The sequence below is a fragment of the Engystomops pustulosus genome, chromosome 5, assembly GCF_040894005.1.
Source record: "Engystomops pustulosus chromosome 5, aEngPut4.maternal, whole genome shotgun sequence".
NCBI lineage: Eukaryota > Metazoa > Chordata > Amphibia > Anura > Leptodactylidae > Engystomops > Engystomops pustulosus.
The window spans coordinates 41,335,546-41,479,724 of NC_092415.1; the positions used below are offsets into that span (position 1 = coordinate 41,335,546).

General features: G+C 38.9%; 1 protein-coding gene across 8 annotated transcripts; it reads left to right on the top strand.

Moving 5' to 3' along the window:
* The first annotated feature begins 37,907 nt into the window (after positions 1-37,907).
* EYA1 (EYA transcriptional coactivator and phosphatase 1) lies at positions 37,908-108,642 on the top strand. 8 transcript variants are annotated; one of them, XM_072151731.1, is made up of 18 exons: positions 37,908-38,539; positions 42,963-43,020; positions 44,724-44,851; positions 56,923-57,000; positions 59,688-59,754; positions 61,484-61,629; positions 62,685-62,822; positions 65,680-65,762; positions 66,236-66,422; positions 73,864-74,003; positions 74,353-74,436; positions 82,615-82,704; positions 101,048-101,106; positions 101,729-101,889; positions 102,452-102,566; positions 102,679-102,800; positions 103,390-103,490; positions 105,080-108,642. In XM_072151731.1, exons 3-18 carry the CDS (start codon positions 44,728-44,730, stop codon positions 105,158-105,160), a joined length of 1,776 nt encoding a protein of 591 aa, XP_072007832.1. In that variant the 5' UTR covers positions 37,908-38,539; positions 42,963-43,020; positions 44,724-44,727; the 3' UTR covers positions 105,161-108,642. The 8 variants fall into 8 exon arrangements, with proteins under 8 accessions (XP_072007832.1, XP_072007839.1, XP_072007831.1 ...); XM_072151738.1 differs by lacking the exon at positions 37,908-38,539 and adding an exon at positions 49,681-49,746 and having other exon boundaries at positions 42,764-43,020; positions 62,700-62,822; XM_072151730.1 differs by lacking the exon at positions 37,908-38,539 and having other exon boundaries at positions 42,764-43,020.
* Positions 108,643-144,179: the final 35,537 nt, after the last annotated feature.

Sequence of the window (144,179 nt, forward strand, 5' to 3'; positions counted from 1 at the left end):
CATCTGGAGCGAAGACTTTGTTTTATGCTAAGTGTCTTCTATTGCATTACGGTCCGGTAAAGAGTCACTAGCTGCTACAGATGTTTATGTGAAATGTAATTAACATGCTGCCAGTTTGGGTACTATATAGACACAATCAATCATTATTGGATTAGAAATGAAAATGCATTCTTATGGTATGAGCCCCTCTTTCAGACCATGTCCATCTAGCCTGACTATGAGCATGTGCTTAATAATTTTGAGATAAACGTAAAATAAAAACATAAAATGGTAGGGGAGGCCTAGAAAAAAATGTATGATGGGTTTGGGGAGTGCTGTGGAACATAAATTCAGAATTTTTGTAGTACTGCATACATTCCAGAGTAAGGCATCATTCCCACGAAGGTACGGCCTGGTGGGTATATGTTCGCCGTGTTGGAGAGGAGGAGCGGTGACCCCTCCCTTCTCCATAGCGATGCACGGCGTCATAACAGGGGGAAAGATAGGAGATAGTAGGAAAAAAAGGGGTAGATCGGCACTCACTGGGTCCGTTAAAATTCTTCAGCAATTTTATTCATCCGTAATAAGGACAATACACATAACGGCAGATACAAAGATAAGGTGCTGTACACAGATTACATCTTACGCGTTTCAGACCATTAGGTCTTTAGTGATCTATGACTAAGGACCTAATGGTCTGAAACGCGTAAGACGTAATCTGTGTACAGCACCTTATCTTTGTATCTGCCGTTATGTGTATTGTCCATAATACGGATGAATAAAATTGCTGAAGAATTTTAACGGACCCAGTGAGTGCCGATCTACCCCTTTTTTTCCTACTATCTGTTACAAGAGTGGAGACTCTCTTTGGATTGAGCACCTGGTGGTGAGCGAGCCTGAATTTTCCAAAGATAGGAGATGTCCAATTTTTATGCTTTTTTAATTTTCTCTTGGCCATTTTCTCTCCCTAAGCTCTGAGATGAATGACAGTATTATCTAGCCGCTATTTTGAAAGATTTATCTGGAGATTTAACTGAATCTATGCTCCAGCTAATTGATCATGTGATTGCAGGAAGCCAGTGCTATTTAAAATATTCTAGTCTATGCAGTTAAAGGGGTATTTTAGGTTATTTTTATAGACCACTTATCTATTATACATGTTCAATATCAAAATTTCAAGGGTCTGACAAGCAGAGCGGTGCAGATGACATCCATGATGATGTCATCATGCACGACGTCCTGTGTCCTCTCACAGTTGACGCGGCATCTAGCTGGAGAAGACGAGACGGAGCAGCAGGGTAACGCTGGGGCTGGAGCCCAAAAGCAAGTATTATGTTTATTATTTTATTTGGGGTGTATATGGCTACATATACTGTCTACTAAAGGAGGGGGTCTTGTGAATAATACTACTGGGGGAGGGTTGTCCTGCGTATAATATTTTTGTGGGAGGGGCTGTGCATAATACTACTGTGGGAGGGGTCACCTGTGCATAATACTGCTGGGGGAGTGAGGGAGGGTCCTGTGTATAATACCACTGGGGGAGGGGGGCCTGTATAAAATACTACTAGGGAAGGGGGCTGAGTATAATACTGCTGGGGGAGGGAGAGGCCTGTGCATAATACTACTTGGGGAGGGAGGTGCCTGTACATAATACTGCTGGTTGTGGGAGGATGCTTTGCATAATACAGCTGAGGGAGGGAGGGGAGCCTGTGCATAATACTATTTGGGGAGGAGGAGCCTGTGCATAATACTACTGGGGAGGAGGGGTTTCTTGTGTATAATACTACTGGGGGAGAGTTGGCCTGTGTATAATATTTTGGGGAATGGGCTGTCCAAATTACTTCTGGAATGGAGGGGGGCTATACATTATACGACTTGTGGAAGAGGTGGCTGTGCATAATACTACTTGGGGAGGGGGAGCCTGTGCATTATACTTCTGGGGTGGGGGGTGACTGTGCATAATACTACTTGGTCTGTGGGGGGGCATGTGCATAATTCTACTGATGAAGGGGTGACCTGTGTATAATACTATGAGAAGGGGGGTTGTGCATACTACTGCTGAGGGAGGGGCCTGTGCAGAGTACTGATGGGGTACTGAGGGGGGTCTTATGCATAATACTACTGGGAGAGGTTTGGCCTGTGTATACTATTATTGGGGGAGAGAGGGGCCTGTGCATAATACTGATGGGGGAGTGAGGGGGGCTTGTACATAATACTACTGCAGGAGGGGGGGGCTGTGAATAATATTACAGGGAAAGGGGGGCCTGCGCATAATACTAATGGGGTATTAAGTGGGGGCCTGTGCATGATACTTCTGTGGAAGTAAGGAGGGGCCTGTGCATAATACTTCTGGCAGAGTAGGGGGGGATAATACTGGTGGCAGAGAGGAGATGTGTATACTACTACTGGGGGAGGCCTATGTGTAGTACTGTATGTAATTTAATTTGGGAGTATGTATATGCAGGCTGTTATAAATAAATAAGTAAAACTGTATATAAGTAAAACAGGTTGGGTGCTGTAGCTCAGGATGTCTAGTACATATAATAAATTGAGGGTGCTGTACATACTATCATTTATCCTGAGGACTAGATAAATTATGTTTTATGTGAGGAATAGTGTGTTTAGTCACGTTGTGAGGATAATATATATTTTGGAATATGCTTCATTATACTGTAACTGTGGTATTTTTGGGGGTTGCAGTTAGAGATGAGCGAGCACTAAAATGCTCGGGTACTCGTTATTCGAGACGAACTTTTCCCGATGCTCGAGTGCTCGTCTCGAATAACGAGCCCCATTGAAGTCAATGGGAGACTCGAGCATTTTTCAAGGGGACCAAGGATCTGCACAGGAAAGCTTGGCCAAGCACCTGGGAACCTCAGAAAAGGATGGAAACACCACGGAAATGGACAGGAAACAGCAGGGGCAGCATGCATGGATGCCTCTGAGGCTGCTTAATCGCACCATTATGCCAAAAGTATGGGCAACAGCATGGCAATGACAGAGTGACCGAATGAGGCTAGATAGCATCTATAACATCCAATAATTGACCCTGACACTATAGGGGACTATGCAGAGGCAGCGGCAGCAGCGGCAGGCTAGAGAGTGTCTTGGCAACATACCCCAAATGGACTCAGGCTTAAAACCAATGGGTGGCAGAGAGGAACCAAAGGAGGTGAGCAAGAAGCGCTCAAATAATATCGGTAAATGATAAAAGTTTGCCAGTATATTTTGTGGATTACACAGCAGGGTGGCGACAAAGTTAACAAGTTTGATGAGGAAGCCATGAAAACAACCCAAAATTCTGCCTGACACAGCTCGTTTGATAAGGGGACCATGTATGGAGGCAGTGAACTAGTAGTAGATTAAAGGTGCTGCAGTTAAAACTATGTTAGTTGGATCTTGGGATGGAGCTGGCGCTCCGCTGCCAGGCGAGCTTTCGCCAATCCAAGCCCCTGTCTCTAGGCTACTCCCCAAAGAGCACTTTTAAGAACCTTTTGTATAAGATCAAGTGTAGTAGCGTTCTTATAAGTTTAGGATATGGCGGGTGAGGGGAATGTAAACAGATGCGCAAGAAGCGCTGAAATAATATTGGTAAATGATAAAAGTTTGCCAGTATATTTTGTGGATTACACAGCAGGGTGGCGACAAAGTTAACAAGTTTGATGTGGAAGCCATGAAAACAACCCAAAATTCTGCCTGACACAGCTCGTTTGATAAGGCGGCCATGTATGGAGGCAGTGAACTAGTAGTAGATTAAAGGTGCTGCAGTTAAAACTATGTTAGTTGGATCTTGGGATGGAGCTGGCGCTCCGCTGCCAGGCGAGCTTTCGCCAATCCAAGCCCCTGTCTCTAGGCTACTCCCCAAACAGCACTTCTAAGAACCTTTTGTATAAGATCAAGTGTAGTAGCGTTCTTATAAGTTTAGGATATGGCGGGTGAGGGGAATGTAAACAGATGCGCAAGAAGCGCTGAAATAATATCCGTAAATGGTAAAAGTTTGCCAGTGTATTTTGTGGATAACACAGCAGGGTGGCGACAAAGTTAACAACTTTGATGTGGAATCCATGAAAACAACCCAAATTTCGGCCTGACACACCTCGTTTGATAAAGGGACGATGTATGGAGGCAGCTATATGGACGACTTTTGGAGGTAGCAATGGAGACAACGTGTGGAGGCTGCTATGGAGACAATTCAATTTGGATAGTGCCTGTATGTGGCAGTCCAAAAAAGTTTTCAATCCAGAGGAGCAGGTAGGTGGCCCTCCAGAAAAATGGAATAGATTGAGTGCCTGTATGTGGCAGTCCAAAAAAGTTTTCAAACCAGAGGAGCAGGTAGGTGGCCCTCCAGAAAAATTGAATAGATTGAGTGCCTGTATGTGGCAGTCCAAAAAAGTTTTCAAACCAGAGGAGCAGGTAGGTGGCCCTCCAGAAAAATGGAATAGATTGAGTGCCTGTATGTGGCAGTCCAAAAAAGTTTTCAAACCAGAGGAGCAGGTAGGTGGCCCTCCAGAAAAATTGAATAGATTTAGTGCCTGTATGTGGCAGTCCAAAAAAGTTTTCAAACCAGAGGAGCAGGTAGGTGGCCCTCCAGAAAAATTGAATAGATTGAGTGCCTGTATGTGGCACTCCCAAAAATTGTTTAAAACAGAGGACCGGGTCGGTGGCCCTCCATAAAAATTAAATGCATAAAGTACTATAGCTAGAGCCAGTGGGCCCTGTCAAAAAATAGCCAGTTTCCTCTGCTTTACTGTACAAAGAGGAGGAGAAGGAGGAAAATGAGGAGGAGGAGGAGTGGATAAATTATTCAGGTTGAGCTTCCTTCACCTGGTGGAGATTGGAAATTAGGAGAAATCCAGGCTTATTCATCTTGATAAGCGTCAGCCTGTCAGCGCTGTCAGTCGACAGGCGTGTACGCTTATCGGTGATGATGCCACCAGCTGCACTGAAAACCCGCTCGGACAAGACGCTAGCGGCAGGGCAGGCAAGAACCTCCAAGGCGTACAGCGCCAGTTCGTGCCACATGTCCAGCTTTGAACCCCAGTAGTTGTAGGGAGCTGTGTGATCATTTAGGACGATGGTATGGTCAGCTACGTACTTCCTCACCATCTTTCTGTAAAGATCAGCCCTACTCTGCCGAGACTGGGGACAGGTGACAGTGTCTTGCTGGGGTGACATAAAGCTGGCAAAAGCCTTGTAAAGCGTACCCTTGCCAGTGCTGGACAAGCTGCCTGCTCGCCTACTCTCCCTCGCTACTTGTCCCGCAGAACTACGCACTCTGCCGCTAGCGCTGTCAGAAGGGAAATACTGTTTCAGCTTGTGCACCAGGGCCTGCTGGTATTCATGCATTCTCACACTCCTTTCCTCTCCAGGGATGAGAGTGGAAAGATTTTGCTTGTACCGTGGGTCCAGGAGAGTGAACACCCAGTAATCGGTGCTGGAATAAATTCTTTGAACACGAGGGTCACGGGATAGGCAGCCTAGCATAAAATCTGCCATATGCGCCAGAGTACCAACGCGTAAGAATTCACTCCCCTCACTGGCCTGACTGTCCATTTCCTCCTCCTCCAACTCCTCCAACTCCTCTTCTTCTGCCCATACACGCTCAACAGTGAAGGACTCAACAATGGTCCCCTCTTGTGTCTCGCCAACATTCTCCTCCTCTTCCTCCTCATCCTCCTCCACCTCCACCTCCTCCGATATGCGCTGAGAAACAGACCTAAGGGTGCTTTGGCTATCAACAAGGGAATCTTCTTCCCCCGTCTCTTGTGAGGAGCGCAAAGCTTCCGACTTCATGCTGACCAGAGAGTTTTTCAACAGGCCAAGCAGCGGGATGGTGAGGCTGATGATGGCGGCATCGCCACTGACCATCTGTGTTGACTCCTCAAAGTTACTCAGCACCTGACAGATATCAGACATCCACGTCCACTCCTCATTGTAGACTTGAGGAAGCTGACTGACCTGACTACCAGTTCTGGTGGAAGTTGACATCTGGCAGTCTACAATCGCTCGGCGCTGCTGGTAAACTCTGGATAACATGGTCAGTGTTGAATTCCACCTCGTGGGCACGTCGCACAACAGTCGGTGAGCGGGCAGTTGGAGGTGGCGCTGCGCTGCCCTGAGAGTGGCAGCATCTGTGCTGGACTTCCTGAAATGCGCACAGATGCGGCGCACCTTCGTGAGCAAATCAGACAGATTGGGGTATGTCTTGAGGAAACGCTGAACTATCAGATTTAACACATGGGCCAGGCATGGCACATGTGTCAGTCTGCCGAGTTGCAGAGCCGCCACCAGGTTACGGCCATTGTCACACACAACCATGCCTGGCTTCAGGTTCAGCGGTGCCAGCCACAGATCAGTCTGCGCCGTGATGCCCTGTAATAGTTCTTGGGCGGTGTGCCTTTTATCGCCTAGGCCCAGCAGTTTGAGCACCGCCTGCTGTCGCTTAGCGACGGCACTGCTGCTGTGCCTAGAGCTACCGACTGATGGCGCCATGCCCACGGATGGTCGTTCGGAGGAGGAGGTGGAGGAGGGGTGGGAGGAGGAGGAGGCATAGTAGGCCTGAAACACCTGGACCGAGGTAGGCCCCGCAATCCTCGGCGTCGGCAGTATATGACCAGCCGCAGGGTCAGACTCGGTCCCAGCCTCCACCAAGTTAACCCAATGTGCCGTCAGCGATATATAGTGGCCCTGCCCGGCAGCACTCGTCCACGTGTCCGTGGTCAGGTGGACCTTGTCAGAAACGGCGTTGGTCAGGGCACGGAGGATGTTCTCTGACACGTGCTTGTGCAGGGCTGGGACGGCACATCGGGAAAAGTAGTGGCGGCTTAGCAATCTGGAGATGTGCACATTAAGGGCTTGGGCGTGCGGGTGGGTTGCACTATATTTGCGTTTCCGCTCCAGCGTCTGGGGTATGGAGAGCTGAACGCTGGTGGATGCTGTGGAGGATCGTGGAGGCGACGATGGGGTTTTTGTGGCAGGGTCCTGGGCAGGGGGCTGACTATCAGCTGACACAGGGGAAGTAGCAGTGGTGTGCACGGCCGGAGGTGAACGCGCTTGTTGCCACTGAGTGGGGTGTTTAGCATTCATATGCCTGCGCATACTGGTGGTAGTTAAGCTATTAGTGGTGGAACCCCTGCTGATCCTGGTTTGGCAAATGTGGCACACCACAGTCCGTCGGTCATCCGGTGTTTCCTTAAAGAACCTCCAGACTTCTGAAAATCTAGCCCTCGCCACGGGAGCTTCACTAGTTGACACATTTGGCGCTGATGCACCAGCTCTGGCCCTGCCTCTCCGTCTGGCCCCACCACTGCCTCTTCCAACCTGTTCTGGTCGAGGACTCTCCTCCATCTCAGAAGCACTGTGTTCACCCGGCCTCTCAACCCAGCTTGGGTCTGTCACCTCATCATCCTCCGATCCCTCAGTCTGCTCCCCCCTCGGACTTCCTGCCCTGACAACAACTTCCCCACTGTCTGACAACCGTGTCTCCTCATCGTCGGACACCTCTTTACACACTTCTTCCAGTACGTCAACAAGGTCATCATCACCCACAGACTGCGACTGGTGGAAAACCTGGGCATCGGAAAATTGCTCATCAGCAACCGGACAAGTGGTTTGTGACTGTGGGAAGGGTCCAGAAAACAGTTCCTCAGAGTATGCCGGTTCAAATGGCAAATTTTGCTGGGAGGGGGCGGACTGGGGGGAAGGAGGCTGAGGTGCAGGAGCTGGAGGAGTGCCGATTTCGGTGACATGGGTGGACTGCGTGGAAGACTGACTGGTGGACAAATTGCTCGAAGCATTGTCGGCAATCCACGACATCACCTGTTCGCACTGTTCTGGCCTCAACAGTGCTCTACCACGAGTCCCAGTAACCTCAGACATGAACCTAGGGAGTGTAGCTCTGCGGCGTTCCCCTGCTCCCTCATAAGCAGGTGGTGTCTCACCCCGCCCAGGACCACGGCCTCTGACCCCTGCAGTAGTTTGACGCCCACGTCCCCGTCCTCGTCCTCTACCCCTAGCCCTCGGGTTAAACATTTTGAAAATGAGAGTTATAACTTTAATTTTTTTTTTTACTTTTTTTTGTGTTTTTTTTTTTTTGTGTGTTTTTTAGTTTTTAAAACCAAACGATGCTATCCTATTGCTATGGCTATTTTCTAGCCAAGTATGAAAGCACACTGCTATGCCAGATGAGATGACACTGAGTTATTAAAAAAATAAACGTAAAATAAAAAAGGAGATGGCAGACTGTGCCTAATTGAAATCCAACCCCGGGCCCTAATAAATTTTCCCACTTCGGTCTTTGCGATGGATATGTGCGTCACTAAGCGCAAAACACAGTGGTCGCAAGTCTCACTCCAAATTGCTCACAATTTGCTAGTAGATGCACTGCAGCAACTACAGCCACCAGCAGATCAACCAGAAATCAAATATATATAACGCTACTGTAGGCGTAAGTAAGCCGTTTGGATTCTCCTATGGCTATTTTCTAGCCAAGTATTAAAGCACACTACTATGCCAGATGAGATGACGCTGAGTTATGAAAAAAATAAACGTAAAATAAAAAAGGAAATGGCAGACTGTGCCTAATTGAAATCCAACCCCGGGCCCTAATAAATTTTCCCACTTCGGTCTTTGCGATGGATATGTGCGTCACTAAGCGCAAAACACAGTGGTCGCAAGTCTCACTCCAAATTGCTCACAATTTGCTAGTAGATGCACTGCAGCAACTACAGCCACCAGCAGATCAACCAGAAATCAAATATATATAACGCTACTGTAGGCGTAAGAAAGCCGTTTGGATTCTCCTATGGCTATTTTCTAGCCAAGTATTAAAGCACACTGCTATGCCAGAAGAGATGACGCTGAGTTATGAAAAAAATAAACGTAAAATAAAAAAGGAAATGGCAGACTGTGCCTAATTGAAATCCAACCCCGGGCCCTAATAAATTTTCCCACTTCGGTCTTTGCGATGGATATGTGCGTCACTAAGCGCAAAACACAGTGGTCGCAAGTCTCACTCCAAATTGCTCACAATTTGCTAGTAGATGCACTGCAGCAACTACAGCCACCAGCAGATCAACCAGAAATCAAATATATATAACGCTACTGTAGGCGTAAGTAAGCCGTTTGGATTCTCCTATGGCTATTTTCTAGCCAAGTATTAAAGCACACTACTATGCCAGATGAGATGACGCTGAGTTATGAAAAAAATAAACGTAAAATAAAAAAGGAAATGGCAGACTGTGCCTAATTGAAATCCAACCCCGGGCCCTAATAAATTTTCCCACTTCGGTCTTTGCGATGGATATGTGCGTCACTAAGCGCAAAACACAGTGGTCGCAAGTCTCACTCCAAATTGCTCACAATTTGCTAGTAGATGCACTGCAGCAACTACAGCCACCAGCAGATCAACCAGAAATCAAATATATATAACGCTACTGTAGGCGTAAGTAAGCCGTTTGGATTCTCCTATGGCTATTTTCTAGCCAAGTATTAAAGCACACTACTATGCCAGATGAGATGACGCTGAGTTATGAAAAAAATAAACGTAAAATAAAAAAGGAAATGGCAGACTGTGCCTAATTGAAATCCAACCCCGGGCCCTAATAAATTTTCCCACTTCGGTCTTTGCGATGGATATGTGCGTCACTAAGCGCAAAACACAGTGGTCGCAAGTCTCACTCCAAATTGCTCACAATTTGCTAGTAGATGCACTGCAGCAACTACAGCCACCAGCAGATCAACCAGAAATCAAATATATATAACGCTACTGTAGGCGTAAGTAAGCCGTTTGGATTCTCCTATGGCTATTTTCTAGCCAAGTATTAAAGCACACTACTATGCCAGATGAGAAGACGCTGAGTTATGAAAAAAATAAACGTAAAATAAAAAAGGAAATGGCAGACTGTGCCTAATTGAAATACAACCCCGGGCCCTAATAAATTTTCCCACTTCGGTCTTTGCGATGGATATGTGCGTCACTAAGCGCAAAACACAGTGGTCGCAAGTCTCACTCCAAATTGCTCACAATTTGCTAGTAGATGCACTGCAGCAACTACAGCCACCAGCAGATCAACCAGAAATCAAATATATATAACGCTACTGTAGGCGTAAGTAAGCCGTTTGGATTCTCCTATGGCTATTTTCTAGCCAAGTATTAAAGCACACTACTATGCCAGATGAGATGACGCTGAGTTATGAAACAAATAAACGTAAAATAAAAAGAAACTGGCAGACTGTGCCTAATTGAAATCAAACCCCTAATAAATTTTCCCACTTTGGTGTTTGAGGTGGATATGTGTGTCACTAAGAGCTAAACACAACGGTAGCAAGTCCCCCTGCTAATTCCTCACAATATGGTACTAGCTGCACTACTAGTGCCAGCAAGCCCAGCCACAAGCAAATAAAAAAAAAAAGTATAACGTTATTGTAGCCCTAAGAAGGGCTGTTGGGTTGTTGTAGAATCACTCCTGCCTAACAGTAAGCTAATAGAACACCCTAACGCTTTCCCTGACCAGCAGCAGCTCTCTCCCTAGCGGCATCCAGACAGAGAATGATCCGAGCAGCGCGGGCAGCGGCTAGTCTATCCCAGGGTCATCTGATTTTGCCAGCCAACCACTGCTATCGACGTGTAAGGGTACCACGTCATGCTGGGTGGAGTGCAGAGTCTCCTGGCTTGTGATTGGCTCTGTTTCTGGCCGCCAAAAAGCAAAATTCCAGGAGCTGCCATTTTCTCGAGCGGGCGAAATACTCGTCCGAGCAACGAGCAGTTACGAGTACGCTAATGCTCGATCGAGCATCAAGCTTGGACGAGTATGTTCGCTCATCTCTAGTGATGATGCCACCAGCTGCACTGAAAACCCGCTCGTACAACACGCTAGCGGCAGGGCAGGCAAGAACCTCCAAGGCGTACAGCGCCAGTTCGTGCCACATGTCCAGCTTTGAAACCCAGTAGCTGTAGGGAGCTGTGTGATCATTTAGGACGATGGTATGGTCAGCTACGTACTCCCTCACCATCTTTCTGTAAAGATCAGCCCTACTCTGCCGAGACTGGGGACAGGTGACAGTGTCTTGCTGGGGTGACATAAAACTGGCAAAGGCCTTGTAAAGCGTACCCCTGCCAGTGCTGGACAAGCTGCCTGGTCGCCTACTCTCCCTCGCTACTTGTCCCGCAGAAGTACGCCCTCTGCCGCTAGCGCTGTCAGAAGGGAAATACTGTTTCAGCTTGTGCACCAGGGCCTGCTGGTATTCATGCATTCTCACACTCCTTTCCTCTCCAGGGTTGTGAGTGGAAAGATTTTGCTTGTACCGTGGGTTCTGGAAAGTGAATACTTAGTAATCGGTGCTGGAATAAATTCATTGAACGCGAGGGTCACAGGATAGGCAGCTTAGCATGAAATCTGCCATATGCGCCAGAGTCCCAACGCGCAAGAATTCACTCCCATCACTGGCCTGACTGTCCATTTCCTCCTCCTCCAACTCCTCCAACTCCTCTTCTTCTGCCCATACACGCTGAACAGTGAAGGACTCAACAATGGTCCCCTCTTCTGTCTCGCCAACATTCTCCTCCTCTTCCTCCTCATCCTCCTCCACCTCCACCTCCTCCGATATGCGCTGAGAAACAGACCTAAGGGTGCTTTGGCTATCAACAAGGGAATCTTCTTCCCCCGTCTCTTGTGACGAGCGCAAAGCTTCCGACTTCCTGCTGACCAGAGAGTTTTTCAACAGGCCAAGCAGCGGGATGGTGAGGCTGATGATGGCGGCATCACCACTGACCATCTGTGTTGACTCCTCAAAGTTACTCAGCACCTGACAGATATCAGACTGGCTTCAGGTTCAGCGGTGCCAGCCACAGATCAGTCTGCGCCGTGATGCCCTGTAAAAACTCTTGGGCGGTGTGCCTTTTATCGCCTAGGCTCAGCAGTTTGAGCACCGCCTGCTGTCGCTTAGCGACGGCACTGCTGCTGTGCCTAGAGCTACCGACTGATGGCGCCATGCCCACGGATGGTCGTTCGGAGGAGGAGGTGGAGGAGGGGTGGGAGGAGGAGGAGGCATAGTAGGCCTGAAACACCTGGACCGAGGTAGGCCCCGCAATCCTCGGCGTCGGCAGTATATGACCAGCTGCAGGGTCAGACTCGGTCCCAGCCTCCACCAAGTTAACCCAATGTGCCGTCAGCGATATATAGTGGCCCTGCCCGGCAGCACTCGTCCACGTGTCCGTGGTCAGGTGGACCTTGTCAGAAACGGCGTTGGTCAGGGCACGGAGGATGTTCTCTGACACGTGCTTGTGCAGGGCTGGGACGGCACATCGGGAAAAGTAGTGGCCTCTTGGGACCGAATACCGAGGGGCAGCCGCCGCCATGAGGTTTCGAAAGGCCTCGGTCTCTACCAGCCTATAGGGCAGCATCTCCAGGCTAAGCAACTTGGAGATGTGGACGTTGAGGGCTTGGGCGTGTGGGTGGGTTGCGCTATACCTCCTTTTGCGCTCCAGCGTCTGGGGTATGGAGAGCTGAACGCTGGTGGATGCTGTGGAGGATCGTGGAGGCGAAGATGGGGTTTTCGCACGAGAGGTGTTTGGGCCGGGGTCCTGGGCAGGGGGCTGACTAGCAGATGACACAGGGGAAGGAGCAGTGGTGTGCCCGGCCGGAGTTGAACGGGCTTGGTGCCATTGAGTGGGGTGTTTAGCATTCAGATGCCTGCGCATACTGGTGGTAGTTAAGCTAGTAGTGGTGGAACCCCTGCTGATCCTGGTTTGGCAAAGGTTGCACACCACAGTCCGTCGGTCATCCGGTGTTTCTTTAAAGAACCTCCAGACTTCTGAAAATCTAGCCCTCGCCACGGGAGCTTGACTACGGGCAACATTTGGCGCTGATGCACCAGCTCTGGCCCTGCCTCTCCGTCTGGCCCCACCACTGCCTCTTCCAACCTGTTCTGCTATAGGACTCGCCTCCGTCTCAGAAGCACTGTGTTCACCCGGCCTATCAACCCAGCTTGGGTCTGTCACCTCATCATCCTCCGATCCCTCAGTCTGTTCCCCCCTCGGACTTCCTGCCCTGACAACAACTTCACCACTGTCTGACAACTGTGTCTCCTCATCGTCCGACACCTCTTTACACACTTCTTCCACTACGTGAATAATGTCATCATCACCCACAGACTGCGACTGGTGGAAAACCTGGGCATCGGAAAATAGCTCAGCAGCAGCAGGACAAGTGGTTTGTGACTGTGGGAAGGGTCCAGAAAACAGTTCCTCAGAGTATGCCGGTTCAAATGCCAAATTTTGCTGGGAGGGGGCAGACTGGGGGGAAGGAGGCTGAGGTGGAGGAGCTGGAGGAGTGCCGATTTCGTTGACATGGGTGGGCTGCGTGGAAGACTGACTGGTGGACAAATGGCTAGACGCATTGTCCGCAATCCACGACATCTCCTCTTCGCACTGTTCTGGCCTCAACAGTGCTCTACCACGAGTCCCAGTAACTTGAAACATGATGAACCTAGGGAGTGTACCTCTGCGGCGTTCCCCTGCTCCCCCATCAGCAGGTGGTGTCTCAGGACCCGCCCAGGACCACGGCCTCTGACCCCTGCAGTAGTTGGACGCCCACGTCCCCGCCCTCGTCCTCTACCCCTAGCCCTCGGGTTAAACATTTTCCAAATTAAAGTGTAAACTTGAAAAAAAAAAAAATGTTGTGTTTATTTTTTTTTAGTTTTTTATTTTTTTTAACAAAACGATGCTATCCTATTGCTATGGCTAGTTTCTAACCTACACTGACAGCACACAACTGGATTTTGTGCTTTGCAAGATGAGTTTGAGCTATAAAATGAAATAAAGGTAATAAAAAAAAAAAAAATCAGCAGACTCTGCCTAATTCTACTCAAACCCCTAATAAATTGTCCCACTTCGGTGTTTGAGGTGGATATGCGTGTCACTAAGAGCTAAACACAACGGTCGCAGGTCTCCCAGCAAATTCCTCACAGTATGGTACTAGCTGCACTACTAGTGCCAGCAAGCCCAGCCACAAGCAAACCAAAAAAAGGAAAATATAACGCTATTGTAGGCCTAAGTAAGCCGTTGGGGTTCTCCTATGGCTATTTTGTAGCCTACAATGAGAGCACACTGCTTTGCAAGAGGAGTTTGAGCTATAAAATGAAATACAGCTAAAAAAAAAATCAGCAGACTCTGCCTAATTCTACTCAAACCCCTAATAAATTGTCCCACTTCGGTGTTTGAGGTGGATATGCGTGTCACTAAGAGCTAAACACAACGGTCGCAGGTCTCCCAGCAAATTCCTCACAGTATGGTACTAGCTGCACTACTAGTGCCAGCAAGCCCAGCCACAAGCAAACAAAAAAAAGGAAAATATAACGCTATTGTAGGCCTAACTAAGCCGTTGGGGTTCTCCTATGGCTATTTTGTAGCCTACAATGAGAGCACACTGCTTTGCAAGAGGAGTTTGAGCTATAAAATGAAATACAGCTAAAAAAAAAATAAATCAGCAGACTCTGCCTAATTCTACTCAAACCCCTAATAAATTGTCCCACTTTGGTGTTTGAGGTGGATATGTGTGTCACTAAGAGCTAAACACAACAGTAGCAAGTCCCCCTGCAAATTCCTCACAATATGGTACTAGCTGCACTACTAGTGCCAGCAAGCCCAGCCACAAGCAAATAAAAAAAAAAAAGTATAACGTTATTGTAGCCCTAAGAAGGGCTGTTGGGTTCTTGTAGAATCACTCCTGCCTAACACTATTCTAATAGAACACCCTAACGCTTTCCCTGACCAGCAGCAGCTCTCCCTAACGGCATCCAGACAGACAATGACGCGAGCAGCGCGTGCAGGGGCTAGTCTATTCCTGGGTCACCTGATCTGGCCAGCCAACCACTGCTATCGACGTGTAAGGGTACCACGTCATGCTGGGTGGAGTGCAGAGTCTCTTGGCTTGTGATTGGCTCTGTTTCTGGCCGCCAAAAAGCAAAACGGCGGGAGATGCCATTTTCTCGAGCGGGCAAAGTATTCGTCCTAGCAACGAGCAGTTTCGAGTACGCTAATGCTCGAACGAGCATCAAGCTCGGACGAGTATGTTCGCTCATCTCTAGTTGCAGTGTGGAGTTGTGCTGCATGGAGTTGAAGTGAAGACATTTGACCGTGAATTCAGCAGAGATAAACCATGGCTAGGAGAAATCGTAAAATAGTCGTCCTCCTGATGGAGCAGATCATCATGAGTTGATTTAAAGCAAAATTATGCAACATTTTAGATTTTTACATCATTCAACCCACTAAAAGTGGATTGGAAAGTGGGCGTGGCTAGCCTGTCTAGCAATCTCACAGATGGGGCAAATTTATCAAGCCCTGAGTGAAACTTGATGAACTTGGTGGGTCCTATAATCTTTAACTGTCCATGGCCAAAGTACCTTTCAGGACTTCATGGTAGTATTCATGATTACAATCCGGTCCTGGGAAGTAGATTAGTCATGGACAGTTAGGATCACATGACCCTCCATTGGCCATTTTAAGGACAGGAAAGGCAGTTGATTACATAAAAACCATTTCTGAACCAAGGGCTTTACTTTACATTTCAAGAAGGCATTGCAGAACTTTTTATAGCTATATATTAACACATTTATTTTCTGCAGGAATTCGATATCTGGAAAGCAAGGAGTTAAAAGTCCAGAGGAGCCACTGACTAGGCACACTCCCACAATAGCCAAAAATTCACAAAGTCAAAATGTTTTAGTGCTTTACTCCTTATTGCACCTTCAATTATAAATACAGATGAGCAAATTCACCACCTTCTTTTGGGTTAAAAATGGGAGAACATGGCATGGCATGCCCCGGAAGATGCATGAGGAGGCAAAAACTAGGTCGGGCGAGGTGTTTGGCGTTTTTAATGTTTCTGATATGTGTGTTTGTACTTTGTGGCTATATACTATAAAATATTCTCCCTTTACCTTGGTGATCTGTACTATCTCTCCGTAATTCCCAGCACAGTATCATCGATGAATCACGGACACGAAGATGAGACAAGATCCAAGCTTAGATCCAGTAGTTGGAAGCGGAGAGAGGAGCGAGAAACCTAGGAGTTCTTCCATTTTTAACCCAAGAGAAGGTGGTGAGATTGCTCATCTGTATTTATAATTGAAGTTATTATTCTTACTGATTACTGGACCCAGTTAAGTGGCTATTAAGTCTAGTCAGTTAAGTACATCGAAAATTAAATTGTATCTTCTGTTTAGTAGAGTTTAGACTCAACTTGGTCACAGATTTACTCGGTCTACTTGCCATTCATAAGATCTCAACAGCCAAATAATTTGAAGGCACTATTATCAATACATCCCTTTTATATTTTTAGTTTCTCATACGCAAAGTGCCACATAAAATCAAAATCTTTGTTTTATAGACTTGTGATTACATTTGAAGATCTTTTCTAGGTCATTCTCCCTTGCTCTATCTAGTGGCAGTCTGGATTGTATTTCTTGACTGCTAGATCATTAGTTGTTAATAATTGATCCAAGTAGGCAGAGCCTGTCTACTACTTCTGTGTCTTCACAGTCAACTCTGTACTGAGTGCTCTTTCCTCTTGTCTTTCCTGTTAATCAATTGCATTTCCTTTTAACTGTCAGAACTGCATTGATTGATTTATAACTTTGCATTATATTCTGTGATACTTGAAGATCATTTTTATATATTTTTTTGGTATATGGATTACTGTAATATTTCTAATATTTTAAAATGAGCAAATTGATTAAATCTAAGAAAATAACAAAAATAACTATGCCCATGAAGCAAAGATTAAAAATGTTAGCTTTTCATTAATAAGAGCCTGGCTCTTCAAAAAAAAAAAATCACTTAGTCAATTAATGTGCCCATTTGATACTGATTGGGGAGACCTGAGTAAGTGATAACCAGCACATAGAGTTTCTAGGGGCCGTGGCATTGACTTCCCTTTTATTCCCATGGAGTGCTACACAAAGTCAAAAGCAAGCAAAGTTGCTTTAAGTTCAACCAGTAGCATCTACCTTTTTCATATTAGTTATTTGCGGCAATCTCGGCTCCTAGACTACACTGACTCCCTCATCAAAAGTACATGTAAAATTAATAGAGAGAGTCTAACAGCAGCCTATGTATTGAATACAAATGGATCGTATGGTTAAATTCCAGAATTATCTAGAGCAGTGATGGTGAACTTGTTAGAGATCGGGTGCCCAAACTACAACCAAAACACACTTATTCATTGCGAGCAATTATTTTATTGCGACCTGTTCTACCAAAACTTTCAATTATATCAGCCTCTTGAGGACACAAAACAGTTGAAAAAAAGGGCAAATTTGGACTAATTTTTGATTGAAAGAGCCTTTATTCACAAATGCACAGTAAAACTTACAGACAGTGTGTGCCATGGCGCAGCGTGGGCTTTGTACAAAGCACAATATATTAAGATACACTCCAAGCACCTATCCTAACACTATGACAGAATAAAGTGCTACTCTAGCATTCTAGCTCAGGCAAACAAAAATACACACATTTTCCAATTAAAGCAACTACCTGCAACAGTGAATACAGATGGGAGGGGGGAGGAGAAGGGGAAGGGGGTAAGTTGTCACAGCCCCATAGCTTTATTGAAAAATAACAGACACATAAGGGAGGTAGGAGGGGAAGGAGAGGATGGTAAGTCTTCTACTTCCTGGATGCCTCAATGTGTGAAGAAAGAAGCAAAGTCCCTTAACTCCCTAAATGAAGTCCGTGATCAAATAAAACAAGAAAAACTAAGTTCAGAAGAGAAAAGTGAAGAAGTGGCTTGTCAGTCCTCTTCTTCTAGGTCCACCCTGCTGTCAAGGGAGGTGTAGTCTCTGAGCTGTCTCAAGACTAGCCGATGACAATCCTGGATGGACTAATGTTGTAGCATCTCGCCATGGTCCTCGTTTGGGACCCTTAGTCTTCTCCTAAATGTTACCACCTAGCTGTTTTCTCAGAAAGTAAGAGTTCTCCATATGGAGAGTTTGCCAATTAAAGCTGCCTTATAGTCATGTGGAGACTAAAAGCTATAGATGCTCCACTAGGGAATTCTGGGAAGTATGCAAATATGGTGTTAAATGGAAAACCGTGCCTCCTTTTGCTACCTTGAAAACAGTGCAATCTACATACAGTTGAGAGTCTGTTCATTCTAGAATAATTACACTGGTTTGGCTTAATCCCACATCGTGTTATTAGACATCTTGTAAGTCATACTTGGTGTTAAGGGGGCTGCCTTTCAAGGTAGCAAAAGGAGGCATTGTTTTTCATTTAACATCTCGGAAAACATATTTGCATACTTCCTAGATGATTTCTCTGCATGTAGAAGCTATTGGCTCATGTAGAAGGAAGAAACTATCCAAACAAAATTATTGGAGAGCTCAGATAGAACCCCATTTTTTTTAATACATTCCTTAATTGCCGACATCAGGCCATATGCTTAATCTAAGAAATTTGACCAATATCCAGCTCAATATTGTAGAGAATTACTGCATGTCACTTGCTGTCCCACTAAGGCCACATGAACACAAATATGTTCTCTTTGTGGGCTGCAAACAATGGAATTGGATCTCTTGTTTGCGGCATGGATGTTATTGACAGATGTCCTGGTCCACAGAAGACAGGTTGGAATAGCACCACCTTTGGTGGCCGAGTTCATGGACATAGCAAGGAGTTTGAAGAGGTATTCTCATTATGGCAATAATAAAACATTATACAATTTCCCAATATACTTTTTGTATTAATTCCTCATGGTTTTCTAGATCTCTGCTTGTTGTAATTCTATAGAAAGTTTCTCTATTTACTTCCAGTGGAGAGAAATCTCACCATGGTCACACAGGTGCACGGCTCATTATATCACACAGCTCTGATTACTCTCTATCATATTAATGATCTGTGCACCTGTGTGAAGATTTCTATAAAATGTCAGCAAGCAGAGATCTAGAAAACCATGAGGAATTGATACAGAAAGTATACTGGAAAATTGTATAATTTTTCATCATACAAACAATAACATTTATTTTCCAAAATATCCCCCTCCCTTTAAAAAAACACTCCCAGTGAAGGCAAATAGAATAGAAAAAGATTTAATGTTGTTGGCAAATATAATAGTATGCTATTCAATTTGAAAGTTGTACTGCAATGAAATGAAACTATTCCGCAGGTCTATATTGGGCCTTTCAGTCCACCAAAACTTATTTAACATTGAAGCTTATTCAATTTTTCAGCAACATCATCAGGTTTGTCTAAAATAAATAACTGAGGGCAATGACTCTCTCCTTATCAACAGTGTAGAACAGGTCCATGTAGTATTGCAGGGAATACCATAAAACACATATGATTTTCCCAACTTAGCAAGTAAAAATAAAAATGTAAATGTTAGTTGAAGTTCTAAAAAAAAATCATATATTTGTATTGGCAGTCGGTTACTCCATAGCCCTTCAGCAAGTATTTCTATTCACTATTCATAAAGTTATGATACACTTACAGAAATGCATTGAAACCATCTCAAGTTATGTAAGTGTCACCTCTACTTTTGGGTCTTTAAGTGTTTTTAGAATGTTTTAAAATATACCAAAAGTGGACAATTCAAAAAAAGGTCTTTCTTCCAATAAATGTCAACTTGTTCTACCTGCCCCCCTAAAGATATAGCTCAATGGGAATGACATTTTATTTTTATAGCTGAGAAAGGAAATTCGTAAAGTCAAGGTGAGCATAACAAGTCGATATGCAGAAAAGCACTAATGTTGATATTGCAGATTGCATGGGGAAAGTTTATTTAACTTAAACCTTAGGATATTTTTCTTTCCAAGCATAGCACTTTAATAAGTTTCCTAATCAGTAATTGAAAGTCACCTATACAAGATAATATGTAGATAGCTGACCTTATAGGGATTCTTTCATATAAATGAAAAAAGTAAAATTAAAAAAATGTTTCAGGAGATTTAACATTCACTCCACCCTATGTACATTGTTTTGTTTTTGAGTTATTTTCATTGGATATGGCCACTGTTGACCTCCAGCTGGCTATACTTGTAAGACTCCAATTGTCTACGTCTGGCCAAGTTCTTAGGAATGTACATTGCTAGAGCATTCTCACTTATTGAATTACTGAAGACAGCAGCAAATTTGATCAACCAGTTCTACAAGTTTGGAGACCTGAACAGGTCTCCAAACTTGTGGAACCCAGGGATGAATCCTAAATTATTTAGGATCAAGCCCAGACATTATCCTTCACTTTATTAAGGCTCCAGACCAAACTCCAAAAATAACACAAAGCTCACACTAAAGACTTACTTTAATTTAGAACTTCGCCAAACTAAATTATTGGAGGCCACAGTTCCGTATGTGAACAAACCATAAGATCAGGTGCAATAACCCTAACCAAGATCCTAATTTTTAGCCCCAAGTAAAACCTTTAATGTCAGATTCAAGAGTGGACTAATAATACTAGCTAGAGATGAGTAAATTAACTGAGCTAAATTAGAGTCTGATCGCTAAAATAAGGTAGAAAATAGCTATTTAATGGTCAATTTTTTTGGTGATGGAGTGACTTAGAGTAGAAGTGCAGTTATTACGAGATGAAGACTAACCCCTAAATAAACCTAAATACTCCTGCCCTCAGGCTGGTTTGCAGGGGGTTTCTTGTGGTCTACACATGACTGACACGCCATATCTCTATAAATTCAAGAGTGAATTGAGTGTGAGTAATAGAAGGATTATCTGTACTCTGGTGCACAGAACTGTAGCATATCCTGGTGACACTATGAACCAAAAACCCTGGCGACTAGGGTTCATTGGCTTCCCTTTGAATGCTTATGGTAACATACAAAAACATCAACAAATATTAAAATAAAAAACATAGCAATTGTTAAAGTACCTCCAATGGACAGAGTTCAGGGTTTTCTGTGTAGCTGAGCATTTTGGCTCATGAAGACTCAATGGAAGACCACAATTGAAGTCATCATGCAGAAGTTCCTGCACTGAGACATTTCCTTGCAGTAACAGACTTCGTTTTGAAAGAAGGTGAAAATCTGTGTAGATCCTTCAATATCAAAATTTAAATCACTACGCAACAAAGAGGTATAAAAGACTGGACTAAAATTAAAACTAAAACTCTTTCTGGCATACAATTCCTGGTGCACAGCCAAGAATTGAAATTTTTTATCCCTCTGCACCATTATCAAACAAGGATGGAAAGGCAGCAAGTGGGCCAGACTGAGGCTAGAGGGGAGCGGAGGCTCATCATGAATTGGCAGGGGAGTATTACAATTAGTGCAAGATGCACTTTTTCTGGTGACTTCACATTATATAAGGCTTTGTAATCATTTTTGGAAAAATAAGCTACAGAGAATAGTGAACAATCAATAAAACATTTATATTAGATAACAAAAATAGCTCACCACTTTGCTCAACAAATTGTGTAACATGAGATGATCATCTTTCTTATAAATTAAATTGCAATACTCAGAGTCCATCCTATTTTGGTCTCCCAGTGGTTTTCATGTATGTTGTCGCATGTCAATGGTTAGCTGGTATGGTCTGAAACATGTTAAGAACATGACATTCATGACATTATCTCAAATGCTTTATAGAAAGTACACTCTAAGTGCATTCTATAGATTTAAGTATCAGGACAGTGGAAATAATCTAGCCCTACAACCTCAGGTCAACAATGAGGCTCCACTATTATTTCATTAATAAGAACTAGGCCAATGTTTAGAATTTACTTCATTCTTCTTTTTTGGGGAATTACGAGGCTACGTGGCAGCCAAGAGTTGCTAATAGCTTATTTTGCTTGTTATCATTATCAGCAGCTCGTCTGTAAAATTAGATTTTTTGGCTGCTTGAGTTCTGGACCATTCAAACTATGTTAACGTAATTCCAGGGTGAAAGGATGTTTAGGGAAGTAAGGCGACTCCTTAGGATAATTTATCATTAAAGTCCACCTCTGCAGGTGTATGGAGACTTACAACCATTGATGCTTTATGAAGGATGAAAAGACATCAGCAGTTATCATAGAGAAGCAATTGTTACTGTCCATCAATCTCAAAAGGCTATTCCCAAACAATTTGAGTTCTAAATACTAAAGTGTGAAGGGTGATAGCACTAAAGACCACTGAAATATTTTGAGGATTGGTTGTCCTAGCAATTCTATCGATACAATGGTAAATGCTCAGAGAAATTGCAATGCTCAGACACAGTGGGGTTATCACAATGCCTGGTGGTTAGCAAAGTTATCATTATTAATGGAAGCCGGTGTTGTTTTGTCCGCTGGTGCAACCACCCACTGGATACATTAAAAGGCCTAAGCCTCTATGTATACGGCAGCGTTGGAGGTATTGGTATGATAAATCTTCCCCCAAAGTCAAGAAGAGTGGACCGAAAACATTACAGAATGATCTAAGAGACTGGTAAATGATAATGCTGAGAAAAGTGTTTCCCCAAGCTAGGGTGATTTTGGGGAGTAAATAAATAATGACATTGTGGAATCTCATGTGTGTTATTGTTTATTTAAGGTCTCATGCACATGAGTGTAATTGTGTGCCATAAAGTAGCTGCACAGATCGGGGCTAGCTCACGGCACACGTTCCCTTCTATTGTGAACGGTCACAGTCTCACCAGACCATGAATGTGCCAAACCACATCCGGTCATTTTCAATTGACATAGGTTCAACCACAGATGTCCTATGAGCCACAAGCAATGACCACAAGCAATGCGACCTGTGTGTTGCAAAAAGGGAAAAAAGTTACGTTACAGTTAAGTTTATAGAGTTCACCACTGGGAATAAACATTTTCCATGTCGTTAGATCAGGAGTTTTGGGACATGCCGATACCGAACATGTTTATGTTTCTTTATTTTTATTTGAGTTCTAGGGATAAGGGGTGATTTTTTTTCCTCATGCCTGAATATGTGTATGATGATTTACTTTACCTATTTCTCTTTGTATAGTGTATACGTCATATGGGTGTAAATTGTATTTACAGCCTATTCTTAAGCAGGACAGTCACTGGGAACTAGTTACGGTATATTCAGAACAAATATATAATATTCCTTCAATTTGTAAGAATAGATTCATCCCGAGCATGACGTCAATATGTGAGTTTATTAGTTACATCCTCAGAAATGTATCTTCTTGGGGTTCCCATAAAATTGATCAATTCCAGGTGGCGGCTCTTATCCATTGAAGAATAAAATCAGAGGGTTTGTTTTATATTGTAATATTTTTATTTGCATTTGGTTCTTTATGACAATGGGAATACTGACCACCTCGAGATAAATACTTATTCCAGATGTTTACAATGCCCAGGCATGACTAAGAGCTTCTGTATACTCCAAACTAATATGTTCCAAAATGCCATTAATGGGTCCCATATGACAGAGCTATCAATACTATAGTATCACATATACATTCTTCTATTGCTGTAAAAAGCAGCTTTTTGGTTATTGCTTTAAACAAATAGTATGTTATAACTTAAACATTTTATGCACAGAATTACAATAATCTCAGAAAGTAAAATTTTGCAACGTGTATTGAATTTAGTGTGACTGAGAATTGAGTCTTTACATATATATTTGGTAAAATGTGCATAGTAAGCAGCAGTGCAGCACAACTTCCCATTGATCTGTTAGCTCTTTCATCTCCCAGGGATTTGTTAAATAATGCATAAACCCTTGTGTATTAACCTTCTTCAGGATGATATGTTCCAGCCATTAGCCAAATATAGTAACAACAGTATCTTTCAACCACTTCGAACCCATAGCCTTTCATTTAATTAAATTATCCCATTATGAAACATCTATAATGAGATTAAAATTAATTATTTATTGGACACTTATTTGCACTATGGGGTTTATCAATTATTCATTGAAGTTCTAAACATTTTTCAATCCATCACCTTCAGTCTTAAAATGTGCTATTTATTAGGGGCATGTAGACCATGTTAGGTCCTATGTGCACAGTATTTAAGGCAAAGGTCATTTGGATCATATTCATGTAAGTGTTATGGAATCGCTAAATATGATTGCAAACTGTGACTTTTAAGACAAATATTACTATACTAGATATTAATATAAAACATAGGTTTACATTAGAGACGTTCTTGTTTTTCTTACCTTCTCAAGATGAGAACTGGTATTTTTGTTCCTACTTTTCTACTTTTGTAGAACATTTTTTTCCTATGCAAAATAAATAACAACTGCAAACGATCATAAAAAGTAGGAATCAACTTGGTGAATACTTTAGATCCTTTTTACCACTTCCATTTTAAAGGAAATCTGTGAGATAGGTTTTTGTGCCATAAACTAGCATCAGCAGGTAGGTCATGTAATGATCTCTCCTATGGTGCCTTTCACTTACATTTCTCTCAAAAAAGTCAAGTTATCAATATTGTTATATGTAATCTACACAGAGGCGGATTAAGACTGCCATGGGCCTTGGAATATATATGAATATTGTAGCCCCTACAGAGGGAGTCACTTCCTACATATGGTACTAGACTCAAACTTCTTGGGGAATGGAGGATGTGTCCCTTCTGCCTACTTTCAGTCTGCAGTTTCAGGACCTTTAGGAGACTTTCTCAGCATCAAACTTGGTGAGTGGTTTTAGTAGCCATGGGCCCTCTAGAAATCTTGGGCCCTTAGCTACAGAACAAAACTGCCTATGATATAATCCACTACTGAATCTACAATGACACAGGACATGTAATGGTTTCATGAGCTCAAACAATCACCATGAAAAATCATCATGTATGACTTGACCTGCTCCATCAGTAAAATCATCAGGGTTCTCTGTTATTTTATAGGTATTTTGTTGTCCTGACTTTGGTTACCACACTTCTCCTTTGACTTTGGTTACGCAAAAAAGAAATTAAAAGTTATTTTGAAAATTTGATGTACCATACAACATGGTACCAATAATTACTATAACTTAATTAACACCTTTCCTCTGGTGGACTTTTTCCTTACATGGCTGTTTTTCGCTCCTCATTTTCAAAACCCCATAACTTCTTCTTATTTCGATGTACAGATTGTTTTGAGGGCTTGTTTTTTGCATTAAAGAAATGGTGGCAGTATTTCATATTTCAGGCTATGTACTAGGAAGCAGAAAAAATGTGTTGAACCGTGAGGAGATATTTCATTTTCATTTCTACAGCTTTCACACTGCATGACACCATTAGATTAGAAAAATTTTAAAAAAAGTCTTTGTTTTGCCATTTTCCGATGCCAATAACATTTTTATAGTTCGCTGTCCAGCCCTGGGCCTTGGAATATATATGAATATTGTAGCCCCTACAGAGGGAGTCACTTCCTACATATGGTACTAGACTCAAACTTCTTGGGGAATGGAGGATGCATCCCTTCTGCCTACTTTCAGTAGGCTACCATTTTTTGGGTTGTATAACTTTTTTATCACTTTTTTTTCAGCTTTTCATGTGTTAAAAAAAAGTTACAGTTTATGTAAAAATTTACAGCGTTCATCTGTCCCCTAGGGTTCAAGAAGGGGTCTAAGGGGTCTAATCACTTATACAACATATTGCTATACTACTGTATACTTACTGTAATAACTGTGAATGGCAGGCTCTTTCACAAATACTGCTATGACAGCCATGGAACATGGTCCTAGCTGTCATAGCATCTGGATTACATCCCAGACCCAAGATGGACTGATTGATAGTGGCACTAAAGGGGTTAACACCTACAATTATGATGATGCATGATGCAGCTCAAACCATCATAGTATGGAGCAGGCTCATCCTGTGAACCTTCTCTATACAGCCTTAACAGACATATGACCTACAGTTAAGTCACATGTCAGTAAGGTGTTAAATAGGTCTTTACAGTATTTGTGGAAAACCCTTTGTGGACAAGGCTGTGAAAGTATACTTACCCTTCTCCACTTCTCAGTTCTTGCTTCACTCTTTTATTTCCAGTCACATGACCAGTTTTAGACAATAAATGGGCCACTTTGACCAAGGGATGTGTCTTCCTCTTATGTCATAAGTTAGGCCACTGATTGGCTGCAGCAGGTCCTGCAACCCTCTGCCACTTTTAGTTGGGAACAGCTGCAAAAGACTGGAAGGATTGGAAACCCCCTTTTGTGTTTCATGCATTTTTTAAAATAAAAGTTATTTATATTTATAAAAAGTAATAAAATATAACAAAACCTACATAATTATGGTGCAGCAAAAATCCTAAACATATATTTAAAAAATGAGCACAATATAAACCTCTTACATTGTGGTAGAAAAAGGGATGGAATTGCAGGTTGTTTTCTTGCTTTCCTACTCCTTGCTTTCATAATACATCTGGATAAAATATGAGTACCTCAAAATGGTGACTAAAACTTAAACTCATCAAATCTCAGGAATGCTATCATTATATCAATTATGTTTAACCATGTAGAAGTTGTGCTGAGCTACTGTATATCTGGTAGTTTCACGCATCAACACTCAACCCCTATTCTTATAATTACTTGTCCTCCCAGCAGTTGGGCCTACACCGATACTTTGATATTTGTATTTTTTTAATACGGTTTATATTAAAAAAATTGGGGGAGACAACTTCTATGGGAAGCTTGTATTTTCAGTTAAAGGGGGTAAATGCACCCTATGATGCTTTCGCCGCCCATTTGGCAGGCCAAATATATCAGGTAGCTTTCCTACTGATGTATTTTATTGTGTGACCAGGGCTCTATAACTTCCTACTTCCTACTGATGTACCTGAAAGGCCGCTGTATGGGCGCCTGCACCATCGGCAATTCCATGCCAGGGCCTGTTTGGGCTAAAGTTGTGCTTTATCCTGCACCCATTCAGGTTTGACGTGGAGGTGAAGTAAAGGGGAAAATAATCACAATTTCTGGTGTTATACCAGAACACCCAAATTTCTTGATGTGTTACACATTCTAACTTTTTTTTTTTGTTGAAAGAATCCTCCCATAAAATACATCTACAGTTTCAGGTGTTGTTTATATGAAAAGGGCTCCACGGTGGCCGAGTGGTTTTCATTGTTTCCTGGATTCTAATCTGATTCGGAGTAACATCTGCAATAGCTTTGTGCATTTATATATGTCCATTCTTGCATGAGATGTAGGTTTTCACCACTTTTTCTCTTGAAACGCCCCATTGCACCTTCTGTCTCAATATCTACTGCTATCTACCGCTATCGGACTGTTTGTTGCAGAATATAAACTATGTTGAGTTAAAGACCAAGTTCACTATTTTTTAATGCCGCAGAACATATAAAATGCTCATTTTTAATGACACATAATTTCGGAGCTAGTGTTAAGAGTCAATAAATATTTCTGCCAGTTTTCATTTCTTATTTTACTAGTCACTAAGTGCCTTTAAAAGCTTTCCCTTACACTGCTGAAGCTTGTTCTTGTGACTGAAGCCATTTTACTGGCAAATTCAGACAGCCCCTGCTGTAAGGATCATTAATAAACAAAATGAATACGATCTGTAGAAAATACATGTAATTATTTAACCTCATAAACATTTAGACAGAGTGATGGACGAGACAGTATTCAGTTTTCTGTATTTGTTGCAAAACGTTTCATTCAATAGGGAAAACCATGGTACAGACCCACATGTGAAATAGCTTATGCTTGTGTTTTTCTATGAATCCAACGGGTCTAGGAACATTTCCTTTTGAATTGAAATGACCAAAGGTAAATATTTAAAACAATGGGGTACATCATATTGATTAACATTAGTAATTGAGCCAATATCATTACCTATATGCCTAAACCTTCAAGAAACACAGCCACACTCCAACCCACTACAATGCACTTGTATGGAGTTACACCATGATGGCATACAAACTGTGGAAGGTGTAGAAACAACAAAGTGAGAAGTTCAGTTGTAAATTGGCTGATGAAACATAAAAAGCCTCACTTTGGTTGAGCTGGAATAAATCTGGGTTACTAGACCCTCAGTTTGAGATATTAGTGTGGGTTTTAATGATCAGACCTACATAGATCTATAAATCATCACCTCTTTAATGGGCTAAACAACTAAGGCAAGCTTCCAAGATAACAGTGATGTTGGAGTCACTTTTCAATAACAGGATCATATCTCCTCTGTGCCACAACTCCAGACAATTATTTCACATTTGTAATGTCCTACTCCATCCACTAATGCCCCTTCCATCATTTTCATTTCAGCAGATGTTTTTGAAACATGATTCAAAGTCAAGAGCACTGACATCAGAAAAGGCTTAAACCCACATCCCTTTTTTGTTACCCTCTTTGTTCACCATTACTGACTGTAAACTCTCCACTCTTCTCTCCAAATCTCACTCATCACTGACCCCTTACCATCCCACTTTGGGCCCAGACTTTTTACAATAAAGGAAATCTGTCACCAGAATTTCACTTATAAACCTAATGACAGGTATTGTATAAAGTTCCACACGTCCTCCATAAAATGTTCCAAGACACATCACCATTATGCCATTGATGTGGATCCTGAGAGGGGACCATACTCCACATTTTACCTGATTTTTGGGATGCGTCAGTTCTGAGGGGAGGTGGGACGCCTGACTCAAGAAATAACTGGACAGACCCTAACGTATAACCCCACTCTCCCCCTCCTACATCACTAGGAGCTGTCACTACCCCACTACAAAAAATCATTGACACTGCATTTACTAAACGCTACATGGGCCTGTATCTAGACACGCTGTAAGTCAGTGGACTCCCCCTCAGTGGGACAATGGCTAAAAAGGGTTGACAAAATATACTGCATGGAGCGCCTCATCCACTCAGATCCAGCTGCCATAAATAGATTACATTGCACATGGGCACGGTTGGTCCCCCCTGCCCCCCAGTATATAGCCAGCCAGCCCATGCACCTTAGTATATAGCTAGCACACCCCTTGCTCCCCAGTATATAGCCAGCGCATGCCCACTAGTATATAGCCACCCAGCCAATGCCCTCTAGTTTATATCCAGCCAGACCATGCCCCACAGTACATAGCTAGCCACTCCATGCCCTATAATATATAGCCAGTCATTCCCCTGCCCCAGTATATAGCGAGCAAGTCCATGTCTTCCAGTATAAAGTCATCCCTAAGCCAACTTCCAGTATAAAGCCACTGCCCTAAGTATATAGCCAGCAGCCCCTGACTGAGTTTACCCAGCATATTAAAAAATGAACTCTGTACTCACCTTTCCGAAGCCCCCTGTAGGTATTTTTTTCTTGCGGCCCTCAGGCACGATCTTCGGGTTCCTGCACGCTGCAGGCACACGCACTATGATGTCAGCTGCTTGCTGGCAGCATTCTGTGTGCGCCTCCAGTACCTATGCTTATGTCAGCAAGCAGATGACTTCATAATGTTGGTGCCGGCAGCGCGCAGGGAACTGGAGATGGTGCCAGAGGACTGGATGTGAGAAAAGGACCTCTGTGGGACCAGAAAGGTGAGTACAGAGTTGTGGTTTTTTTATAGACTTGAAGCCGAGTTAGTTTTTTTCTGCACATTTTTTTTGCTGAAAAACTTGGCTTATACTCAAATATATATATATATATATATATATATATATATATATATATATATATATATACAGTATGTAACTATTTAGGATACCAAAGACAAAGGCCAACAAAACAACATATAGATACTATGTTCTTCACCTTCAAGGCGCTTTGGCACAGTTGACATTTATACAAGACCTCTTTATTTCACCTTCCCTCTGTTTTTCTTCAAAGCTTTATCCTGGAACTCCTGCTCTTCTTTGGCCAGTCAGGTGACAGAATTTTTTAGTACCATGTTTAATTTTAACACCCTTAAAAGGGGATCCAGATGATATCTCACTGGAATAGAAAATGTGATGGGATCTACAGCCATTTCCTCCTTCTTCTCATCACACTTTCTAAAACTTTACATGAAAAATGAATCATCTATCCCCATTTCAGTCAACCCAACTTCTAGACCTATAAATCATGACCATGGCTCCACACTTTTCCAAATTTGACAAGTCAACTGCCTTAGGGTGACCTTTGTTCTAGCCATGTCTTTCAAACTTCACATCCAAACGTACCCGCTTCTGGTGTTTGTAACTAAAAAATATTTCTTAAATTTGTTCTTTTCCAAACTTTGAGTCAACAAAAATGTTAGTACAATAGCACCTTAGTCCTTATTTTCTTTTGCAAGGTCTACTGTAGCATCCTTGTTACCTTCCATGTAATATTCTTGAACCCGCCCAGTGTTCTCAGTGATTTTGCCTGGTTGATTTAGCTTCTAGCTTTATACCTCCTTAACCTCTACTCTTCACCAACCTCTACACTAGCTACCAATAACTCAATTCAGTTCAAAATAGTATCAATGACATAAATGATGATCTTTAACCTGTATCCATTCTTATAGGTTGTTTCGTATGCACAAAACAAATAGGTAGTAATAGGTAGTAAGCAGAGGTTTGCCAACTATTTTATGCCAGTATTCTTCACTATTTCTGCTACGTACCATCTAAACTGCCCTGCCTATGGACAGGAAGACCAAAAATAATCCCATGACCAAGAATATCATAAGAATATATAGAACACTTTCTCATGCAAATGGTTAGTTAATTTGATATCGCACTAAAGTGTACTTCTCTGTCAGTTCATCGAAACTCAAGTGTTTTGTTCAGATCTATTACATTGCAACCATGGGAAAATTATCATTAGACGTGCAGTGCTTAGCTTTCCTAGAATAAGGACTGGGCTAATACAATATCCTATATTTTGGCTATAGAAAACTATTTTTTATAAGGTTACAACCTGAGGCTTATGGTATTTATCATGAAACCCTATACTTACAGCCCGGCTACATATATTATACTGTAGTATAAACAATAGAATAAGTATTGTCTCATCTATACCCCACCCTGTTAGGCTGTTTTAACTACCTAATGCTTAAGGCAATGCTGAGATTTGGTTTCTAGTGTACCAAACAATATTACTATGGTATCCATTTTCAGAGCAACAAAAGACCTACTACCTTATTTATACACAGATAAAAGTCACTCGATTTGTTTCAAATTATGATAAAACTAATTTTATTAGTTTTTTTGAATATAAAATAGAGAGAAGGAGGAAGAATACATCTTTATTTTAAAAATGCATTCAATTATTTATTGTAAAGTAGCCAACACATGTTATTTGCTTAGTGGATGTACCTCCCTTTTAACTCCCATTTAACTGTTAAAGAATAAATTATCATGATGGCTGAGATTTTATTGACATATAGCCATATGTTAAAGCAGGAAAACAAATGCTCTAAAATACTGAGACCCTGTGGGATAGGTGACCTGTGACCTTCCTGCAGAAAGCATAAGTGATCACAACATTTTCTTTGACTTTAGGGGCTTGGATCACACAGCAGTCTAAAAACCAATTTGTCCCTGAGAAGTGACTTCAAGACAACTGCTTGGATTCTCTATCCTCTGGAAAAATAATAAAAAAATACTGTCTTGATGTTCCTTGATTTCTGAAAACACAGTTGTAAAAGTTGCAAATCCTAATGGTTAGCAAGCCTGTAATGTTTCAAGGTGCAAAAAATAAAAAAAAATACTTTGGCATACAAATAGGCCGATTCTGTTCTTTTAAAATTGCCATTTTCTTCCAAATTTTCTGGTATTTGTTCTCAAAGATCCTTATTAATAATAATTCTAATCTTTATTTATAAAGCGCCACCATTTTTCGCAGCAAATCATAGAGGACATATAAAATAAAATATGTACATTGAGTACAAACAGTTATATGGAACAATAGGAGTGATGGTCCTGCTCACAAGAGCTTACAGTCTATGAGGATGAGGAGGTGACACAAGAGCTTACAGTCTATTAGTATGAGGGGGTGACACAAGAGTTTACAGTCTATGAGGATAAGGGGGGGAAACAAGAGCTTACAGTCTATGAGGATGAGGGGTTGACACAAGAGCTTACAGTCTATGAGGATGCCGGGATAACACATGAGGTATAAGAACTTGTATAATGCTCCAGCCATTCTTTATAAGGGAACAGAATAAAATAATGAATTGAATAAAAATGCTTCTGCTTAGGCCTACCTAAAGAGACTGGTTTGAAGAGCATGTTTGAAACATTGAAGGTTGGGTATTAGTCTGATAGTCCAGAGAAGAGCATTCCAGAGAATTGATGCAGCTCGGGAGAAGTCCTGGAGGCGCGCGTGAGAGGATCAACTCAAGGTAGCGATTAATCTCACATTACTGGCAGATCGAAAAGCTTGGGTTGGGTGACAGACTGAGATGAGAGAAGAGAGGTAGGGAGGTGCGGCATTATGCAGAGCTTTGTGAATGAGGGTGATTATTTTAAAGCGTATATGGAAGGAGATGGGCAAGCAGTGCAGTTATTGGCACAAACTGGAGACTTCCATGTAGTGTTTGGTCTGAAAGACAAACCTGGTTGCTGCATTAAGAATAGATTGAAGAGGAGGACTGGTTAGTAGGGAGTTATAGTAGTCTAGTCAAGAGTGAATAAGAGAAACAATTAGCATTTTAGAGGTTTCAATTGTAAGAAATGTGCAAATTCTGGAGATGTTTCTGAGATGCTTGCGGAAACAGTGAGAAAATGATTGAATATGTGGTGCAAAGGAGAGGTGGGAGTCCAGCACAACCCCAAGACAGCGGGCCTGCTGCCTCGGTGCTATAGTGATCCCACAGACCAAGATGAGAGGTCACAGTTGGGTCAGTTAGTAGATGGTGGAAAGACAAGAAGTTCAGTCTTTGAAAGATTAAGTTTCAAGAAGAGAGAGGACATTATGTAAGAGATGGCAGAGAGAAAATAATTAGTGTTCTGAAGTAAGGCAGGGGTGATGTTACGTTCAGAAGTACATAGCTGTGTATCAACAGCATAAAGATGATACTGGAAACCAAATCTCCTTATGGTTTGTACGATGGAGGCAGTATAGAGAAGAGGACCTAGGACTGTGGGGATCTAGGACTCTGAGGGTGTGGATCTCAAAAGATAGTGTGAGAGGGTACAGGAGGCCTGGCCGACCTGAAAAGTGGATCATGGCTCCCCCCTGCCTATTCTCAGCTCTGGAGTAGTGAGAAAAGTGTAAGCTGTCATAAGACAAAGCATCAAGGGAAGTTAGAGTCATCCTGCTGGATCCATGTTTCAGTGATGGCCAGCAGGTGAAAGGACTTAGAAATAAAGAGGTCATGAACAGATTCTAGTTTATTGCACACAGAGGGGGTATTCCATAGGACACAAATAAAAGCGATTATGGGTGGAGGATAAGGGGGGATACACTGAATCTTCATAAGGTTAGCAGGGTTTCTCTGTGAAGTGTTAAAATGAGCAAAAGGTGGGCTTGGTTCCGGAGAGATGTCCCTGCAGCAAGCAGGAGGAGAAGTAAAAGAGACAAAAGATGCCTCATAGATTTATAAGAAGTTATTTCTTGCTTTACAGCAGAAAACTGTGGTAAGGTAGTATGGTGACAAAAAGTATAAAGTGTGAGAGTGGTGTACAAAGGTAATAGAAGGTACTGGGGTAGATAGTTGGTACTTGTGGAATAAATAAAAGTTAGCCATGAAAAACGGCTCTGACTAGGACCTGCTTCACTTTTTAATGGATCGGTCGTCGTCATCCATTAAAAAAAATATGACAAAAAAAATCATGTGTGCATCTAGAATTAAAATAGTTTTTGATTTTTTATGTTAAGAAGCAACACCCATACCTTCTCCAGTCAACCTAAGGTCCAGCCTTTGACCAGCCCCAGTCAACCTTAATAGGCAGGTACTGAGAAGTAGGTGCTTGGACAGGTGATAGATCATCACACAGCGGACCACTGATTCAACCCCAAGTTTCAAATGTGGGTTTTTTAACTGCAGCAACATAGTTAGTATCTTGCTTGTCTATTAGAAATTATGTCAACAGGCAAGATGGATTCCAATCTGTAAGGAAAAGGTTAAATCACACTACTTCTCTGTAGCCCTGTGGCAACATTCCCACGACTGCAAGTATGTTAATAGAATACAAACAGCAAAAGCATAAAGCCTATGTATGTGTAAAATAAGTCACATGAAAAAAGGGCAAGGCAGTAATATTATATAAAAACCCTACAGCACCAGCTCTGTTGATAGGTTACCTTAAGAGTATACTCATTACAATTATAGGTCCTCCAAAAGAGCCCTGTAGTTTTATTTTATATCAATACCTCCTCAAGTCAGAAATGGGCCAAGGATGCAGTGGTTAAAGCGAACCAACATAAATGAGGTAATTTTCGTGTAAAATCTATGACTATCTTTATTAAATACAAAATTAAAAAAACTTTTTTTTACAGTTCACTAGTGAAATCACAATATATTAATGATAAAAACTTTCAAGGTGACATGAAGAACAACTAGAGCAGCTAGTTATATATAAGCTATTTTGTCCTGTACTAAAGTGCTGTTGAATATCACATAACTATGTAGTGTAAGTACATTGGGTAAATACCCGCCAGCAGCCCCGCGTCCAGCCCAACACCTATTTCAGACAGCAAGCCAAGATGTGCTAGTCATTTCTTCTTCTCCAAGGGTTGACCAATAGGTGGAGGGTCTAGATTAATTTTACTGAATGAAAACATCTCATCTGGGGATGAGTGGTCATCAAGCATGGCTCAAATTGTCATATCATCATTAAGGTTGAAGTCTACAAGGGAACCATAAGTGACTAAAGAAGGTGTTCACATTTTTACTGTACTATCTGTCACTGCTTACACATGAGTGGCATAACCTTTGAGCCATGCATAATGCTACCCATACGTCTTGGAACTAACCATCTAATTAGTATTGGATTCTTCAGGCTTACTTACAATGGTAATGTTTGGTGACAAAGAAAGTGGAAAGCAGGCAGCTAACTAAATCCTTTGTTCTCCCAGTCACAAGTATATCAAGATAAGATATTAAGTGTAAAAGTGTTTAAAAATATTTAAAGGTGGCTCAGGGGGGCCTGTAAAAAATGTAAAAACATATACTTAATTTTTCCGGCACTCCCCTGGTCTCGCAACACTGTTCCCGGTGCCGTGCCCCTGTAAGTTTCCAGAGGCAGGCTTGCTCAGCTTTGACATCTTCCACCCACCTAGCATGCCCCCCCATCTCCTATCGCCAAACCTTATACACATTGAAACTACTGATGTATCAGGCGTGGGACAGGGGACGAGTGAGTGTGCCAGGTGGGTCAGAAGTTGATTGGTAGCGCAGTAAAATGGGGGTCCCCGGAAAAGGTAAGTATATGTTTATTTACAGCCCCTTCCACCCTTCCTCAAAGTTTAGACAATGAATCTCTGGTGACACAATACCATTTCTCTGGAAGTTTCCTCACTAACCGTTTCTAACCCACTGGGTCAGAAAGGTGGAGAAAATTCATAAAATTCAAGATCTGACCACATCCCTGCGTGGAATTCATGAAGGAGTCCATGCAGAGTAATTTATCTTCCAAAATTATTCTGCATATAGGACCATCATTTCAGGTTGAGGCTAGGTGGTGTCGTTTCTTGACTTCCTGAATATAGTCTTTTTTCATGACTAATATCAAGGTACATTGGTCATGGACAGTTTGAGATCACATGACCTTCAATCTCCAATCATTTATCAGGAATGACAATTGATGTGTTAAAAGACATTTCTGAAGCAAGTTAAGACTATGGAAAGGTTTTGTAAGGGACACTAACATTCATATTTAATCCAAGGAGTATATCTTTGCAAACCTTGTGGTCCGGTGTTTATCCTTTTTTTAATTGGTTGTGCTCTAACTCATATTCAGATATAGGGGCATATTTATGATACACTGGCGCTCATGCACCAGTCTATGATTGCCCTGCCGCTGCATTTTCGCAGCGGCATACATCAAGAGGCTTCCACTCGGCTGGCTGTGCTCCTCCCCTATTCATGCCCCTTCATGCCCCTTCACGCCCTACTGGCGTGAAGGTGACGGAGAGGGCAAAATAATCTCAAGTGCTAGCAATAAGCTGATGTTGTGCAGAGGCCCTGCTAAATATGCCCCAATGTCTATGTCCAGCATTCAATTTTGTGAAGAAGGAAAAAGCTGGAACTCACCGCAATACGTCTATAAAGTCTATATGAACACATTTATAGTGAAAAGTGTGGTATATTTTGAACTCAATTTTTGTAATAAAAGGAAAGTCAGTTTTGTTTTTCAGTTCAGTGTATTAAAGTTTTATCAAAACCGACCACCTGAATATATGCCAATAAAAATAGTTTGTGCTCATCTTATATGTTGGGAGTTTTATAGTGTGTAAGCAGAATGTAGTGTGAACACAGTCTCTTAATCAAGCAAATGGAGGCAGAAAAATGTCTTACCATGACAAAGATAATAACTTAAGATTCTTTGTACAATACAGGATGAAATATCTAGAGAATTTACATGTAAACTAATGTACATTGCTCATTGAGAAGAATTCTACCCATAGCTATTATTGTGACTGTAAAGCTTCAATGCACATTTTTTTGGCTTTCCCTTTACACTGCATTCTGTCTTACCCCGGCTTAGAATGAGTAGTGACTTTTCACCTCCCTTACTAGTTTCTGTTCTCTCTGGAGGTGGTTAAACTAAAACATATCAGTAGATACTAGAAGCCTCCTATGGGGGTTGAGAGGAAAGAGCAGCCAAGCTTTGGAGCATTTTATAACCCTTTCACTTCTTAAAAGCCTCATGTGTGACTCTAAGGTAAGACAATTCATGAGACATATGTAATGACTACATGTAATAACTATGACTATAGTTCACACATTTATCTTTATTTATTTAGCATTTTATATCTATGTTTATACCACAAACAGAAACTGTGGGTGATTGTAGAAAGAAGCTACCCCAGCTAAGGTAGGGGGGTTGGCGATTTAGCACTTGTGGCACCAATCTGTTTTGAAGACGCACAAATCGTTATCAAACATTGGGGTGTAACATCATCTATTACAATGAAGGAGAGGCAAGGACAATACATAATGGGCCAAGTTGGATTAAGTGGTACGTGATGGGCCAACAAGGAGCAAGGGTTAGCCTAAAACAAGCCAGTGTGACATTTCTATTGTAACCATGAGGTCACTTTCCATTCATTTCACAATCCTGCTGTCATGTGTGTGAGAAAAAGATAGTAAGTCATAAAATAACAAATAATAACATTCATCAATAATTAAATAATAATAATATAACATCATTGTACCAAGAACATGAAAAGCAGCCAATAATTAGGATAAAGGAAATTATTAATGTAAAACAGCCAATAATTAGAATAAATAAAATGATTAATGTGCTGTGTTAAACACCCATTCATTTTATGTTTATTACTATACCTTTACTATTATCTCCATGATCGAATCCCCATTATCAATAGTATCACACATGATAAAGTTCTGATCAACAATTGGTTTTCTAAAGATATGGACTTTGTTATGTGTTTGTATAGTGTATAGTATATAGGTGTGTGTGTGTCTTGTTCACAGTAGTTTTCTGTTTGGGACGAGAAAGAAAAAAAATACACAAGCAGGCAGACTAGTCGAGGGTCATATTTCACAATCACATCTGTCATACATTCTCACTTCATTTTTTTTCTTGCAAATTTTATCATTGTAATGTATTTGTAACGTGCCAACACATTGCACAGCTCAGTTCAATTGTTTTAGTGAACAATCAGGCGTCACCCTACGTTTACACTGTGTGCACAGAGGAGGAGGGGGCTCCATCTGTGGTGTTTACTTGAATAATGGTAATAATGAGGTGTTTTATTGGTTGGCTAATAGATTACAATTACAGGCAAGGTACTGATAGCAAAGACAGATGACTTTGTCTGTTAAATCTAACCATCTTATCTATCCAAAGTTAAATCAGAGGAATAGGGTTAGCATCCGAGGAGGTGTTGTTTCTTAATGCAACCATCAAGGGGAAGCCACAGAAGAAGTTCATAATATGTTGACGGACGACTTTGCCTAGGCGTTTTTTTTTTTACGCACAGCTGTACACCGAGACACAGCTATGGATTCATTTACATAATACAATTTTCTGAAGCTCCAAGGTTGACTCAGTACTCCAGCACACCATCACTCTGTCCAATTGTTATATTTCAACCGCTAAGATCCGAACAAGGGAATTGGTGTGGTTTGCCTTCCAAAGGGAGAAAAAAAGCCCTCCGGCTACATGGGCAGATCTACTTGAGAAACCAAACAAATAGGAGGGAAGAGGATTCTTTGTCTAAGGATCTGAGATTTTATCTTATTTACAGAGGAAGAAACTGACTTGAGTGTACAGTGTGATGGCCAGAGGCTCAGAGCTGCAGTGCAACAAGCAGCCTGCCAGCTCCTGCTCCTAACCTCCATGTGGAAGCTTCATTCCCCAAATCTCCCTCCCGCAGCAGCTCGGCTTCAATGCCTGGGACTTTAATCAGGATTTTTAACTATTTTATTCTGGTTTTACTCTCTGGAAGTAGGGACTCCGAGCTCTGATGTTTGCTCCAGGACAGTGCAAACTAAAACTCTGCTCAATTTTATCCGGGAATCTCCTTTTATAGCAATTGTGTGGGAGGAAAGCTGAAGACAACCCCGAATGACTTCCTAAACTACAGTGAGTATAGACATCACTACCACGCAGCTTTTTGATAACTTTTAAGCAAAAATTTTCCAATTTAAGGTTTCAGCTATTCTATGCCTACAAACAAAACATAGTTAGAACTTTATTGACTATTTTATTTTTCAAATTTTTTTTTTATGTTTTTTATGAAAACAAGAATCAGATGAATACATACACACCACATTCATACATTTTTGAAACATTCTTATTTTATTCTCCTTTTTAGAGATAGTAATAGCAATCGTAAAATTTTGTTCATATATTCCAATCCATTTATTGTTCTTATAAAAAAAAATCTACTTCTTTCTTTCACAAAATATCTCTATAATACATTTGAAATTTAAAATTTTTAATATCAAGACCAGTACCGTTTTAAATTTAACAGTATTAACAATAATCCTGCTTGATATTATGTTGATATTATTAAACTGCGCACAAAATCGGATAATTAATTTATATAGTTACCAAAAATATAGCTTAACAGACAGATCAGTAGGTGAAATTTATTAAAATTTACATGCAATTAAAATAAAAAAATAAAATAATTCCAATTTTACAGTTATAGCTTCATAAATACCATAGTCAATGAAAATCTTTGTCAGCAGTTTATTTTTCAGATATAATTATTAAATAAATGATTTTCATCTGCAGAAAACGACCTGTTTTCTTTGGAGAGATAAAAAATACAACTCGACAAAAACCACTTACTTTTTACGTCAGCTGCATTTATTTTGATAAGGCTGCTGCTTCCATTTTGAAAAATCTCCTTGCTTTTGGGGGAAAAAAAATACTTCAAATTATAGTAATTTATAAAAAAAAGCTTCAAGTAAGCAAAAATACAAGGCTTCAAAACCCATAATTTGTGTAGATTCTGCTTTTGCTTTGAAATTTCAAATCCTTTCCCATTTACAGTTTACGTTTCACAGAGCGTTATTAAGTTTTTCTGGCCTGATCCGACGTTTTGCTGTCAGAGGCGTTTGATTCCGTAATTTTACAAAGTATAATAAACACTGTAAAAGTCATGAATTCTCCTCCGCATCCTGAGCTCTGTGGTAGGGAAAATGTGAGAAAATGTGAACCTAAAGTCTTGTTTGATGATCTCGCGTAGCAAAGTCTGCCTTCTGGAAATAATTTTTGGGAGGTTGAAGTGCATGGTATTAACAGATTTAATGTGGCTATTCAATGGATTGGTGGGATACCAGGCAAAGTTTAACCCCTCCGTCCCCACAGGGCCTTGGAACACCCCTTTAATTTTTACCAGCCTTAGAGAGGTTAACAAAAATGATTCAGCCAATCAGAGAAATTTCCATCTGTGATGAATTATGTGTTTAATTAGTAAAAACAGGCGACTTAACTACCTGATTAACTAATCAGTACGAGAATTAGCTAGTCCGAAATTTATATTGGAGGTCTCTTCCCTGTGTCAGAGGCTGGGTGCTGACGCCACGAGCAAATGCAGATCTTATGCAATATTAGATCTTAGAGGCCCTTATATATTATTTTTTTTCATGTATTAAGCTTTTAGGTTCCTGTGTATATGGAAACGGTCCATGTGTCTATCACTTATCAAGCAATAAGTGTGGGATCACTTTAGAATAACACTTACAGTGGTGAAAAAATACATGTCAGCACTACCCAGAGATGAATTTTCCCTGTCTAGATTTCTGCTGCCCCCCCCCCCCCCCCCCCTTCGTCGACATCATAATTTTTTACCATGAACAGGGAGCATATGAGGGGGGTTGGGGTGGTGAGTATGTGAAGTGTAGCATTTTGTAAACTGTAACTAATTTTGCTCACATCTGTGTCTAATTGTTGTCTGCCTTCACATTCTTAAGAGTCCATTTATTTTCTCTGGGCCACTATGTGGATTCAGCTGACCAACCTAAGTGAGGATTAGTTGTCTTAAAGTTATTTTGATTAAGGAGTCATTTCTTCTTAATCTGGTAACACAGAACACATGGTTTAAATAGTCGATCTAAATGCACTTGGATGCCTTGTTTTCTTTTATAAAATATACAGATAGATACGTAATTGGCGAGATTTGTTTTTGTATTTGCGAATGTGTGTTTGTATGTTTGATGGAGAGTTTTGTTGGGTTAACCTCTTTATACATATCTGTGGAATGAGTGCACAATCCATATATACAACCTATTTCTCTATCATGTATCTATCATCTATGTAATCCATCCACAAAATGAAAAAATAGAATGCACTCCAAAGTAATAAGCAAAAACTCTGGTCCTTTGAGTAACATGTATACATTTAGGGACCATAGTTTTTGCCTTTTACTTAGAGGTAGATGCTGCCCATTTATAATTTTAGATGAAGTCTGTCTAGGCCTGGTATATTCCAATATGATTGGTTTTGTTCACATCGTGCCACTCGGCATTAGCTCCCATATATAATCCATCTACTCTATCTATCTATTATCTACTGATCTGCAGAATTTATTTACAGTTCCTATTTATCTATCTATATTTTATTTACTGTATCCATCTATCTATCTATCTATATTTTATTTACAGTATCTATCTATCTATCTTTCTATCTATCTTTTATTTAGAATATCTACCTTTTTATCTATCTATCAATCTATCAATCGATCTATTATTTATTGCTCTACAGAATATATATACAATTTATATCTATCTTTTATTTACAGTATCTTTCTATTAACTACTATATATCTAAATATTATGCATGTACAGTAGGTATCTATTATCTGCTATCTACTTAGCCATCTATCATTATGTTATTTTAAAATGTTCTTTCCATTTTATAACTACGTTGGTTTAACTAATATACAGGGCTAGATTATGTATATTTCTAAATATCTGATGCCTCTATCTATCTATCTATCTATGTATCTATCTATCTATTTACCTATTTATCTCTCATTGTATAACTATATACACACACATCGATCACTACATGCACAGTTACCTGAAAAAATTTAAATATTATATCTCTCCTTATTTATAAGAATACACGTGACAATCTATAAGCTTCTACATAGACAATAAGTATTATTCATAACAATATCTTAAATAATCCATTTCAGATACAGGGGAGTATGGGGAATGTATGTTACTTTGTAAGGAATATTATTAGATGATTCACAAAAAGTAGTATATGGATGAAACGGGGGAGGTAGAAGGTTTCGTCAAATTAGCCACTCTTGCTGAAGAACTGCTTAGAAAGTAATACTCATTAGTAAAAGGTCGAAAAAAGTGAAATTTTCTTGATGGACTATATTGCACTTAAAATTCCTCTTCTCTATCTTTTGTGCTGAAAGCTTCAAAGAGCCATCAGTTGGGTATGAATGAAGGCATACATCAAAGTTTCTGGGTGCAGGCCTATAGACAATACGTTCCTGTTACCTATGAAAAGTTTGTTTGTGCTTCCTTAGCCAGAAGTCTTTCTACACCTTGGTCCTTATCACCTGTTTGCTGTATACACTGCCTGCAGTAATGCATATCATCAACAAGCTACTGATCTCCCAAACCTTCTCACCAAACTCACCCGAGATCCAATCTCTAAGTCTGTCTCCATCCAAGTTGAAGGCAATATGCGTGAGATCCACAATAGCGCACACAAAAGAGAGAGGAGAAGCCTCACTGCTCTATTATATACATACAAATTGCAAACTCACTTATACAAATAGGCAGAAATTGAGTCATCCTCTCGCTGAAAGAAAACATAGTGTATGGGTTTTCTAAGGCAAGTCCTGATTAAACAACATCGAAATCTACAGATGTTTACATTGCATTTTAGGTGTTTACCTCATGTGCGGTTTTCAGGTTTGCCCAATTAGGGCGAGTAAAATAGAAGGACTGTAGAATCACATCACAAATTACTGCCCCATTCAAGCCATTTCCTCTTACGGATCCTGGAAATTGGCCTATAGGTTTTTAGATGACTTGTACGAAGAAGGCTAGATGATAAAGTTATCGTACTGTCAAGCGTTAAAGTGTCTAAGGGGATATAGATTACAAGGAGCACAAGGGATGAGAGATACTTCAAGGATGCTGCTCTTGGTTTAATGCTTCATCTACTTCTGTTCAGCATGATTATTGTTAATAGCTACCTTATCCATGCACCTTGTCCTGGCTACCTTAGAAAAACTGCTTTGCATGTTGATTGGGGGAGGGGTAATCCATTTTGCAGCTGTCATAGACCAATGATGAATCACTATCCCTGCCATTTGGCCGCCTTCCCCCTGACGGGGAGAAAGAGGAGGGGAACAGCAGGGAGAATCCACACTTCAGACTTCTAACATGAAGACAAAATGACTCTACTGCCACAGTGTCTTCTTCTATGTGTAGCTTCTGTCTAGTATCAGTCTAGCGGGGCTCAAGCGTGACCACCAATTCAGGCTGGAGTTGGATATTATAATAACGCCACTTGTATGTTCTAGGTATCAAAGAAAGCAGCTTAGAAATCAGGTCAGATGTTGCGGTTTCTCCTTATCAAAGGTAAGAATCATTGAATTTTTCTTTCCATTTAGTATGTTTCTACTATTATCTACTACTATCTACTACCTGCTTTTTTACCCTGAAATCTGTGACCTACTAAAATATCCAATATTTTTTTGAATTTTGAATTTACTTTTACTTTTACTCTTTATTTTGTTGTGTTGCAAATATGATAGATAAATAAATATTAAATAGATAATATAGAAATTTCTATATCAAAAGCTGGTATTTGGTGATTTATCACTATAACAAAGAGTATATTATAATAATATCATATATATGATATATAGTATATATACTTTATTCTAAACCAAAATCATATGATATAATATTATAATTAATATGACCTATTTAATATTATAGTTCCGATTACAAATATAGTTATATCACATATTACTAGCACTGTCATTAAAAAGCAAATGCAAATAACCATCTAAAAAGCTGCACAACAATGTGCATTAATGCATGGGTGAATTATTTTATTTTATTGAACAAACTATGTATTATTATTAATTACTATTGTTACTATTATTATTATTATTACTATTATTATGATTGCTACATCTGTGCTTTGACAGTTTTGTAAAACCATAGTCCTCCATACAACGTATATCATAATCTGTACATATCCAAGGATTGGAACTATTATTTATTTTCTCCCTATGTGTACAGAAAGTCTAAAATGCTTTGTGCTGCCACTTATTGTGATGCAGTCCCATTGCCTTAGTGACAGCTGAGCCCTGTAGTAAAATAGTTGTATGGATTCACTTGTATGTTGGTCTTAGCCCTTTTCAATTGGGCACGCTTTATATAATCCACAAAGCAAACAACCGAGCAGACATAATAATGTTTTAATGCTGCATTTGTTTCAACGGAAACGGAGGGAACAATTAGCTAGTTTGCCAGAGTAAACACGTGCATCATGAATACCCCCATTTGCTGTCACAGGACTGTAGGCAACATCAATTGCTTCAAGTGTTTGTAGACCCTTTAAAACACAATTGGATGATAAATCATGGCAGCCTGTGAGTGCTGAGGGCTAATTCAATGACAGTAAGCTGTTTGCTCTAATAGGCTGATAATGCAGATAATTATCTATATGAAGGGAGGAGGAGGGTTATTACAATACCACGTTCAAAGTGCACATTGGTCACAGGCTGGCGAGATATCCTTAAAACGCAGCAGCTGATCATTTGTATTAATTAGAATTCTAAAGAAAACAAATATAAAAAATAACGAATGTTCTGTAACAATTGTATTATGAAAGTAATAGTAACATACAAAAGCAATGCAAAGGTTCTAGAACCTAGGCTCCAAATTGTAAACAAATTGAATTAGGAGGCATAATAAAAATAATAAAAAAAAATAATTAGACAACAATAGCTTAATAACTCCTAATATTTTATTATTATAACTAACACTCTTATGCGGTTGACTATAAATAATATTTATGTTCGGCCTCATTATATTATAGGATATGTTTTAGATTTCACCATCTGCTTAAAGATTTCAGACAACACAATAGCAAAATCCTACTTGATTATTGCAAAGCACAAGCAACAGGCTGTGTTTCTTATGCTATGGAGCCTTGAACATATGGTACAGCAATGCACTAATAGATTGTTTCTGTGGTGGAGCAAGGGGGGAGGATTAGCTATGATAGCTGTCCATTGTATTCATGGCTGAAATTGGCTTCATTTCAGGTCTATGGAAATGCAGGATCTAGCTAGTCCTCATAGTCGACTTAGTGGAAGTAGTGATTCTCCCAGTGGGACAAGCCTTGATAACTCACACATAAACAACAATTCCATGACACCAAATGGCACAGAAGGTAAGTGGCATGAAAATAGTGGCATCTGACTATGGTATTTTCTAGTGATGATTTTTTTGTATTCCGGAAACAAAATCAAACAATGTAGTTACTATAAAGAAAAACTTCAAAGAATTAAAATAAAATGTGCACAATTCCAGTTTTGTATGTGGGGGTTTTCAATGGTTTGAATTATATTTTTTAATGTTTGATTTTTTTTAAAAGGTGTTAAGACAACCCCTAAATCACTAGTATATAAGTATAATGCATCAAAGGCTATAAAAAATATATTCTATCTAATGTGCACTGCAGATCCCAATATTTGTAGGATATTTTATGGCCATTAATTAAGTATTTGTTGGACTTAAAGAACTTTGGTTAGAATATGTGGAGGACAAAATAATGAGATGTTAGGAATCAGGTCAGATGAGATAAATAGCTAAGTAGAATTTAGTTGGTGCAGATTGTTTCTTTGGTGGATACTATCGATGACGTCAAATATTCTACAACCTGTGGATTGTTATGATCTAGGACCTTAAGGTGTCCATCTGGTCAGTGGCAGGCAAGAAATATTCCTGATAAATAGTAAATCTAAAGCGTCACTCCAGGTTGGTAGTCTTGTTTGACTAAAAAAGGTTTTTTGTGAGAATTTTACACACTTTTGGGGGACATCTGGAATAACTGACCTATCAATAGCCAACTAATATTGGTCATCCACATAATCAATACAACATATGTTACAACCACAGAGGTAATATATATAATACAATTGGATGAGCATGTGAAAGTGACATGTGAGGGTTTGTTCATGATGGACAACAGCTGACCAAAGTCTGCAAAAAATGTCATCCAAGTTATGACATGATCGGCAGAGTAGAGCCAATCACATGCCGATTTGCACAAGATCACGTTGGTATTTTATATTCCCTCCCTTATCTGCCAGTTTTGTCAGTGATTTTAATTATAAAATTGTTCATGTGAACAATTTTCGTATTCTAAAAGATATTCATATGTATATTGCTTCTAAAAAAACTCATTGGTTTACCAATTGTTGCCCTTTACTAGATGCTTTGTTGTTGTATCCTTTCCACGAATGGTTGACTATATTATTTCGGGAAGTTCTTGATATAATTTCATGCTAATTTTACTTCATTTCATTGAGGAAGTTCATGTAAAATATGCACTTAAATATCTTCTTAAATTTTGTGTGACTCAGATTTAAATGTGCATTTTTACTAAGAATATTTTCAACAATCCAGTTACCGGGAAGTAGACACAAATAGTATAAATAGATATTAGTCAAATAAAAATATATTATTTTATTCAAATTTATAAAATCATTAACTTATCTGCACAATATGCTAAATTTTAGACACTGTTGACTTGCAAACATTGTTTTCTCATTATCACCACACCATTTTATTAGCCAAATGGTCAACTCTGCAGACCCCCAAGAGCAGATGTTTCTTAGATTTAGTTATGCTTCCTAAGCAGTCTTACATGTCATTGATGTTGCTGGGTCATAAGCTTACTAATATAAGAAACATATAGCAGTTAACAGTTATGCAATTAGTCATAAAAAAAATTTGTAGTAGAACGTTACATGTGAACTGTAAGGAGGTCATGATGATTGTAATGTTTGGATTGGGGCCTATAAAAAAGTGAAACTCTAAAACCTGAGTTTCTTTTATCAAGAACATTTACTCGAAATCACAATTTTAAATTAAAGTGAAATCTCTCAGATTGCCTATTTGAGAAGACCACACCCTTATCCAGACCAGATATTATGTATGTAAACCATCTGAGAACACCCCCTTAGAAGGGAGAATTTGAATTGAGAGTCCTACTCACAGAGATGTGCATGGATAAACATGTGTGGGGTCAACCCCTTTTAGCCATGCACTTTATATAGTTAGACAAGAAAAAGAAAAGTTTTTTCAAATCACCCAATTCAGACAGCCACGTGTTGTATGCCGGTGCACGTGTTCAGCCGGATCAGTGCATCATCAAACAAGGTAAATGGTGAATCCAGCAGCCAGGCAGCTATGAAGACAAATAGTGAAGATAAAAACTGAAGTTTTGAAGTTGTGCTGATTAAGTTTGAAACTTAAGTACTTAGTTCAAAACGCATCAGTTTTTCCACCTCTTTTTAATCATTTTTAAAGGATAAAGTAAACTTCAGTTTTTATCTTCACTATTTGTCCTCATACCTGTCTGGTTGCTGGACTCACCATTTACCTACTTTATATAGCTGTCTTTTGGAAACTCCTGACCATCCTATTTACATGCACCCTTAGCTTGGCAGAATATGCACATATTAAAAAGGTGAAAAGGAAATAGAAAGTTGTCAGATACCTTTAGTGAATGTTTCTCTCTCCTGGGAACAGAAGGATTGGGCATGTTGAAATACAACTGTCCGATCCTTCTTTCTCCAACATATACAATTGGAGTTGAAGGACACTACATGTATGGTTAGCTGACCGTAATTGAATTTGACTAGCCATCTTTAGGCAGTGAGGTTTAAATAACATTAGAACAATATATTTCAGAGTGTCAGCATATGAAAAATTGTCACTAAATGAATTCACTGTGTATTTACTATTTAAAGTAAATTTACCACCAGAATCAGGTATTGTAAGACAAGCATGTTTACATGCAGGTATGTGTTCCATCTGTTAGGATCCATTCCTCTTTTAGATCCTTATGCACTTTCAAAGGCTTTCAAAATCATGCAAATGAGCTTCAGGGGATCGGGGCTCCATAGACGTTAAATGAGCCCGGAGCCTATCAGGCTAATCTGCACAATTTTATAGATCCTTCCTGCATGTAAGTGTGCTTGGTTTACAATCCTTGATCCTGGTGGTAAATTTCCTTTCATTGATTGTGCTTATGTGATGCCCACAGATCTAAGTCACTCTTAAGTCCCATCTCTACATACCAGAATCAATTTTCTAGGAATCCAGTTAACACATTAGTATGTGTTTTAGGGTATGAGGGTACACCAAAGTACATGGATTACACCCCAGAAGTACACTAGATGTTTCCAAAGACAGATTTACATCCCCCCATGCCCCCCTTTCATCTAATAGTATTTAATATAAGATGCAGGTCCCTTTTGTCTTAGTTCAGTGAGAGATTAAAACTGTGAGATGCCTCTTTGTAGTTGTTCCCAATTTCTTATATTTCTTGTCTTTTGTCTGGCAGATTATTGTAAACCATACAGATTATTGTACCATATTGTAACAGAGGGCCTACTGTTTCCTCAGCACCGGTGGTTCACAACAACAAAAATATCTCAGTCATTAAGAGACTGAGATTTTTTGGGGGGTAACTTTTCAGTTTATTTTTTACTTCACTTGAACAGCACTACCCATGCATTACTTCAATCACGTTATACTAGGATTTTAAGTATTTGTCTTTTAGATATTCTAAGAATATATAGATATTTTATATGCATTCCTTTCTTCCATGTGTGATGTGACTACTGACAAAATCCAGATATTTACCCTGTCATTTAGCTTCCTCACATTTTTGCATATTTCATTTTTTTTACAGTTTAATTTATAATTACTTTATCACCTTTTTATGTTTTTATTGGGTTTATAGTGATAAGTCCCCAAGATTTTACTGACCCATGCTAAGATTCTACCATTATATGGAATAGAATATAACATTAATAACATGCTGCATAAATCCAGGCCCTGATAAGTATAAGGTCACTGTGATCTCTCCACATGATTCAAAGCTGGAGAAAGATTCTCATTTTACATGATTTATAACTCAAAAGATGTGATGTAAATAGATATAAATCTGCCCTAGCAGTACAATTATCTCCATACTTAAATCCTTGATTCTTACAGTGAGATTTTATGTGTAACTTTCATATAAAAATTCTTCAGATGATATCTGTAAGGTTCTGCGATGTTAGTTTGGGAAGCCCTTGCCAGCATTTCACTGTTCTTCGCTGTTTCAAATAAAGTTTAAAAAAAAATGCAGTTCAGTTAAAGTTGAATTTTTATGATTTTACTTATTCTTTGTAGTTAACCTTTTCCAAGCTGCTACATGTCACTGTTGTAGTGAAACTTCTCTTCAGACGTTGCAGTAGTTTAACTTATTACCATAATTTTTAAGTGCTTAGAATCTTAATCTATTATTTTGTAAACAAATAAAATTAAGGGATGACAATTAGTGTGCAAATATTTTTCATACGTCCTAAACAGATGCTTAATTTTATTAGTTCTTTCTCGCCTCTCTAATTGGATTTTGAAAGCATAAAAAACACTCATAACTCAATGATACAAATCTCCTTTAAAGATTCGATATTCGTTTTGCTTATAAACATTATACTTTTTTTTGCAATGTTTCTTAGTTTTTCTTTAACTTTCTTTTATTCCTTATATAATGTTATAATTATTTGTCCAATCCTCATAAAATAGAAGCCCCTTCCCCCACCAGAAAAATTCAATAAAACTGTACTGAGATTGTTACAGTCTGTTGGTTAGTATCTACAAACAGCTAACACATTTCCATAGATAAATATGTCTGTTCTTTACATTACACGTAGATGTACAGTAAAGCTCTAATAGCTGGAAGCTTTTGTTTGCATGCATTATTTTTTTATATTTGCTTACACGAACACTTCAAAGCTGTGGTTTGTTTTATATTTTTCATACTGTACATTCTTTATAGAGAAATGTTCTCAAACAGTCTTTCTAGGCTAAAGTACACGTAGGGCAGCCAGATCCCAGCATGTCCAAATAATGCATTATTTACACAAAGTAATATTATTAAAGGAAGATCTGCTTGAAATAATGCCCGAATGGGTTCTTTTGTTTGCCTTTTGCCTTCAGGGGACATCATGACTCTTCTAAAAACTGCAGACTGGTTGCTATGTGATAGTACACAGACCACTGAAGGTTCGTGTACGATTAATGAACAAATATAATAATAGCAGTAAGCATTGCATGACATTTCACTAGTCAGAGACATCATTAAAATATTTATTTGCATGTAATAATCAAATCAGGAGTTGTGTCCTAATGGTGTGTGTACATTCTGTATTTTGTTGTCCTTATTTGTATGGCAATAGTGCAAGGATTTCCCTATGTCCAACCAAAAATTAAGATAAAAATTAAAGAGTTAATAAAAAAATTAATCTGTGCCGGTAGAAATTAAAGAGTTAATGAAAAGCTCAATGTGTGCCGATACTCTGCATGTACCCATAATGCAATAATTTCTATAATACTAAAGCTTACACTTCAGCTGTTGGCTAAAAGCTTACTTAGCTGCTTGCTATTTCTTGTGAATCTGTTCATGCCCCTCCATCCTTAGCTCAAACTATAGTGAGAGAAGAATTAGTCATTGCCAGCTACCTTTTCAATATAACTGTCAATTTCTATACTTGACATCTACAGTTGGGTGAAAGTTTGGCTTTCCTCATACACATCAAATGGTTGGCCAGTTTTGGTGGGACATAATGATATCCATTTACTATGAATGGTCTTCTGAAACCCCTCTGAGATCAATTTCCTCAACCTAAGCAGGATGTGATTATATGAGATCAACCAACTGTATTTATTGTACCTTAGGAGCCAATGGTGCCCCAAAATCACAGCACTGGGACTTATATCTAGTTCTAGAACATAGGTCCCCAATAACACCTTGTGAAATGATCTCTAGCTGGATCACCTAGTTTGTAAGAGGGTAACTCTTTTATCCCTTCAGGTAATTTTTCCCTGGAAAGTAGGATTGAGTTTTGCAATAAGTTGACTATTTTGCCGGGATTTATCATCACATGTATTTTCTTCTACTACTTTTTCTACCTTTTCTACTACTTTCTGGCTGGTCAGCTTGGCCAAGTGTGCCTATGTAGATGGGGAGTAGGCCATATATTTTAGATACTATGGTAGCAGGTTCACTTTTAATTTGATCAGTAACTTGGTCTATCCTAAGTATTTGATTGGCAAATTATTCTGAAAATCTGAAATTTATGGCTATCTTTTGTCACAGCATTGTTCTCATGGATGAATCTGTCTATTGCTATTCAGAGGGCAAATTGTAGAATTGTAGTCGCCAACATCGATCCTATAAAGTGATTGACATCTACAGTAGAAAGAAAGCATAAAATGGGAATATGACCCTGATTACAAAAATTAATTTGTTCAAGATAAAAATAGATAGCAGGGCAACATAGAAGTTGTGTTTTGAAAGCTTACTTAGTGCCCTACACAATGTTGTTATAGAATGGCAGACTCCCTGTAAGGTTTTACCGTTTAATAATAGAATCTAGTATAATGTATGTTGTGGAGATACAGAAATCATGTAATGTATCCTTGTCCAGCTAGCTTATTAGATTAGAGCATCTTTTATCTTTTATTATCTCTGTTTGCATTATTTATTAATTAGATTGATGATTTAATTCAATCTGGTCAATCTGTCCAATCTGCTAACATCAAGCTCCAACATATATTCAGCCAATATATTCCTATAGGGAATGTATTGTGTATTGCAAATCAGAAAGGGCAGGGAATGTAACTAAAAAAAAAACATAGCATGTATATTACTAACACAAAACACTATAACAGCAATATAGAAATAATAGAAATCTATAACAAACTTTCGAGGGATTTTCTTACTGATATATTTTTAAAATAACCTCTATTTTCACTAGTTCACTGCTCGAGGTTTTAACTTGATCATTATCTGCCTAATGGATAATCGCCAAATGCCATCAAAACATTCTGGTATACCCCTATCCATCAGACACTTCTAATATCTACACAGGTTTCCTATGCATTTAACCATTCTCATTAAACATGTATTTCTTTTCCTATAAAAAAAAAGCTGAGAGTCCTAAGTTGTTGATACCTTTTTTTGGCTAACTAAAAAAGACAATGATAATTGCAAGCTTTCGCGATTATCTCAGGTATATTCACCATGGTATAAGAAAAGGCCTGGTAAAGAGACCTAAGTTATATCGAAAGCTTTCTATTATCATTGTCCTTTTTAGTTAGCCAATAAAAGGTATCAACAACTGAGGACTCTCAACTTTTTTTCTATTTAACCACTGGCTAACATGATACAAATAATCTTTTAGATTTTTCTAGAAAAAAAGTTATAGCTTCATCTTAGTGTAGCTAAGTAGTTTCAGTACAGGAGTGCTTTGCCAGTCAGAACCTTTAAGTAATTCCAACATGTCAGGCGCCTTGTTTTAAGACTTGTGTATGACGCACCAGTCTTAGTTCATTGTCCCCACCGTATTAGTTGGAGAGTTTTGCTGGTCAAATTATGCAACTAGAACTAGAAAGTAGCAGATAACTCACACATGAAGATACCTCACTTCACTACATCATTTACATCATGGACGTACCAAATCTGCCAGGGCATGATACTTTAAGTTATAGAATAATTTATACTGATTTTTTTTTACTGCTGATTCGCCTTTAAAAGTAGAACATTATTATTGTCGGCAAATCATATCCCATAGATATATCTAAGTTTAAATATCCATGTAAGCCCTATGTTTATACAGATCATGGAGCTGGGAATGCTGCAGGTTTGCTTAGTTTAAATACAGCTCCGGTTCAAAAAGTAAATCACTTTAGATCATACAGATAGTAAGTCCTGTGATAAAAACCCTAAAGACTAGTTCTGTGTTGTAGATGTTAGTGTCATAGAAGCACGATAGATATCTATTTTGGAAAAATTGCCTTTATTTGCGTGGTATCTTAGAGTATTTACAAAAACATTTACAATTTCTTTTTTAATATCTTGGGAAATATGAAGTTAATTGTTAAGGTTTTGTAGAATCCAATTGGTTGTGATAATAATCCTGAATACATTTTATATAAATTCCAGTCTAAATTTTTATGACTTAGATGGCCACAGCTTACACATATGCTTTAAAGGGTTGTTCTTGATTACTTATGCCATGTTCCCAAAAAAGGACTTTACAATATGGAGTGTGATATTTGGGTTGCTCCTGTGGTTACAGCTTAAACCATGTGTTTGAGCTGTAAACCCTCTTTAAGCACTCATGTTTTTGATACATATTAGTTGCAAGGGGACTCAACTTATAAATTTCAAACCAAATGACTATGCAAGATGTATGAGGTGTTTCTACCAGGTTTATTGGGATAAACAAGAATCATAACTGTTAGTAGAATGAACATTTCTTATGAGTATCTTCTTGGAATGCTTCGGTCTTTTAAAAAAAAAAGGTTCTACTTACTTACATTTAGTATGATATGAAAAGGTATAATATGAAGCTCCTGCAACATACTGGGGCACATTTATCAATCTATTTACAAGTGAATCCCAGGGGAATTTATCAACAATTTGGTTTCTTCTACTACTTTTTGAGACTTTTTTTGTTTCAGTTCAGACTTTTTTGTCTTGAGACAAAAAAGTCTAAAAAAAGAAGTAGAAGAAACCAAAGTGTTGATAAATCCTCACCTTTTTCATTATTTGCACAAAATAAATTGTTTGCACCACATTTATCAAGGATTTTAGATGGTTTACAGACACTTTTATGCCTTCTATGACAAGTGGGGTGTGACCTAAGAAAAAAGCATGTCTTATGCTAATGCACCAGCATTTTGGCACATCTTCCTGGCATAAACTAAATCAACTAATAGGATGTGCAAAGTCTAGTCTTACCTTATGATAAGTATTCCCCACATTGTATCCCACTACTTCCTGCAGAAAAGCATGGTACATTATGATCACATGCTGATCATTAATATAAATAATGACTATAGATTACACAATGGTTGAGATCAGCCAATCCTGAACAGCAAATCCGGCAAACTGATGCCCCTAGCAAATAGTCATGGCTAGTATGTCAGAGTCAGAAAGCCAAACATGAAGGTTGAACCCGAAGCCAACCATTAGGTTTGCTCATCTACCATGTAATGTTTTGATGAATGTTTCTAAAGGGAGACCAAAATCATAGGTTCTGCTTGTTGTATAAAGACGGTTGCCTTCACGAAACAACTTCTTCGAAGTGGAGCCTTTATTATTATTCTAAGTTTGAATTTAACAGGAATTGTGAAATTCCACCACCAGTGTAACTTAAGAAACAAGTCTAATGCAGTTTATTATTGTGAGCCTATGTCTCTGTCTATGAAGGTTTTCACCTAGACTTCTATACTGAGATTTATAATAAATGATTTAACCAGAGCTTTTCTCTTTGTATTGTTTTAACATAAGGATTTATATAGTCTTGTCCTGTCTGCTTCAAGGATGATTAACCCCATTATGAGCTCCACAAGGAGGATAGATTCCAGGTTAGAATTAGTGACAAGGAGCCTCACAACAATATTATTTATGCAGGAGAAATGTTACATAGACAGGAGGTTGTATGTTTGGCTTTCAGAAAATATTACCATCTTCTATAAATACAAGTGACACCTTATTTCGGGAACTGTGAACCAACTCGTTGCCTATAAAATCTTTTCTTGTGAAAAATGTCAATTTAAGGGGAAGATCTAGAAACTTCTACAAATAGTAAATAGTATTCTGTCTAAAGAACCCTACATGGACTGGTAAAAATGACACATAGAGTAATAATAATTTTTGTAGTCCCTGGACACTTCTTTTGCTGGAGACATCAAGTATTTGTTGGCAGATCCATAGAACTTTGGCAGTCATTATATTGTCAACTAATTCCATCAAAATTGCCAATAAATGTCTATCAGGCATTCATGCTTCCATTACTGTACAGATTTTCTCTTTTTGCATGGCTGGCTTCACCTAGTCCAGCTCTCAAACTTTATTTCTTGATCTCCTCACATGACATAAGCCAATTGGAGTTATTTTTAATATTTAGATTAGGCCTACCAACTTGTCTAAACTAATTTATAATATCTTGAAAGGGGTCTTGAATATTAGATCAACAAAGTTAGCAGAAGGGTCTGGAAAGGAAGCTCAAAATTTGTAATTTCACAACTCGAAAAGTAGCTTGAATAGCTGTGACGCAAGCAGATATTCTTCCCAACCCCCCTCATATGCTCTGTTGAGCATGCAGGTATTCTAATGGGGATAGGGGATTAGGTTAGCAGATACATTTGGAAGCATTCAACATGCTCATCCCTTCTTTCTAAGTCAGCCTTACCCAATACACATCATACAGTATAATACACCTGTCCTAGTGAAATTAACTCCTTCAGACATTATTAATATAATATGTGTGGCCATTTTAAAAGGGTTTGTCCTGATTCAAAATTGTTTTACTATTCATTTCATGTGGCTTAACAATAATACAGGACTGATTCATACTGTGGTCCTTCATTCCTATGACCACTGGTCTCTGGCCACTGCTAAAGCCAGATACAGGCCACAGCCAGAGGCTTTAGCGGAAGTTTGGTGTCAACAGAATGTTGTGTTTGACCCTCTATATACCCACAGATGTTGGTGGTCATGGGAAGAGGAATTGGAGGATCAAGATGAGTATTAATTCTTTATTATTTTTTTTAATCCAGACAATCCTTATGAGTCTCAAATGTTACCCTTAACACTTGTACTATGGATACTGCCACAGCATATTTGATTGCCATAAATAAGACATTTCACAATTTCCATTTTAAAATGAATTTATCACTCTTGGTTGGTTTATGATGATTGTTAGTCTGGACAAGTATGCCACAAGTTAGAATAATGAAGCAATGACAATTGCTAGATCAATCTCTGTGTTGCACTATGACCTTGTCTGAGCTTCTATTGATGAGTGAACATCTGTTTCTCATGAACAACTTCCATGGATTGCCAATAGCTGCAAATGTTTGTCATACCGCATTATTTTAAATCTATGCTTTCAGACAGCTCTAGGGGTCTAAGCATGCAATCGTCTTCCTTGGACATGCTATGTAACTGTAGTGATAATTCTGAGATTGCATTTTGATGCTTAGAGATCCTTCAGTTTTTAGAGAAGATAATGACATAAAATACATACTATGCTCACTAGGATCGCCCCTTGAAAATTAGAAGATCATAAAAACTACTGCTAGGATCAGTTGTGAAACACAATCAATTTTCTCTGTAGCACCTCCTTAGGCCTCTTGTACACGAATGTTAAATCTGGATGTGTTCTAGCAGTTGTTTCAGCACTTCTATGTGTTCTATGTGTTTATACCCGTGGTTTCTTGTGTATAAGCCACCTATCCAGCTATAAAACTCTGGGCAGGCCCTATTCTTGCCCGAGTCAGTGGCTCAGGCAATCCCTTATTCTGTCATAACACGCCGATGGCAAACGGCCAAAAACAAGCAATCTTGGTTCTCATATTTGGGGCTAGTGATATACACATTTTCATGTGCACAAGGCCTTACATTTATATTTTTACATATTAATTTTTACATATTCCATTAATATATTTGCATTTAAATACATGACTATATCAATATATTGGAATTGAGCCCTCATTCCATTATTTTGACATTTAAGGCACACTAAATTTAACAAAATTTATAAACCAACCCTCCCAATGCAGTTTTTGAAGAAGATAGGATAGGGGCCATAGATAGCTTTATCAACTCAATCAAAATCGAGACATTGTCATGGATGTACTCCAGTAAAGTGGAGTAACATTTCAGGACTGACTAAAAGATGAGGCAAATTTAGAAACTGTACATAATTTTGACACAGCTTTAAATCAATGCAGTCTCCAGCAAAACTGACTTCATAAAATCCCATGATAATAAATACCTCCCAATCTCTGTGTAATGCTAGACAGGACAGGTCCTCCAGAGTAATAGACATTCCTTGAAACCACTTCGCACTTTGGACAGGAGATGAGGGTCGTAAATAGTGGAGTCTACTCAATTAACTCAAATTCTGTAATAAAATGCATAAAAATTGGATTCTAAAGTGAAATACCTTTTTAAGGAAAATATATGAGCAAAATGATTCCTTATATTTGTGTAAAACCACTAGAATGTGGCTTGTTTTCAATGTAAAGTGAATTCCCAGCCTATGTATTGGAAGGTCACCATAAATCTGCTTACCGTTATTAAGTTTCTATGCATTATATTATTACCAAATATTCTGTGAATATTCCAATAGCGATGCGGGGTAATAATCACTTTGATGTTTTCAGTTAAAACAGAGCCAATGAGCAGCAGTGACATCACTGCAACGACTGCCGACGGATCTTTGGACAACTACTCAGGGTCAGGTAAGTAAGGGGTTCTGACAATGTGCCGATGTTTCTCCTTAAGTGTTTGCATAGCACAATGTGACACAATGACAGCTATTTATTTTGCTGTGCTGACGTGTTAGTTCACAAGTTATACAGTTCTGTCTAACCGAATCATATAATATACTATATACAATATTCCATATCCAGCTCTAGAGGCTTTATTATGACTCTTGACATTTTAATTAATTAGAGATTTATAGTACTTAGTATAGTATAGTATAGTACCTTCTACAAAGATATGTAAAAATTAGTTATTAGATATTTCTACATGGCTGATCTTCTGTTCTCAAGGTAGATAAGTCACAGCTAGTGATAAGTGAACCCGAACTGAACCAGAACAGCAATGGCACAGAGAAAGCTTGCCAGGACCAATCACAAGACTTACCTGTGGGGGAGCGGACACATTCAATTGCAGACGTTCAGATTCAGGTCTGGGTCCAAAAACCCACTGGACCTGAATGCTGATGGGCCTGCTTGATACAGTAAATGCCCACATAGAATCCATGAATTGATCTCCTGATTTACTGAAATGTTATTTCTTTACTTCTGAGTAAATTATTATATTAATGTGGGGGGAGGTTAAAAAGTGGAGCTACATTTAACATTTAGGATTTCAATCCATAGCTAAGTAAAGAAGCTTGTCCGAGAGTTGCAAAAAATGAGGAGTCAGGCTGGGGAAGGTTTTTAAAAAAAAATAAATGTGCACTGACCTCCTCTGTTGCTGCCAATGTTCCATGCCGCGGTGCTTATTTAAAGGGACACAGAAGCTGTGCTCGGGAGACTTCGGGCCGGCCAAGGTGGGTGTGGCCGTCCACCTCCGCCGGCTGGAAGCTCTGGAAGCTTCCCGAGTACAGATCAGACGGACCACGGCGCAAAACATCGGGAGCGACGGAGGAGGTAAGTACATGTTTCTTTTTTTAAAAAAGACCACAAAAGCCCAGCTCCTAATTTTTTGCAACTCTCCGACAAGAATTTTTTAAAATGATGTATAGTTTGTGTAATAAAGGGGTTTTATGGGTTAACAGGATTAAAGGTCTAACTTAGTGACAAGCCATTAGTGATTTGAGAGGTTCTGAATTTTTTCAAGTAAATGGATAGGGCTGCAATACTCTGCACAGCTGGATATAGAAGACATAGAACCTGTATGAGAACCACAACCTCTTTATATTATAACCTTTGCATATCACTACAAAACCTCTCAAAATCATCTGTACCCATATTATGAGGCATCAAGGTAAAGCCTTGGATGTTCTTCATGTTAATGGGATTCCCAAGTACAGGGGATTTGGCAAGTATGTTTGTAAGCCTGGAAGCACTTACAACTTCTCAACCCTCTAGAAGTATTAAGAGGAACCTTGTCAGATAGACATATATATTACACCTTGACAGTGAAATGTATGTTTCTATGCAAATCAAAATGGAACTGGCAAATAAAAGTAGCCACAATTATTCTAAACATCTGGAAATATTTTTTACAAAAAAATTCCAACAATATTTTTAGTTTCAATACAGTTATGGGTATGGTTCAATGATCACAAAAAACAGTTCAGTGCTGTCATAAGGGATCATGGCCTCATAACAACCAATCAAACATGTCCTTTTATTTATGTCCCATGCTACAAAAGTTAAACCAGATTCTGAGTAGTCTCAATAAAGTGCATCATCAGCTGTGTTGACTGAGCTGAGGAGCCCTGCTGTCATCGGGTTCATACATGTTCATACTCTACCAATGAAGGAAAAGTGAGCAATATAATACTAAAAATATAAAATTTATTGAGATTACTTAAAAATAGAACATATAACCAGACAGGGTAGTTACATGGCAAAACCATATGGGTGCCGGGCAGCGAGCACAAAAAGTCTTACAATACATAGGGATTATAAAGTGCTTGGTGCACAGCCAAAGGTGCAAACTGCTTTAACAGGTATTTTACAAGTGTCCGCACCACATTTGAGTCACACCCGACCGTTTTGTGTCGTGGCTGCAGTATTTTTCATGCAACACAAATTTCAGCACTGAAAGGGGCGTTCCGGTGCACCATTGGATCGTGTGCCACTTTTATCATGCAAAGTCAGACAGAATTTTGTTGCATGCCCTATGTTAAAGGTGCACCAAAAATGTAGTGCACTCTATTGGGGCCGTAAGGAGGGTACCAGATTCATGAAGAACAGGCGCCAGAAATCCTGAATCTGGCACACTGTGCATACTACAGTAAATGTGCACACTTAGTAAATGTGGGCCATTATCTTAGAAAAATACATAGGGTGAGAATATTTGAGCCCCAAAGAGCAATGCTAAAAATTGTAAATTGTATGAGTTGAAATATAAAAAAAAAAAAAAAATTAAACTCACCAAATTTTTATGATTTGCAGACCAAACCCATGAATCACATAAAATGTACATGGAAATAAACACACTGGGGGAAATTTATCACAAGTGTGAGAGCAAAACTGTTCTAGTTACCTAGGGCAACCAATCAAAGCTCAGCAGTTTATAAAATTTAAGCTGAGCTCTGATTGGTTTCCATCCACAACTGGAACAATTTTACACTTCTGATAAATCTCCCACAACATTTTAGCATTTGTATTATTCTTATTATGATTATTATATGTTCATAGTTTGTTTATTAATATTGATTTTGTGTTTTTTTCTCTATGTTTAGTAATTGGAAGCAGTGGATATAGCCCCAGACAGTCACACCAGTTTTCCCCACAAATCTACCCCTCCAAGTAAGATTCAATTCTTTACACGTTAATGAAATAAACACATGGCATCCATAAACCTGTCATTGCATGTTTTTGTGTATTACTGCCAGTTCATTGCAGAGCGTATTGTACTGCTGTGCTCTACGAGACAGCACCGGCATTAGGTTACCACCTTTACTTGCTCTTATGTCCTCTGTCCTGTCTCCTGCTGTCTCTTGAACTTTCTTAATCTTTTCCTATATTTTACTCTCTTAGTTCCATTTTCTCTATATTTTTGTTTCTTGCTTTTCCCCAACTTGCCATATGTAATATATCATGGTTTGGTCACATTGGTGGGGAGTGTAGGCCAGGAGACAGCACTGATGCAGAGAATCTAGCTTTGAACTTTGATCTAATCTGATCACCACTTGAAATCAGAAGTTTTTTTTAGGTTGATATCACAACGGGTGAAAATTCGGTTTAATTTCCATCATGGTAACTCAGGAACTTGTTTTTCTATCATTCATTCAATTCAAATTTCAAAATTTTCCTAAATAGGTGTCACATTTTATAGAATTGCAGTGGGTCTCTTGCTGCTTCCAATCTTTACAATGTAGCCACTGGAAAAACCTGCAGGATATTAACCCGGGTCACTTAGCATAATTTTGTTTTATTCTGCTCCATGGACAAACCATGTTGTTTATCACATTGCAGTTTATAATGTTTATTTTTTTGGAGAAAGGTTGTTTTTGGTGGATTTTTCATGCACTAATGTGAGCAGTAGCCAAAAATACAGTCTAGACTTATATAGGCATATCCTATAACCTTGATTCATTTTTAGTTTTGGCTCAAAGCACCCTTTTAAAACATACATTAGAAATATACACTGGTAATTTACCATTCCATATCTGCCAGTTTTATGGTTGACAAAGCATGTAAAAAGCCCCATTTTCGATATCTGAGTCGTATTTTCTTGCCCCACATGCCGCTTATTTAAAAAATGGGTGTGAGGGTTCAGGGCTCGGCCTACGATATTTATTATAGTCTCTGCCACAAAAACCGATGGAGACTACATCTGAAATTTCCAACAGGTCTAACTAGATTTACTTCCGGCAGTGGAGTGCACTTCCGGATTTACTAAGAGGCCGGAACTTCTTAGTAAATATGGTGTGCAGTCTGTCCAGGAGGGGCAATATTAATACTGCCATTCGGCACGCCCATCTTAATAAATTCCCCCCACTTTATTATAAATTACGCATAGGGCAGATTGGTTTGTGTTCTAACATAACTGAATTAATAGAGGAAACCATATTTCTAAACTTTATCCATACTCCTTCATTTACTTCCATTAAATCTCTTAGCTGACCTTATTTTAATCATGCTGTACATGTAACTTTCATCTGACATGCAATAAAATCCTGCCATAAAAAGTTGTAGCGTCACCTTTAAACAGTAAATGCCCCCCTCTTATTTCTGTTTATTCTGATTTTCCAGAATATCCTACTCTATGATTGACCACGTTAAATTATTTCTTCACCCTTCTATTCCTCTCATTTCCTGGATCCCGCACTAGTCTTTAAAGCTCAGTTTGAGTTTTGTTTTTGCACTCACTACTCCACTCATTTCCTGAAATCTTTACTAGACATTTTAGCCCTGAATGCTTTTTTTTCGAGGGGGGAGGGTTAATTCAGCAGAGAAGTCGTATTGATGAAGATGTTGACAAGTCATTATTTTTAGTAAAGTATTTTTCTTCTTGTTTCTGTATTTTTAATAGCAGGGCTTACCCACATATCCTGCCCACCCCTTCCTCACAAACGATGGCTGCGTATGGGCAGACTCCATTCCCCACAGGAATGCAGCAAGCCACAGCATATGCTACATACCCCCAACCAGGACAGCCCTATGGAATTCCTCCTTACGGTAGGCAGTCTGTCATTAATTAAATGTCACTCTTTCCATTCTACTTTACTTTTCTTCTTGACAGACATATGAAGACCCTTTCCGCAATCTGTTATATATATTTATATGTAAACAATCTCAGGAACATAGGCTGTACTTAGACTTTATTTTAACATTTACACAGAAGTATATATGGATGATGTCAGGACAATACATTGTGGTTTTGCAGTTACATTTCTTATCCTACAATGCAAGAAATGCTCAAGACCACAGATGATACTTGGTCTTCTAATACAGTTTTGATAGTTTGTGGTTTTGTATTCAGTACAGGACATTGTTCAACACATCTAGACCTTTAGTATTGAAGCTATGTAGCCAGTATATGCATGCCCTTCACGCAGTTTCCTTTGACTAACCATAGATTGAACTTTCACGACATGAGACTCACTCAAGAACATTAAACCAAGTAGATGACACTTGCATCTGCCCGAGATCTTCTTAAAAACCCTTTATAGGGGGTGGATACATTTGCACTTTTCACCATTTTTTTGCAACTAGTGTTTTCCGGACCTCTCATATTGCCTAAAACAAAACCTGTCAGTTTCATAAAAGTGTAGTAGAACTGACTTCAGCCTATTCCAAGATGCTTTGTCTAACAGTTAAAATATCTAAACAAATTATACCACCGGACAATAGAAGCTTGAACTACTTCTTCTCCAAGTATCTTTGAAGCAAGACTGGAATGTGGAGGTCACTAGAAGTGTAAACAAAGTAATAAGGTTGGGAATCACTGACCTATACTATGGGCCCAAGTGTCAGGGATCCCTTTCCTTGGATGTAATTGACTGTGGGAATGGAGCAATGTCAGGGGGTGACACCATTAGATATTCCCCATGGTATGCTACCACCATTAAATATCATTAAGGAAATTCATTTGTCTATGTTATTTTTTTTTCCATTTTTTCCCTTAATTTTGTCATCAGCATAGACCAATTACTGTAGTATCTTAATGTAGATTAGAAATTCTTCTTTAATTGGCTTTGGAAACAGAAATCTGATGTTACTAACTGATTTAGGTGCATTGTGGGCAGGCATCAAGACGGAAGGAGGATTACCGCAATCTCAGTCCCCCGGACAAGCGGGTTTTCAAAGCTATGGTTCAAGTTTCAGTGCCCCTCAGCCAGGCCAAGCTCCATATAGTTATCAAATGCAAGGTAAAGGTTTTTTTTAATAAAATTTATGACATTGTTTCTTGCTGCTCTTTTTCATAACACAATAGCGTTGTTTTAATATAATTCGGCTTTTGGAGTGTGTAAAGCTTTGTTCATGTTTGATGTTCTCGAAGAAAAACACTTCACTCTCCCTGTCTTAATGCATATTGATCTTGGACATGTCAGGATCTGGTGAGGTCTTTGTACCTTTGAACTGTTGAGTAACCACAGTGCTGGTGGACTGACCATCTGAGACAAGGTCCCTTAAGTGAGGCCACTCTGCTTGATCTGCTTTACAGATGGTTGAAATGCAAACAATTGATGCCCTTTGTAAAGGTGCCCTTCAGCAGAATATATCAAGTACATTTAATTAACTTTTTCTGGAGATACCATATAATCTTTCACTATCAGTGCACTGCTTTTTCTTTTGCATAATGTTTACCTTAATCACCATACATAATTAATTTACAAAAATGATCAAATATTAATTAAGATTACAAGTCAACCAATGAAACTAAAAATATAATAAGGAAGTTGTAAAATTCATAGCTCTATGAAAAAGAATGTATTTATATTAGGAAAATGCTATGTTTACATAGATCACTATTATGGGTTTTTATCATCTAAAATTGCTCAATGTTGAATAAGTAACTTTAAAATGGAAGATTTTTGGGTGCCATTAAAATTATATAATATTATATTATTGAATATATATATATATATATATATATATATATATTATTAATATAAATATATAGGTGAAGTTAGTTCCTTAAGTTTCTAAGGTATTTTAGCATTTTTATACCAAGTTGACTCTTTTAAGAAAGTATTTTCTCACTAAACGTAATGCAGGCAGTCATTGTAAAGACCAACTGTTCTCTGTAAGGTCTATAATGAAAACAGATTTTCGGGAAAGTACTTTATGTTTGTGTCTAATGGCCAGGAACCGAGAGAGACATTTTAAAAACAGTGCAAATGATGTCTGAACAGCAGCAAATGTAAAAAGGGAAAAGATCTAGGATTAAAGAGCCCATCTGGCCTTCATAGAGCTTTCCCTAGAGGACGGCACAAACTTCTGCCTCGTATATTGTACACTGATGATAGACATAGCCCATGGCAAGGAGGCTGATTATAGGAAGCAAATGAACTTCTGTTCGAAGTCTCCAACTCAGAACTATGCTGCAACTAAAAGACCCTAAAAATACAGGATTGTGATGGACATACATTGTTCTGTAGGGATTTTTTCTAAAACATTCATTTCAATATATTGTCCTATAACTATATGCAGTACAATATATTCATATTCCAAGCTTAATGTACTGCATTTTAATTATTTTAACATTTTACTTCTGCATGAATGTTAGACCAGTATCACATGGCAGTATTTTGGTTAATATTTTAACTTAATACTATTACTTAATATTTGTGAGAATTATTATAATTTTTTTATTTATAGAGAATCATTAATTCTGTGGTGCTGTACAATAAGATCACATACAAGTGGGAGGAGTACACTGCCCATGAGGGCTCACAAGTTCTTTATTCCTGGTTTTGGTTTACAAATACTTATGCAAAAACTGACCATAATACTGCAATGTGAAGCCAGCCTTAGTCACAGCCCCATGACTACCGTGGCCCATGTAGGTCCTTTATGAAACTTTTTCTTATATAGATTACATAGATAATAATCCATCCATATCCACCACAGATGTTTTTATCAAAAAATATCTCATGATTGTTTATGACCAGCTTAAAGTCATTATCTAACAGGTAAATTAAAAAAAAAAATTCCCATATGTCTCTGCTTCTTCTGTCCTAAAATGTATAAAATGCAGCGGACAGTGATTGGTTGAGTGTTCATTTCCTGTGTATAAAGGGGAAGCAGGAAGTAGATTCGGGGGATCTAGAACAATATAGGATTAAGGATGTCATCAATGATTCTATTTCTAACCCATTTTAAAGCTGCAGTGAAAACTAATATGCCTAATAATATATGTATTGACTTGTAAAGCACTGCAGAATATGATGGTGAAATATCAATAAAGTTGTATTATTTTTATTACTATGATGATCATTTGAAAGATAAGGCAACTATTATAAATGAACATTTTAAACCTATATCGTTATATCATTCTTCATAGCATGTTTTGGCTATGTAATTTTCTGACCAATCACATACAAGTATGCTTCTCTGTAAACAGCTACAGTCTATTTGTGACCATTCGACATTCCATGCATTCTAATGTAAAGCCGGTGGCTTCTGCAGTGTTTGCAGCTAAGTGATACAAGGGAGGGTGAGCCAAATGTTGTGCTCTAGTCTCCTATGATTGAAATGTAAAAAATCTACTACTTGTGATAGTCATATATAATGCAAAGTTATTTAATGGTAAAATAGCATTGCATAAAAAATAAATAAAATCATTGATTTATATGGCATTTACCAATCATCTAATTCGTAATTCATATTGGAAATATTTTTAAATTGCACAGCATTAAAGCTATAATTTATTTATAATTTATATATATCTATATATATATATATATATATATATACATATATATATCTATTTATATCTATATATATATATATATATATATATATATATATATATATATATAATTCTTTAAGACCAATGCAACAAAGTTCAAGGGTGAGTCTTTCATCTGTCACAATTCATCATATTAGGTGGGTTTTCCGTCCACATTAATTCAGTCATCAGAATTCCTACCCAACGTCTCTACGTCAGGAATGGAGCAAACCTGTTGTTAGCCGACACATGGAGCCTATTGATGCTGCAGTCTGGGAGGTCTGTGTATATACTCATTTCAGTAATTTGAAGCATTTTCTCTTTCATTTCAGGGAGCAGTTTCACCACAGCATCAGTAATCTATGCAGGAAGCAATTCACTCACAAATTCAACAGGATTTAATAGCTCCCAGCAGGTAAATGGTGGAGAAGAAGGGATATTTTACTTGTACACAACAAGTCTTTTTTCCCCTAGTCCTTTTTATTCTGTTTTCCCACCTTAATAATAACTCCTAGACCGTGATGTTGTCCTTCCAACCTCCAAGGGTTTCTCCGAGCTGTGTAATAAATCCAGTCTTAATTCCATCGCTGACAGATGTGCAGCAGTTATGTTCTTGTAACGCGATGGAGAGGTGCCATGTGTTTGGCCACCCCATATACATTTGTAATGCATTTGTATATCAGGTCATGCTAAATAGATACATTTGTGGCACATATAAACTCTTCCAATCCCCTACACTTATCTGTAACCATGTGCCAACAACCCGGTCAATAAATTCCATGTGGGACATATCATCAACATATGTTTGTACTTATATTTTGAAATATTTTCTCTGAAGTAGCAACATGTTCAACAAACCCTGATCTGGTTACTGCTTTTGTGTTGTAGGAATATCCGTCTTATACGAACTTTGGCCAAGGTCAATATGCACAGTATTACAACAGTTCTCCATATCCATCACATTATATGACAAGTAGCAACACAAGTCCCACTATTCCCTCGACTACTGCAACCTACCAGCTTCAAGAACCACCATCTGGCATCACCAGTCAAGCCGTAACAGATCCTTCCCCAGGTAATTATTCTGCTATTTATCACCGTGATAGGGTCATTTTGATTTAGGTCTCTAATGATTTTTGTGCCTGGTGTGCCTATTTATGCCCATGCTTGTGCTCCTTGACCAGGGACTTGCATAGATTTCATGTATTACCACTAGTAAATCAGTTGCAATCAGTCCACACAACGCCTGGTTTGCAAAACATGATAAATTAACCCCCATTTTCTTCTGGTTGTGTGGTCAGTGAGATCACTTTAGTCATCTTTTCCAATTTCGGAAGTTTATTGTTTTACTCAAAGAGTTGAGTATTCTCATTAGTCTACAATGACTTATAAAAGTCCAATAATAGCTTAAATGTACTATAATGCATATTATCATTTGCTTTGCATTATTTGTGGCATGAGTTAATAGTTGTGTTGGTTTATGTTATGTTGGCCCCGTATTGTATGCAGCCCTTTCACTATTAGTAGCACTTGTTTGTGACTATTGGTTTGCATCTGGGCCTTGCTTCAGGCAGTGTGAGCTTCACAGTCTTCTGGTCTATTACAAAAATATTGCTTCAGGTTCCCGTCCTTAGTGGAAAGGAAAGGTTCCATCTGATAGTGAAGTTGGTTTTCAGGTAGACTGTATGAATAATATGTGTTGGTACTCAGCAGGGATCTGTGTTCATTCCACTTGTAAATGTGAGCACAGCTGCAGAGCTGCTATTAAGACACAAGTGCACTGGGTTTTGGTGCCCAGATTGGTCGTTTTATCAGGAAACAAAGCTTGTAAAAGGAGGTTAACACCCGGCTCCAAGTCATGAGGAACAGCTGAGTTGGTCCTGGTTTTAAGTTCCCGACACCATGCTGGCTGCCACTTGTAACTCTGCTATCCCTTATAGCAGGGAGTCTTGAAAGCTGGCTTAGCTCTTTCTTAGGAGCTAGTGGTAAGTATATTATACTCTGTGTGATTCCAAACACAGCAGGGGAGAAGCAAAGTCTTTGTTTGCTCTTTTAGGTGATGGTAGGTGTTTGAGAGCTCTCTTTCCTAATAAAAGTGACCACGTGTGTAGGAAAGGGATTTTTTTTTGTCTTCTATAAACTTGTTCAGTGACATAATTTTCTAAAGAATGACTACGACTTAGAGCCATTTGATGTGTGAAAAGTCAACTCAAGGATGTAATTCCCTAATAATAATATTTGATGTAGAGGGAGCATCTGTTATAAATTTCCACTTGTTCTCATAAAATGCTATAGTGATCCAATAAGAACTGACCCTGTTCTAGGTTTATAACATTTTTCATCAAATTCTAGTTTGCCGGTTACTTTTTCCACTGATTGGTGAACCTCAGATATTTATTCTAGTCTAGCAATGTTGTGTTTCATACAAAGCAAACAACATTCTTCTGCTGATGATAGGGCTGCCTTCATTTCTAAAGATGTGCAAAATACGATCTCTCTCAATAATCAGATTCGGTAATTACGTCTTAGTCACAGTCTGTTGTTCATTATAATAATTCCATTCAAATAAATTTAGATTTTATATGAATTTTTGAAAAGAGATAAAACACTTTATTGGTAATCTAGGCAATTCCGAGTCATTAAGGGTATATCTCCAGGTTATTTTTAGACTGCAGTATTGATATTGGTTTTATAGAAATGTACTCATTAGCCAAAATGTTATAGCTGTGAAGATCCCCACTGTACTGCCAAAACAGCTCTGACTTGTCGAGACACAAGACCTTTGAGGTTTCCCTATCCTAGATGGCAACAGTTTATTGGCAACACGTCCTTTAAGTAGAACAGCCAGGTCAACATTATGAAGTCTTTTCACATAACTAGATAGAGACCTGTTGACCAAGATTACTGACTAACCACTGCTGAGCCACTGCCACAAACAACTATCTTGATTAGGAGATAGTTGCTAATGGACTAATTAACTCCGTAGTTCTTGGTATGAGGTCTATTTTTTGTTCTTCTCCCTTGGACTTGACTGAAAATGCTTGTATTACTATACTATTTGATTTATTTTTTGTGGGTTCAGTAACATTTGATTGAACTCAAGCTCTTTCCCCATAATCCACATTAACGATGGGACTCATGGTTTCCATACAGAACATTGCTTTAAACATCACACCCCATGCACTGTTTTGACTCCTCCAGGGCCTCTTGCTATCATCTCTTCCCCTGCCATCCATATCTTTTGCTGTTACTTAATGGTTGAGTTTTGATATTCATGTGACATGTCTCCCCAATGAATTTATGGTAGAGGGCAGCCTCAAAATCATTTTAATTTGTTGTATAAAGTTCCTTAGATTAGTTCTAGTAATTTAGATTGTTATGCTTGCCCATCACTGTGTCCAACATGACAAATGTTGGACTGTTTTCTTGCTGTAATATATTATAAAAATGGCTACAGATGGTTTTGTCAGTGTTTTTGGTGTGGTGGCTGAAGGATGGTCGTCTCTTGGATGTCAGAGGAAAACTTTGTTGGTTTACAATAAACATTGGATAAATATTAACAAACATGGAGATATGTGTCCATGATATAAAAAGAATGACAGAACAGTCTGATTCTCATATACCATATCTTCATTATTTCAGGGAAAATCCTGGAGACCACAGTCACATTAGATTGTCCACCAGTCCTGCTCGAACCAACAGGTTCAGATGACATTTATGTAATGTGAATAGCCAGCTTAATGCTGACAACACATAGTAATGCAGGCTAAAGGCATAGGATAGCATTCAGCCAAATGTTTAATAGTTTGTTATAAGCCCCTGTTTCCCTTTATACATTCACATTCAGTTTGGTTAAATATGCATGTTATTTCAATGGAGCCATCAGGAATGAGCAGCTGCCAGACACCTCCGGCTCCAATACAGTCCAATAGACATTACATGCTCTTTTGGAAATTTTAAAAATTAGTAAAATGTTGTCAAGCTTTTGATATCTCTACAATACATATTAGTTATTTCATACTTCACTGTACTGTCATAGTGAGAGGCTAATACCTATCCTGTGTGAGAAACACGTAAAGGTTCAGTTAATCATTAATAGGATTTACATGGTGAAAAGTCTGAAATATGTCATCAGAAACAATTACAACACTTCTTGAGGCTGCTCCAGGGCTCCAGTGTGGTGCCGACATCCAGCAAGATTCTCTTTCTTTCAATAGTGTGAGGAAAAGGTTGGGTCATCTTGAGGTTGACTGATGTCATCTGTCCGATACTGAATGCTTCATAATAACTAGTGTCGTTCAGTTAATCCCTTTGCCTTTGTTTCCTATTTGCCTTCAGAAGGCAGTATTTTTTTAGTCATTTTGTCATCCTATCTTTCAAGAGTCATACCATTTTATTTTTCACTGTAGCTACGTGAACTTTTTTTTTTCAATGCCACCATTTTGAAAAATTTCTTCAAAAAGTATATTTTTTCTTTCTTATGGTTTCCATGGTGAGGTATAAATTGCATTTGGGTAAGAATCCTAGTTTCTTTTTATTTTTAATGATAAAACCCTCTACAAGCAGTAAAACAAAGTCAGAGCTGTGCATTATTTTGTTTGAGGACATCGAAACCTACCTATAATTTTTGGATCACATTTTATTTTTACTTCCTATTGCCTTTTGCCCTATTTGAAGCGTTACATATATCCATCTTTTTGCTTCAGCAAAATATTTTCTTTCTTAGCTTTGATTCCATTTTTCGGTATTCTTTATGTTGGTTATGACTCTGATTTGGGATTTTTATTAAAGAATTAAATGTGGATAATGGACTGATATGGACAGTAAATGTCAATTGTTAAACAACTAAACTGATTTTTTCTAAATCTAAGGGCTGATGTTAATCTTTGCCAATTTTCTGCCACAAGTTATAATAACACTGTTGGACTATAATTTCCCTGTCCTGACCTGCCTTGAACCCAGCACTGCTAATTAAAAAAATGGCTCCAAATTTGTGGACATTTTTAAAATGTCACAATTTTCATGGCGTGTTTTAGTAACCCCACACAACAGCATAAAAGGAATTATAAATTGCCCCCCATTGAGTGTAAAGGATCAATGCATCCCTTCTATAGGTCTTTCAGAAATTATTTTCTAAAAAGGAAGCAAAATAATTGAAAGTTCTCATTCCCTTTGAGAAATGGTTGTAGCAGTCTTTGCACAGGACGGTACATGCTTGTGGTCCAGTTGGCTGTGAAAAACGTACATTCCTTAATAAATAGTCAGGAGGTAGTCTGGGAATGAGACTCTTGTGGGTTGAAAGTTTTTTCACTCCATTTTGCAAGAGCCTAAAGTAAAACGTATGTTAAGCAGAGGAGGCCACTTGAACGTCTAAAGTGAAAACACTGCCCAGAGATTATTTTACATAACATTCGAGCCACAGGTGGATTTGCTAGAGAATAACTGTGAGAGATATGTGACACATGTGTTTATTCTTCTCTAATCAGATGGGCAGATTCCGCTCTGGTCTAATCCAGGGGCCGTGTACATCCATTAATGATGTCATCCAAATTTAGTGTGTGGTTTCTAATTTTTAATAGGTTTTTTTTTTTTGGAGTGGGGGGGGCTCATGATGGTCAGATAATGAGCAGATGCTGTAAATCCAATTATTGTTACTGTAGAGATGTGGTGATTGGCAGAATATTTGTATTAAATATTGGGACATTTTTCAAGTGCGAAATTTGAAAGTCAGCTTTCCGGGAGCCTTTGGTCATAAGTTGTTTTGCGATAAGTTTTGTTACATTTTGCACAAAATGTGATAATACTGGGGCTACGGTGCACTTCTCTTACTGTCCTGAGATTGAGACCATTTTTCCACTTTTCAAAAAGTTGCATTTGACAAAAGTGTGACATTCCCTTCCCTTTTCCCTACTAGTTTTCAGAAGAAAGTGCCCTTTCTTAATGCATTATGACATCAGGATGTATATGGACTCTGATGTTTTCATGGGCACAACATGTGTGTCCTTTTTAGTTAAACAGGATGTTTCTCTGATTTCCATGATTGTGTCAGTCAAAAATTGTCAGTTCTGGCCATGGATTATATCAAGCGGGTCTCTTGGCATTAACTGGAGCTACTTTTACATTATGGTTCTCTAGGACCCTGAACTGTCTAGTTATAACATTTGTTAAGATGGTTTGTCCACATTTGGTTTCAGTATAAACAGTCTACCACATGTTTTAAGCACTTCATCACAGGAAGTGAAATATTATTTTAAGTTATAGTTTATGATAGTATGATATCAATGTCTATTACACCACCGGAAAGGCTTTTGGTCAAATCTGACACATTTTATTTTAAACAGTTTGTACGACATTCATGCAATTACCTTAAAGGGATATTAAGAATTTTTTTATGTTATACCTATCCTTAGAATAGGTAATCACTTTCCGTTAATCAATGATTCTGAGAGACCACAGCATTTGCCTTTTCCCCAATTACCAATTACCATCCAGTACATTGTATAGTGGTTGTATTTGGTATTTCAGCTAGATACTAGTGATGAGCGGACCCAAACTTTCCACTTGGGTTCGGGTTCATTCTACTGGATCTAGACATATTGCTGGACTGGCGTCTGAACAGTCAATCTAGAAAATTGACACCCCTAGCTTACAAGCCATGGCTATGATTGGCCAGTGGGGTTCTCCTGGCCAAACATACCCATAGCTAGTTGCCAAGGGGAGTCAATTTGCGTGTTTGGCTGTTTGGCCACCATATAGCAATATGTCCCGGTCGCACAGGACGCACCCGAACCCCAAATCTGAACGGAAAGTTCATTTCCGCTCATCCCTACTAGAGACCCATTCACTTGCGGGCCTAACTAATGAATGTGTTAAGGGAAGGGGAAGCAGTACCTATTGGAATCCCTTCTGATCACTTATTGGAGGGGTGGTTGGTTGTTGGACCTCCATAAATCTAAACTATTCTGAGGAAGTGATGACTGAAAAATACTGGAATATCCCCATAGCAGTTGAAAATACAATTTCTCGTTGCCTTGAAGTTCATTCTACAATCTTTCCAGAGTAAAGTTTCCTTTATGATCACGGTAATTTTCATAAATATACAATTGTTTATAAAAAAAAGAATTATACTACAACATTTGGAATGTTATTTTCTTATGATTTGTATCATTCATATGGAAATTGGGCTTCAGTTGAAGCACTTACATTTGTGATTTTTACGTTTCTGATAATTCTCCTGTGTCAGGCTTTCTTTGTATTAGTGAAGGGTTTTGGCAATACTCTGTTCTTTACTCTTGTAATGTGATCGCCTGAACTTTGCAGCAAGGGGGAAAAGCTTACTGTGCCTCTCATGAATATTCAGAAGCAATCAACTGACGACAACAGGAAGCCTGGCATTCTCGGCCCTCGGTACAAGATTCCACATTATTAATACTGACAAAGTTGCATAACATATTGGAGACAGTCTATTCTGAAGACCAGACTGATTTTTTTGAAAGATCCTGGGAAACACATACCAGCAGAAATTAGAAGTCAGGAGTAGAACTATTACTGTCATTTCTAGCTGCCAGTCATTGAAGGAAAACTTATTCAAGAAAATCTTATTCACGCCGCGCTTGTATATTCATACCAAAAATATCCTATAACTGGATATACCAAGTGTGTCCTTGTCTTACATTTAGCCAATATGTGCTAATATACCTTTACTTAATGCATTATAAATGGATAATTTTTTACAGTGTATTTCTACAGGAGGCAAACAGTTTCTTATCTTGGGGGTCATACATGTAGGTTATGTGTCGGGAGCATTTTCAATCATATTAACTAAATATGAATTAAAAAATAATAGAACTGCACCTAGAGAAAATGTTGCAATTTGTGTTTGAATAATATCAAATATAATTGATTTGTGAAGCGGAAATTAATGGCACTATATAAATAAAGATAATTATATAATAAAATTAGTACTATTATTACGCATATGCAGCCAGGATTACCTACACAATAGGTTCTGTTTGTTTGTTTGCTTGGATAGGTTGTTTGGATAGCTTCGGTTTGTTCTTAAGCTGATTTTGTATGTAAGTCAGAACTGTATACTTTATCATTGTAACTCCAGACAAAATTTTTTTGGCCTCAGTGACAATTGGATTTTAAAAATGTTGGATTGTCATAAGAACCAGGATTAACAGTAAAGCTTCATTGCAGACACCATTGATAACTGTTTATTGTAGCCTAAGGCTGATGTACAGTAAATTAGTAACATCCAGAGGTCCATTTGTAACTAGGGGTCTTCTGTAAGTCGGCTGTTCTTAAGTAAGTGACCGCCTTTAGTTAGAAAAAATTATTGGATTAATCCTCCTGGTCATTAGATAATTTAACATTTATTTCGGATGTTATTTGCCACTAAAATAAAACAGATTTCTTCTTTATTTATTGTGAATAAGGAAATATAATACTTGGGGCAGAAAAGACGAATGTTTTAATCAATACAAGTTTTGTCTCATTCTTATGTTTAACAGAATACAGCATCATCCATAGTCCATCAACACCTATCAAAGATTCAGATTCTGAACGATTACGGCGTGCATCGGATGGAAAATCACGTGGGCGAGGACGGAGAAACAATAACCCATCACCACCTCCAGACTCTGACCTTGAAGTATGTAATACAGTAACCTGAGTCCAGTACAAATAAGTATTTATTGTCCCAGTAGAATTCATTATCACAAACGTAATTCCACTAATGTTTTTTGCATTTTTTCTTTTTCATTTCATTTTTACAGCTTCATTTTAGTGCACCTTGATTTACTAAACTGTACAATAGTTGTTAAAAAATATGGGGCAGATATAAATATTGTAATTTTTATAATCACTTTGCTTTAATAGTATAATAAAATATGTAAAAGAATAAAAAATCACTATGCAAACTTCCGGCATCTACTTATAAAATAGACGTTTTTCATATTTTTATTGTTAATGTGTTATTTCCTCTCTCTTAATTTTTTCAGAGAGTATTTATTTGGGATTTGGATGAGACGATCATTGTCTTTCACTCATTACTAACAGGATCATATGCAAACAGATATGGAAGGGTGAGTAAAAAGATTTCCTTATGTTTGTATAACAAAAGCCCACATATCTACCATATATAGAACATGCCCCTTTCAACTATCATTTGATTGTGACAAACTTATAATGAATGCAAGTCAGGCACAAGTTTGACTTAAGCAAATGAGTTTGTGTGGGAACAGTAATTGACGGTCTATCCATAGAATAAGCCTTCAATGTCTGATCTTTTATCGGCGAACATCTGATCCCACCTTCCCATTCTGCTTCAAATAGCCGTTTAGGCTGCCATAAATATGGGACACTTAACTGGAAGTAGGTAAATTTGTGCCCTATGTAGAGCAAGGAAGCTTGATTGACTGGATATAGATAGATAAGCCATCAGCTAGTATTCCTGGACAACCCCTTTAAGCTGGTCATACAATGACAACAAAACCAGCCTTACTTTCCAGTTCTGTTGAGATCTGTTGATAATTAGATGTAAGTAGAGAAAACCATTGTGAACGGTGGCTTTTATGTCTGATGTCAAGCATTAATGGGTGGGCTTAAATTAGGAGAAAAAGTTGACAGCCAAATGATCATTCAGGTGACAGACTTCTCATGTGTATAAACCTATATTTCCTTATTTCTATTGAAATAAATATGAAAGAGATGTCAGTGAGCATTGGATCTCCTGTATATAGCCTGCCTAGGTCAGCACTGCATAATCCATTTGGTCAAACAATATAAGCTTCCATAGATAAGGCTTCTGTCATTTACATTAACTTTAATCTAAGGCAAATCATTAATCGTCACAATTTTTTAGACCAAACAATTATAGAAATTCTTCCAAATACATTCTAAAACAAAAATGGTTGGTTCTAACCCGTGAGAATTTGTGAAAATACTTATGTAGCTGTTTACATATGTTCTGGATACTTGTTACAAGTACGATGACATGGTCACGGTGCTGTCATGATGCGTTTTCTCATGCCATGGTCACAGTGTGGCCAAAAATTGATGATTTTCATAGTATTCTATTAGTTTATAACAAATTGATTATTTTTGGAATGTTTCGAGGTAACAGTAGCTTGGTTTCGCAGGTTACAGAATATCCACTGACAAAAAAGCTCTGATAATTGTCCATTTTTAAGCACACCGTGACCACATAAAAGCCTCATTATAACCACAACTTGACCACACCATGACCATGTAATCATACCCAAATAGGATTTATTTTACTACCTGAGAAAAACATATGATACAATACTCCTCTAAATACAATCATTATTTCCATTGTATTTTCAGTTTGTGTTCAAGAACAGATTTTTTTTAATTTTTTTTTTACATTTTCCCCAACATTACACATAGAGGGTCATTTATCTTTATTTTTCTTTCTGTTTTTTGTGTCATTTTTTAGAATTTTTTCGGCTCATTGAAATTTTTGCGCCTTTTTGGGGACATTTGTTTTTCATCAGTAAGACACATTTATCTTCTATTCCAGATGTGCTTTGAATCATTTCAAATAGTCTCAAATATGTGACATTTTTGGCGCAAAAAATTCATCAAAACCGTACTTCAGGAAAACTTAGAAAAGGGAAAGAAGTGACTTGAGACATTTGTGCAACATTTGTAATAAATATCTCAAAAAGAGATCTGAAAAAAAAAAAAAAAACCACAAGGAAAAAGTGAGACTGATAAATTCCCAAAGAAGCAGACGGAAAAACTAGGCAAAACAAACAGAGATAAGATAAATGACCCCCAAAGTTTTTTCAATTGGGGAATACTTATACAGATTTGGCTACCAACAATTAGTTAACCATGGGAAATCTGAGTTTATCACTATTTTTTATATTTTATGTTCACGAGTTAGATCACAATGAGGGAATCTTCGTAAGTTTCATTCTGCATTGATCGAGAAAATACTGATGATTGACCTGGCAAATTGATTCCATCAACAGGAAAAGCAATTCTAAATTTCATTTATATAAATTATACAAAATATGCGTATAGTAGCCCGCTCTTTGTCATATTTATCAAGTCGCATTTGCACACTTATTGTCCTAGAAAACTTTGAGCAGATTTAGCTTTTTGGTCCTGCAATTTTCCAATAATGGAGACAGGAGTCACATGTTAGAGCCTGAGTGTATTAATAAAAAGCTAGTAATTTAGATGTTGGAGCTCATTTGTATTAGGCAATGCCTACACATTTCAGACAGGACATGACTCTATGCTCTTTCTTTAGGAACAATAGCCTGAGGCTGGGGAATGAATGGCACAAAAGGTCAATTAGCCTCCCAATAATAATGTGTGCTCTTAGTGAAAGGAGGGCGGAGATGGGAAGGTGATTCCCTTCTTATCTCATTAGACAGTACTTATTTTACCTAATGCATCGGCAATCTTCACATTAGAGGTAATTGCTACTGTTCTACAGCCAGAGTAGATGGAAGATAGCAATTTTTAGTCGCTAGCTATATGTGTAGTTGCCATGACAAAGTAAGCCTTGATTGTGTCCTTGCTTTCCTAGAGACTGTACATTCATCATGATAGTAGGAGAGAACTTTATTGTGTAAATGTAGCTGTCTTGGCAAAAGCCTCCGTAAAGTAAGTTTAATGAAAATTGTAGTTTTGAAACTGATCTTACTAGGAAAATTTCACTGTGCGGGGGTCACCATGAGCCGGCAATGCCAAAAAGATCCCGTCATACAACAGAGTAAATTCAGCTATTAACTGGCAGTGGTTTCTTCTTTTGCTCTATTGAATAAACATGACCAAGCAAGACCAAGCATACATAAGACTCTAAAACTGGACAGTACCAACATTCTGGTGAATGTGGAACCTTATATTTATTTCCTCAAGTACATCCAGATATCCTCAGTCCAATATTGTCCCCAGTATACAATCCCTATGAACTCTTCTTTTTATTAATGAATAAAAACAATCATATGGAACAATAGGAGTGAGGGCCCTGCTCGCAAGAGCTTAATGTCTGTGGGGATGAGGGGACAACATAAGAGCTTACAGTCTATGAGGATGAGGGGGTAACACAAGAGCTTACAGTCTATAAGGATGAGGGGGTGACACAAGAACTAACAGTCTATGAGGATAAGGGGATAACACAAGAGCTTACAGTCTATGAGGATGAGGGGTTGACACAAGAGCTTACAGTCTATGAGGATGAGGGGGTGACACAAGAGCTTACAGTCTATGAGGATGAAGGGGTGCCACAAGAGCTTACAGTCTATGAGGATGAGAGGGGGGACACAAGAGCTTACAGTCTATGAGGATGAGGGGGAGACATGAGAGCTTACGGTCTATGAGGATGACAGGGTGACACAAGAGATTACATTCTATGAGGATGAGGGGTGACACAAGAGATTATGGTCTATGAGGATGAGGGGGTGACACAAGGTGGTATAACAGCTTGTATAATGCTCCAGCCTTTCTTTATAAGGGAAAGGAATAGAATAATTTGATAAATAAATAATGCTGCTGCTTGAACCAGCCATCAGCCGCCATCTTATATACAAGGTCCAAGGCAAAATTGAGTGCAGAGAAGCCTGGAGTTTGGTATCTGGAGTTTGCTGGATGAGAGTTGACATTTATAAGTCTGAGAGTTCGGGGAAGGACATTCCGAAGAATTGGTGCACCTCGGGAAAAGTCCTGGAGATGTGCATGAGAAGTTCGAATTGAGGTAGAGAATAATCTAATTGGACTGGATCACTGGACTGAATAAGATCCAGACTGGCATATTACCTGAAGGCACCACATTATATCATGATCATCCTCACACTCGGGCATCACCAATGTGTCCACTTAGATTTCCTAAATATTCTACTTATAAACAACTTAAGACACATCTTATGTTCAATTGGCCCTACAACTGGATCTGACAACAATGGGATGTGTATTCTAGTGTCTTCCCTCCAGACAAGGCAGAAACGTAGGATAAGACATAATGAAATCTACACGGCCTCCACAATCCCCGCATTTCATCATTCTAATTCTGAAGCGCCAGCTGTTGCTTGTAGACTAGTTTTAGTCAATGAATTATGTCGACAACATATTCAGAGTTAGATATCTAGAGACAGGTGGACGGACATTGATGCTGCTAATAAGAAGTGATGCTTCTTTCTTTCTATTTCTTATTGATCATTTTTGGAAATCTGGACATTTGTGAATATATATCCATTTTATAGATTGCAGATTGTGCTGGTCATTTCTTATTAGTTCTGATCTTCCACCAGTTCAGGTGATTTACATGTCAGGTTTCTGAATTATGTCTAAGAAAATAATTCTGATATTGTTAACTCTTCATGCTTCAGCCTGGATCAGATATCCATTATGAGGATGAATGTTGTATAGTTTTACCTGTAAAATGCAAAAACTTATTTTATATTTTCTACAACTAAGCAGTAATTGACAGGTAGCCATGCCCTGAATAATTCACTATATAGTCAAAGTCTTATGTGCGGAGCTTTATAACTTACATAGAATTCAGATTTTTGTTTTTAACTACCTTTAAAGAAAAACCAGGGTCCAAACACCTTTTCTGTCAAAATATGCAAATTTGCATATTTTTCCTAGCCAGTACTGGCTGTAAGACTCCTTATACCAGATGGATATCCACAACGAGAACAAATACCAATCAAGAGTGGCCATTTTGTAAACAGTTGCTTATCTAATAGCCCATAAGTATGATTTACTGTAGATAATAATTTCCAAAATTGGTTGCTTATCCCCTATCCTCAGGATAGGGGATGATAATCTGATGGTGAGGTTTTAACCACTGAGACCCACACAAACATAAAAATAGACCCCCATTGATCTAGAGAATTGGAGTCCAGTTCTCACTAATTGATGGAGCAGTGGGGGTTGCAACAATCAGATCTTTACTGATCAGCTTGTTGACCTTATCCTGTCAATAAGGCAAACTTAGTACAATCCCTTTAACATAAAATGTATTATTTTTATTTGAAATGGGTATTGAATGCATGAATATCTATTATTTAACCATTGGAACTCCTGCCAGGAGGTTGTCTTCAGTACAATGCACAGACGTCCCTACTTCTCTTCTGATGAGTGGTAGTCCCAACAATCATACCCCCACCAATGTAGCATGCATCACCAATACGTGTAAACTAGTCCCAACAATCATACCCCGATCAATGTAACATGCACCACCTATATGTATAAACTAATCCCAACTATCATACGCCCACCGACGTAACATGAATCACCTATACATATAAACTATTCCCAACAATCATACCCCCACCAATGTAACATGCATCACCAATACGTGTAAACTAGTCCCAACAATCATACCCCCATCAATGTAGCATACACCAACTATATGTATAAACTAGTCCCAACTATCATACCCCCACCGACGTAACATGCATCACCTATAGATATAAACTATTCCCAACTATCATACCCCCAATCGACGTAACATGCATCACCTATATATATAAACTATTCCCAACAATTATACCCCCACCACTGTGACATGCATCACCTATACATATAAACTATTTCCAACTATTATACCCCCACTAATCTAACATGCATCACTTATACGTGTAATCTAGTACCAACAATCATACCCCCATCAATGTAGCATATACCAACTATATGTATAAACTAGTCCCAACTATCATACCCCCACCGACGTAACATGCATCACCTATAGATATAAACTATTCCCAACTATCATACCCCCACCGACGTAACATGCATCACCTATACATATAAACTATTCCCAACAGTCATACCCCCACTAATGTAACATGCATCGCTTATACGTATAAACTAATCCCAACTATCATATCCCCACTAATGTAACATGCATCGCTTATACGTATAAACTAATCCCAACTATCATATCCCCACTAATGTAACATGCATCACTTGTACGTGTAAACTAGTCCTAACAATCATCCCCCTACCAATGTAACATGCATCACTTATACATATAAACTACTCCCAAATATCATACCCCCACCAATGTAACATGCATCAGCAATATGTGTAAACTAGTCCCAACAATATAAACTAGTTCCAACAATCATACCCCCACTAATGTAACATGCATCGCCTATACATAATACATATTCACACTTAGAATGCCATTGTAAGGGAAAGATACTTGTCTATGACAAAACTGTGAAGTACAGTAGGAAACAGCTGCAATAAAGTGCCAATTCTGCTTTCATCATAAAAAAGACTTTATCAATAAATTGATATATTTAGCTTTCATATTATTTAAAATAAAAAAAATGCAAATACACAAAATTCCTTTTTTTTCCCATGGTAAAAATTGTGTATATTATACAAATTGGAAGCCTTTTGCCAAATGCATAATGTAACAAATAGACGTAGCGACCCATGCGTATGTTCTAAGTATAAAATCAAGAAAATGTTATACAAATGAAAACAAGACAGACATCTGCATTATATTTAGAAACCACGGCTTTGGACACTGTGTTTTATTTTATTAGCTCAGCAAGGAGCCAGTTGATACGGCAATTTCTTCAGAGAACATAAAGTGTGTTATACGTTAATCGCAAATAAAAGGCCTTAAGTCTTTGTGGGTGGCCTGACTCACATAACATCAGTGATTCTCTACAGATATTTTTTAGATCACTGATTTACTTGGAATATCAGTAACCTATGAAGTAAATTTGATTATGATGGTATCAGCCTTCTAAATATAAATACTAGTATATTCCAAGTTAATAAAACATGTGAACAGTCCTTGTATAAACCCTTTTACACAGTTTATTACGTTGCTTTATTTATTTATTACATGGTTTTTTTTTGCTTTTTTTAGTTTTCCATTATTATTTTATATGAACTTGTACTCATAACACTTATTATGATATCATTCTGTCCCTTGTGTCTATTCTATTTTATACCTCAATACAGTGACCCAGACATGGGAGGTTACTAGAAAACCTAGACTAAGTTATGATGTGAAAGGGGCCCAAGGACACAGAAGTACCATAATATAACACTGTAGGAAATGTTACTCAAATGTGAAGGAGATGATTGGTTCTTTTAATGTGTACATTTCAGAGGCTTATATGTTAGTTATGTTTTTTGTGATGCCATTTATCTTATTCCTAATCTGTACATTTGTTAAAAATTATTTGTTTTTTCCCACCAACGCTTAATGTCTGGTTACAAGACCAGACCAAGTACATACCTCTGGCCTCAGCAAAGTCTAGATTGTGTACTCGTTAGATGCAATTTAGATATTCTTTGTCTTAAAGTATAAATAGTCAAAATAAAGTGTGCACTTAATTTGACTATTGCAGTTGTAAAAAGCCATTTTTTGAACATTTATGAAGAGATCAGTTTTGATATTAATGTATTCGAGGTGTGGGATCCTGAGCTTGAGCACCATAACTGAAGTCGAAGTGACAATGCAAGAATACAATATAACAAAAAGTGTTGAATCGCCAGCTTCCAAAAACTGGAAATCCCAACAATGCTAAGAATAGGGGTCCTTTATGTCCCTCTGTAAATGGAGCTATGACCATTCCTCTATTCTGTTTTGTAGGACTCACAGTTCTCTTCCACAGTAGTGAAGTGGTGGTGGTTATAAGGAGCATTACTCTTCCATTCAAACAGCTAGCTTAAGGGGCATCTACCACCAGGATCAAGAATTGTAGACCAAGCACACATACATGACAGTGTGTAGCCCATCTGGCAGCATGTGGTCTTATTTTAGCTACCTATGTACTGGTTTAAAAAAATGGTTTAAAAAAAGGTGTTTAAAACTATGCAAATGGCTTAAAAACCAGGCATACAAAGCTAAAAGATGAGTGGATCCTGCCAGAGGGGGCACACACCCAGTATGTCACAGTGCTTGGTTTACAATCCTTGATCCTGGTTGTAGATGTCCTTTAAGGACTACTATTCTCATAGTAAATGGGGTTTGAACAGTCAGACTCCTGGAACTCAGATATCTATCCCCTATCCTGTAGTTAAATTATATACATTGCAGGTAGAAAACCCCTTTAAATATTAAATCGTTGTGTCATTCAGATAACCTGGTTACACATTATTCAAGAATTCTATGGTAAATGAGGGGACCCTGGTCTGGTAGTTAGAGTTAAGAGTATCAACAATCTCACTTGTAATATGTGCATTTTATTGATTACTAAAAAGATTTCAGTGATAAACCTAAAAATGTATTTCATTTTTATTCCCACAAGGATCCACCAACATCTGTGTCACTTGGACTTCGCATGGAGGAAATGATTTTTAACTTGGCGGACACACATTTATTCTTCAATGATTTAGAAGTATGTACCTTATACAGATTTGAACATTTTTGGAAAATTCTTGTAGTTTTATAAGAGATAAAGTATTTGTATAAAGTATGTATATGTGTATGTATGTATGTACTCCAGTATGCAGGGGAGGTCTAAGCTCTGGTGATCAAGGAGGTGGTTCCTTCTATCTGTCAATTACTTATTAATTTGGAAGTACTCAATTTTAATGACCCTATTACAATACTTATACCACAAATCCTTCTTAAGATAATCAAACCCAAAATTGTATTCAAACTTGGTTGGTCTACTAGAGTTTGGTTTTCTCAATGAAATATAGTCAAAACGCATGATATATATGATGAAACAGCAAATGTATCAACATAAATATAGTCTGGGTGTATTGAAGAGGTGTTTTTATGCTTTTTTTGCTTTTTATGCTTTTGGTTGATGCATTTGTATTTAACTGTTACATCTGAGGGATAATTTATTGGACCTTATCTGAAACATAGATGGTCATTTATCTATAGTCAGGACACTTGTGCTTGTCTTTTCTTGCTTTTTCTGAGTTGTGGACTTGTTTGATTTATGTTAGCGGTTGATATATCAAGCAGCTGAATCTGTGGGGTTTTTGCAACTTACAACTAAAAAGTTGCACATAAACTCTTCTTCAAGACCTTATAAAGTTTTTCCTATGCATGTTCAGGGCTGAAGTTTATTCTAAAATTTAGGCACAAATATGGCAAAAAAAAGTTGCAAAAATAAGAGAAAAATGAGAAAATCTGAAGAAAAATGACCCCCATAGAGTTGTTATCACTGGTTCTGGAATGTAGGTTTTTTTTAAAGTTTTCAAGTTTTGCGGATCTAGATGGTTTGGAAGAATTAAGAGCTTTTCCAAATCTTTGTGTTTGGTTCAACTTAAATAGTAAAGATCAGTGACAATTTTGGTGAGCTGAAACTAAATTGATTTGAATCCTTAACTTTTTTACTGAAAAGCTGGTTATATAAAATAGTGTCAGCCATATCTGTTAGCTTTCGTCAACTACAATATTTAATACACATACGGGCCTCCTAATCCTCCACCAAGGATTGGTTTTTAATTTGGGTTCCAATTGTTCATTCATTTTTTTTAACATAAACAATATACTTCTACCAATGTCCCCGTTCAGGGAGAGACAGCTGTCAGACTACTAGAGTTTGTCCAACAGCTAACATGTTTCTTATGTCTCTAACTAGATCCCACATAGTCATTCAGCATAGCTGGGAGGGGTCATGGCACATTCCCCTATAGCCCTGACTCCTGAAAACCTCATTTTTAAGCATTTTTAGGTCTGTTTTCCATTATGCACATTTTTCTGTGATTAGCAGTCTGGTAGTTTCTAGGCCCAAGACCCCTGAGATAAAAGCCAATGACAAGATGTCTATCAGTAGTTTATTCCCCTTTCACAATATATGTGTGACCACTGAAGCAGAGCATGCATTATGGTGATGGTTGAAATATTTTGCGAGGTACATATCCAGATTCAGGGCTCTTTCACATTGGTGTTGGTGCTTGGCTTCAATTGCGCATCCGTTGCGTTTTGTCTCCCTTATGTCTTTGTTTTTCCTCCGTTTTGACATCACAACCGGTTTTAAAGCCTCATCAGTGACGAAAAAACGGATGTTGCGGACACATAGACTTCTATTGCCTTCTGTGATCCGCATACGTGAAAAAAAATAGGACGTGTTTCATTGTTTTGCCATGGACAATGGATCAGTGAAAATACAAGCCAATGTGAAAACACCCATAGAAATTGATGGTTTTGTGAGGCATCCACGGAAATCACTGATCCATGGTTGTGAAAAAATACGCCAGTGGGAAAGAGCTCTAACACTACAAAAACCTATAGTGATTTCCCATAGCCATTCAATCAATTTTGGGAAAGTTATCATTTTCTATAATTAAGAGGCTCCTTGAAGCCACTCAGCTATGTAACTATATCAAAATTTGTGCTGAGACATTACAAAAAGCCTTTAAAAAAAATCACGGCATCCAATTTAGGGATTTCATACTCGCCTGTTGTATAGAATGATGGGCATATTACCCCAACGAGCTCATTTAATTAAGGAAACTGCTTTCTCTTATACTTTAACTGGTGCGCTTTATACAAACCACATTCAGTTTCACCAGGATATAGACAGCTGTTTATTTAAAGCCCGAGCGTTAAGCAAGCTTGTGGCACGGCTGCCAACAGGCATTAATCATCAAGATGCTGTTTCACTGGATTTTGGAAATGTATGTTATTTCAGACAGAAGAAGGAATCTGAAAGGTTTTGAATACATCTTCTCCTGATCAAAGTTAATTGGCAGCAATTGGCCTTTAAATATTCCCTGATGTTTCCTTCTTCAAAATCAGGCGAAATGCACCTTATTTAATGGATGAGCCAAAATCATTTAAAAATGCCAGTATGTGACAGGCTTCCAGTGTGGTTTCTCCCACATCTGTCCTGTATTTTGATTCCTTTTCATCTAGAGAAAAACTCCTCGCAGATGAACTGACCAAATTATATCGCAATCAAATCATCTACATGCGCTTTATTTTTCTTACATTCCAGGGCAAAGTTTTCTTTTGACTCTAGATGCAACGTTATTAAGAATTATTTTATGTCACATTCATTTTTATGGTTTTATATTTACTATGTCTTGTTAAGGAAAAATATACTCCAGGTCTGCTGTAACATTAGTTGTGAACTTTTTTCAACTTGTAATTTAATTTTCAATTATTACATTTTGATCTTAATGTGACTGTCAGGATGAGTTACAGAAAAAGTCCAGCTAAAGAGTTAACTGAATTAGTAATTCTCCTTCCAAAATTATTCTGTCACAAATCATTTAAGAAAAGCTGCAATTCATTTCATTCATGGTATCCTTGTTGAGTAATGTTTATAAAATTAAGGATTAAGATGCTACTTAGATAATTTGTGGCATTTTGGGTGTCAAACGTGGTTTTTGTGATGATCACTAAATTATTATAATTTTTATTGAAGTCAGAATTGTTCCTCAAAAAAGAAATTGATTCTAATAGTTCAGGTACACACTTGTACTAGTGCTATAAAAGCCTTCCGAACTCTATGGGACTGTAATATGGCACTCATATTAACATATCATGGCTAGATTGAACCTACAACATTGCATGGAGGCAATTTTTCATAAAAATTAAACCCCAAAAAACTAATCCACTATGGACTGTTATATGTAGTTATTCTCCTCCTTGTAAAGAGAATATCTATGTAAAATAATGCTGTACAAAGGTACAGTAGCATAGCACTGAGAGGGAGGTATCTATTACACCTGGAGTTCTGCAGGCCACATATACTAAGAGACACTGGCCTCTAAGTCCCAGAAGTTTAGACAAGGTCTGAACGGGCAGAGATTTCTTTTATTGTATCACAACCCCCATTAGCCCCCTGTCCACACAAAAGTGTCAGAAATGGGGCTTAAAGGGGTTGTCTAAGAATAAGAAAAATTTGTGAGTTGGCCGGAGGCGGGGTTGCACAAAAAAATAAACTTGTACTGAACTTGTCTTTGTGCTCCTGGTGTCCCAAGGAAATGGAAACTCCACACCAAGAACTTCCAGGCGTTTGGACACGGCCAGTCCGACCATAGCTCAATGCTGCAAACAAACATAGGATTGACACGCGGTGTGGAACAAGTTTATTTTTTTGTGCAGCCCCCCCCCCGCCCGACCAACACAAGTTTTAATTGCTCTAGAATACCCTTTTATATATTGCAATGGTAACAATGGAGGTTACCATTATCATTTATCATTAGACTGGCTGACTACAACAGTTCTTCGTCTGTCTTTGGAGTTCTGCTGCAGATAGATTCATGAAAGTGGCTTTGGATAAATCTGCTTATGCCTCATGGGTTGTTTGGGACTGTTGCATGAAAAGTCACAAAAAAACATCATAATAAATTCTCCCCAGAGTGTTCAGGACTAGTGTACAAATATTTGGTATGGGGATCATTTATCTTTGCAACTTTTTGGTACATTTGTATATTTGTGCCAAAATTTGCCACTTTTTCACTTACCTAGCAAAGTTAGCCACATAAGAATTTTAAGAATCAGAGTTGCGCCTGATATATCTTTAAAATCCAGATGTGGACACATGAAAAAGTCTCAATTTTGGCACAACTCATGGTTAAAAAGTCACAAATAAACTCCAGTCCTGATCAGGTGTAGGAAAGACTTAAGGGGGTGGCAGAAGAGTTTGCAACTTTTGAGCAACTTTTTGATAAAAAGTCACAAAAACCCCACAGACTCAACAACCTTATATATAAACCTCTAAAATAAATCAAATGAGTTCAAAACCTGGAATAACCAAAAAAAAAGACACATGCAAATGTCCTGACTAAAGATTAATGACCCTCTATTTATAGTATTGCCACATAGATTTTTATGATCTCTACAACACATATCCAGATTGTCTCTAAAGCTGCCTGGAATTAAACTGGCATGTGCCGACAGAAGTGATCGATTTTGGGGAAGTAAAAATATTATTTCATATCGTCAGTAGGTAGCGATGGTATAGAAAAGTAAAAGTGGAGGTCAGGAGGCTGTAACACACTTTAGAAATAGGACTGCGGGAATTGACATTGGGTTCATATAATGTGGAATTCATATGTTGGCTGGTTTCATGAAGGAGACAGCTGATCATTTTAAGCAGTCAGGCAGCATTTATAGAAATTGTCCTCAGCAGGTGCCAGCAGTAAATTTTTGGTGCAGCGTCAAACTGACTCTTGGGATATTCTTGTTCTGGATATAACAAGAGGTCATAATTTATAAAAAAAATTACCTAAGGAAACAACACTTGGCAAAAGGAAGCAAGAGTCATTGAGTAGCCTGACAACACATGTTAGAACAAGCAAGCATTAAAAAAAGAAATAATCCAGTACAAAACCCGCACTACGTAACTGTATAAGCACTGCCAACAGCCTGGGCGATTCTACTCCACATCCTTTAGCTAATGTCTCTGTCATTGAGATGATAATGTGGGTGGTGTGTGCTCTAAGGGTGCTTTTGATCTGAGTACGTATTTCTGATCAAACTATCCACCCACATTTACCCTTTCATATGAGGAAGGCATTGCCAACATTTTTTTTGGTATTTCAAACCTCATGGTGACCCCCTTTAAGTGACTACTAAAGAAAATGGGTTGTACACTTGCTGGGACTATATGTTTATAGTTGTACACATAGGGTGAGTACTAAATGATGTGGTTGTACACAATGGGGGACTGTCAAAGTGCATGGCTGTATACTTTGGGTAACAACTAAACATATGGTTGTATACTTTGGGTGACTACTAAAGCACATATGTTGCACATTTGGGGGGTACTCTTTCAGCTTATAATTGTGCGCACAGGCAGAGCACTAAAGCATATGGTGTTTTTTTTGGGGGGGGGTTGTCGATTCATATGGTTGTTCACATAGGGTGACTACTAAAGCATATCATTGTATACTTTGGGGGACTTGATGCATATGGTTGGACACTTTGGGTGACCACTAAAGCATTTGAATGTACCCTTGAGTATTAAGTAGTCAAGGAATGACTCTTTAAAATCGTTACAAAAAATTCAATTATGGCAATTGGATTGACATGAGAGCAATATATTTTTTTAAAAGATTTGTAGATTTATATGCTGTAATAGCTTTATTAGAAAAGCAACCAATAGTATAAAGAGGTAACACAAACATCTTGTCTGTTCTGCTCCATTTGAATGATGGATCATTTTTCCAAACATTGTGGCATTATTTTCTGGTGCTGAGTTCTCACACTTCATTTTTCCAATTAGCCGGTTAAGTGTCTTGCAGATGTATCTCCTTTCCACAGTTATGACCAAAATAATAAATACATCAGCAGGCCATCTTGTTAATGATTTGCATAGCCATGACAGCAATGAAAGGAATTTTTTAACATTCAACAAAGATAAAAAAAAAGGAAAAGAAAATAAAGCAGAAACTGATGAAAACCACTGGATGATATAGTAAACGTCACCATTTCAGTGTTACAGAGTTTACTTTGTATTTTGAGCAAAAGGTCTCTTCCTGGTATAGATTTTTTAACTTACTAGGTCAAAAAATTGTTTAGAAGTTGATCGATAGAAGTTTAGGGCTTATACCTAATGATATTATACTGTTGATTTTTTTTAATGAAACAGAATTATTTAATTAAAAAACTCTTATTTAAAATTGAGCTCTACTAGTGGAAAGCATGGTCGTTACCAGTAAAGATCTACAGGGTACACCACAGGACTCTAAGACTCGTAATAAACGTTTAACCTTGGTCCTAAGCTCATTTGGCCAATAGCTGACTCTCCAGTCCCAATATTCATTCATTTGTTCTACATACAAAAAAAGAGACAAGCCTGGACTTGCTATGTATAGAGTTTGTTGAAGTGTGCCCAGCTAATTGTACTTGTTTATGGGGAAGTTGCGATAGATTGCTGTTGGCCAATAACTAAATAATAATTATTGATAATAGAAGTTCAGATTTAAATAAGAAGATATAGAAAGAGCTGTACAGACAGTATAAATGGATGTAATGTAATCATATGTGCAAAAATTAATGCAAAAACTCCAAGTGACGTCCCAGAAATTTGCAGTTTTGGCAAACTAAAGAGGAACTGAACTGTAGTTGATGATGGCTCAAGCTGTTCCTTGGTGCTATTTTTCTGTACTTCAAAGTGGAATAATGCAGATGTGTCTTGATGTAAGTTAGAGCTGACTTCCTTTTATTTCCCCATAAAGTTGGTCCAGGATCCCAATAACTGGAACCTAGATCAGTGTTCTCACGAAACCACATGTGCACAGGGCCACATTTCACACGTTCTGCTGGCTCTTCATGTGCATTCCTCCTTTGGCTGATGTTATGTTACAGCTTCCTTATAACATGGCAAATTACAACGTTAATCATGTGTTACAAAAATACTGGTTCTATAAATTGGAACGATTTTAATACTAAAAACCAATTTGCAAAAGGATGACTAAAATATCCAAGTATTTTACTTGGAAGTTAAAGTTGCCTTCAATAATTGTAGAGGGAAGGCTAAGCCAACTGCTATACCACCCCTATACAAATGTCAGCATGGTTTAGCCAATCCTTTATCTGTTTTTAAAGAAAATGTCACTACACAATAGACAACACTGGGTCATCTAATTTGCAAGAAAAAACAATTGGCAAGGAAGGTCAACGTGGCTAAACTAACAAATTTGATTCAAAACCCCAATATACTTTAGAGAGTCTTCTTCTCTCACCAAAATCAGCAGGTTTGATTGACTTTTCTTTAATATGTACACCAGCTTTCTATTATCTGGTACAAGACCTGGAATTGTGGCTTTTCTCTACGCCAACCTCATGCCAAGTGGGCATGGAGTGGTTCGGGAATGTCCCCGGCCCAATGCATTTAGTATAGTCCGTGCCAGGTTATGGCACAATTCTATACCAGGACCTGATGTAAAGCTTTATCTGGAAACAGAGCCTGTTATAAATTCCTCCCAAAGTGTCTAAGAACATATTGCCATTATCTCCTGAATCTGAGAAGACACCTTCTCTTCCCAGAACCCATAATGTTAGTCTATGCTAGTATGTAAGGAAGATGATTGGGCCAGGTTCCAGGTCCATGTTATGGCACAATTCTATACCAGGCATAAAATTTATCTGGAATAAGCTTGTGATAAATGGCTCCCCAGGTGTTTAAGCTCATGTTGCCATCATCTCCATGAATGTGAGCATTACACCTTCCCTTCACATGCCCCATAATGATAGTCTATGTTAGTATCTAAGGAAGGTGAGGAACAAATGCTCTGTCTCACAAGGAATGGAAGAGAGGTTAGAGGAGCAAAAACTAGGCCTATCCATCCCAGAAGTGAATCTGTAGGATACTTTATGGCTGTATGATTTTCTTTCCTCTAGACCAATAGGCGCTGTAAACCTTGTCATTTGCTATAAAAAAAAGTTGTATCTGAAAAAAACTGAGAATGCTGTGAAGATCACAAAGGGGCAAAAAAATGTAATACGGTTAATATCCCTATTTCCAGCCTTGTGTCTAAAGTCAGACCTCCACCAATCAAAGATTGATTGCAGGACTATGTCACAAATGTATTTTGTGCAGCTACCCCTGTAATAGTTGGTTTAGTGTATTTGTGTGGTTCAATCTTTGTAAACCCTAAACCAAACTTTTGTAAATAAGTTCCGATCCATATTTGAAGGAACTTTTCACAGATTTCTGTCACCATATCTTTTTTTTCACTTGTCAATTTTCTTCTTCATGTACTATTTTGGTCTGTTTTATAAAATGTTTCATTGCGTATGGCAGTTTTTTTTCTTAGCATATTTTTCAAATATTTTTCATTTTTTAAATGTTTCTCATGAAACCGTAAAAAAAAAAAGGATTGAAAAAACTGCTTGTCTGTACTCAGTGGCAGCATTAGACATTTCTGTGAACTTGCAAAGTATTTTAATGACCCCATGGCAGTAGGTTAAGTGAAGAGATAAGATAAGAACAGCAAAGTAAAGATGAGGTGCTGACATAACAATTAAACGCCACACCCTCTGCTACAACCTGTTGAAATGGAGGGTTTTTCTTCTGTGAAAAGACTTATGTGGAGCTTTTGAAATGTGTTGGGTTTGTTTGTTGTTGTAGAAACCGTAAAATCCTATAAGGTGTTCATGACTTTTTCTGCAGTCTTGGTTTTCCAGGGTTTTGACTATTGAGTCAAAGTAAAATATACTCTTTCCCCTATTTTAGATATTTTACAGAAGCCATTCAACATTGCAGCTAATATTAAGCATTTATTTTTGGCCGCTATTTTATCATGATTTTTTGAATAGTCATATAGATGTTGCTGTCAGCAAAAGACAAGACCCCCAAAGCCTATATCCATTTAACATGTATTTAAGGGGCCTGTACAAATAAGAGTAAACTGATGGGACCAGCAAAACTTTACTGATGATTTTAGAGATGGAAGGATCAGGTTGGCCACTTGCCATAGTAGTCTGGACACAGCTTACTACTCTGTATTTACAAGATATGTATGCTCAGCTACTTGAGGCTCACACAATATAGGGCAGTGATGGCGAACCTTTTAGAGACCGAGTGCCCAAACTACAACCAAGACCCACGTATTTATCACAAAGTGCCAACACAGAAATTTTACTTGTGATTTATACTCCCTGCTCAGTCACAACACCTTCCCACTCCTCCAGTAGTCCCGGGTAGAGCTGTCATTTTACAATAGCTCTATGCACAGCAAGTCCTGGGCTGTCTGGGACTGCACGAAGATACCTGGAGTCCTCTCGGGTGATTGCCTGGGTGCCCACAGAAAGGGCTCCGAGTGCCACCTTCGGCACCAGTGCCATAGGTTTGCCACCACTGATATAGGGCATTTACCATGCCTTTTTATGGTGAACAGGATAAGTAAAAAGCCCAATTTTTAACAGTTTTGTTGGATTTCTGCCCAACATGTCAATTTGGAAGGAAGTGGGGGAGAATAGGACATGAATGCCCTGGCCCGTTGTTTTTTCAATAGGGTAAAAAAAACTGAGAACTGGTGGAGACCACAGTTGAAATCTACACATGGTTTGACGAGGTCTAAACTGGTAAAACCTAGAGAGAATTCAATCTACCGGTGGTGGAGCACGCTTTCAGATTTACTAAGAGGCCGTTTCCAGATGGCCTCTACAGATGGAGGAAAAACACCAGTCTTAATAAATTCTAACCAATCTGTTTGTATTGCAGTTTATTGTATTTGATTATATATTTTTGTTGCCTATCGAATTGGGTTGAGCCTTGGCAATGCATTTATGGTGATGGTTGTATGTTAAGGTGGTTGTATATCCTATTTCTTTTCAATTTACTGGTAGCATGTAATCTACATTTAATAGATACGGTCCATGTGATCTTGACTAAGGTGATTGATTAATTAGAAGGGAATAAAATCATTGTTCACAGCTATGCAAACTTGTGATTTATTGATCTATAGGTATATTGGTCTAGATACCAAAGGATGTTTGGTATGATGAGTATATTGTTGGTCTGCTGTATAATGTCCTTTGTGTGATTTTTTTTAGTTTTTATGCCAAATGTCTTATTCGCAACTCAATTTATACTAATTTTACACTAAGCAGTGCTGAAAATGTATTTATTGGTTTCTACTGCATAATCACTTTTACCATTAACACATCCAAAACACAATAAGGGGCAAAATATCAATATAATAAATATGTTTATATAGGGTTGTTGTTGTTTTTTTGAAAACTAAAATTAAAAAAAACATTTTTGAAGTCTTTTCTGTGACTTCAACTGAATAGAAACTTGTTCCCTATCTGTTCCTCCTTGGATTGTCAAACAAAATGCTGACTGTTTGAAGACGTCTTTGTTCTCTGTATCCTGTGTTGGATCCACAGGTAATCTGTACCTTTCTTTCCTCAGTAATTGTGGTGGGAAAGTAGAGAAAATGATGGGGTCACAAAGTACACTCAAGGCAAGGTGTGACAGGCTCTGCCAACTGTTAGTGCTGAAATCCTGTGAACTAAGGACACCTCTTATTCACATGCATTCATTCCCAATGGCAGAAAAAGTAATGATGGGCTAAAGACAATCATTCCTGATCAAAGGATTTAATTGACTTGAACTGAAAACCATAATCCAGTTTAGCTGTCCAAATTAGAGCATTCTGAATTTCATCTTGAATACCAAATTTGTTTCCAGTCTCTTGTGAATCATTTTTCAATTTCCTTTTTTTAACCTTCATTTTTTTCAGTTGCTATCAGTAGAAATAACTTTTTTATTACAAAACAAATTCGACCTCAGACATTTTGTTTGTAAGCAGCATCAACAAAATTACAAATCAAATGAGACTTGAACAGACACATCTAAATTATAGTAAATTTATTGAGATTCTGGGGGTTACTTATCAGGGCTTCTGCATAGACACTAAAATAATTGCAATTATTGGTGCAATTATATCCATATGTACACATTCTCCATGCCAAGTGGGCCAGATGAGGGTGAAGGGGTACAAGCCTGGTGTTGGAATGGGCCGGTATGTAGAATTCCCCCACGATCCCATATCTACTCATTAGCTGTTGCCTAAGCATATTCAGCCGTCCATTGGATTCATCAGAGGCCCGAAGCCTCCTGATATATGTGAAGTGCAGGAAGGGAAGTGGGAACATCTATTATTCAAAGTGAGGACCCTTCTTTCAAGAGCTAACCATTTTTGAGCAAGTAGGTGTGACCCAAGAGGGAAAAATGCTTCAATACAGGTTAAGGCTGCATTCACACGGACATGTATTTCTCCAGTCCTGTATCTACAGGCTGTATTTCTGTATAAATACGTGACGTTTTTCATCCGTATGCAGCACGTATTTAACCCGTATTTTATACATGCCCATAGACTTTTAGGGCATACAGAACTGAAATACGGGAGAAAATAGGACATGCTCTATATTTTTATACGGCCAGTATACGGTACGTACACTCCAGTGTCAAAAACGGCAATATAAATGGTTGAACGTATTGTCCATTGAAATGAATGTGGCCGTATGTAACCTGTAAAAAAACGGTACGTATACGGCCGTTTTTATACGTCCGTGTGAATGTAGCCTAAAACTGTATGATGCAGTCAGCATCTGGTATTTGTTTGGATATTAAATACATGGAGAATGTGGAATAGAGAAACTAAAATAATAGATTTACTGAAACAATGGATTTGCCACCACCATCTATAGTGCCTTGTGAAGGAAATCCCTGTCCATATGCTTAGCATCATTAAAAGGGTTCAAGACCCTTCCTTTGAGTCCAAGAAGAGAACCGCTGAAGCATCTCCCACTCATTAGAATGGCAGGAATGTAAAATATAACACTAATAGGGGTATATATGCTTCTTAAGGCTGAAAAAAAATTTAGTTGAAAACTATATGTTTAGCCAGACCTTCTGATTATCAGGCTACACTTTATGGTACATTTATTTTACGCGTGTGGCTGATACCACACCTACTTTTAGTCTCCAATGCCAAGTCTAACTTCCTAGGTAACTGTGGTATGAGAAAATTGGAATTAGATTTTGATAATACAAACATCGGGAGGTAGCCCTTGCTTAGACTAAAGACCTCCAGTACAAGCTGTAAAGCAGTTAATATATATATTGCCTTATTTAAACATAGTTGTGCATATAGTGATTTGCTAAATTAAGATTAAGAATATTTTGATTTCCTCCTCCTGTCAGACGGCAAACAAACATTTTGAAAACAGAAGTCTGAACGTTTTGCAGGTTCTCACAGATACAGCCAGGGCAGGGATCTTTATTATTCAACACGGACAAGGAAGGAGTTGAAGTAATTGCCTAATGACAGATATGAAGAGAACAGAGAATGCACTGATCATTTCCTGTATGCTGGCCCATGTCCAGCTAGTCTCAATGGGCTCGCTGATGTAAAAAGAAAACGTAAATTGCAGCTTCTAGAGGGAATTTTCTTTCTGCTTTACTCTGCAGAATAAGGCATTGAAACAATTAAGCTTGAGGACGGTGTTAGTTTTCTCACGATAAACTGGGAATACTGAGTAAACGTGGAAGTGTGTTATTTTTGCCATAATAATCACACTTAGAGGATTGTATCGCTGTTAAGCCCTGTTCATAGAACTTGTTTTTACATCATAAATGGTGTTATATTTTCACCTTAACACACAATCATTGTTGGAATTTGTCCCTCTCTAGGTCAACATTCATAATCACACCCTAAAGCCGGAGTAAAATAAAGAAAGAAATCAACACAAAATCCTTTGTCTGTAGTGGGTTGGAAAAGGATCTCCAAGGATAAGATATTTATCTAAGCTGGAGTTGTTGAGGCCAATATTTCTTTGCTGAAGGAAAGGGATTATTACCCTTGGGGAAATGATTATAGCTTGTGATTGGCCCACCCTCAATATTAACCAATCACATGCTAATGCATGTGTTCTGAAGATAAAGACCATAGGAGAGACAGTGGTAGTTACTTAGCAATTTATCCAAGTGTTTTGGAAGTTTTTTTTTTTTTTTTTGGGTGGGAGATAGTAGGATGGGGCATAGTTTCCCTTAGATTTGCAAAACTTTGCTACAGAAATTAGTATAAATTATAAGACAAACTGAAATCAAAATGATGTAAAATATAGTTAATATTATTGATGAATAAACATGTTACCTATGAATCATTTCCAATAAGTATGCGCCTCTGATTACATTTGTATTAAAGGGTGTCTCCAAAAATCACTCCACAATTTAGTAACCTTTCAAGACATACCTTTATTGTTTACAGTGTTTACAGTGATCTGTCACTTTAGAGAAAAATGCTATTTTTTATTAATGCAATGGAGACTTAAAGGGATTGTGTCATTAATGATATATATTCACAGTGGTTTAGTGGTTAGCATTACATCCTTGCAACGCTGGGGACCTGGGTTCAAGTCCCTGGGTCAACATCTTCAAGGAGTTTGTATGTTCTTTCTATGTTAGCATGGGTTTCCTCCAGGTCCTCCAGTTTCCTCCCACACTCCAAAGCATACTGGTAAATTGATTAGATTGTGAGCCCCATTGGGGACAGGGACTGATTTGGCAAACTCTGTGCATCGCTGCATAATCTGTGTGCGCTATATATATATATATATATATATATATATATATATATATAGTGATGCCATGGGAGTCTCGGCTGTTAGACCCCTAACAATCTGCAGAACCAGAGATTGCAAGTCCTCTTTATCCAATTTACACTTTCAAGTAACTGACCAGAAGTCCTATATAAGTCAATGGAGCACAGCATGACCAGAGGCAGATTAACTGCCATGGTTCCTGAGCTGTGTGAATATTATTACCCTACAAGTCTGTAATTCACTACCTACATATGCTACTAAAACCAAGATTCTTGGTGAATTGAGGATGTGTCACTTCTGCCTGCTTTCAATCTGCGTGTCAGGACCTTTGGACCTTCAAAGTCTCTGAAATTGCTGTTATACATGTGTATTGAGAGCAGGAACAGATATCCAAGAATTTCATGGGTGAAGGTCCTTCTCAGTCTAAAACTTGGTGTGTGGTTTGGGTGTCCATGGGCGCCCTAGAAGGCTTGAGCTCTGAGCTTATGCCCAAACTGCCTATATTATAATCCACTACTGAGCATTGCATAGAACTTAATTGACTTCTATGGAACTTCAAGAATTGTGTACAGTACAGTTGTATACAGGGACTTGTGAGCTTGTGAGATGCCTGCAGTCATATATTCATCCCATATCCTGAGGTTCGGGGATAATTATGATTAAATAGACAATGCCTTTAAAAAATAGCTTATACTTAGGCTTATGTACATTCATTGTACTGATTGATAATTCTCCCACTTTGGATATGCAGGTCATTTAAAGGTGTCACAGTAAAATGTGGTTAGAGGTAAACAAAAATGAATTCCAAAAAGGTAGCCATTTTGTCTGTTAAAATCCACAGGCTGATTGGAGTACACCTGGGTAGATTTTCCCAGTGGATACCTTGACAATGCACCACAGACAGGGTGAATTTAACCTAATCTGTACCCTGTCAGCGAGTCAGCAATGACATGCTATGATCAAATGAAGATTAGCCCCCTGTAGCTATTTCCCTAAACATTTAATCAAGTCTCAATGAGCCGTCCATTAATTGAAGGCTGCAAGCTGTTGACAATCAGAGCCCTTTACTATCTGGCTGTGAGCAAACACAAGTGGCAGTCCCTTCACAATAGGAAGCAAATAAGGAAATTTGCATAATAGATCCATTATCAGCTAAAAGATAAGGAGGTCATGCAGTAGTTAAAGGTAAATATGTGTCGAGTTATCCTCAAGGACAATTTAGGCATTTGTATACTGGCTGAAGGATATCTGACAAGTAACACCTTTGTAAAGATCTCATCAGCAGTCACAAAGTTAATGACATACCAAGAAATCATCACCTAATTGTAAAGTAATGACCAGTTTTATCTTTGTGGAATCTAGGCAATCCAATGTTTCCTTTCTAGTTTATATGTCTTAAAGGGGTCACCAGACTGCATATATATATATATATATATATATATATATATATATATATGTATATATCAGCTGCTATCAGAGTCACCAACAGTGAAAAATATGAGTATGCAGGTTAAACTTGAGTAAAATACAATATTTTTGAGGTTCTAAGGAAAATTCCACTTTTAGGAAATGTACTTCCAATAACCTCAGTTTTCCTGTACGTTCTTACTACATAAAACCGCTATTTACAACCCTTTCCTCCCTCAAAGGGGTTAACTAGAGACAGTTGCATACATGTGAAATCTATGATTTAATAGTGGCCACTACAGGAGAAATGGGGTATAACATGGCAGTATACAAAGATGTCTGGAGGCCACCAAATGCTTCTACAGATGTCTCCTGGACCAGAGTGATTTATTTCCTAACAAGTAAATAAGTAAAGATTCCATAAGATTCTTTACTTATGGTAGATTGCATCCTCCTTGCAATGTCCATTGCAAAGCTTTCTGTGTGAATGAATTTGGAAATATATATATATATATATATATATATATATATATATGAATATTTTCATCATTGATCTCCCCCTATTATACATAATCACAAATGAAACCTTCTCTTTTCTGATATTGTAGCTATTCCAATGAAGTCCAAATGAGAGTTTAATATTCGAGAGCTAAACTGCCTAAAAAAATGTTGAATAGAACATTTCTGAACTCTTTGTACACTTCTGCAAGTATTTTATTTACATTTTTCTTTTAGCCTTCTCATCCGAGGCCTCATAATCCTTTTTTTCGCTTATCTAGAACAGTTGACCTCAGGAGAGGAGTAAAAGGTTGTGGGGTCAAAGTCTTTTCCTCCTTGGGTCTTGCTGCTCGCTGAGAGAAGGGTGGCTGGAAAATAGATGTTTTAAAAGTGAGGTTGAGGGTCACTGTTTAATTCTGTTACAGAACAGCTGGTTTGAGTTTTTCTTCGACTCCAAACTCCCTCCTCCTATCTAAAAAATCTACTTGAAAAAAGCCAAATATTCAGAAGGCGTTGGTAATGCACAATATCTCCTTGTAAAATCTATCGAGCAATATTCAAACTGTGTATTTTATGTGCACATTTTGATTCAATATTTGTACACATTTTATGCTACTTTTAGGAAACGCTCAATTCTGGACTCACTGTATCTGGAAAGATGTCAAACACCAGGTTATAGAGTGATAGTTATTATACAAAGAAGGCAAATCAACTGCACATTAAATATTTATTCTGCATTGATGGATAAGAGAATAACAGTGTGTTAAGCATGAGCTAAGGGTTACTGTCACGGCTGATAGCTCACAATGAGGGTTTCTCAAAAATTGGACAACTGGTGACTGTCTTTTGTTTTGGGCCCATATTTATAATAATTTGAGTTAATGGGATTGTTCTACATCTCAAATGAATAATATCTATATCTTGAGAAAAAAATTACATGAAATATGTACCGGTATGTAAAGGAGAGAGAGCGTACTATAGCAAATATCACAATTTTACCTTCTACTGGTGATGGTTTGTGCGACAGTCCCAGTAGACATAACATCACCCCCCACTTTATTGGTAACATCTTCGTGGACAAGTTCAAAAAGACACAGAAAACAGGAATGATAATGGTCGATCTTGTCTTTCCATTAAAATTTTGGATTGGGAGTAATCAATTTTCCAGCTACTTCTTTTACTTTAGAACTTTTGCTGTAGCATTGTCACATCAGGATAAGTTAACATGTTGGATGCAGGGCCTGAAGGGGGGAGCATGACTTATTTTCATGCTCCTCCCTTCTTGCCCTGATCAATGAATCTGCTTTGACTGGAGCGTTCTTTAAAATAGGGGAAAAAATAGCATATCAGTCAGTTTTTTCACCTGCTATTAAACAAAGGTACGGTAACCTTCATTGAAGTATATGAGGAACAAAAGATAAACGCAACACTTTCCGTTCATCTTTTTCGTTTACGTTACCCTATTCTAAATGGAGAGCCCTGACAAGTGCAGGCTAGGTCCTATTGTCTAAAACATTTTATCTGTCTAATGTTATAAACAAAAAGTTATGGGACAATTTTTTGGATGTGTATTCACTATCTAGCATTCCTATTTTGACCAAAGCAACCATGTTATTACCAATTGTAATCACTATTGTTCTATTATAGTGTAAGCTTCCTTATGTTGAATTTTGGGAAGGAGTGAATATATAGTGCACGAACACTCAATTTTTTTACTTTGTGAACCAAGTTTCTTGTTTTTTTACATATTTTAATAATCAAAAGCAATCAACAATTAAGAGTAGTTATATTAAACCTTGTTCAATATGTAACATTTCTTTTCTCGAAGTCGTTGTGATATATGAGAACTGTGTGTGTCATTTGCAAATGTTGGCTCTCTCGGCATGCCTGGATGCTAGGCATTCCTTGGTTTCCTATATGTGGAATGTCAACATGAGGTTTTATTGTCAGTCATTCTACAATGGCATGAGAGCACAAGACCCTGCCTAAATATACATCTTTGTAATACAAGATCATTGGCTGAGGATTTGTAAATAAACATTTTAATGAATGTGTTGTATACTTCTATTGGATCTGAATTTTAGTAAAATGTACAGAGAATTTTTGTCCAGTAAGTTTCTCTTTCTGTAAATCGCATGCTACTTCAGTAACAAGGCTCTTTTGTATAAGTAGCACAAGAAGCAGATACCTTGAAACTTTAAAAAAAACTTTTAAAAAGTCTAATCTGCTCCTTTCAGATTTCATATTTTCAGAATCTGAACACTCTTATTTTTTTTCTCTTTAACCAAGGCAAAATAAATAAAACTCACAAGTCTCAAATAAATGGAAAACTAGTAACAGATTTTTTGGTGTACACTGTTCAGAAACATTGGCCCCAGGCTGTGTTAGTGTGTGGCTCAACAGCAATCAGAGGTCATAATTTCATTGGCGGTTTCCATCGGGTTTAATTTTTGTAGCATGTTACATTACTGAAAATGTCTGGTTTCAGTTAAGCTAAGTACTGGCTGTGTCAGCTTTAAACAGTGCAATATTTAACGTACCTTAAAGAGTAAGAAGACCGTTATGAAGTGCACATACTAATTGTTCTTAGCAGCTTAGTAAATATTCGGAATGAGCTCGAGGTCAGTAAAAAGTAATGACAGCTAACTTTTTGGAAGGCACTTAAAACATAAAGTGGATATTTTACAAGGCCACCACCTATGGCTTTAAAAGACATGACATAACGTTTTAAGATTGAGATATTAATTGTCGAGTTAAGTGGCAGACGTAGTAAAAGCTCATGATTTTTTGTCCTCTTGTAGGAATGTGACCAAGTTCATATAGATGATGTATCATCAGATGACAACGGACAAGATTTGAGGTAAGGTTTTGGAATTATTTCAAGTCATGCTCTGGGAAAAAAAAAATATCACCATAATAGGGTATAAAGTTAGTGTTCCTAATTAATGATGTCCTAATCTATTAGGTTGCAAAAAGTTGCAAATATATGTACAGATATGGCAAACAACATAAGTTCATTGCTTAAGCCATAAAACTATTGAAAGTTCTCTACATTACCAGTGCAACCATTAAGATTCCAGTTTTTTTTCTGAAGGATAGAAAGTGTGTTGCATGGCTCATGTTAAAGGTGCACCAAAAAAAATGTTCCACTCTGTTGAGGCATTGCAGAGGGCGCCACATTCATGCAAAACGAGAACCACAATTCATGAATCTGCTGCCCTCTCCACACAACACAGGCAAACTGCACCTAGTTTTTAGTAAATGTGTCTCACAATCTGATATGTTTTCGATTTTTACAACTTTTTGACTCTTAAAATTGTCTCTTTAAATAGCTTGGAAATAAAGTCACCAATAAGCATCAAATCTATAAAGTTTCTTATTTGCTAAAGTTCCAAAAAAATACACATGTTCAATGTTGTACAAATTGCTGTACAAAGATTTTCTACCTCATCTTAACTGAGTTTCTCTTTCCATTATCATAGCACGTACAACTTTGGGACAGATGGTTTTCCAGCAGCTGCGACCAGTGCAAACCTTTGCCTTGCAACAGGAGTCCGTGGTGGTGTAGACTGGATGAGAAAATTGGCTTTTCGTTATAGAAGAGTAAAAGAAATCTTCAACACCTATAAAAATAATGTCGGAGGTAGGTACATGTATCTGATTGCATGACAGTCCAAATGGATTTAAAGAGGTTGTTAAATGAAAACTTTAAAGAATTTCTGATATACTTTTTGTATCAATTCTTCAGTGTTTTCTATATCTCTGCTTACTGTCAGTCAACAGGAAGCTTAATTTTGTACTTCCTGCAGATTGATACTGGACCACACAGCTCTGTTTACCCTCTGTGATACTAACGAGCCTTGCACCTGTGTGACATATGACAGGGACCGGTTTTATCCAAAGGAAGTAAAAAAAATAAGTTTCCTGTTGAATTATGGAGACCAGAAATCAGTGAAGAAAAAAAGAATATTTTTTTAAAAGCCAAACAATATAAATTATGTAACTCCGTACTAAGAAAATTGCTGTAAGAGTTTTGTTCTTTCTGTTCTTAATTGTTAATTTTTTAAAATATATCATTAAATTATTATTAATATAATATTTTTTATAAAATAAAGAGAAAAAAATATTAAAATAATGAATTCATTGCCAAAAAATTGAGAAACAATTTTAATGTTGCGTAAACAACATTCTTCATTATATTGTAGGTTTGCTTGGCCCTGCAAAGAGGGAAGCCTGGTTACAGCTTAGGGCCGAGATTGAAGCTTTGACAGACTCATGGTTAACACTTGCACTGAAAGCCCTCACATTAATTCACTCCAGGTAATTTTTTTTTGCCACAAATTTACAACCAAGTTAAAAATGTACTTTAGTTAAATTTTAAAATAAAAAAAATTACATATCACTTACTTATTCATGTATTTTTGTGTTACAGGTCTAACTGTGTAAATATACTCGTCACAACTACTCAACTTATACCAGCACTAGCAAAGGTCTTGCTATATGGATTAGGAGTTGTCTTTCCAGTTGAAAATATCTATAGTGCTACTAAAATAGGTGAGTGTGGCAAAAAATTTTCACGCCAATATTTACACTGCACGTTAACCAACATAGAATGTGTTGTTTCTGGACTAAATATTTTTCTATTTTCTGTTATAATCATGCTAAAAATATCCTAACTTTAGCTTAGATCACATAATGCTCACAAAAGGATTGTATAATCCCTAAAGTAAAGACAAACGCCTGGAATGTAGATTTAAAAAAATATGATTTATTAAGACACCGAGTCATCTTTAACATTGAATTTTTTTTTTTTTTTAAAAAAAGCAAATTGTGTTTGATATTTCTCATTTTTCTTTAATTCATAGCAAACAGAGATATTAAGTTACTAAAAAATTATTTTGGAGAATGAGGAAGATCATATTTTATTAAACCAGGGTACAGTGACTGTTTGATAAGGCAGAGCAAAAGAAAAAGGACATAAAAAAGATAAACTATTTATTTTGACTTGTTGATGACATTTTACTAAACTATTTGGAATGTATTTGGTGATAAATAAAGCTTTAACTATTAAAAAATAAATTTTTAAGTACTGACTCACATATAAACACATATTCCACTCATATCTTTACATTTTTAAACACAGGTAAAGAAAGCTGCTTTGAAAGGATAGTTCAAAGGTTTGGAAGAAAAGTTGTCTATGTTGTAGTTGGAGATGGTGTAGAAGAAGAACAAGGAGCCAAAAAGGTAAGGTGACTAAGTTGTAAATGGTAGAATGTTCCAACAAAATGCAAAATAAATCTTTGTTGGGGGTCACTTGTGCAAAAACATTACAGCATTTAGCAGTGGATTAGTAGATGTTTCCTATTTTCCTAATATTAAAAACATTGAGAGGCTTAAGAGCAGAGCTTCAGAGCAGAGCTGGAGAGCTTCAGAGCAGAGCTTTAGAGTAGAGCTTGAGATTAGAGCTTCAGAGCAGACAGAAGTTTTTTTCTATTTCCCAGACTTAGGGGTACACTATTCATAAGTAAATTTCTCAAGGGACAGTAATTGACAGAAATTCATTAAATTTCTTGGTTTATGTAATAGTGGTTTACGTCATTGTCACGTCTGCCCCTGCTTCTTCCTCAGTCTGTGCTGAGTTTTATGTCATCTGGCAGTCTGAACTGGGCTCTAGTGGCTGGCTGACCTGATGTAGGCTACATCCCTGCCTCTGCACTCTGCTTCTGCCATGAAAGAGTGAGGGCTGTGGACCTGTAATTGCTTGCTCCCTTCAATTGCAGCAGGGCCTATTCTCCCTATAAGTGTCCAGCTAGCCTTCACTCCTTGCTGGTCAAACTGCTGTCAAGCCGTGTTCACACTAGCTCTTTCTCTTGCTTCGTCTCTTGGTATCTGATCTCTTGCTTGTATTTTGTACTTTTCTAATTGGTTTGCAATTTGGTCCTTGTTATTTTCCCGCTGTTGCCAACTCGATGTGTCTACTCTGCCTTATTGTTTTTTGTCTGTCTGTCTCTTTACATGTTCAATAGAGATGAGCGAGCACTAAAATGCTCGAGTGCTCGTTACTCGGGTCGAATTTTTCCAGATGCTCGAGTGCTCGTATCGAATAACGAACCCCATTGAAGTCAATCGGAGACTCGAGCATTTTTCACTGAAAGAACACATTGAAAGAACACTAAAGAAGAACACATTACAGATGTCTCACTGAAAGAACACATTGAAAAAACACAGTGAAGAACACATTCTAGATATTCCGTACATCTGCTAACTTATCGGAAGACATGTGCGCTGAACGGTGATCTTCACAGTAGTATATGAAAAACAATATGTGTGAAGAACACATTGCAGATGTTTCCATGCATCTGCAATGTGTTCTTCACACATAATGTTCTTACTATACATACTATTGTGAAGAACACTGTTCGGCGTGCATGTCTTCCAATAAGTTAGCAGATGTTCGGAACATCTACAATGTGTTCTTCACTGTGTTCTTTCAATGTGTTCTTCACTTAAATGATCCTGTGTTCACTGTGTTCACTGTTTTAATTGTATTTTTCACTGTCCTTCACTTGGACGCGTATACTCGCTCATCTCTAATGTTCACACTTTACTCATGAGTGAATAGGGGGAACCCAATAAGCAGACAAGGACAGATTGGGGGGAGGGGCTCAGTGCCAGGTCTCATTGTCCTTGTTTATGTCCTGCCATTACAGTCATATTTTGGCTCAGGCCATCTGCCAATATAATTACGGATGAGCCTAGTAAAAAACAACATTTTGAGCAAAATCTTTTATTCAAAAAAAATAAATGAAATTCTGTTATTGTTTTTGTTTCAGCATTCGATGCCATTCTGGAGAATAACAAGCCACTCGGATTTAATGGCACTGCACCACGCATTGGAACTTGAATACTTGTAGCAGGAAAACAGCACTTTGTTTCCAAATACAAATAAACCCCGCTGATGGGTTACATGAAACAGATGTTCCGGTGTCCCTGCGCAACATTGCTGAGGTGGAATTTCAACCGGAAGCGCTTATCTTCTGTTTCATACACTGCTGATAATTTAAGCAATAGGACTTTAAAGAAAAAAAATACATATCAAATGAAAAAAAACACTAGACTATGTTAAAGTTCCACAGGCAAAACAAAAGGTTCATACCTGTGAAGAAAATGGAATACAAGACTTTGCTAAACCTTTACAGGCTTCGTGATTTCCACCTAAGGAAAGTCGACTGCGGAATGGCAGGTTTTACTGCACATTTAACAGCTATGCTAAAGTCTCTTAGTATAGTGCCCTAGAAAGTTTCTACATCTTATTTATGGATGGACGCTTCAGCTTGACGTAAAGAGATATAGTAAAATAAAGATGGCGCCAAAGACTCATCTTTGTGACTCAGAAATGACTGTGGGATGCAAAAAACGAGTCTAAAGTAGATGTAGGCAATCTAGGATCTCCAGCCGTCGTAAAGCTATTGGTCCCAGATGATGTTTTTGGGACTGGTGTTGCCCACATCAGGTAATCGACAGGTTGCCTACCTCTGGTCTAACGTAATGTATACTGTAATTTAAGATAGAAATATGTACATCACTGCGACAATCATGTACAGAAAGATTTTTTTGTGTGTAAATTTGTAATAACGGATTCTTTTACATTTTGTTTAGGTAAATATTCTTAAGATAGCAAAGCCTTGGTAGATGATATGTGCAGGATGGCGTGTGTACAAAATGTTGTGCAGTGCCTTATCAAAGTGTTAGTTATAAATATGTAGATAATGGTGTTTTTTTTTTTGCTTTTTTTTTATATAGTTGAATTTGTTAAGACCAAACACATGGATGTCAAGTGTCAATAACATCTTACAAAACTTTTTTTTTTGCCAGTTAAATAAATCAGAATCCCATTTTTGAAACCATAATACTATTTCTCATATTTCTTGTCTTGCAAAAACGGTGCAAACTCCATTTCAGATAAGGAAGAGGAAGGGCAAACAGATTAATCAATAGCATACAGTAGAGAATAATTTTCATACTTCTTTAGGGCAGGCTTCAGAGGGAGCCTGTCAGGCACATCTAGCTTCTCCCCCCCAACCAAAGGTATTGCATCATTTTTGTTGTGAGTTGCTCTGCATGATGATATTGAAATTAATCCGTGGCTTCTGGGAAATAAAAAAATTACCCCCCCCCCCCCTTACTGCATTTTAATCCTGTGAATTGAGTCAGCCGGGTGTTCCTGAGCTGATCTGAGTCAGGCTGCAACACCCCCTTCGTCCTCTGTTCTCTTGTAAACACACCCCCTTTCACATACCGTATAATTATTATCCCTTTCTGTGCTGCAGCTTACCAGGAGGTGTGTGCAGGGGGAATTGCAGGAGAATCTGGACAGCTCAGGAACATCCGGCTTCCTAAATTCACAGGATTACAATGTAGAGTGGGGGGAGGGGGTTCATTTTAAATTCACTGATTTATTTCAATAACACCATGCAGAGCAAATCACTACAGAAAATGAGGTTGGAACTTCAGTTTGGGGTGATATATGTGCTTGACAGATTCCCTTTAAAAAAGGTTTTCCAGCCTGACGTATTTATAACCTCTACCATGGATACATGATAAATAGTAGATAGAAGTGAGGGGCTTGACCACTAGGACCCCAATTCATCACCACAACAGGGCTCTTCACTCCCCTATTCCACCACCTGAAAGATCACAGCTTTTTCATCTTTGTAGTCAATAAATGATAAATGCTTCAGTCTGCAAACCCTTTAAAAGGGAATCTATAGTTTTGATCATGCAAACTGGAGACAGTATTGGATTAGTGCTCTAGAGAGGTGTTAAATAATATCCGTAGGTATATTATAAGTAGCACCAGGACTGTAAAAATGAATTTATATTACAGGATAGTAGCTGGACTTTGGGTACTGCAGGTTATCCTAAAAATGCCATTCAATTAGCTCTCTCCATTTAATATAGCTCTAGCCTAGAGTAAAAGCTGTGTCAGACTTGAATACCACAGCAACCACTAAGAACAGAAGAAAGGTACTGTGAATGCACAGATCTCAGGCAAGTAGTGTAAAAACACTTCTGCATGAATCAATTTTTCACAGTCCTGCTGCTACTATCAACTTACACATAGGAATGAATAAACAGCTGTCTTGGGCCACTACTTCTATTAAATTTTCTTTAAACGCAGCACCGATAGAAATAGAAATAGAAAATGACTGCCTGGGCCTCAAAGACAGGGAGGAATATGACCTACTCTATAATTTGCAGTGTGGGCAGTCTGGTCGGTCTTCACCCCTACTTGACAAAGCCCAATACTGCCCAATGAGGTCATGAGTTAACCACAAGTTCATGTACATGAGGCCTAATATTGTTTCTGTTCAGGTGGGTTTGAGCTAGTAACATCTTCCAGCAGCAATTTTGCTCACATCCTTCTGTTGTCAATTTTATACTTCTTTTCTTTATATACTTTCTTTTTATACTTCAGTTCTTTTCTGTTCATCAGCTGTTTAGGGAATAATTCCTAATAAACTAGTATCTCTTTACACAGTGTCAACAAAAACTTAATCTGAAACATACAAGTACATGTGAAAGCTAAATGAATGCATTAAACCTCATTCTATCAGGTGGAATTTCTAGAGAATGCTTTTGAATTTAACTTATATGCTTAAAAGAAATTTACCACCAGGACCAAGGATTGTAACCCAAGCACACTTACATGCTGGTGTGTGCCCCCCTGGCAGGTTCTACTCTTTTTGTAGCTTCTTGTTTTTAAAAAAATGAGGCTTTACAAATTGTACAAATGAGCCCGAGGGGCTCCATAACTGCGCCTAGAGCCCCGCAGACTAATTTGCATAATTTTTAAAGCCTTTTTTTCGTAATACAAGGACATAAGAAACTAAAAGAAGAATGAGGGGCTGCACACCAGTATGTCAGTGTGCTTGGTTTACAATTTAACCTGGTGGTAGATTTCCTTTAATGGGGGTTTCACAAAATTAGAACATGTTCATGGAATAGGTCCTAGTTATCAGATCGGGCCTCAAAATTATTTTTAGCCTCAAAATTTAAATTACAATTTTAAAATCTAAAATAAAAAAATAAGATCGCTCAATTCACTAATCCCCCTAAATGGAAAAAAAATAAATGAACTCACACTGCTGCTAGAATAAGTAACTTGTGACTGACTTTGCATCTTTTTCTTAAGAAAAATACACAGGGATTTTTTTTTCTATTCTTTTTTTTACAGCTCAAGTAACAGTGAATATTTCAGCCGTATTGTACAAAAATAGCATGTTATACCCACAGATATGTACAGTTTTCTCCTCTCATTCAATATTGTGTTAAATTAATAAATTTAATTTGTGAAATATTAATTAAATTGTGCTTAATTTTATTTTTACATGTACCTATTGTAATTATTATTGTATTACTTTTGTTATTTTTGATTCTGCAAAAGAAAGAAAAAAAAATTAGAAACTTTTGAAAAGAGTGAATCATTTTAAATAAAATCAGAAGACTATGATGGAGGAATTCTACTTTTTATTTTTCTGTGTGTGCCAGAATGAATTATGTCAACTTTTCAATTGCTGATAAGGCTGCCTATAAACCTCATGCCAAATAAAACTATGACATATGACCACAGAAATGTATACACAATCTATAATAATTTTATAGTCTTCACGATGGTATGGATTTTCATGGAGGGAGAGGAAAAATCGTTCTAAATCTCAGCCAGCTAAAAATGTTATGCTTGTCACTATTGTGAGGATGCTGTGACTGTCACTATTTTAGGGGCCTCTCACTGATCAGACATTGAGGCTGATATATCATGAAGAAATTTTTTAAATACATTTTCTGGAGTGGGCATTTCCTTAATGTGTACAAGATTTATCAAATGGCGTATGCTGATATACTGGTGTATAGAGGATATCCACACCCACTTCTCCACCCACTTTTCAAAAGTTTGCCAGAATTACGGTAGACAGGGTTCGATACATCGGCCCCATTAACTTTAATTCCTGGACAGTCCCTCCAATTTCTTTGGAAGTCTTTGGTCTGAACCACACTAAATTTATTGTGCAGATGGTGGGGTGGGGTAAACAAAAATAATACTGCTGGTACTGCAGATACTGTTTTTTTGTCCTCAGCTTTAAAACAGGGTTGTTATCTTTTACCGTAATCCTGACTTTAATAATGAATTTATTGCAAATTATTTTTATAAGACACACAGGAAGTATCTGTGAAATGTGAGGCTCAGATCTCAGTGTCAAAAATGGAAAGATTCAGGTTTACTTTTTATGTTAAAGAAAATTTTAAATAAACAATTAAAAAAAAAATTATAAAAACTTAATCATATGTAAACCATTATCCATAATTGTTGGTTATAACATCCGGATTTAGAGGTTGAGATCAAGGCATCTAGCATGTCTTCTGGCACCAGATGTTTGTTGGTAGGGCAGGTACGTGGCTGACCTGCTCACTTTTTGATCAGGAAATGTACCTGCCAAACTAGAATTCTTAAATTACATCAATGCCAACCCCTACAATTTGACATTCGCCCACCTGTCAGCAACAAATAATGTTACATTTATGGATCTAAATCTACACACTGAAGTTGCCTGCAGTGCCCACCCTAAAAACACAATTAACTTGATTACAGTAGGGGGGCTTACTAGAGAAAGGAGAAATTGCCCAACAGAACCAGATTACTGGAAAGAACTCATCAATATCTAAAGTAGATTAAAAACTAGAGGTTATCCCAAATCGGTTCTGTAGACATCAAAGACAAGGAGACAATCTTAAAAAAAAGAAAAGTACATTCAGGAAAACAGAAACCATTCATTATTTTAAAGAATAGTAATCAGCTCCATGAGATTAAGGGAAAAGTGGAAAAACATCTTGCGATATTTTACGAAGATGATAAATTAGCAAAATGTTGGTAGTAGACTGTGACATTGTGTCTAGAAGATCCCCTACTATTGGGAACCTTGTCTCCGCCAGGCTTTTTTACATCATGACAACCAAAAAGGGGCTGGTTAGGGCTGCGTTAAATGTGGAGCCCACCCATGCAGAACCTGTGGCTTTATTAAAATCACTGATACATTTAATGATATAAATAACACCCATTCTTTTAAGATGAAAGATTACATAAAGTGTAATAGTGATTATGTCGTTTATGTGATTACCTATAAAAGCTTCATGAAAATGTACATGGGTTGTACAGTAAGAGGATTAAAGACAAGATTTTAGGAGCATCTGGGGGATATAAACTATCTCAAGAAAAATGTACAAATAGCAATGTTGTCATTCCAAGATGTTCAGTGTGAATTAAACCATTATTTTTATACTCCATTAGTAAGAATTAAGCATTGGGATTGTTATTTCATGAAGTTCAGTGTGAATTAAGCCATAGGATTGATACTTCATGAGATTCCAGTTTGAAGTAAGATATAAGATTGTCATTCCATGAAGTTCAGTGTGAATTAAACCATAATATTCATACTCCATGAGATTCCAGTGTGAACTGAACTAAGCCATAGGATTGTCATTTCATGAAGTTCAGTGTAAATTAAGTTATAGTGTTTGGCTTTTACAGTAAGCACAGTCTGGAGGTTTGAAGGGTTTTGCATATGTTTGCATGGCGTTGGAGACAAGCTGAGATGCAGTAAAAGAGGAATGATGAAATAGGCCAGATATATATGTGGGGGTAAGCAATGCAATATTTATTTACGCTGCCTCATTTTTACTATTTGGTTGGAATGCTGAACATGCTACTGGTTACTGGAGTAGCCAGATCTGACGTTACACGCCACGGCTATTCCACGCCCCAGTAGCCTCTTTCGATCCTCCTACTAAGACATCTTCAGCATGCCACTCCTTGTAGCTGTGCACACTTGTCTGCAAAGCTGGTGCTTCAGGGCCAAAATTGCACAGATGCCAGCTCTGCATACATAGTCTATGTTACGGACAGTTACGAGGAGCTGTGCGCTGAAGATAGCAAATATTCACATTTTATACAAACAAGTGAGTGCTGGTATAAATTGTTCCAAAGTTTTCAGGATCTGATGTACATTGACATCGGGCAGCTCTATGATCTTTGATTGGATCTGGGGTTTCTATTACAAGGATCAGATGCAATTTCCAAAAAGTATGATAGTTAGAATTGCACTCACCCATTGAGTCTTCTAAAGCGTACTTTTATCTAAGCATAGTTACAACACATAGTGACAGGGTAAGGGGAGGACATGTAGAACATCTAATGATGCAATGATGGCCATTTTATGCTGTGTGCTCCTCTTCGGCCTTGTGTTGAATGATTCCTCTATTGGCAGCCCTATCTTAAGAGAGGAATGAGCAGAAGCCTCTCTCAAAAATAAAGCAAAGACAATATCCGTCATAGTATAGACTCCCAGGTTTTATTTAAAAGGACATCTACCACCAGGTTCAAGGAGTGTAAGCCATCCACTGACATGCTGGTGTGTGTCCCCTCTGGCAGGATCCCCTTTTCTTTTAGCTACTTATGCCCTGTTTTTCCCCCAAACAAATTGTAAATACATTTTTTCAAATTATGCAAATGAACTCTAGGGCATAATTTTTAAAACCTCTTTTCTTAAAACAAGAGCATAGTAAGCATAAACAAGAGTGGATCCTACCAGAGAGGAGACACATCTGCATGCCAATGTGTTTGGTTTACAATCCTTCATCCTTGTAGTAGATGTCATGATGGGGTCGTCAGAGGCCGTCAAACAGGATTTCCTGATTTTTTTAGAACATACCAAACCAAGGGACAATTAACAATGACACAGACAGCACCTAGATAATAAATCTGTCACATTATACCTTTACCCAATCTGAGACAACTCTACTACAGAAGGGACTTTCATTTGTACCCAGCTCTAACAAATTCAGTTTCATCAAAGATCTCCATCTACTTGTCAGAAAAATTAAGTGGAGGAAACACTTTATTAAACCGGCACAAAAAGAGAGTAGGGACCTTGGCATACCCTAGATATTTTAGCTCATGTTAGCTTTCTGTATGTTCTCTCTGAAGAATAATTGGGAGTAAATGGGATGGGTCCTTTCACTGACCTTAAGCTTAAAAGGTCAGGGGTTGACAGTCTGACACTGAACTTGGGGATGTACCTCGATAGAGTCCCCTGCCCTTATGTGACCACCCTTCCATCCGACACTAGCGCTATACCAGGTCTCCTTCAGAAATTAGAGGGAATATTTTGCAGGAGGGTGTTATTCTGGCCAGTATAGACCCGAAGGCTCTATATTTGTCTATCCCTCACAGTGTGGGTCTTATAGCTATTTCCCACCACCTGTGCTCAAGAGGGACACAGTGTCAACAACATGATGAATTTGTTCTTAAGACATTGTAATTTTGTTTGAAAAGGAGTTCCTATTTAACAACAAGTACTACCACCAGCTAGGAGGCATGGCAATTGGTTGGCCTTGCATGTCAAACTATTCTAATTTGCTCCTGGGCTAGTGGGAGATAATGGTCATTTTCTCTGATACCCTTACTTCAGGTAGCGCAGCTGCAGACAGCTGTCTGCGCTACATTGACAATATCTTTATTGTCTGGAAGGGGTTAAAGGAGACCTTCCATAACTTTGTGCTGTCCAGAACTCTATTGGTCTAAAATTCACCTTTGAGGCCTAAAGTCATTGTAATATGTTGACTGCTGTAGCTTGTATGTATTACTCTCACTAATTGTCTAAACTCCTTAAAACGTTCCATTCCACATAAACTCTGTATTTGGTACTGCCTTATTCCATGGGCACATGACATTGATTAATATAGGAGAGTATATGGCGGGTATTATTGCGGTATGTGAATATCCCACCTCCGTTACCTGGTAAACTGGTTCGTTAGGATACCTATACACTTATACCACATGTATGAGTTTACCACACCCACTCCTCATATGCTGGTGCCTGTATTTAACACACCATAACATGTCATAGAGGGGCGGCAATGACTTTGAGCATTCCAGTAACGCAACTGGCATGCATGACAAGTAAGAACCAGAAGGTAGAAGGTATAAACAGATTACGATAATATGAATATCTCCATGGGACCTCAATGACTAACCCAATTAGGCCCTTCAACCAGTGGGTCCCTACTTCATCATAATTGCCCCAACTCAGAGCAACAGCCCTAAACAACTACCACCCTAATTTGAACCTGTCCCTGAAATCACACCATCCATATTCTGTCTTCTAGCTATATGATATATATATATATATATATATATATATACATATATATATATATATGGACTAATCTTAGTGCAAGTAGTAGGGTATTGGTTATAAGGACTAGTCTCAGTACCGATAGCAGGGTATTGGGTGTAAGGACTAGTCCCAGAGCAGATAGAAGGGTATTGGGTGTAAGGTCTAGTCTTTGTGCAGATAGAAGGGTACTGGGTGAAAAGGCTAGCCTCAGTTCAGATAACAGGGTATTTGGTGTAAGGTCTTGTCTTTGTGCAGAAAGCAGGATAATAGGGGTAATAGGTGAGGCCTAGTCTCAGTGCAGATAACAGGGTATTGAGTGTAAGGACTAGTCTCAGTACAGATAGCAGGGTATTGGGTGTAAGGACTAGTCTCAGTACAGATAGCAGGGTATTGGGTGTAAGGGCTAGTCTCAGAGCAGATAGCAGGGTATTGGGTGTAAGGGCTAGTCTTGGTGCAAATAGCAGTGTATTGAGTGTAAGGGCTAGTCTCAGTGCAGATAGTAGGGTATTGGGTGTAAGGGCTAGTCTTGGTGGAGATAGCAGGGTATTTGGTGTAAGGGCTAGTCTCAGTGCAGATAGCAGCGTATTGGGTGTAAGGACTAGTCTCAGTGCAAGTAGCAGGGTATTGGCTGTAAGGACTAGTCTCAGTACAGATAGCAGGGTATTGGGTGTAAGGGCTAGTCTCAGAGCAGATAGCAGGGTATTGAGTGTAAGAGCTAGTCTTGGTTGAGATAGCAGGATATTTGGTGTAAGGGCTAGTCTTGGTGGAGATAGCAGGGTATTTGGTGTAAGGGCTAGTCTTGGTGCAGATAGCAGGATATTTGGTGTAAGGGCTAGTCTTGGTGCAGATAGCAGGGTATTGGGTATAAGGGCTAGTCTTGGTGCATTATAGCAGGGTATTGGGTGTAAGGGCTAGTCTTGGTGCAGATAGCAGGGTATTGGGCATAAGGGCTAGTCTTGGTGCAGATAGCAGGGTATTGGGTGTAAAGCTTGTCTTTGTGCAGATAGTAGGGTACTAAATGTAAGGGCTAGTCTTTGTACAGATAGCAGGGTACTGAGTGTAAGGGCTAGCCTCGGTGCAGATAGCAGGGTATTGAGTGTAAGGGCTAGTCTTTGTGCAGATAGCAGGGTACTGAGTGTAAGGGCTAGTCATAACTACTTAGAGGTTGGAGCCTTTTTATAGATACAGGCCCTGGAGGGAAGAATTTTAAGACTGACCTTTAAAATGAATTCCCCCACACAATAGGGGATAACTTGCTGATCAGTGGGGGTCACAGACCACAAGAGCAGGTGTCCTTAGTACCACAAAAGAATGGAATGACATGTGCACGATGCTCCGTTCATTGTCTATAGCACTGATGGAGATGGCCGAGTACGGCGCTTGTACTCGTGCCATAGAGATGAGAAAAGCAGCAGGGAGCACGGGCAAACAGCTGCTGTTTCAATTTGCAATACAAGGACCCCTCCTTCTGGTTATCCGTGGGGGGTTTCAATTGATTGTTTGCACAAAGCATAGTAACTAACTGTTTGACTGGCCGCGGATCGGGGCGTCTTTCTATAGTTCGCCTCAGGCAGCAGAGAGGCTAGGTTCACCCCTGTATATATCCTAATATCAGGTGAAGAATGACAAATATGATGTCACTAAGTCAATATAATACTTACAAGACATCAGGGGCATTAACTGTGACCAAGAAGTCCTGCATCATGTTTCAAATTCAAGGGTGGGTATGTACTGGCACCTCTCAGGTATCTTCTAAAGCAATCACTTAGACACAAGTGTCAGTGGCCAGTGAATCCTTGAATGCCTCCTTCAGGGGGCAATAGTCAAGCTCTCCTTGGTCCCCTTAAGTCAGTAGATCCAAAAGACTTAACAATTTACAGCAAGTAAAAATCAATTATTGCATTGTCACCCCTTTAAAGTGACAAAGTGATACTCTTTACCAAGGGTCTTATTTGCCCAAAGGAACAAAAGGGCATGTGCCTGTGGTGCCCAGTAATGGAGCCTGATTTTTTTTTCATTTTTTAAAAAAAATTTTTCAGTCTTCCTTGGCAATAGTACTGTCACAAGTTGACAGAGCTGAATAAGTTATAGGGAGGACAGTTTATAAGGGTGAGTGAATATTGAATGGTGATCAAAGAATGAGTGTGCACTCAAGTTAGAAGTCCACTCAAGTAGGGGCTCAGGAGATTAAAGTATGTTGTGGTAGGACACAAGGAGGTCTAGGCTAAACCAGTGTGGGTATATACATTAATAGTCTTTAGCAGTTAAGTGCTATCTATGAGATGAATTCCTTTGAAAGCATTGAGCAAATATCATAATAATGACTTCAAAATGAGGGAACTCTTAAACTTTAATGGGGGTGTCCTAAGGCTTAGTACCTAGGGCAATGTGAGGTGTAAATATGGCCCTCTCTCAACCCTTTGCTTTGGCTTAAAGAGAACCTTAATCATTTAAAATTCAAACCATTCAGCATTTTATGGACCACAAGGAGATAAAGAGATCAATGGATAGTTGTGAGAAAATAGAAAGAATATATTCTCAATTGATTTATCAAAATCGAGGCTTGAGAGTCCAGTGGTAAGTCCCACTCAGTGATAATACTGTAATACTGTAACTGAATGATACTAAGTGCAAACCAACAATATTCGTTAATGGACGTCCCAAATAAAATAAATATTTTCTAACATCCTAAACTTTTTTTTAAAATTATTTTGCTTTTTTTTTTTAAGAGTTATTTTTTGAATTGGTAGAAAAAAGTGACAAATCCAAGCAGGCCAAATAAATCTTTTACAGTAAAAATATACAGTGCTACAGTAATTATATTCATTAGAATTTGGATGACATGACTCAGTAGCTTAGACATGGGAGGAAGTTTACTGTACATTAATAACTACCATAAATGTGTGATCTAAGCTCATATTTCAGCCTTTAGAACACAGACTCATGCGCTGCCCCAGATGAATAGAAAAGACTTTATGTCTGGACTTCTTCCACACTGAATCAGAGTAATACACCCCGTCATGCTGCTTGGGAGACTTGTGCCTGCACAATATACACTGTGCAATATATTGCTCTAAATATATTAAACACTGAAAAATACAAGCACAGAACATGTTCATATCAGCATCAATTATTGCCAAATGCCAGAGCTGTTTGGTTACTTAACTCAGAAAGGGCAACTAAAAGTTAAGAATACAACTTGAATTCTTCCTCGGGAACCGCAGGTTTTAAAGGGCATTTGGGGGACAAAGGGTAATGGAAAGCTTCCACACTGTTGTAATATGTAATTGCATTTCATCATGTTTATGCAGCACAATGTAATAATATTAACATTTGTTTAAATAGTTAACATATTATGCAATACATTATGTTTAGGGTGGTGAAAAAAATGCAAATGAAGAAGGAAATACTGCAAGTAGTATTGAACCCGGAACAAGAAACGTGCACAGAGATGGCTTCCAAGTTATTAGAAAGAGGAGGTAATTCTCAGTTTCCCTGCACTTTTATTCACTGTCCCCTAATACCATCCCCTTTAATGGAACTTAACTGCAGAGAAACAGGGTATGACATTGACAAGGTAACTTGCTGATCAGTGGGGGTCTCATCACTGAGAACTGGGGGTCTGAAGGGGCCCAAGGTACCTCCATTGGACTCCTTGTTGTTTCCCGAGATGAGCGGAGCAATCAGCCGCACATGTCCGTTCTGCTCCATTCATCTCTATGGAGCTGACAGAGATTGCCAAGTGTTGAGCTCCATGACAGAGGTAGCTTGGACCCCATCAGATTCCCCGTTCTAGTAATCTGTGGGGGTCTCATCACTGTGGATAGGGCCTAAGTTGTTATGTGGCAAAACCCCTTTAAGTGTGCATGTTGTCTAAAAAGGGACATATCAGGGTCTGAATTAATTTTTGGTGGTATTGACTTGGGTCTTATTAAATGATTTAGTGTTTACTCTGGGGCTCTTTAAAAAGTGCGCTATGAGTAGCAATAATTTTTTGCCTCTGTTTCATTCTGTTTACAGGTAGAAAGCTTCATGCACATGTACTGTCCTGGCACCACAGACAATAGATCCATGGTCAGTTTTTTGCAGCTCAGGTGTCATCGACGTATGAGGTACACTTTCAGAGTTGCTCTTCCAATAGCATGCATACACATCCATGGAAACTGTGGTTAAGTGCATGAGCCAATAGACCAGAACCGAAGTAAAGTTGGTAATTATTTTATTTGCTCTTGGCAGCTGATCATGGGGTGAAATGGGCACATCCTGATTGGGAGTTGCATAGGGAATGTCCACTTTATTTGAGACTGTTATGGGAGTTGATTTGTCCATATTGCCAGTGAAAAGGGAATGAGAGCAAGAGACAAAAATAAAGTGTAATGTGTATCCTAAGGCTGTGATGCCTAACCGAAACCAGTAATGGACAATGTAAGGAGATGCCATGTGGATCTTAGACCAGCTGGGGGATCTGCCTAACGGAGATTTAGATAAACCAAAACCAAATATATGCAGCTGACTTGATTTCGCTGTGACCATGCCATTTGTGATTGGCGCAGACTCCATTGCAGGCTATTAACCCATTACCCTGAAGGCCCTTGCACAAGCAATTTGTGCAGTGCTAAATGTGTAGTAGGGGAGAACATTGAATAACAGCAGGCAAAGGATTGGTGCTGGATGGTGAATAATGGGGAGTAGAGGACATGGGAGAAGGATAGAATAATAATAATATGACTCAGATTAGGGAAAATGTTATGTTTCACTTGTTGAAAAAAATATGCCATTTACCTGGGACTGTGTATAGAATTTTGTGCTAGTATAAATGTTTCTATTGGTCTATGTATATCAATAACACACTGCACAAGTGTCACTTACAGAGTGGATTGGTGTGTCTATGTTCCATATTATTGGCCCTGATAAGTGTACATGTTCAGTCCAGGGCTAAATGGTGACATTGGCCAAGTTACCGTGACCATAACACAATAGTCACTAAAAATTATTAGATTTGGATTTGATGTCATTTTTTTTGTCTAACTTGCTAACTTAATGGAGCACATTTACTTACCTGTCCGGTGGAGTTCACGGAAAGTGCGTTGTCTTATGATAATGAACTCTGCTGCGATTCACTAAGATGTGCTACCCGGTATCCTACATGCGTCGGTTCCCCGCTCGGTCCTGACGGAGTTCACCTTCTTCTTCCTGGTGCATGTAAGTGCTTGGCTTGCAACAAAATCTGAAAGTTAAATCCTGCACTCAGTCCCATTCAGTCGGATCATCTAACGCCACGCCCCCCCACCCCACCCCATTTCTGACACATGAAAGCCAGGGCAGAGCCTAAAAAGGATCGTATTGGACACAAGCCGAAAAACCGGAAAATGTCAAAAAGTCAGGCGAAAGTGCGTCAGCGGACTCTTAGTAAAAAAGCCCCAAAGTGACTGCCTTCACGTTCATTAGTAGCAATGAATGCAGCACTACAGCGCTATATTTTTAAGGTCATGACCAAATCTAGAACAAATTGTTGATTGAATAAATATATTTGCTAATAAAAAAGGTTGTTTAGTTTTTGATAAAAAAGTAAAATAAGATCAAAATAAAATATAGTCTAAGCTTTTTGCTTTTAAGTATAAAATAAGGTTAAATTTTTATATTTGGGAGATGGGTACAAAATACCTTGTCCCAACCTTGGTTACTTTCACATTCTGACAAATACATTATCAGTTATTGAACAATTAAGTAAATATAGAGACATTGCTTAATAATGGTCTGGAGGTTTAAAAGAACATTAAGGCTTGTTTCACAATATATAGTATTGTTATATGTAGTGGGAAAACCATTAACCCTAATTTACTCCACAAAATAAACGAGAATTTGCTACATTTACAGAATTGCCTTTACATAATAACTAGAGATGAGCGAGCACTAAAATGCTCGAGTGCTCGTTATTCGAGACGAACTTTTCCAGATGCTCGAGTGCTCGTCTCGAATAACGAGCCCCATTGAAGTCAATGGGAGACTCGAGCATTTTTCAAAGAGACCATGGTTCGGGAATAAAATGTGTTAATTAATTGAAAAAGAATGTCTTCTGATAAGTTAGCAGATGTATGCAAACATCTGCAATCTATTCTTCACTGTTCCGCGCGTATATTATCTCCCGACAAGTTAACAGATGTGAAGAACAGTGAAGAATAGAATAAAAACAGTGAACACAGGATCATTTAAGTGAAAAACACAGTGAAGAATAGATTACAGATGTTCTGCACATCTGCTTACTTGTCGGGAGATACGCTGTCCCGTGCCCCGCTGCTCTCCGTGCCCCGCTGCTCTCCGTGCCCCGCTGCTCTCCGTGCCCATGTCTCCGTGCCCCATGTCTCCGTGCCCCATGTCTCCGTGCCCCGCTGCTCTCCGTGCCCCGCTGCTCTCCGTGCCCCGCTGCTCTCCGTGCCCATGTCTCCGTGCCCCATGTCTCCGTGCCCCATGTCTCCGTGCCCCGCTGCTCTCCGTGCCCCGCTGCTCTCCGTGCCCCGCTGCTCTCCGTGCCCCGCTGCTCTCCGTGCCCATGTCTCCGTGCCCCATGTCTCCGTGCCCCATGTCTCCGTGCCCCGCTGCTCTCCGTGCCCCGCTGCTCTCCGTGCCCATGTCTCCGTGCCCCATGTCTCCGTGCCCCGCTGCTCTCCGTGCCCATGTCTCCGTGCCCCATGTCTCCGTGCCCCGCTGCTCTCCGTGCCCATGTCTCCGTGCCCCATGTCTCCGTGCCCCGCTGCTCTCCGTGCCCCGCTGCTCTCCGTGCCCCGCTGCTCTCCGTGCCCATGTCTCCGTGCCCCATGTCTCCGTGCCCCATGTCTCCGTGCCCCGCTGCTCTCCGTGCCCCGCTGCTCTCCGTGCCCCGCTGCTCTCCGTGCCCCGCTGCTCTCCGTGTCCATGTCTCCGTGCCCCATGTCTCCGTGCCCCATGTCTCCGTGCCCCGCTGCTCTCCGTGCCCCGCTGCTCTCCGTGCCCCGCTGCTCTCCGTGCCCCGCTGCTCTCCGTGCCCATGTCTCCGTGCCCCATGTCTCCGTGCCCCGCTGCTCTCCGTGCCCATGTCTCCGTGCCCCATGTCTCCGTGCCCCGCTGCTCTCCGTGCCCATGTCTCCGTGCCCCATGTCTCCGTGCCCCATGTCTCTGTGCTGCCGCTGCCCCATGTCTCTGTGCTGCCGCTGCCCCATGTCTCTGTGCTGCCGCTGCCCGATGTCTTCGTGCTGCTCCCCGGTGTCTCTGTGCTGCTCCCCGGTGTCTCTGTGCTGCTCCCCGTTGTCTCTGTCCTGCTCCCCGTGTTCTTCAATGTGTTCTTCACACATATATATTGTTCTTCACATGCTATTTTGTTCGCACCGTTCCGCGCGTATCTTCCGACAAGTAAGCAGATGTGCCGAACATCTGTAATCTATTCTTCACTGTGTTCTTCACTGTGTTTTTCACTTAAATGATCCTGTGTTCACTGTGTTCACTGTTTTTATTCTATTCTTCATTGTTCTTCACTGTGTTTTTTTAATTAAATGCTCGATCTCGAGCAGGGGAAATACTCGTCCGAGCAACGAGCCGTCTCGAGTACCTTAATACTCGAACGAGCATCAAGCTCGGACGAGCATGTTCGCTCATCTCTAATAATAACCTACAGTAGCTTTCCTGGAAAAGTCTAAAATTTCAGTCTGGTTAATTTAAAGCATTTTAACATGACATCAACCACTTATACAGTGAGCACACCCAATGATGATGATAACAGTGAGAGGCATAGCTCATGTAAGTTGCCTATAATTTGTTTCACATCATTTCTAATTATAAACATTAGCATATGTTCTATGTAAAAAGATTGTTAATATAGGGATCCTTTAGCCCTACTAACAGGGAACAAGTTGTTAAGAAACTTTGCTTTCAATGAATCATGGAATATATATATTTTAGGGGTTCAGCTCAAACGTGTGTGTGTGTGTGGGGGGGGGGGGGTCAACAATGACAAAGCTCTCTTGGACAGCAGGATTCATGTTCAAACTGTGCATTTATTCCAGAAAAACAGCAGTATCAAACAAAACATCAAACAAAATCCTTGCCTGTCCGGCTCTAGCTATACACTTGGCGGCCCTCACTAGCCACTGGAAGGCTTCTCCCTAACAGCATGAAACATACGTTCAGTAACCCTGTGTCACTCACATGTGGCTCTCACACAGTCCAGCTTCTGTGTCTCCAGGTAGAGAGCCACTTCTGACTGCTCCACACCCTTCTTTAAGGGATTGCACACCTGGTGCATTGTTAGACTCATTAGAATCTGGAAGCTTTGGTCTGGAGCAGTGATCACCCTTCTGTCTCCACTCCTGCAATTAGAGTCCTCTACCAAGTCTTCCAAGAGACCAAAACATGGAAAACAGCTTCCAGTGTGACCCAATTCACATTCTGGTCGCTGTAATACACATAAACACTCATTTTCTCTCCAATTCAATAGTGACCTTGTCACAATGGCAAGGTGTATTTTGTTTACCTAATTTTCATATCATTATTTTATTATTTTCTTTTATTATTATGTTCTACTTTTTATATCCATAGAATTCAAACATGATGGGCCACATTTACTTACAAGAGCACTCGAGTTCACAGAAAGTGAATTGTACGTCTATAATGCAGCCTGCAGCGTTTTGTGGTGCATCTTTAACATAGGGTGTGCGACACAATTTCAAAGTTAATTATGGCGCTCGGTCCAACTTCACACCCCCTAATTTGTGTCACATGTAAGCCAGCGCAGCCGTGCCACAAAAAGGTCACGTGAGCCACAATCCCAGCGCAGACACTTCTTAAATACCGGTGCACAGTCCGATAAAAGTGAGCAGCGCGACCCTTAGTAAATGAGCCCCAATGTTCTTTCTTTTTTTCTCGTGATTGTAAATTAGAAAGCCATATAAAAGTATAGCATGAGGTTTGTTCTATTACTAATTTATGCCAAAAAAAATAATATATATATATATATATATATATATATATATATTAATTATACATATACTGATATGTAGCAGTGAAAAGGCTACCTATGAGCAACTATATATGGCAATATGTAGTTTTTAAATTTTAACATAATTTGTGATGGTTTTAGTTTTTACATACCTCATATAATGTGTTTATCAAGCTTAGATGCCAATGTCCAATCAAAATATTCTCATTTTGAACAAGCTCTTTGGGATCTCTTTCTATAGAAGCAAATATGACATTCACCATAGTAGAGGTGACCCCAGGCTTGAAAGTGACACTATTTCTTAAGAGGGCATAAATTATGAGTAATATAGGCTGTTATTAATATCATATCGGCTTAGCTTACATTGCCAGCTATGTCCATTTACCATGTTCAGACTACGTTAATACAGCATTGTCCATTTTTAAATTACTTACATAGGTTGTTAATGGTCATGCAAACCACATAACCCAGATATATGTTCATTGCTGTGGTAAGTCCCTCTGGTCACTCACCTGGAATTAATATATATTTTGCGGCAGCGTCTGTAGCCTGCATTTATTTTACCATAGCATCCTGGAATAGAATCTTTTATTTATTATATTAAATGTTATTATTCGACATTGTACACTATATATCTTCTAAAATGAATATTATTAAATCAATGTAATCTCGTGCAGCTTAGAAATAAATGAGCACAAGGAAATGCCTTCTTATGAATTTTCGACATTGATATTTCATACACATTTAATTACCATACACATTAAAATTCAATATTCATCAAATTACAGTCTATATACTGTGTAGTGTTGTATGGGTTTTTTTTTCTGGAGCATTAAATTTGAAACACATGAGAGACCACCTGTATATATTAAAAAATGATAAATGCGCACAATGTATCAGGTATACAACTATAAAAATACAATTTTTCAATACTGCAGTAGGTTACCAAATGACATGTTAATTAATTTGAATAATAGTAAATGGAAAAAAACAAACTACTTTTAATGAACATATGTTTGTAATATGTACTCGGAAGTCAATATAATGCAACTGGTTTGAATATAAAATGGGAGCAAACTACATATTGGAAAGGAATAGAATGGAGGAGTTCCAAGTACACAGCATATGTTAAGTATGAGTAAGGGAGATTTGTTTAAATGTTAACATGGATGTTAAGATGGATATTTAGACACATTGGGGGGGAATCTGTTGAGATTGACATATTAAACTCTTGTCTTAATATTCCTCCTGCCTGCATACTGAATGCTGGATATATTAATAGGCTCCGTACGCCGATAGAGGCTTCGTAGGCTGGTAGAGGTGATCTCTATCGGCAATATGAAATACATCCAGCCCTGCTCCCTGCCCTGATCTCCGTCACACCAAAAGTGGTGTGCAGGGCAGAAAATCAACAAAATTGTGAGTTTTGGGGCTTACTGCATTTTAAATTCCCCCCATTAGATACATACAATGTTAAGAATGTTGGATAGTTATTGTTTGAAAATGTAATGTCAACAATTATTAGTTATGGCTGACAACCATCTAAGGTTAGACGTTTACAAGTGATCACCTATTTATAAATAGCATAAATTGACAAGTATGGCCAATACTACAGTATTGTAGTACCAGGTGTTAACCCCTAGTTACAGATGGACCTCTCTGCTCACTGTGATATCTGGTGAAGCTCTCTTGATGCTTTACTTTAGTCCCAAGCTGTAATGATCAGCTGTAAGGTGTCTGTAATGAATAGAGATGAGCGAGCACTAAAATGCTCGGATGCTCGTTATTCGATTCAAACTTTTCCCGATGCTCGAGTGCTCGTATCAAATAACGAACCCTATTAAAGTCAATGGGAGACCAGAGCATTTTTTCACTGAAAGAACACATTAAAAGAACAGTGAAGAACACATTACAGATGTTTTCCTTGTAAGAACACATTGAAATAACACTATTCTTCAATTTCCCGGTGTTTGCGCATGTATTCCTCTGAGTTAGGAGATGTTCAGAACATCTGGAATGTGAAGAATAGTGTTCTTTCAATGTGTTCTGCACTTAAATGGTCCTGTGTTAACTGTTTTCACAGTTTTTATTCTATTCTTCACATTGCATGTGTTTGCACGTGTCTTCCGATAAGTTCGGAGATGTGCGTGCACATCTGCAAAGTGAAGAATAGAATAAAAACAGTGAAAACAGTTAACACAGGACCATTTAAGTGCAGGACACATTGAAAGAACACTATTCTTCACATTGCAGGTGTTCGTGCACATCTCTGCAAAGTGAAGAATAGTGTTATTTCAATGTGTTCTTACAAGGAAAACATCTGTAAACATGTGCAATGTGTTATTCTTCACTGTAAACACTGTTCTTCACTGTCTTTTATTAATTTAATGCTCGATCTCGAGCCGGCGAGATACTCGTCCGAGCAAGGAGCCGGTCCGAGTATGCTAATACTCGACCGAGCAGTATACTCGGATGAGTATACCCGCTCATCTCTAGTAATGAATTTTTATTGTTCCCCTGAAAGAACAAAATTTTAAAAATCCAATTGACACATGGACAAAAAAACTTTTTCTGGAGTCACAATCATAAAATTTACCTGTTCTGACTTACATACAAATTCAGCTTAAAAACAAAACTAAAGAACCTATTTGTATGAAACCTGGCAGGGGCGTAACTACAGTGGTAGCAGCCATAGCAGCCGCTATGGGGCCCACAGCGTCAAGGGGCCCCATCATCTGACTTGACACACTAAAGAGTGGAGGATGTGCACGATTATATACATATTATGCTGCACCGTGTACAGCATAATATGGATATAACATATATGTGATGTATAGATGCTGTATCTGTCATGTGTATTTGCTGTATGTGTATACAGTGTATGATGTATGTATATACTGTATGTGTGTGTGTATAGATGCTGTATGTTTGTATATGGAACTGTATTTCTGTGTATATTCTCTATATGCGTGTGCTTGAGTATATAAAGTGTAATTGTAATATGTACCAAATATGTAGATTTTTTAAGTGGGAAGGGGGGCCCCATGGAGAGGCCTGTTGTGGGGCCCCGCTTCTCCTAGTTACGCCACTGAAACCTGGGGACTACATGTAAGTGGGAATTTTTCTGTGAACCTACAGCATAACAATGTGCCAACAGATATAGATCCTTTCGGATGACAAATCCTAGAGTCTCATATAGATTTCAGATTTCATGAGAACAGTCTCCGATGACACCGAGACAAGCGATGATCAAAGCCAAGATGGTGGTGGCGACACGGTGCCAGCATTCACAGTCAGTGTTATCTGTCTGTATGTAGGGCTTAGCCCGAGCCCCCTCCATGCTCCCTACTATTACCATGCGACATACTATTATGTCACAGGTCGTTAAGGGGTTACATGAGTAATTACAGTAAAGGTAATTATAAGCCATTTGTCAGAGGTAGATAATCTAATAAAGTATACAACTATTCTTTGTCAGTACATTTATTTCAAAAGTCAAATAACTTGCATCTGATATACTTACATTTTAATGTTTTTTTCCAAGGCCAGGCTGTTTGACTTACCATTATTAAATTAAACAAATTATATTTGTACTTTTAGTCCCCAAGCCATCAATGTTGGAAGTGTAAATAATAGGTTACACTGCTAGAAGGCATAAGCCCACGTACTTACTTTAACTTGGTTAGTAAAAAATATCAACAAAAAGTTCAGTATAAATGTAAAACAAATATTAAGCATAATGCATTCCTAAAGCATGATTTCTAGTCAGGACAAATGTGAAATATGTACTTGAGTTATGAATTTAGGAAAGCAGCACCAGAGCTTCCTATATCAGGTAGAAACCTGTGCGATTCCCATATATTACACCTTTGAGATGCAATTAATCCTGTGAATTTGCTGGCCAAATTGTACCGATTACCCCAGTGGTGCTTCCCTCATATACTCAATTCATTTATATGACAGTTTATAGCACAATATAGTTCTTTCCTCAACACTTCAGCAATCAGACAAACCCTATTCTATCACCTATTGGCTTTTAAATCTTAAATTTCTATTGTGCTGTCAGAACTCATTCAGTTTGAACTCCTCTTGCTGTATCCCACCCAGGCATCTTGCTACATCTTTGAGCTGGGTGCGTGTCTCAGCTGATGAGGATGCATCCAAGAACTCCATTTATACTCATTACTTACTCCATTTAGTGCTGGTTATACTGGTCTCTAAGTAAGTGCAGTTCTACATTCTGTAAGGTACTTTTATTGTACCTTGACTATTTTTTGCCTCACGATTCTGTACCTCGCTACCATCTTGATTTTGACCTGATTAGCCTGTCCTCGATTAGTTAGTATGAGTTAGTTTGTTATCTGTTCTGTGCACATATCTACAGTAGGGACTGTCATCCAGTAGTCACTATTGATGCAAAGATTTTGGAAATGGTTTTGCCCATTTAAGGCTGGGGCTTGGATTACCTTACTTTAAGCATCAGAGTTTGTCCAGATTTATCTTGATTGTTATAACATATTGGATTTGAAGTTAAATCTGCCTTCCTTTTCTTCCATTAATACCACCCCATGAAAACACCTCCAACTTTATATTTCAATACATGCTTCTTATATTCTAGTTAAAGAAGTCCCATCTTTATTTCATTTGCCCAATGCCTGGTTTTTCTTTTAGCATGTAAAACATAAAACTTTTAATAAAAAAGTTAGTTTTGAAGAAAACAATATGACTATGTCTAGTAGAACAAGAAGGAGGGGGGTCTCTTCTCTTTGGATTCTCCATTCTCTATCATTGATGGCTATTTTCTTGTACTGAAATACCTTAAGTTTTCATTTTAGAACTCAAAAAATCAGGAAGGAAAATCCTTAATTTTTTCCAATTAAAAAAAAATTGCATACTTTAGCTACATTTCAAATATCCAGTAAGTTATCAACAGAAATATCTAAGAATTAATAGATGTACTTAGTTCTAAAAGCAAGTAAAAGGATTTGAAGCAGGATTTTATTGCTGTCGAAGTGAAATCATCTATTGTGTTTGTGCAAATAAAGGCACACCTCTATTGATGTGAAAGTCTTGTGAGGATCACAGATTATGTCTGGTGATTGACATTTGGTTGTTGTATGAATATGAATTTCCAAAAGCAGACATTGTGCCAAGGACATGACTCTGCTTGTTTGCTGGCTTAGCAGCAGAACTGAACTATACTCATAATTGCACTTTGGCACCACATTTATTTGGGGAAGCAGGGAGTCCATGGATCATATTTCACTATAATGCAATAAGTCCCACCCTTCGCACTGTGCTTGATCCGTGAAATCTGGTGAATCTTAGAGGCAAAAGAACATTTCTTCAAGACACAAAGATTATGGGTGAAAAACATTTTAAGGGGAATGTATCACTATTTTTTGCTTGTTGAGTGCTTTTTTGCATCCACTTTATCTTATACCTGGCTTTTCAGTGAAATATGAGACTTTTTTGCACCTAAAAAAGCCCATATCCCGGATATGAATTGTGAATTTTTCCACATAAAGTCACAGAAAAGCCAACAGAACATGCTGCAAACTGCACCAAATCAGATGCTAAACCACCCCTCAACCAGCAATTGTGGTTTTTACTGCAACATTTGTGGCACAAACCCAGTAATTTCAGGGACAAATTATGCAAGTTTGAGTGCAGTTTGCTTAAATGCTTCATAATAACCCGCAAAAACCAAACAGCGACAAAATAATCACAAAATAACATAAAAAAACAAAAACTCACTGAAAAATCCCTGCCCCCATAATCTTCTAGTCCCAACATTTTACAGTATGATTTTATGAGGACAAGGAACATATAATTGTATATTATACAAGAAATTATAATTGTATACAATAAATAGTCATAACCTACAGTGGTTTTGGAACTTTCCTCTATTTACTAAATGGCTAAGAAATTATAATTATATACAATAAATAGTCATAACCTACAGTGATTAGATTGCATTACCACTGACCACTGAGTTATGGACCAGTCCTGGGCTAGGAATCATCTAGTAAGATGAGGCAGAAGTGACAGGTCACTGTAGGTGTGACAGTCTGTGGAAGACTGTTTTACCATATAGTAATATGGACAATCTAGTCATATTGGAAGCAGACACACAATGTAAATGACAAATATAGAAGAAATCTGCTCTGGCTTATTTGATATTACTAAGACTAGTCAATGGCTGCAGTACCTAGCCTAACCACATTTCTTGTGTTTTACAATGGAGGATGTGGCAGAATGACTTTAATATCCCTGCAGCATGTCTCATCGCGATTTATGATGTGCAGGTCACCAGTCTTGTCATGACATAAATTTATTGACTGCTGTGCATTGTTTTAATTTAAAAGCCCCTGGTTGGAGAGCGCTACATTTCCCGGGATTGTCCAGTGTTGACTGCCGAGTATTTTCAGGAGCTGTGTGCTTGAGACGGTGTTCTGCACCCTCTTATTACCTCCCCTGGCATCTCCTCTTCACCAGCTGATTCACTAATGAAGCAGAACAGCAATTTCTATAGAATGAGAATAACGGGACACAACACTGGGCCACAGCTATCCAGAATATATTAGGTATTACTTCTTTCATAACCCTTCCTTTTAGCATGGATGTGAGAACAGGAAATGGCACACATCTACCTTCATGGTGGAAATAATGAGAAATATAGGACAGCTAAAAGTATAACTCTGGTGCCCTGGCGTTACTCATATTCTGATTGTCAGTTTCTCAACATCGGTTGCTATATTATATTGCTAATATTATAACTGCAGCAGACATCTTTTTATAAGTTTGCTTTTCTCATTTAAAGTAAAGGTAAATGTATTCAAAGGGTTTCTTCTTTTTCAAACGGTGACCACACCGGACATCTTGATGTTTGGTCTATCACATTCTTTTGTTCTCCATTTTTCGCAATATATTGTTATGTTAAGTAATCATTTATAACAATTTAGAAACTATTCTGTAGATATTGCTTGTTGTGAATTCACGTACATGAAGGAGATACAAGAAATTAAAGGAAAGAGGAAGAACATATGTACAAACAACCTGTTCTGGCTTCCAGAACAAGTGTTGTTCAATGAGTGGTCTCTGTTGACTCCATAGAGGTCTATCTTACTAGAAAACAGAAATAGGTTATTAGGAGAGAAGAATCAAAGAGGTTGTCCCAACTTTGGAAATTATCCCAAATCCACAGGATAGGCATAACTTAATTGGAGAGGGTTCAACATCTGGAACCCTATCGATCACGAGAACAGGACCCACAGCTATAAGGAGTAGGGGAATCCTGTTATCCCTGTTGCTCCATCCAGTTTACTGGAATCGGACGGAGATAACCGAGGTCTAAATCATTGTCCCAGCTGTCTGACCCTCACAGTCCTGTGTATTGCAAATAACTCACAAAGTTGGGACTTTAAGCATGATAAGAGACAAAATTTGTAGAAAAAAGATTTTTTTTTTGTCTGATGGGGTACATTTACCAGTACTACTGCAAAGTAAACCACTTAAGTTTTAGGCACCCTTAAACCACTAGTGGTGATGATGAGGACAGTATACTAAAATATGTTGTGCCTTCAAATTGAAGTAGGGTTTACTATCCCTCATGGCTAAATACAAGAATCCAAAGTGATCGTTGGTGAGATCTTAACTTATCTCCTGCAAGTAAAAAGTTTTTTAAACTTTAAAAAAAGTTTTAATTATAATAATAATAATAATTCCTTTACTCATATAGCGTACACAGATTACGCAACGCTACACAGAGCTTGCCAAATCGGTCCTCTCCCAATGGGGCTCACAATCGAATCAACCTAACAGAATATTTTGGAGTGTGGGAAAAAACTGGAGGACCCGGAGGAAATCCTAAGCAAACACAGAGAGAACATACAAACTCTTTGCAGATGTTGAAGATTCAAATTTTTTTTTTTTTAAGTTTAAAAATGAGACTGAGATTGCCAGGTTTGGAACCCCAAAAATTCAGTAAAATAAGGAGGGGTTCCCTTTAACAATTAGTAGACTTACAAGAAGTCAAATATAAATAACTTCATGAGACTTATGTCAAATAATAATACTGAATAGTACTTATTTTTACAATACCGATAAGAGCACCTTTACAAACTCTCACTAGTGCCTTGGCATATTTTAATATTTTGCTTTCTTGCTTGACCCTATGATAGAAATTTGGCCAACAGCATTTTCTCACTATGAATGTTTCCTTTCACGGCTGTTTTAGCTGGCAGCGTCGCTAGTTCCTTCCCAGGAGATGCTCCTGCTGGAATCTATACTATTCTAATGTAAGGTCACTGTTGGCTGGAAGAATGAATTACAGAGCATTTTACAATAGTCTTATGGTTGGTGGTATTTAAAAATATTCGGGTTTAATAAGGCATACCGGTAAGTTTATAGGGTGCGTAGTATATAAAATGTTATTAATGTCAGAATTTTGTATATAGGCAGTCCCCTGGTTACGAACAAGGAAGGTTCTTTCGGTCTGTTCTAAAGTTGAATTTGTATTTAAATCAGAACTGCATATATTTTATAATTGTAGCTCCAGACATTTTTTTTTTGTCCCAGTGACAATTGGATTTTCAAATTGACAGACACATTACAGCTGATAATTGCAGCCTGCGATGAAAGTAAAGCATCAAGAGAGCTTCTCGGTGGGCAGAGAGGCCCATCTGTAAATAGGGGTTGTCTGTAAGTCGGGTGTCCTTAAGTAGGAGACCAATACATTTGTAGCATTTGCTTGGCATTTGAGGTGCATAATAAAGTTTGAAATTTTTCTGCTGTAATAGGACCATACAAAACTTTTTTACAGACACCTTATAGCTGATTGTTTCAGCCTTGGACTGTAGTAAAGCATCCAGAGAGCTTTTCCAAAGATCACAGTGGGCAGAGGGGGTCGTCTTCAACTAGGGGTCGTCTGTAAGACGGGTGTCCTTAAGTAGGGAACCGCCTGTATTTGTAGGATATATGCCTGGACACACAATCTTCCTTAAATTAATTAGTTGATCACTAGATTGTAGACACAAAAAAATCAGAAGATAGTAAGCCAGCGTTTTTTCCTTAAAAATGTACAAAATTTTTATTTTAAATCCATTAAAAATATTAACAACCAAAGTCACAGTAACCCATCTTAAGATGCTTATTGGAGAGTAAAGCTTGAGAAAGAACACAGTGTTCAAAATGTGTAGCAAAGCTGCTTCTTGTTTTTTCACTCTCCAATAAGCACCTTAAGACGGGTTACTGTGACTTTGGTTGTCAATAAGTTTAATGGATTTAAAACAGCCATTACCCTACTCTGTAGTGATGAGATTAAAAACTTACAAAACTTTTGATATTTGGTTGGCTCCCCTTACTTTAGAGGAGTGTCCAAACTTGTTGACCACTAAATACAATACATACAATAGCATAAAGCTTTATTGATCCCTGACGAAATTGTGATGTACATACCTCCAGCATTTAAAAAACACAAAAAAAGTCATAGACTTATTTAGGAACACAGATGTAACACAGGAAATCGGAGTACAATATGGCTTGGGGGGGGGGGGACTTTTGTTGGAGGGGCAAGTGGGGGGTTATAAAGTTGGTTTAGCTGCTCCTTGAGTCCATTTATTTAAGAAACCCAGCCAAATGCTGTTGAGTGTGCTCAGGCTATCACCTACAATGCTTTGTTACCTTCCGGTGATTTTGGCCAGCCTATGATATTCCTTTTTCTTTACTGACCCTCCCCAGCAGACAATAGTGTTTTTGCTAAGTTAGGTATTGACAGCCCAGATCGTGTAAACTTGACTAATGTATATTAAGACTTTTTCTATGTATTTGTAAAAGCTTTCTGTGGGATCTCCAACCTTTATCTCTAATATAAGCAACACAGGTTATACATTTGTGTAGTCATACAAAGTTTGGTCAAAATGATGAAATCTCTCAAACAGAGATCATAGTTGGCCGTAACGTAGTCAAATGGAGTGGACCAGATTAACTTTATGACATTCACACAGCACACTTGCCAAAAACATCTTAGCAGTTTTAGCTAGTGTTGAGCTCAAACAACCCCCCCCCCCCCCACCCCCACCCTTCCCGCTGGTTATGTCTATGACCGAGCTGCATTTAAATGAATGGAAAGGGAGCACACCATCACTAACATGTTGTCATCCAGAGCTACAGCCCTCAAAAATGGTGAACAGATTTTTCAAATTTCCGCAGGTCCACTCATGACTAGCCCATTTATAGAATGTGGATCACTTATGGATTTATAACATAAAAAAAATGTAACTGTGTGGTTGAATCCTGGGTAGCCATATTAAATTACAGAGATGGCTTCAATTGACAAGAGAAAACTAATCTAGACAAATGTTGTTCTAGAAAAAAACCAAGCCACAGATTAGAAGGTATTAATTTGATCTTAAGACAGATATTGATTTTATAAGAGGACTAGAGCCAAATAGTAGACTTATTCTTGGTAGTATTATTTTAGTAGTCTAGATGTAAAGTATTGTCATAGAAGCAAAGATGTTGTGAAGAAGTCACTCAACTGACTGGTTATCAGAGTTTCTTACTGAGGGTTTGTAGCAAGGACTTTATTTGACTTTCATTTCATGCAAAGTTGGGATCAGCTGGAGTCTTTGATCTGTAAACCCTAGAGATTGTGTTGTTTATACAAAAATCTGGTTTGATTTTGTTTTGTGGATTCCAATTTATGTAGTTTATGATGTTTTTATATATGGAAATGAATAAAGATGATGATCGTGAATATTTTGTACAATGTTGTGTTCTGTGTGTGTTTTAGTGTAGATAAATAGGAAGTAAATTCCTGCCTCCTACCAATATTTTCTCACAATGTGTCTCTTAGTGACACCATCTTAAAGGCATCCTGGATTCGTTGTTAAGAGTTTAACGGTAGAGAAAATTTATTAATGTTTTTTAAAGGTTTTAGGTAGCACAAAATTAGTGTCTACCCAATAAGGTTAGTAACTAGTCATGGAAGAAATGCAGTCAAGTTTCCTTTTCTGCTTTTACTTAGAACATCCAGACCTTCCTACATGTTGTAGCTTGAACCAAGCACCTCTGTTGGATTGGGCAGAAAAGAGAAAGAGTGCAGCTGGGCGGTCATATTGAAAATTGCAGGGGAATTAAGTATGTGTCATATGTGTGTAACGTATGTGATGGTATTGACTGGGGCCCAAAAGTAAGAGTTCTCCTTATAGAGAGTTTGCCAATTAAGGCTGCCTTAAAGGGGTGTGGAGACCTAAAGCCATTGATGTTCCACTAGGGAATTATGGGAAGTATGTGTGTAGGAAGTACCGTATATACTCGAGTATAAGCCGACCCGAGTATAAGCCGAGGCCCCTAATTTTACCACAAAAAACTGGGAAAACCTATTGACTCGAGTATAAGCCGAGGGTGGGAAATGCATTGGTCACAGCCTCTCCAGTTTGTAGCCAGCCAGCCCCTGCCCCAGTGTATATAGCCAGCCAGCCCCTGCCCCAGTGTGTATAGCCAGCCAGCCCCTGCCCCAGTGTGTATAGCCTGCTAGCCCCTGCCCCAGTGTATATAGCCTGCTAGCCCCTGCCCCAGTGTATATAGCCAGCCAGCCCCTGCCCCAGTGTATATAGCCAGCCAGCCCCTGCCCCAGTGTATATAGCCTGCCAGCCCCTGCCCCAGTGTATATAGCCCCCCCCTTCCCCGTCGTGCAGCACAACAATACCGGATGGATCGCACAGAAGATCTACGGGTGCCGCCAGAAAGGCGAGTTTTGATTTATTTATTTTTTTGACTCGAGTATAAGCCGAGTTTGGGGTTTTCAGCACATTTTTTGTGCTGAAAAACTAGGCTTATACTCGAGTATATAAGGTATGTATGTAGGTAACAAAAAGAGGCATTGTTTTCCATTTAAAACTTTGGAAAACATATTTGGGTGTTAGGGTGAGATAGCTTAAAGCCAGATGACAGAGGCGGTAAGGTAGCCCCTCTGGATGATTAGCATAATGTAAAAAAATTATTTTAGAATGAAGGAGCCAATGAACAACAAATATTTGATGGTAGATATCCTTTAAAAGGAAACTGTCATGTTAAAGTCACATTTTTATCTTCATGCAGCATTTTATAGAATATTGGGCTAAACAGATACATATGATGGAAATAATTAAAATTGGCGTTTTAAACACCAGTCTTAAAATTCCCCCTGTGTCCCATATCTACTAAGAGACTCCAGCCTCTTAGTAGATGCGGGTGCAATATCCGCCAGGTCGCACTTGTTTAGCACAGGTCTGGCAGTGATTTCTGCTATAGTCCCACATGACAATTTGGGCTCTCTTAAATGGGGGAGATGAGGTAGATTTTCAAGGCAAAGTAAATTTCCCCCATAGTCTAAGGAAAATATTGGAATAAATCTGCTTTGCCTTTCTACACTGCAGACAGAACAGCATTTTTAAAGTTGGCAGGTTCCCTTTAACAAGCCCAATTTGGATTGATCAAAGCAGAAAACATCTGGACATCCTAAGATTTCTGTAATTCAGCTGTATGAAAACAGAAAATAACTATGGCTGTCAATTTTTCAAATTGTGTTCAGCGCCTTAACACTAAACACTTAGTAGGAAACACCTCAGTAGGAAAGTATAGAAATGTGCGAACAGGGAATTGGAATTAATCCCCAATTGAAGAAGTATATTTTATGGTATTATATAGTTTTGTTTATTCTTTCATAAAATTCAATGATACAGTTTATCAGTTGACAGTAAGTCACAGACATCTGATTCTTCTTTCCTTAACTCACCTTCACAATCCAAATAAACTTAAAGGACATCTACCACTAGGATGAAGGATTGTACATCAAACAAACTTACATACTGATGTGTGCCCCGTCTGGCAGGATTTTTACAAAAAATGGCTTTTAAAATTGTGCAAATGAACCTAAGGGGCTCCAGGTTCCATAGGCGTTGATGAAGCCTTTAGCCCCTCAGGCTCATTTGAATAATTGTGAAAGCTTTTTCAAGGGCATATGAAGCTAAAAGAAGAGCTGATCTGACCAGAGGGGGTACACACCAGTATGTCAGTGTGCTTGGTTTACAATACTTTATCCTGGTGGTAGATTTCCTTCAACTAAGCCCCTAATTACTGGCATGGCAGGAATACATTAAAAGAATTACAGAAGACTAATGTATATAACATATTATCTTATAGAAGTCATTGATATTCTCTAACAAGTTTTTTTATTCATTTATGTTATATTTACCTGATATTTAGTTTACACAGAATGGTGGGTGTTGAAGCAAATGGAAAGTATTCATTTATAAACAACAATTATTGCCCTTTCAATCTAATGATATCATTTGCATATAATCTTGTCTTTATGTAACATATTGGGAGTCATTTATCTTAGGCTTTTATTTATTTTTCCTCTTTATTTGCAACTTTGTTGCCACATTTGCATATTAGAATTTTTCAATATATATCTTTAAAATCTTCTGAGGCAACACTGCCGCTGCATCCACTAAACTTGACTCATCTCAAGTAAAAATGAGGTGAGAAGAGTCATCTTCTTGACATTTGGGGAGGATTTTTATAGGTAAATGGGAGAGATTTCACATAAAAGAGGGAATTCTAGAAAGGAAAGTTCATACCCTATCAGAGGGGACCAGTAGTTTAGTGGGGAAAAACCTGGTGAAAGCTTCTCTTTAAAGGCCAGGCATGCTCAGCTGAGGATTCTATGTAATGAATATGAAAATGAGTTATCCAGGATGGGGAAAGAAAAACTATCCCTCCATTGTCCCCTTTAATAAAGAAGCTCCCTATATATCAATGTCTGACTTCCATAGGCCTCCTTGAAGAATGTATTTTCAAGACACACTTCATAATAACTAATAATAATGAAAATATTACTAACAAAACAGATTACAGAGTTCATTTATTAATTTCCAGGATTTCAGACCTAACTAATATATAAATGGAGGCTTTTAAGAACATATATTATCCTTAGGCAAAGTTTATTGCTCCAAACCCTAAGTGTCCATCCGTTACTACCAGAGACAGCACTTTTGTAGTCTGCTTCTCTAATCATTTACATTAGTAAGCAGAAGAACATATTATGCTGTCATCACAAAAAAAATGTATTATCTACTACTTCCAGATGGATTTCTTCAGAAGAAAAGGATTGCTGACATCATATTAGTTAAAATCTGACTGTTGTTATCTAAAGATATGGAAAGATGGAAATCGTGGAGCCAGGAATAACAAAGACTTTCCAGGATAAAATAAATTCTGCGTCCTGCTACTGTTAAAGTGAGAGCTTGGTACTTCACAAGCGATTTTTTTCACGTAGATACATAAATATGGGACCTCGGGGACTGCACGTCTAAATAACACATGAAAGTATTTATGTGCCCCTTTTATGAGGTGGTCAAAGTGGAGGTCATCCAGCATGTAACTTTAGATTGGCGGAGGAAGAAAGGCTTTGGAAACCACAGTGTAGAGGTAGGAATGGATGGAATCTCATTTTATGCTTATTCAAATTAATAATGTTTGCAGATGCCGATGGACTGATAGTTCTCCTCGTAGACAACATTTAGAATTTGAAGTAACAAGAAAAGTAGTCCTCCAACATTCCACTGTAGGGGTTTTCATTTACTTCTAAATGTTTTTTAATTTTTTTGGTCTTTGTGCAAAACTAATGAATGGCCAAGTGAAAAAGTCATAGAAGTAAAAGTAAAATCAGTCTGTAAACATTAGAACTTAAAGGATATCTACCATGAGGTTTCCTGATGGTAGAAGACTATTACTTTTTTCCCCGTCCCGTCCCTGTGTTTTACAAGTTTCATTTCTTATTTATTTGTATGGCTGCATTTCTGTAAAAATATGTTTATAACATATGCAAATTAGCATATGGTGTTCTGCAGAGCACCATCAGGTTCCACCATAATATCATTTATGCACGCTCCGGGCCAGCCCAGTTCTGACGTCACTGATTCTATTCAAATCTCGGGCTGGGAAGGAAGATGGCAGCACAGGGAATGTGAAAATCTTGTGCATGCGCTGTTGGCTTCCTGCCAGCACAAGATTTAAAATTAGAGATTTGTTAGATTTTATTGTTAGGTTTTATTAAATACATGGATGAGAGTATAAAACATGTAGAGTTAAAAAAACATTTTTTTTAACTCTACATGTTTTATACTCTCATCCATGTATTTAATAAAACCTAACAATTTTTGGAACTTAATCAGCCTGGTTCCTAGTTAGGTTTTTTTTTAACCTAAAGCGCCGGTGCATTGCCTGTGACCTCTCCTTTGGATACCCACATTCTTTCACCGCTACCCCGCCGTCTGGATCGGGCAAAACGGACAACAGGAATCGACTGGCAGCTATACGCTTTATCACTCCCTGGACAAGGTGAGCGGCTACACAGCCACACTTTCTCACTTCTATACGCGAATTAGATATACTTCACGAGGTTAGCGCCTCTTGTCTCTCTCCTTACCCTCCTTATATCCTACCGGACCCACCGCCTCCGGAGTGCATGAGGGGGTAATCCTACACCGGACTCCTTTAATGTTTTCAATCATAGTATTGTATTGGTTTAGTATGTTAAGGTGGAGCCTGATGGTGCTACACATATTTGCATATCTTACAAACATATTTTTTTACAGAAATGTGGCCATGCAAAGATACAAAAAATTAAGCTTGGGTCACACAGGATGGGGTGGTAAGTAATAGTCATTTACTAAATCTACCATCAAAATGGATAATAAAGGGACAATTACTCATAGGTCCAAGCACCGTTACCATGGTAATTTTCTTATATTTGTTATACATGGCCTCCTTCCTTCTAAAAACAACTTTTGAATTTATGCTAATGAGCCAGAAGGTATCTTATTGGTGTTTTCAAAGCCCCTCATTGCTGGAGCTTCACCGGCTGTTACAATGAGTAGAGCAGGTCTCTCTGTACTTCCTGCTGCTGCTAGATGACACAGGCAGAGGGAGAAGGGAGAGAGCAGGGGTTTACAAAACAAAGTTCCATTTTGGCAAGATGAAGCGCTAAGGATTGTGCAAAACAACTTGGTCCTATACATATGCTCCCTGCTGTGTACCCTCTCCCTGTGAAAATCGCAAATCTTTCAAAGATGTGAAATAAAGGAAAACACGTTTTAAGCATATCAATGGTATTGGATACTGATTTTATGAATCAGAACTCCCCAGACCAGCTTTTAGCTACTCTAATTTTACATAAAAAACTGCACCACAAAAGGAGTTGGAAAACTAGAAACGCCAGAAAAGTAATGAATTGACAAGCGGCACCACAATTTTGCACCCAAAAAAAGAACAAGTCTGAGTTTTGGAAAACCACCAAAAAAGTGGCGCCGACACAGGCGCAAGATGCACAGCAAGGAAATTAAACATTTTGACGGTTTTCCGTTTGACAGGTGATAATAAATATGCCCCCCACCCACCCGATGTGTCACCTAAAAGACCTGTTTCATATACAGGAGAGGACACAAGTCATGTGAGGGGGTTATGTACAGTAGAGGATACAACCCACGCGAGGGGGTTATATACAGGAGAGGACACAAGCCATGTGAGGGGTTATATACAGAAGAGGATACAAGCCATGTGAGGGGTTATATACAGGAGAGGACACAAGTCATGTGAGGGGGTTATATACAGAAGAGGATACAAGCCATGTGAGGGGTTATATACAGGAGAGGACACAAGTCATGTGAGGGGGTTAAATACAGAAGAGGATGCAAGCCATGTGAGGGGGTTATATACAGGAGAGGAAACAAGCCATGTGAGGGGGTTATATACCGGAGAGGAAACAAGCCATGTGAGGGGGTTATGTACAGGAGAGGACACAAGCCATGTGAGGGGGTTATATACAGGAAAGGACACAAGCCATGTGAGGGGTTATATACAGGAGAGGATACAAGCCATGTGAGGGGTTATATAAAGGAGAGGACACAAGCCATGTGAGGGGTTATATACAGGAGTGGACACAAGCCATGTGAGGGGTTATATACAGGAGAAGATACAAGCCATGTGAGGGGGTTATATCCAGGAGAGGACAAAAGCCATGTGAGGGGGTTATATACAGGAGAGGATACAAGCCGTGTGAGGGGGTTATATACAGGAGAGGACACAAGCCATGTGAGGGGGTTATATACAGGAGAGGATACAAGCCATGTGAGGGGGTTATTTACAGGAGTGGACACAAGCCATGTGAGGGGTTATATACAGGAGAGGATACAATTCATGTGAGGGGTTACACACAGGAGAGGATACAATTCATGTGAGGGGTTACATACAGGAGAGGATACAAGCCATGTGAGGGGGTTATATACAGGAGAGGACACAAGCCATGTGAGGGGGTTATATACAGGAGAGGATACAAGCCATGTGAGGGGGTTATATACAGGTGAGGATACAAGCCATGTGACGGTTTATTTACAGGAAAGGACACAAACCATGTGAGGGGTTATATACAGGAGAGGATACAAGCCATGTGAGGGGGGTATATACAGGAGAGGACACAAGCCATGTGAGAGGGTTATATACAGGAGAAGATACAAGCCATGTGAGGTGGTTATATACAGGAGTGGACACAAGCCATGTGAGGGGTTATATACAGGAGAGGATACAAGCCATGTGAGGGGGTTATTTACAGGAGAGGGTACAAGCCATGTGAAGGGTTATATACAGGAGAGGACACAAGCCATGTGATGGGGTTATATACAGGAGAGGACACAAGCCATGTGAGGGGTTAAATAAAGCAGAGGACACAAGTAGAGATGAGCGAGCATTGAAATGCTCGAGTGCTCGTTACTCGAGTCAAACTTTTCCCAATGCTCGAGTGCTCGTTTCGAATAACGAACCCTATTGAAGTCAAAGGGAGACTCGATCATTTTTCAAGGCAACTAAGGCTCTGCACAGGGAAGCTTGGCCAAAAACCTGGAAACCTCAGAAAATGATGGAAACACCACGGAAATGGATAGGAAACAGCAGGGGCAGCATGCATGGATGCCTCTGAGGCTGCCTAATCGCACCATTATGCCAAAATTATGGGCAACAGTATGGCGATGACAGAGTGACAGATTGAGGCTAGATAGCATCTAAAACACCCAATAATTGACCCTGACACTGTAGGGGACGGCATGCGGAGGCAGTGGCAGCAGCAGCAGGCTAGAGAGTGGCATGGCGACATACTCCAAATGGACTGAGGCTTCAAACCAATTTAAAAAATTCCTTTTGGCGTGGATAACGTGTAGCACTGTACGTATCAGTATTTGGTCTGGTTATGGCGGCAGAGAGGAACCAAAGGAGGTGAGCAAGAAGCGCTGAAATGATTTCCTATGTGAACAAAAGGTTGACAGTATATTTAGTCGATAACACAGCATGGCGGCGACAGAGTGGCCAAGGTCCATAACGTATCTGGTGAAACACCCGAAAAATTTGCCTGACACAGCTCGTTTGCTAAGGGGACGACATGTGGAGGCAGCTATGGAGACGACTTTTGGATTCAGCTATGGAGACGACATGTGGAGGCTGCTATGGAGACAACGTGTGGAGGCATCTAAGGAGACAATGTGTGGAGGCTGCTATGTAGACGACGTGTGGAGGCAATGGGGACGGTTATGGCACCCGAGGTGAACGTAAGGAGGTGAGAAAAGAGGATTGAAAAGATAGATTTTAGAGGAAAAAGGTTATAGGTTGTAGGTTGAAGCCTGCTGCAGTTAAAACGATGTTAGTTGGATCTTGGGATGGAGCTGGCGCTCCGCTGCCAGGCGAGCTTTCGCCTATCCAAGCCCCTGTCTCTCGGCTACTCCCCAAAACAGCACTTCTAAGAACCTTTTGTATAAGATCAAGTGTAGTAGCGTTCTTATAAGTTTGGGTTATGGCGGGTGAGGGGAATGTAAACAGATGCGCAAGAAGCGCTGAAATAATATCGGTAAATGATAAAAGTTGGCCAGTATATTTTGTGGATAACACAGCAGGGTGGCGACAAAGTTAACAAGTTTGATGTGGAAGCCATGAAAACAACCCAAAATTCTGCCTGACACAGCTCCTTTGATAAGGGGACGATGTATGGAGGCAGCTATATGGACGACTTTTGGATGCAGCTATGGAGATGACGTGTGGAGGTAGCAATGGAGACAACGTGTGGAGGCAGCTAAAAAGACGACGTGTGGAGGCTGCTATGGAGACAATTTAATTTGGATAGTGCCTGTATGTGGCAGTCCAAAAAAGTTTTCAAACCAGAGGAGCAGGTAGGTGGTCCTCTAGAAAAATTAAATAGATTGAGTGCCTGTATGTGGCAGTCCAAAAAAGTTTTCAAACCAGAGGAGCAGGTAGGTGGTCCTCCAGAAAAATTAAATAGATTGAGTGCCTGTATGTGGCAGTCCAAAAAAGTTTTCAAACCAGAGGAGCAGGTAGGTGGTCCTCCAGAAAAATTAAATAGATTGAGTGCCTATATGTGGCAGTCCCAAAATTGTTTAAAACAGAGGACCGGGTAGGTGGCCCTCCAGAAAAATTAAATATATAGAGTACTATAGCTAGAGCCAGTTGGCCCTGGCAAAAAATAGCCAGTTTCCTCTGCTTTCGTGTACAAAGAGGAGGAGAAGGAGGAAAATGGAGGAGGAGTGCATAAATTATTCAGGTTGAGCTTCCTTCACCTGGTGGAGAATGGAAATCCTGAGAAATTCAGGCTTTATTCATCTTGATAAGCGTCAGCCTGTCAGCGCTGTCATTCGACAGGTGTGTACGCTTATCGGTGATGATGCCACCAGCTGCACTGAAAACCCGCTCGGACAACACACTAGCGGCAGGGCAGGCAAGAACCTCCAAGGCGTACAGCGCCAGTTCGTGCCACATGTCCAGCTTTGAAACCCAGTAGTTGTAGGGAGCTGTGTGATCATTTAGGACGATGGTATGGTCAGCTACGTACTCCCTCACCATCTTTCTGTAAAGATCAGCCCTACTCTGCCGAGACTGGGGACAGGTGACAGTGTCTTGCTGGGGTGACATAAAACTGGCAAAGGCCTTGTAAAGCGTACCCCTGCCAGTGCTGGACACGCTGCCTGCTCGCCTACTCTCCCTCGCTACTTGTCCCGCAGAAGTACGCCCTCTGCCGCTAGCGCTGTCAGAAGGGAAATACTGTTTCAGCTTGTGCACCAGGGCCTGCTGGTATTCATGCATTCTCACACTCCTTTCCTCTCCAGGGATGAGAGTGGAAAGATTTTACTTGTACCGTTGGTCCAGGAGAGTGAATACCCAGTAATCGGTGCTGGAATAAATTCTTTGAACACGAGGGTCACGGGATAGGCAGCCTAGCATGAAATCTGCCATATGCGCCAGAGTCCCAACGCGCAAGAATTCACTCCCCTCACTGGCCTGACTGTCCATTTCCTCCTCCTCCAACTCCTCCAACTCCTCTTCTTCTGCCCATACACGCTGAACAGTGAAGGACTCAACAATGGTCCCCTCTTGTGTCTCGCCAACATTCTCCTCCTCTTCCTCCTCATCCTCCTCCACCTCCTCCGATATGCGCTGAGAAAAAGGTGCTTTGGCTATCAACAAGGGAATCTTCTTCCCCCGTCTCTTGTGATGAGCACAAAGCTTCCGACTTCATGCTGACCAGAGAGTTTTTCAACAGGCCAAGCAACGGGCTGGTGAGGCTGATGATGGCGGCATCGCCACTGACCATCTGTGTTGACTCCTCAAAGTTACTTAGCACCTGACAGATATCAGACATCCACTTCCACTCCTCATTGTAGACTTGAGGAAGCTGACTGACCTGACTACCAGTTCTGGTGGAAGTTGACATCTGGCAGTCTAAAATCGCTCTGCTCTGCTGGTAAACTCTGGATAACATGGTTAATGTTGAATTCCACCTCGTGGGCATGTCGCACAACAGTCGGTGAGCGGGCAGTTGGAGGCGGCGCTGCGCTGCCCTGAGAGAGGGAGCATCTGTGCTGGACTTCCTGAAATGCACACAGATGCGGCGCACCTTCGTGAGCAAATCAGACAGATTGGGGTATGTCTTGAGGAAAAGCTGAACTATCAGATTTAACACATGGGCCAGGCATGGCACATGTGTCAGTCTGCCGAGTTACAGAGCCGCCACCAGGTTACGGCCGTTGTCACACACAACCATGCCTGGCTTCAGGTTCAGCGGTGCCAGCCACAGATCAGTCTGCGCCGTGATGCCCTGTAATAGCTCTTGGGCGGTGTGCCTTTTATCGCCTAGGCTCAGCAGTTTGAGCACCGCCTGCTGTCGCTTAGCGACGGCACTGCTGCTGTGCCTAGAGCTACCGACTGATGGCGCCATGCCCACGGATGGTAATTCGGAGGAGGAGGTGGAGGAGGGGTGGGAGGAGGAGGAGGCATAGTAGGTCTGAGAGACCTGGACCAAGGTAGGCCCCGCAATCCTCGGCGTCAGCAGTATATGACCAGCCCCAGGGTCAGACCCGGTCCCAGCCTCCACCAGGTTAACCCAATGTGCCGTCAGCGATATATAGTGGCCCTGCCCGGCAGCACTCGTCCACGTGTCCGTGGTCAGGTGGAACTTGTCAGAAACGGCGTTGGTCAGGGCACGGATGATGTTGTGTGACACGTGCTGGTGAAGGGCTGGGACGGCACATCGGGAAAAGTAGTGGCGGCTGGGGACCGAATACCGAGGGGCGGCCGCCGCCATGAGGTTGCGAAAGGCCTCGGTCTCTACCAGCCTATAGGACAGCATCT

Excerpts from the sequence above, each read along its gene's own strand:
- EYA1 (XM_072151738.1), top strand. The coding sequence starts at position 44,728 with ATGGAAATGCAGGATCTAGCTAGTCCTCATAGTCGACTTAGTGGAAGT. Across the intron at positions 59,755-61,483 it reads CCACAAATCTACCCCTCCAA|CAGGGCTTACCCACATATCC; the intron begins GTAAGATTCAAT and ends TATTTTTAATAG. Across the intron at positions 82,705-101,047 it reads TATTCTTCAATGATTTAGAA|GAATGTGACCAAGTTCATAT; the intron begins GTATGTACCTTA and ends GTCCTCTTGTAG.